Source organism: Pelodiscus sinensis, chromosome 2 (genome assembly GCF_049634645.1).
Source record: "Pelodiscus sinensis isolate JC-2024 chromosome 2, ASM4963464v1, whole genome shotgun sequence".
Lineage (NCBI taxonomy): Eukaryota > Metazoa > Chordata > Testudines > Trionychidae > Pelodiscus > Pelodiscus sinensis.
In genome coordinates, this window is record NC_134712.1 from 95,947,629 (window position 1) to 96,091,439 (window position 143,811).

General features: G+C 44.0%; 3 protein-coding genes and 1 long non-coding RNA gene across 8 annotated transcripts in view; 2 read left to right on the forward strand and 2 right to left on the reverse strand.

Moving 5' to 3' along the window:
• Positions 1-216: 216 nt before the first annotated feature.
• Positions 217-17,881, reverse strand: DIPK1C (divergent protein kinase domain 1C). 2 transcript variants are annotated; one of them, XM_075921066.1, is made up of 5 exons: positions 17,077-17,206; positions 12,461-12,553; positions 10,998-11,675; positions 6,469-6,633; positions 217-5,378 (listed from the first exon to the last, which is right to left on the reverse strand). In XM_075921066.1, the coding sequence occupies exons 2-5, from the start codon at positions 12,521-12,523 to the stop codon at positions 5,160-5,162; spliced, it is 1,125 nt and encodes a 374-aa protein (XP_075777181.1). In that variant the 5' UTR covers positions 12,524-12,553; positions 17,077-17,206; the 3' UTR covers positions 217-5,159. The 2 variants fall into 2 exon arrangements, with proteins under 2 accessions (XP_075777181.1, XP_075777180.1); XM_075921065.1 differs by lacking the exon at positions 12,461-12,553 and having other exon boundaries at positions 17,077-17,881.
• Positions 17,882-31,437: 13,556 nt separating this feature from the next.
• Positions 31,438-37,544, reverse strand: LOC142827138 (uncharacterized). Its single transcript, XR_012901589.1, has 3 exons — positions 37,148-37,544; positions 32,132-32,223; positions 31,438-31,807 (listed from the first exon to the last, which is right to left on the reverse strand). It is a non-coding gene; the product is annotated as an uncharacterized LOC142827138 (long non-coding RNA).
• Positions 37,545-37,623: 79 nt separating this feature from the next.
• CNDP2 (carnosine dipeptidase 2) lies at positions 37,624-75,419 on the forward strand. 2 transcript variants are annotated; one of them, XM_075921067.1, is made up of 12 exons: positions 37,624-37,779; positions 44,166-44,253; positions 45,468-45,611; positions 49,288-49,450; positions 51,004-51,092; positions 60,044-60,244; positions 61,151-61,235; positions 68,291-68,451; positions 71,104-71,268; positions 72,845-72,986; positions 73,486-73,633; positions 74,617-75,419. In XM_075921067.1, the coding sequence occupies exons 2-12, from the start codon at positions 44,194-44,196 to the stop codon at positions 74,684-74,686; spliced, it is 1,428 nt and encodes a 475-aa protein (XP_075777182.1). In that variant the 5' UTR covers positions 37,624-37,779; positions 44,166-44,193; the 3' UTR covers positions 74,687-75,419. The 2 variants fall into 2 exon arrangements, with proteins under 2 accessions (XP_075777182.1, XP_006121467.2); XM_006121405.4 differs by lacking the exon at positions 37,624-37,779 and adding an exon at positions 38,112-38,130 and having other exon boundaries at positions 44,164-44,253.
• Positions 75,420-107,711: 32,292 nt separating this feature from the next.
• LOC102445657 (beta-Ala-His dipeptidase) overlaps positions 107,712-143,811 on the forward strand; it is a 37,738-nt gene continuing 1,638 nt past the window's right edge. Inside the window, exons 1-11 of one of the 3 annotated variants that reach the window (XM_006121403.4) lie at positions 107,712-107,830; positions 124,226-124,348; positions 126,269-126,412; positions 131,336-131,498; positions 134,216-134,304; positions 135,867-136,067; positions 138,406-138,490; positions 139,182-139,342; positions 141,025-141,189; positions 142,030-142,171; positions 143,623-143,770. In XM_006121403.4, the coding sequence (XP_006121465.2) occupies positions 107,828-107,830; positions 124,226-124,348; positions 126,269-126,412; positions 131,336-131,498; positions 134,216-134,304; positions 135,867-136,067; positions 138,406-138,490; positions 139,182-139,342; positions 141,025-141,189; positions 142,030-142,171; positions 143,623-143,770 (1,424 nt within the window). In that variant the 5' untranslated portion in view covers positions 107,712-107,827. Of the gene's footprint in view, positions 107,831-123,646; positions 123,666-124,153; positions 124,349-126,268; positions 126,413-131,335; positions 131,499-134,215; positions 134,305-135,866; positions 136,068-138,405; positions 138,491-139,181; positions 139,343-141,024; positions 141,190-142,029; positions 142,172-143,622; positions 143,771-143,811 lie in introns of those variants that run through there. The other 2 variants (XM_075921068.1, XM_006121404.4) reach the window with 2 other exon arrangements.

Here is a 143,811-nt window from a genome sequence, read left to right on the forward strand (position 1 = left end):
TAAGGGTAGAATATCCCTGAGCCTCATTTCCATACCTAATGAGCCACCATTTTTGCAGAAGAGGCTCTTGCGCCACAAAGAGCTGTCTACACTGCCTTTTCTTGCGCAAGAAGGGGCAGTGTAGACAGCTCTTTCTGGCGCAAGAGTCTCTTCTGCAAAAATGGCAGCTCATTAGGTATGCAAATGAGGCTCGGCAATATTCCACGCTTAGCCTCATTTGCATATTTCTGGCGCAAGAAGCCGCGACTGTAGACATAGCCCTAGTCTGTGCATCTGTGCTAACATCCCTGAGAGATGTTTTGCCTAACCCTGTTCATTAAAAACTCCACTGATGATTCCACAACTTCTTGTGATAGCCTATTCCAGAACTTAACTATTCTTCTAGTTAGAAAGTTTTTTCTAATATATAACCTCAGTTTCCCTTGCTGCAGATTAAGCTGTTTACTTCTTGTTCTACCTTCAGTGGCTGATCCCCATCCTCTCTGATACAGAATGCAATATATTTGAAGGTTTTCAGGTTCCCCTTCAGCTACCTTTCCTCAAGATTGAATATGCCCAGATGGTCTTGAATTTTGATTGTCTTTCAACTTGGTAGCATTGACACCTATGAAAAGTGTGTGTAAAATGCTTCTATTCAATTTACCTTTTACATTAACATACACCATACAATTGGTATTGTCCATTCATGTGAATGGAGGCATGGTTTCTCATTTTGCACAGATTTAAATAAGTTCACAAGGTATAGGACAATGGACAACCAGGTCCAGTGTGTTTTTATAGGCTATGTCTACACTGCCCCCATTTTGCGCAAAAAATATGCAAATGAGGTGAAGCATGGAATATCTCTGTGCCTCATATGCATAATTAATTAGGCTCCATTTTTGCGCAAGAGGCTTTGCGCAAAAACCCCCTCTTGTGCAAGAGCCGTTCTTCCGCATTTCAGCCGTTCTTCTGCTTTCTGCTGCTTTAGTTTGAAGCAATCTTAAAACGCAGCCTACTGCAAATCATCCATTCACTTGTCTACTGAATGTTTTCTTAGATATTGATTGTTCATGAGGATTGTTCTTTGTAACATGAAGAGAGAGAAAGAGAGAGAGAGAGAGAGAGAGAGACCCAATGAACTGAGGAAGAATGTGGTATGTTAAACTGAGGTCCATGTCAGGTGAAGGTAGCCTATGGCTCAGCCCTCAGGGGGGTCAGAGAAAATTTTCAGAGTGATTTCATTTATTAAACCCTACCAAGGAGAGAGAGTCTCCTGGGGAACCAAGTAAGATTTATTTCAAGATCTTGTTACTGGGTTTTGTTAAAGATTTAAATAACCATGTCAACACTTGTTTCACTTCACTGCACGAAATGCAAACCTGAGGCTATGAAAAGGGAACCCACCATTGCAAATGGTGGAGTGCACCAATGTCAAACATAGATATTGTTGTTGTTTCTCTATTGTATTTTCGGTATCCACAAAGAGAGGGAAATGATGATGACAGGGAAACCTGGCCACCATGGAGTCTGTGCTAGCTGCAGTGTTGGGGGTATGCACAATAAGCTGAGAGTGATCTTATCTAGGTCCATCATTGCTTCTTACTGTGAAATGCTGGAAGTTTTGTTGGTGGGAAGTGAAACAAATCTGTGTCTACTTGTGGGTCCTGTCCCAGCTCCCATAGGTGGACCAGGGCAAAGAGCTCTACTGCATGTGTGCAAGGAGAGTAACAGGGCCCTCTATCCTCTTAACCCAAAAAGCCCCACAGCCCTGTGCCATTTGCGCTAATAGGGAGTTTTCTGCCCCCATCCCCATCTCATAAAAGTAAGGCACCTTACCTTGGCCAGTTTTGAAAGGGCAATATTAAATATAGAGCCAACCAGAAGCCGAGTTATATTTCTGTTGCACCTATTTTCCCCTGACTTCTCCTTTGTCCCTTTTTCCACCTTCTTTCTATTTGTGGTACTTGCCTGGCCCCTTTTATATAAGATCTGACCACCTCATAGTCTTTAATGCATTTGCCTTGCAAGATTCTCTCCTATTCAGTTCAGTGATTGCAGATTCCAGTCTATTTGATTTTGTGTCTCCTTTATCAGTTTCATTACATTTTCAAATGACGTCATGGGTCACCTCAGCTTCATGACAGGGCCTGGGTTTTTTGGCACATTTCATGCATTAGCTGAGGATTATATAAAACAAAAATTTGTCTGTCTCATTTGTTAGACAAGAAGTTTGGATTGAGCTAGGTTTTACCAGCCAAAGACTTCTAAGTTTAATCCTGGCTCAGTTCCGTGGCCTTACCTTGGGCAAGTTCTTTAACCTTATTCTCTCTGGTGTAAAACCTAACAATTTTGAAACACTACTTAAGACTTACGTGAGTTAGCACCCAGTGTGGACAGGATTTAACAGCCTATGAACTGGATGGATCCTAGTCTAACTCATTTTTATGTGCTAAAAGATGTTTAAAATCATGTTAACTAAGGGTACATCTACACTTTGGAGCTATTTCGGGATACCGGAATTATTCCGAAATAGCTACTCCATGTCTATTGAAGCAGCCCGTTAGTTCGAAATAGGTTTTGAAATAATGAACATTTTATTCAGACATCCTGGTAACCCTTGTTCCATGGTAGACAGTGCCAAATTATGAAATAAGCTACACAAATTGCATAGCTTATTTCGAGCTAAGGGCGTTGTGTAGACGCACTCAAACGCTCTTTAAAGAACAGCCATTTCCTAGCTAGCCAAGGCCTATGGATAAAATAGCACTGCTGGCAAGCTTTAGGGTTGTTGTGAAGACTAATGTACGTAAAGCAGTTTCAAAGTAGAAAAATAGTGGGATGTAAATCTATTCCACATTAGCCTGCTGTGCACTAAGGGAATGCCTACTCAACATGCTGAAGTGACACAGCAGCTGTGCCATTGTAACTCTTTACTGTAAATAATCCAGAGATGTGAAGGGTTTTCCTATTGCTGTAGATAATCCACCTCCCTGAGATGCAATAACTAGGCTGGCCAAACAATTCTTCCATTGACCTAGCATGGGCTATGCCAGGGATGAGATTGGCTTAACCACATCATGCAGGATGCTGATATAACTTTTCAGTGTAGACAGCCCTCAATGTTCATATTAAGAAATGCACAAGAACCCTGGGAGGGGTTCTTGTGCACTTCAGAATTGGGACTCTGCTTGCAGCCTGGGGCCAGCGGGAAGTTCCGCTGACTTTGGGCTCCCTGAGAGCACTTGCGCTTTGAAATATCATGCAGAGCCCACGGTCAGATAGGGAGACCCCAGCTGATCCCGGATTCCATAAAAATGCCATGTGGAGCCCAGAATCCCTGGCTCCCCTTGGTATTTCAAAGCAGCAGCACCACACAGAGCCCAGGATCAGCTAGGGACTCCACAGCTGACTCCAGGTTCCGCAGAAATGCCGCAGCTGACCTATGGCTCCATGTGGCACTGCCACTTTGAAACTCTGCAGTGGTGTTTCAAAGGGGCAGGGCCGCACAGCTGATCCTGGGCTCTGTGCGGCATTTCAAAGGGCAGCGCCGCAAGAGCCCTGGGTATGGGCTCCATGCAGCACTGCTGCTTTGAAGTGCCTCCTCTCCCCCCGCTTTGCTGTCTCTATCTGGTAGAGGCAGCAAGGCATGGGAAATCGACAAGTCCTTAACATCCTTAGTTCATATAGACAAACAAGTGTTTTTCTATGTCCTCAGCCCAACCCAGAATTGCCAGACTGAAAACTGGAGAGTCCCATCTGATGATCTTTTAGTAAAAATGGTGAAATGTTTGTTTTTTAAGATCTCTGACTCATTTGTGCAGTCCCATAATCTGCCACAACTGAGACTTCTAAACTTGGCTGTTAGACTCTCCAGACACGTCTAGAGAACTTTTGAAATCAGCAGTAAGATCCAAATGCTGCAATCCCTGTTCATGTAACTGGTCCCACTTACTGCAGATAATGTCACCTCATGTAAAATTCCATTTGTTACTAAAATATCACCATAAAGCCAAAAAAAACCACCCAGAAAATTCTTCATGGACTCAATAAAACCCTTCAGTATTCCCTGCTCTCTTCCACAGTCCCTTCCATGATGGCAAAGGGAGTGACGTGATGGCTACAATTTGTCCTGTAGCAAGCTGATGCATTCCATCTATCATTTCCAAAATGAGGCCACATCTATATTTACCAGGAGATTGCAGAGAATCAATACTACAGAGGTCGATCTTCTGGCATTTGATTTAGCGGGTCTAGTAATCAAATGCTGGGGCACCCCTGTTGACCATGGTACTCCTCAGTGAGGGAAGTCAATGGGAGAGTTTCTCCCATCAAAGTCCCACTGTGGGAATGGTGCTGAAACTCAGGTCACAGTAAGTCAATTTCAGCTATGTTATTTATGTAGCTGGAGTTGCGTACCTTAAGCCGACCTTCCCCCTGCAGTATAGACCTGCCTTAGATAAACTAAACCAGAAAAGAAATAGGATGGTTCATAAGAGTTACGGGTATATCACTATAACTATAGCACTATAGTTTTACCATTGTGATAATGCTGCTAAATTTCTCTGTTTAGACAATTCCAGAGCATCTTGATGTATTGTCATTCTAGGGTTCCATTTGCGAAAGCAAGACAATACCTTTGAGAGCAACAGCAGGAGAAGCCTATACAAAGGCAGACGTGTCTATGCAATTCCCTACTGGCAGAAGCTCTGTACAAAGTACTCTGTCCGGCACCCTACCTATCAGACCCTCACTCTGTGATGAAATAAAAGGAGAAACCTCATTCTTCTCTTAACTTAAAATGAGTTCTGCGAAGCATTTACTCTTTTCATTTCCAAAGTACCAGCCACAGATAAATATCTCAGCACTCTTGGGACAGCTGGATGTTATTTCAGCAGGAGAGCATAATTCTCTAGGCAACCAATTGCGGAATGTCAGTGGGCAACTACAAAGAAACAAGCAAGAAGAGTTTTCATACAACATAAAACAATTTCATCCTTCAAAGGGGATTAATAACATTCACTGTGTCTACAATCATGAGTTTCATTTTCATAGTAAAAAAACCCAACCTATACACAGTCAAAATTAATATATTGGATGTGGATGGGTAGAGAGAGAGACAGAGAAAGAATGCTGACAGTGATTTTTACATGTCATCATTATGAGTGGTTTGCACAGGGCTAACCATCTGCTTTTTGAAGTTCTCTTTGACTGGCTTGCAGCAAATGATATAATTCAGACAGAGAATTCAAAGATGTTTTCTGGTGTTTCAAGTCCGTGGGCCCTGGTTTGGCACATTCATGGACAGCCTTTTGCAATTGCAGCTGCAGCGGGAAGGAGATTGTGGGTCCCCTGAGACTTGGAGAAAACCAGTGACGGAATATTTTGTCACAGATGACCTGTGGAAATGTAAAAGAGCAGATTATCTTTCTGAAGGGCCTCTTGGTAACTGTCAACTGTACAAGCTATTGCTTCAGCTGAGTTCTAACATTGCTAAAAGCAAAGTACAGTGCATGCGGCACTCTGCAAGCTATCCTTGGCCATCCTACTTAATCCACGTTGGCCGTACCTATCCATTCCCAGCATGGGTCACCCTGTGTAGCTGAGCTGTGTTTGGTAGGCTTTTGAGGTAAGCTATGGGCAAATGCCCACTAAGGATCAGGTGGAGGAAACCTAACTCACTTCACTTGTGACCTAATAGCAAAGTGAAGAAGACAGGGACTGCCTTTAGTTGTATCTTGTATTGCCATTTTGCCTCTGTTACTATTAGTTACTAGGCACTGACAATGCACAAGACCACCATATGCTGTAGTTCCCATTACAGTTCCTCTTATCTTTCAAAACTAACTGTGCAGACAAGTAATTTTTCTCTTCTCACACTCAGCCCAGTTTTCAGAAGAGGCTGCCTAAACTGGAGCTGACAGCCTAGATTCTCCCAGGCTGCTTTGTTCTGTTCTGTAGTACTGTGGCTTGAACAAGCCTGAGTTTCCTGGTGGAGAATTCCCTTTTACTTTGCTCACCGTGTCTCACACACAAGGGAAAAGCAGGCAGGAGGAATATAGCATAGCTGAGCTCTGCCACCACCGGACCCTCTGACTGTCAGCAAGATAAGCTGGAGCAGGATGTCTTGCCCCAGGGCCAGCTGCCCTGGAATCAAGGAACTGGAGCCCTGTGGCCACCCCCTCCACACTAAATCTGAGCACAGTTGAGATTTGTAGAGAACTGGGCCCATAAATCCCAACCCCCCCCCCTCACCTCCCCCCGCAAACAGACATTACACATGCCAAAAGGGAGCAGTGAATGTTAGGGCCAGCTTGCATGCACAAAGATAGGTTTGTACATGTAACTGAGGCAGCCACTTTTGAAACCTGGGTTTGATGAATGTACCTCACATGGCTTTGGTTCATGCCATATGTTTTTTTCTTTAGCTGCCTCTGACTGGCCTTTTTCAAAAGGAAACGTGCACATAATAAATCTGTAGCTACTCACTTGCAAGTTGTTGTTGGCCCTTTCTGCCCCACACTTTTTGATTCTCAGATCACACTTGGAGAAGCAATCGAAAAAATTACAGTCTTCATCTCCAGTGCAATTCTGTTCCAGGATGTCCCTCATTTTAGGTTCAAAAAAGGCCATATCTACATCAATGGCGACAACCTGTGATCAAATAAACACATCAGAAGTGACACATGCACTGAAGAATGCAACTCTTCAGTGTCACTTTGCTGCTTTCTTTCCTTCAAAAAGCAGCAGCTGTGACCCTCCTAATAGAGAATTAGAATCAGAAGAAGATGGGCAGACTAGGCCAGTTACTCAGGGTACGTCTACACTTGCTCCCTAGTTTGAACTAGGGATGCAAATGTAGGTGACCGAAATTGCTAATGAAGAGGGGATTTAAATATCCCGCGCTTAATTAGCATGATTTCGCTGGCACGGTACTCCGCTCAACAGCTGATTCGAACCAGGAAATGCGTGCTGGGACACGTTAGTTCGAACCAAACCCCTTGGTTCGGACTAACGTTACTCCTAAAAAAAATGGTTGGAATCAGCACTTCCTGGTTCGAATCAGCTGTTGAGAGGAGTAACGCGCCAGCGAGATCACGCTAATGAAGCACGGGATATTTAAATCCCCGCTTCATTAGAAATTTCGGTCACCTACATTTGCATTCCTAGCTCGAACTAGGGAGCAACTGTAGACGTACCCTCAGACAATAGCTTAGGTCATGGAATACTAAAATTCAAGTCCCTCCTCTGCCATAGATTTCCGGTGTGTGCATTGGCAAGCCATTCGGCCATTCTGTGCCTCAGCTCCCATCTAAAATTAGATGATTGCACTTTCCAACCACCCAGGGGTTTTATGAGGATAAAAGACATTAAAAGTTGTGAGGTGCTCCCAAACTGGGGGAGGGGCAAATAAGTATCTGTGATAAACTAGATTTCTGGTATCAGCTGGGCAGAAAGAGTCTTGCAAAACTAATTGTTTTTAACAGAAACAGCCCGGCTGTGTCTAGACTGGCAAGTTTTTCTGCAAAAGCAGTTGCTTTTGCAGAAAAACTTCCCAGCTGTCTACACTGGCCGCTTGAATTTCCGCAAGAACACTGACTTCCTACTGTCTGAAATCAGTGCTTCTTGCGGAAATATTATGCTGCTCCCATTCAGGCAAAAGTCCTTTTGTGCAAAGCTTTTGCGCAAAAGGGCCAGTGTAGACAGCTCAGATTTGTTTAGCGCAAAAAAGCCCTGATCGTGAAAATGGCGATCAGGGCTTTTTTGCACAAAAGGGCATCTAGATTAGCATGGACGCTAAAGTGCTACATTGTCCTGCATTTTGCTTCATGCCAATCTAGACACTCTTTTCCGCAAATGCTTTCAACGGAAAACTTTTGTGGAAAATCATGCTAGTCTAGACGTAGCCCCCATGTATAAGATATCTGGCTAACACTTCAAACTCAATGAGTAAAATTCCTGTCTGGGGGTGAGTGGGCCTGACTTCACTCAACTAATAGTAGTTCCAGTAATGATAAGCCAGTGTCACTCCCTCCTCTATGTGCTGTTTTCAGAAGGATGCCTGCTCCTTGAATAGGCATTCATGTCATCAGGGGACATTCACGGCTCACCCTATGCCCATCTAGAAACATGTTCCACAACTGATTGATGTTCAGCAGAGAGAATAAGGAACTGAATGGATGTGAAGCCTAAACTATCATTTGACCTCCAGAGTTCTGTCACTCCAGTTCAGAATCAAGACAATGCAAAAAGGACTGCATGCCTTCTGCAGGTATTTTTAATTATAACTGTTGTGTGGGTAGTTGATTTAGGCCTCCAGGGTTATCAATATAGCTCCTTACACTTAAAAATTACAAAAATGAAAGCCATCTGTGTAATGACAGCTGCTTTCTATAGCACCTACAGTGTGGGCAGTGATGTGGAAACAGTCATACTTCTGTGAATGCCGTGAGTTACAGTCAACTTTAACGTCTCACAACATAAACCTTCACTTAGCAAAGCCTGCCCATTACACAAGTAGTAAATTGGTGCAGAGGGAAATATTTGGAAAATGGACAAAGCATAGCTCTTTGCAATTACTCTATGTGGGGGGATGTTAATTACAGAACTAAAGAGCAACAGAGCTGAAGTGTGTGGCTGAGTGGCAGCTGGAGTAACCCTAGAAATTTCAGATGGATGCATGTGGCAGAAGGCCATATGGTCCTTCCAATCCAAAGTCAAGGACAGAGCCTAATTTCTGCAATGTTTTCCCCATGAGAAATGCTCAGATCTTAGAGAAACTAAATATGCCTTTTAACTCCAAGAATCTTTAAGCTTCTTAGAAAGCTTGGTAAGAGTGAGGTGAAATTTCCCAGGATACAAGTTCATGCAAGCAGATACTAGAAATGTGTCTATTTTGTTAGTCAGGAGTGCCTTCTGTAATTTTGCTGTTAAAAATATATTGGGAAATCAATGTTATTGCTCGTCACATGTGTAAGAGCCAGGGCAATGTGCCCTCCTGGTCCACAGGGTAACCAGGAGCCAGTTTGACTCCTAGCATAAATTAAAGCTGCCTCAGAACTGTTGTAACCTATGCTGACTCACAGTGGCCTCCCAGGTTCTGGTATGGTGGCAAGCATCACAGGACTGCAACATGTTCCATGCCTTCGTCCATCTCCCCTATAGAAAGGGAGTGGCAAAGAGATGGCTTCATCACCTGTGAGCAAGCTGAAATTTTCCCTAGCTGCTCTATTAAGGCAGCTTCTCAGGCACTATGCATCGAAGAAGTTGCACATGGAGCTGAAGTGAGCACTGAGGATCTTGCTCAGGTGGGGATGGAAGGGATCTCTTTCTAGTTGTTGTCTCAATATTATTATTAGTCTATTGTAGAATAGAAAAAAATGGCAAGATAAAAAATGATTTGCTTACATACAGAGAATAATTAGCACATAAAAGGACATTTACGCTTAGCTTATCCAACCCCTTACTCCTGGGAGCCATCATTACTCTCACAAAGAGACGCTGGTTTTGTTGAGATTGCTGTGTAACAGATCATCTCATCAGTGAAAACTTGCAAGGTCAGACCCAAACCCTTTTTCTGATTTATAATTTCAACTTTGGCGAGCCTCTTTGCTTACTGGGCTGACTCTTGAATCCTGGCCTAGCCCAAAAAAGGAGTGCAAAGGCAATATCAAGCTACCATCATTTTCTCACAATGTTACTTTTTAGAAAATTCCACTAACCACTCGTGACTGACATTGCCAGGCACCAGAAAGAGCCATGTCCAGCTCTCCTCAGGCAGGGAGAGTCCTGGCATTGTGAACACCTAAAGGGTGGGCAGGAATCAAGGAAAACCATCTTCCACTAAAAGTGAAATATCTTCTCCCCTGAGGAGACTCCAAAACTGAATATAGATGCTCAGTTAGGTCCAATGATAGCACTGTGTAACCTTCATGTTGCATCTGTCTGAAAATATGGTAGGCAAAACCTATCCCGAGGAACCTCCCACAGTGTCGTCTTCTGCTTAAGTGATAGGATCATTTTAGCTTCTCTCTGAAATGCCCCCAACCATTTCCTACTTACCTCATGCCTTGCAGCTGAATAAACAGTAACAGCTAATTGAAGGGTGAGAGGAAAGCACTCAAATTGCTTTCCTTAGACATAAGCTTAGGTAATATTTGTACAGCAGTTTGAAGATGTAAATGTTATGTGAATGCGTAGTAAGTATTGTTATAACCAATCATATTTCTGTAACTATTTTACATTCACTATGAGTGCAGAAATTTCATTAATCTCATTGGAAACCGCACATATGGTTTGAACATACTACATATATATAGTGTCATCAGTGTATGCACACAACTTCCACTGAAATCAGTTGAATTTCTGCCTTCAGAATCAATGCAAAATAGATCCAGAAACAGGGTTTGTTAACAATACTTGTGTGCTAAACAGATATAATCCTTCAATTTTAAAGAGCAACTCTATGCTGAAAAGTTGAAAGGTGACTCTGCAAGAATGGCATCATAGGGTTCCAGATCTGTTGCTTTCAAATTGTTTCCAGACTACATGTGCTGAGGGTAAAAGCAAAAAATATGTTTTTCCTCTAACCCCCTGTCCTGCAAACTCAGCCTTCTCTCTGAAATTCAGACAGAGTTGTTGACTTCCTGGGCATCACCCCTTCCCCACCCCAATAGTTTCTGTTAGACAGATTCTACCCTTTGTGAGAGCTCTACGAAGTCACTGCCTTCAAGTAGCGTCTTCGGCAACACCTGAGCAATCCTTAAGAGGGGTTGCACAGGTGTAAGTAATTATAATTATTAAATAGTTATTGTCATCACACACAAGAAAGAACAGAACTCAACTCTCTCTTTGCCCGTTTGAGTTTACCAAAAAGTAGCTTTTTAATTGCTAATATAAGTGACTAGATTCCCAATACGCTCAGGAAGCAGCTCAGATGAGGAGAAGTGGCATTTTTTTCATACTATTTTTTCAGCTCGGTCTTATAGTGGGACAACACAACAAAAGCAGTAACTTACCGTGAGATCATTTCTGATTGCAAAATTCTCCGGCTTGATATCACACAGATGAAGCCGGTGAGAGAAATCATTATCAAAATGATTCACCATATCTAGGAAGCTGAGTGCAATGTCAGTGATTGCCTTCACCTTGCTTTTAGTGTTGGTGAAGGAGGGTCCTACTGTGTCCTCCAAAGGAAAAATGGTTTTATGCCAGGCATGTCCTGCTATGAGATACTCCACAGCATAGAAGTGGCCACAGGAGCCGATGACCCGTAGGACGTGTTTGCTGAAGTCCTGCAGTAGACTAAAGTAGATATATTCTTCCTGCTGGAGTAAGGACCACATGCTGGCCACTTGTGCTTTCCAATGTATACCTTTCTGTCTAGTCCATAAAGGTCCCATGGTATTGTTAGATAGCTCCAAACCCAGGACATTTTTTACCTCCAAGGCTACCATCATCAGGAGTTCTGCCTCGGGCAATTCCTGTGTTTCCACTTCATGAAGCAATCTGAGGGGCTGGTAGCTAGAGAAGATTCCCTTTTTGGATTTCAAGATGACTGGCTGACCTTCCCAGTCCGCTTGGATGACCTTCTTACCTCTGTCATAATAAAGGCACTGTTTGTACACCAGCTTCGGTGCCACACACAGGTCTTCACAAAGATCACCAGTCAGGACTCCTTTGCTGTAGTCAAGACACTAGAGCAAAGGAAGAAAACAGTATGCAACAGATAAATATAGTCTAAGAGTCTTTCAAAGGAAAAGGGAGTAAGGATCATCTCAGTTACAATGTGACAAATACCATATTTAAACTCTTGGGTAAAGCTGGAGATCCCTTAAAAGGCGTGGTTGAAAGTAGAGGGACCGTTTTTTTCTGGACTGGTAATGGGCTAGCATAGATGACCTACAACACTAGGTATTTGCCATCTCTAATTTCTGTGGGTCAGGTTTTGATACTTTTGTTGACACCCCAGGATAGTTTATACAGCCCTAGCTAAACTATGGCAGTCTGTGCTCATGTCCTTATGGGCAGCAGCACTGCCTTGAATCTCCACAGTATTATTGGTGCCTCTGCCTCACACCCGATCTGCCCTTCCAAGACCAGTCACACTCCCAAATATGCTCGGTATAAGGGCTCATGAGGTACTCAGAAGGTGGCCAATATGAAAAAGGATATTAAAAGCTATCTTTGCCCACAATAATATAATATAGGTGACTGCAGCAGATACAATCTATGGAGCCCAGAATATGCAATAAAAACAAATATATTTATACATTCTGTAAGGCAGAATGTATAAAGGCTGCTTCAATTAAGGTCTTTCAGGCAAATTAACATGCTTTAAAATGTATGTATGTACATATCAAATATCCTTAGATCATTTTAATGCACTTTGGGTAGTCTGGATTTTAAAAACCACAGGAAATTGCTATTTGATAGTTGTGTGGTCACTACAAATACTTGAAAGAACTAAAAGGATACCCACCCATAATTGTTCCCATTCCTCCACTTCCAGACATGTAGACAGCTTACATAATTCTGCATCCATTTAGAACTTCCAGAAATGCAGCTGCAGAGACTGTTGGGATGGATCAGGGGAGGAGATGACCACAGAGGTGGGGTGGAGGGAGTACAGTTTGTGTTGAGGAGGGAAGCCAAACAGCTGGGAGGCTATTTGATAGCATCAGCCTTCCTCATTGCTTTATGGCATTCATACTTCCTTTAATCAGGTCAGTTGACACTTCTAATTGTTTAATAGTTGTAAAGACTGCCTGACCACAACCTAACCTGTTACTATTTGTTTTGCATACAGGAAACATAATCATAACATTGAAATGCCATTATTGTCTTAAAACAGCATATATGCTCCTGTGCTGCACAAGGTTGAAAGTTGAATATAAAAATGTATTTTTTTAAACACTCACCAAAATTGATAGATGCCAGAAAAAAGAACCAAAAACTCTGATGTTCATATTCATGCCCTGATTTTGTATCATCCTACATATATATTTTGTATCATCCCACATATATACTGTATGTGCATGCAAATCAGGATGGACACACACACATTACAGTCCACATATATGTAACTTTGGTGACCCCAGAAATGCATGTGCAATTTTGAAATTCTGACTTCATTTTTGAAGTATTCTTAGTCATCATTCTCTCTTACATGTAAGAAACTTACATTTTCTTTGCTGGAGTAATTTCATAATTCCTACAGTCTGTGATCTTATCTTTAAACAACTCCAAGGAGGGTAACACACTAACCTCTCCCTCCCCTTCTTTTTTTAAAGAAGCTTTAGTATTAGCTTATCAAAGAACTTTGCTTCCTGAATATGAAGTTCAGAGCCTAACCCTGGCAATGCTACTATTAGGAAACTGTCCCAGCAAGGAAACATGGAAAACCACAATATGCTTTCCCCAATCTTCTGTAGCTGCTGTATCATCCTTATTGGTATTTCATGAAAAGTGACTGTGAAAAATATACAGCCACATCTACAACCACTAAACATAGGAGATGAATCCATTCCGTAATTTGCAAGGAATATTTTTAAGTCTTTACCGTCTATCTCAGTGAATTGGATGATCTGCCTATTAACCTAACATCTGCCAGCATTTTCCAATTTGATTAATCTTTACTGAACTTTCATAGTGTTTCTTAAAGGTTGGTCCAGAAGTCACTAGTACCTGGGGAGATGCTAATGTCACAGTGGTGAAATATGTGTCAGACTTCAGGCTAGTTGTAGATCAGCTGTAGGAAGCAGGGATTCCAAGGCTTTTTTTGTCCGATTAAACTAAAACCATATCAAACAAACCAAAAAATCCCAAGTACGTCTCTGCAAGTTTTGAGGACCTGTCTATACACAGAAATTGCAGCAATTTAAAATCAGTAGTTAAAACTATTTTACTTAAAAGTTCAACCATTCCTATGAACTAGGTTTATTTATATCTATTTAAATCAGGTTATATCAATTATCTACCACCTGCAAAGTTACCCATGCAAGCTAACCCAATAAGCCAGTCAAATCAGTGCAAAAGAGCCCACAGGGGATTTTGCACCAATTTAGTTAAACGTGTTTAAAATCACACTTTGTTACATGAGTGCAACTTTGTGTGTAGATCAGGATTGAGGCCTCTTCTCTTTCTTGTCACATATTTCTTTGGAGTAAATTCAACAGTGAGCAAGTTTACAGAAGACACCAAAGCCAGAGAAGTCCTGCAATGAGCACAGAAACCAACTACAAAGTGATGTAGCATAATCAGAATAGTGATGGGGGTAGGGCTGAAGGGAATGAATGGGAGACCAATAATAATAAATAGGAAGTCCTACACTCCACGGTGATGTTTAAAGTATATGCACCACCCTAGACGCTACTGAAGTGATGTTTGTGTCTTGTACCTGTCCTCTGCTGATGTCTGAATTTCACTCAGAGAATTTAAAATGCACTACTACAAAATGGTAAGGATCACAAGTAACCTTGCCCATTAGACTACATCATTTTCATCTTAAGAACATAAGAACAGCCATACTAGGTCAGACCAAAGGTCCATCTAGCCCAGTATCTTGTCTTCCAACAGTGGCCAATGCAATCAAGTGATCCCTCTCCTGTCACCCATTCTCAGCTTCTGACAGAGGCCAGGGACATTATTCCTGCCCATCCTGGCTAATAGCCATTACTGAACTTAAAAAACAACAAATGGTCTGGTAGCACTTTATAGACTAACAAAACATGTAGATGGTATCATGAGCTTTTGTGGGCACAGCCTACTTCTTCAGATGGACCTATCCTCCATGAATTTATAGAGCTCTTTTTTTAACCCTTTAAAGTTCTGGCCTTCACAACATCCTCTGGCGAGGAGTTCCACAGGTTGACTGTGCATTGCGTGAAGAAGTACTTCAATCTGTTTGTTTTAAACCTGCTATTTATTAATTTCATTTGGTGACCCCCTAGTTCTTATCTTATGGGAACAAGTAAATAACTTTTCCTTATTCACTTTCTCAACACCAGTCATGATTGTATAGACCTCTATCATATCCCTCCTTTTTTAGTCTCCTTTTTTCTATTATGAAAAGTCCCAGTCTTTTTAATCTCTCTTCATATGGCAGCTGTTCCAATTACCTTATCATTTTTGTTGCCCTTCTCTGAACTTTTTCTTGTCTCCCACTGAAAACACTATTCTCATATTTTCCATATCTCCAAATATGCCCTATGCTTCAAGAAAAGGATGGAATGAAATGTTGGGAAAGTATGTTTTCTTGAAAGGAAGATCTCTGCTTCACAAAGGAGTTATTCTGTAGTTGGATTGCATTGCCTCTAGTAGTGAAACCAAGTGTAGTACTCTGAAAATACACAAAGAGCAACTCCCAGCTACTAGAAGACGAGCTTAGTTAATATTGGCTCCACCAGGAAGTTGCTCCCTTTTGGCTCACTTGGTACAGTCATTGAGACAATGATAATCCTTGTTCAGGTTTTAGCTGGAGAAATTTTCCCATCAAGTTCAACCAATGGGCTGGAGCTATCTCTTTGCTACTTAAGTCCACTCTGGGGTCTGGACAAACACTGGGAGAGACAACTGTCCTAATGGCTCATCCCTGAAATCTGAAGACTCAGGCTCTGGGATAAAAATGTGAATGTAGATATTGCCATTTAAAATAAGTTGGCAAGACTGCGGTGTATAAGTCTTCCTTAATTATCTAGAACTTAGGAAAATTTATGATCAGCAGTTGCTTGCTACTATAATAGATTATTTAATTTCCATTCTGATTTTTTTCCACTTAACCCAAGCCATTAAAAAAATTCCTGTTTTTTTATTTTATTTTAAGCCACCCTGCTCCATTTTTCTGCAGAATTTCAAATCACATTTGACTGAATATTCATTCTCACAGGCTTTCTTGATTATTTTATAAACATTTTTAAATTTTCCCTCTCAGGAAAAAAAATATATGGTGTACCCTAATCTGTAGTTGATTTCTGAATAGAATGTGATCTTTGCCTAAAGCTTGTAGAGAAATCACTTAATATTTGACAAGTATCAGAGGGGTAGCTGTGTTAGTCTGAATCTGCATAAAGGAGAAGTCCTGTGGCACCTTATAGACTAACAGATTTATTGGAGCATAAGCTTTCCTGGGCAAAGACCCACTTTGTCAGATGCATGTCAATTATATTTGAATGCATGTGAATGTTGAAGAACCCCTTTCTGAAATATTTTAGAAGTCTAGTTACACCTAACTCAAACAGCAACATCTTGGATCAGCTAACTGAAAATATGAAACCACCTTGTTTTATAGCACCAAAGAAGGGCTGGAGATGTTTTAACTCCCAAACCTTTGCTCCTCCAGCTTTTAAAGCCCATTAGAAGATGATTTAGAAATGTTTTAGTCCCACCACTTAAGTTGTTCTGTCTTGTAGAATTGATATTACCTGCCAGGTACAAGGAGTAACATGCAAGGCAGCATTGTAAAGCCTTTGCAAGTGGGTAGCTCTTTAGCCCATTCCCCCTTTCAGCTGCTTTGCTCTCTCCTATATACGCCGTGAAGCTTTCCTGTCAGCTAACTCCATCAGCCAGAGGTCCTGGTCTTTCCCATTGACACAGTCACTGACTCAGTATCCTTGCATCAGTTCCCAATACCAATACTCTGTCGTCCAAAGAACCATGCGTGGACCATATTTTGCATGACGGAAAAATGAACACGTTAAAATCTAATACGGCCAAGGACATACTATGCGTTTAAAAAAACCAGCCATTAAAAACTCGGGACGTTTTACCCTTTGCCTCTTTTAATCCCCTAAAAGCAAGAACCATTCTGCCCCCATGTTGCCTGTTCAGTGACCCTGGTTTTCCCCCGGTGGGTAGAGTGAGGCTGCGGGTTGGTTTCATGGGGACAGCTCAGTGCAGGAGAACACGCGCCTGTAGCTCACCAGACAGACAGACAGACAGACAGACGGACATGCAAACACCCTCCCTCCCCCTTCCCCGCGCCGCGCGTGTGAGGGCGCCAAAGTGCCCTCGGGCTCTGGCGCTGAGCGCGGCGTGCCCCGGGCTGTGCTGCTGCTTCGCCTCGCCAGCCTCCCTCTGCCAGCGCGCCTGGGCACATACCAGCCTCGCCAGGATCCGGTGGCTTCCCTCGTCCGTGCAGCGCTCGGAGAAGACGCTCCTGTGCACAAGGAAGAGGAAGGAGCTGCCCACCAGCCAGCCGGCCGCCCAGCAGAGGAGGAAGAGGAGCGCGCATCTCCTCCAGAGCTTCAGCCTCAGCCGCTGGCAGGCGAAGGCGCCCCGCATGGCCCGGGCTGGCCGGAGCGGGTTCACACGCAGCAGCCAAGGGCAGGAGGCGGCTCCGTGGAGATGCGTGTGGCTCCCACGTCTCTCACCGGAGCCATTGCAAGAAGCCAGCAGAGCCCCGCCGGGCCCGACTCTCTCAGGGGCCCGACCTGTCCTGTCCGTGGACAGGGACTGGCCACGGCGAAAGGGCGGGCGGAGCAGGCGCCGCAGGCATGTGTCATCCCCTCAGCTGCGGCGGGACCCCTGCCCGGGCTCGGCCCCGCGCGGCAGCTACTCCCCCCCCCCGCTCCCTGCCTTGCACCGACGGGAGCTTTCTTTTTGCAAGAAGACTGAGCTCCCCTTTTGAATTGAAGCCACGTAGTTCCGCCTCTTTTGTCTGCTGCCTCCTGCAACCCTCCGACTGGAGTTACCAGGCAGCCCCCCCCCCCTTCCTCCTAAGTTTCACACACACTAATAAAAGGGGGCTTTGAAGCCTTCCCGAGAGCGGCCCTGGGAATCTTTCTCCTCTTGGGGGCGGCCTGACACTGCCGAGAGCCTGCCCGAAGATGGATGGCCCGGCTGCACGAAGCCTCTCGAGGGAAAAGGGAGACGAAAGTTGATTGCTGAAGAGGAGCGGAGGCTGGCTGAGCCCCCGGGCGGTTTGCTACCAATAAGGGGAACGAGCAAAACGCAGCCCCAGTGCCCACCTACACATGCAGGCGCACGTGTGCCGCTGAAAGCGCTTGAACAAAGTGAAGGGGAGCCTGTCAGGAGCTGGGCAGAGCAGCAAGCAGCCCTCAGCTCCCTGGCTGCGCTTCACTGCGTTTCATGCCATGCTTTGCTGGGTCGGCGGTGACCCCACATACACACACGCACTGAGTGCTGCATAGCACGGGGGTGGCCAGCCCGTGGCTCTGGAGCTGCATGCGGCTCTGTGCTCATAGAAACGCGGCAGAAGGGTTTTCCGGACCTGTCCTCGTTTGTTCCGCTGGCTTTTTGAAAACACAAGCAATGGCCGGGATTCAGGGAGGGGGCAGCACCTGCCGTCAAGGGAAGGTTCGACTGTCATTGGGAGCCACCCCTGGACAGAGGTTTCCGTAGTGTAGTGGTTATCACGTTCGCCTAACACGCGAAAGGTCCCAGAAACATTTAAGTGGCCTGCACTGTGCAGGGGGTCAGACTAGATGATCATAATGGTCCCTTCTGACCTTAAAGTCTATGAGTCTATGAGACAGGGCACAGTGGCCCTGCGCATGCGCCCCAGCGCCTGGAGGGAAAAGCATGTGGCAGCAGCTCCTGTGAGACCTGGGATAAGAATAAAAGCAGCTGGTGCTCCCTGGCTCTGGGGAGGGGGATTGGGTTAGAGGGGGGAGGCAAGGGGGATTGTGTTGGGGGGTGCCTGTCTCTGGGAGAGAGGAGGGGGATTGGGAGGGCTGGGGGTAGGGATGTTAACTATCGGTTATTTTACTAGTCGACTAGTCGGAATTTCCCTCGACTAGTCGATAGTCACGTCCGCATTCCTCCTTCGAAATGTACAAGAGCTCCCAGCCGGGGGCTCTTGTGCTTTTCAAAGTGGCAGCGCAGCATGGAGCCCAGGATCAACAGGGGACTTTGAGTCATCGGGGAACTTTCAAATGCCACGCCAAGCCAGGGTCAGCTGGGGAGTCCCCCAGCTGACCCCAGGCTCCACACTGTCAGCGCTGCACAACTGATCCTGGGCTCAGCTGTGCAGTGCTGCTTCTTTGAAGTACCCCCTGCTTTCTGATAGAGGCAGCAAGGGGCGGGAGAATAGACTAATCGACTGACTATCCAATAAGCAATTTGCTTATCAGATAATTGACTAGTCCTTAATATCCCTTGCTGGGGGGTGCCTGGCTCTGGGGAAGAGGAGAGTGCATTGGATTATAGCGGGGAGGTGGGGGGGGGCCTTAGGCCTTTATAGATATATAAAAATAAATATATAAAAAGTGCCTTATAGATATATAGACATATAAAAATAAATATATAATACATGGCTCTTTGCATTGCTATCCACGGCTATTTTGGGTCTTAGTCTCTAACTGGTTGGCATAGAACAAGAAACTTAAATTGTAGCAAGGGAGAGTTAGATTGGACATTAGGAAAAACTTCCTTATGGTCAGGGTGGTTAAACAGTGGAATAAATTACCTAGGGAGGTTGTGGAATCTCCATCCCTGGAGATATTTAAGAACAGGTTAGACAGACAGTAAGACCTGTCAGGGATGGTCTAGAAGATGGTGCTTGGTTTTGCCATGAGTGAAGGGAACTGGATTTGATGACCTCTCGAGGTTCCTTCCAGTTCTATGACTCTATGTTAGCCCTCTTCCCTAAGGCTGTGTCCAGACTCCATGCCTCCGTCGACGGAGGCATGTAGATTAGCCAGATCGGAAGAGGGAAATGAAGCCGCGATTAAAATAATCGCGGCTTCATTTAAATTTAAATGGCTGCCCCGATCTGCCGATCAGCTGTTTGTCGGCAGATCGGGAGAGTCTGGACGCGATGCCCCGACAAAGAAGCCTTTCTTCATCGACACAGGTAAGCTTCGTGAAACCAGGTTTACCTGTGTCGATGAAGAAAGGCTTCTTTGTCGGGGCATCGCGTCCAGACTCTCCCGATCTGCCGACAAACAGCTGATCGGCAGATCGGGGCAGCCATTTAAATTTAAATGAAGCCGCGATTATTTTAATCGCGGCTTCATTTCCCTCTTCCGATCTGGCTAATCTACATGCCTCCGTCGACGGAGGCATGGAGTCTGGACACAGCCTAACAGACACATCCTTTGGGCACTGCATGTTACCCATCATCAGTAACACCAGCTTGGACACTGGGGTCCTGTGTTATTCCCATAGCACTAGCCAACGCACTCTCACAAACAGAGCAAACATGTCTCTGCCCCTCCCCCCAAAAGCCAACATTCTGAGAGCTCAAATGCAGCTTTAAGCATACAGTGGGATTGGGATGGTGAATGCTCTTTGGGAGTGGTGTGTAGCCTTTCCTCATCAGTGCGCTGTGTGGAGCAGAGGCACTAGCCCTGTTCACACAGAGCTGGTGTGGTGAGGCGTCTCTCTGCCTTTTGTGGGAGGCTGATGTTAATGTGGGAGCTAGAGTCATTCAGTGAGAGCAAGAAATGTGGTTACGATTGGCTCCTCTGCTTGGTAGGATAGGAAAGAGGATCCTTGCATCCTCGCCCCACTCCTGGGCAAGCACTCAGGCTGGGCAGAGTCTGGCCCTTACTCAGAACACTGGGCTCAATTCTCATCCCCCTTCTTCTCCCATCCAGTTAAGTAATAATTTATTCTTTGGGTAGGTACATTACTTTCAAGGAGTAAAGTGCAACTTAGCACAGTAAGAATATCTGAATCTGGCCCACTATGAAATATGGCACTAAAGAGAGGACCAGAATCTTCTGCCCTCCCTCTTACAGAATTATATCTCATTTCATTAGCAGTCTCATTGCAGTAAAATTCATTGAATTCAATGGGACTACCCAAAGTAAGATGTTACTTAATACAATTAAGGATGGCAGAGTCTGCTTCACAGGTGGAGCATGTGTCAAGGAAGACAAGGGTAAATCATAAAATAATACAAAAGATAATGTATGTGTGATTAATAAAAATATGTGGTACAAATAGTATAATGCTTGGGTGTTTTGTTAGTAACCTAATTTAATGTCATCAAGTGATGGTCAATATTGGATAGCAGGGCAGAAAGAACTCAAAAGATATATGTGCTGTGGCATCATGTCCAATTTCATCATGAGAAATCTCACTCAGCCTGATTTGAGTCACTGAAAAGAAAGAGGTGTCTATTGACACAAAGGAATGTTAACTTTCAAAGCAACCAGGGAATTCTTGTGCTGCAGGGATAAAATCCTAACTATAGCAAGCCTGCTGTTGCCCACACATTTTGCATACTCAGCACAGATCTCCTGACAGGACGGAACAGAACTTCAAGTAATCTTTTAAAAGTGTATGACAGACATACAAAATATGGAGCAAGGGAAAGGTTACAGATGACACCTTAGCCCTGAAGCCTTATTGAAGCTGTTGGGGGTGGTTGGGAGGTGAATAAGCAAAAGAAAATAAAAGTTTTCATTTCACCCTAAAAGAGCCCCCAGGGCTGAAACACTAGCACTAGCGATGTTTCTATTTTTACTGTTTTGTTGACCTTTTTCCTCTATCTTCCTCCCCATCTTTTCATATCTACATGCTGACACAGCACTGCACCCAAGCATCATAATACTTACCACCTTATACCAAAAGGTAGACTTATTTGAAATGCCTAGAGCACAATGCAATTTTATTAGTGATGTGAGTAGTGTAAGCAAAAGACTTGGAGCCAGCAACTCTGGATTTTTAATCCTAGTTCTTATTCTGAGAGACAATTTTTCAAAAGTTGCCTTTAAGATGTGTCCATTATTTGTGTGGCCAGCACGTAACTTCGGCTTGATTCAAGCTGGGCATTGAGCTGTTGAGGCATCACAAAAAAGTTAGAGGAGTTCTGTGACATCTTAAAAACTAATATTTACAGGCAATCCCCGACTTACGCGGATCCGACTTATGTCGGATCCGCACTTACGAACGGGGCTTTCTCGCCCCGGAGGTCGAGGTGGCGGATTGCTACCTGCGAGCTCCGGGGCGAGAAAGCCCCGTTCATAAGCTGCTCCAGTGCCCCTGGTCTGCTGGAGACCGTCTCCAGCAGACCAGGGGCACCGGGCGGGTTCCCGCGCTTCTGAGGCTTTGCCAGAGCAAAGCCTCAGAAGCGCGGGAACCCGCTGCTGCTGCGGCTTCAGTCCCGGTGCCTGTGGTCTGCTGGGGACGGTCCCCAGCAGACCACAGGCACCAGGACTGAAGCCGCAGCCACGGCGGGGTCCCGCGCCTCTGAAACTTTGCCAGAGAAAAGCCTCAGAGGCGCGGCACCCCGCTGCCGCTGCGGCTCTGCTCCCCGTGTCCCTGGTCTGCTGGGGGGGGGCGCAGCTAGTGTGCCCCCCCCCCAGCAGACCAGGCTTTTGTTTTGGACCCTGGGGCAGAGCAGCTGGGGTGCTGCCGATTGGTCCTGCAGCGCCGCTCTGGGCACTACTGGACCAACCCGGCAGCACCCCAGCTGCTCTGCCCCAGGTCCTGATTCAGCCACTGCTGGTCAGTTTCAGCAGTGGCTAAATCAGGACGCCTGGGGCAGAGCAGCTGGGGTGCTGCTGGGTTGGTCCAGTAGCGCCGAGGAGCGAGGAGCGGTGCTACTGGAGCAACCCAGCAGCACCCCAGCTGCTCTGCCCCAGGCGTCCCCAAGTCAGCCGCTGCTGAAACTGACCAGCGCTGACTACAGGAAGCCCGAGGCAGAGTTGCTCTGCCCCAGGCTTCCTGGAATCAGCCGCTGATCAGTTTCAGCAGCAGCTGACTTGGGGACGCCTGGGGCAGAGCAGCTGGGGTGCTGCTGGGTTGGTCCAGTAGCGCCGAGGAGCGAGGAGCGGTGCTACTGGAGCAACCCAGCAGCACCCCAGCTGCTCTGCTCCAGGCGTCCCCAAGTCAGCCGCTGCTGAAACTGACCAGCGCTGACTACAGGAAGCCCGAGGCAGAGTTGCTCTGCCCCAGGCTTCCTGGAATCAGCCGCTGATCAGTTTCAGCAGCAGCTGACTTGGGGACGCCTGGGGCAGAGCAGCTGGGGTGCTGCTGGGTTGGTCCAGTAGCGCCGAGGAGCGAGGAGCGGTGCTACTGGAGCAACCCAGCAGCACCCCAGCTGCTCTGCCCCAGGCGTCCCCAAGTCAGCCGCTGCTGAAACTGACCAGCGCTGACTACAGGAAGCCCGAGGCAGAGTTGCTCTGCCCCAGGCTTCCTGGAATCAGCCGCTGATCAGTTTCAGCAGCAGCTGACTTGGGGACGCTTGGGGTTCTTAAGTTGAATCTGTATGTAAGTCAGAACTGGCGGTCAGTTTCAGCAGCGGCTGAATCTGGACGCCAGTTCCGACTTACATACAGATTCAACTTAAGAACAAACCTACAGTCCCTATCTTGTACGTAACCCGGGGACTGCCTGTATTTGGGCATAAATTTTCATGGGTCAAAATCACTTTGCCAGATGCATGGGGTGGCCACTCCATGCATCTGATAAAGCCATTCCATGCATCAAAAATCAATCCATGAATCTAATTAAGGAGTTTGGCCCAGGAAAGTTTTTCCCCAAAGAAATCTGCTAGTCTTTAAGGTGCCACAGGGCTCCTCATTTTTGTTTGTTTGTTTGTTTACACAGATACAGACTAACATGAAAAAAGTATAGGTTGCTTTTGAAAACATGAATTTCAATCTCTCTGTTAGTATCTCCATGTGTAGCAAGAAGATAAAAAAACCTTATAGAAGATAAAAAGCCCTATGGTACCTCTAAGGAGTAAAATTAGTCAGTGTTTGTAAAATATTATATAATTATCATTCTTTTTTAACACTGGTTCTGAAACACACACTTAAGTAAGGCCTGACAGATTTTTGTGGCTTGGAAAGGGCTTAAACTTGCATTCCTTTTGTACTCAAAGCACCCTCTGAAATCAGTGAGGATATGTCTACACTACGTTTTTTTGAGGAAGAGCCAATGCAAATGAAGTGCTCATTAGCATTTTCTCACGCTTCATTTGCATTGCCTCTTCTGCAAAAAGTATGTAGTGTAGACATAGCTTGTGAGTTTGGAATGTGAAAGGAACCCTTCATACTAGCTTACAGTGTGATGCTCACCTATACACAAACCTGTTTGACTAAAGTTACTTGTCTGCTGATTTGGGACCACAAGATTTATAATGACATTGAAGATGTTAATGCAGGACAAAAAGGTTAAACAAAGTTGAAGAAAATCTAATGCAGCTAGAATTATTTTACAAACAGCTGGCAATTTTCTCTTTGTTTTTATCTTTTTGTGAGCTCCTCCCCAAAACGTCTCTGTCACTATCAAAGCTACACGTCTGGTGCCAAGATACCCCCTCCATAGCAATATTCTAAATCCACAGGAACAAAGCTTTGTAAGAAATCCTTCCAGGATATTTCTACAGTGCATTCGGTCAGTGGAGTAAGTTGCACCTAACTTCTAAGTTCTTGCAAATACAAAAACCCCATTGGCTTTAAGGGCAGTTTTATGCATGAAAGGACTTCAGTACTTTGGCTTTTGTTGGTAATTAAGTGCCAAAAGAGATTGTAGTTACAATATATATCATCTTTAGGAATCGTTTCTGTAGCATTGTAGTTACAATGTGTATTATCATTGGAGATCATTTGAGCAGAATGGTATCAGAGCTAGAAAGTTGGGGTTCAGGTATGGATCCAAACATTTCCAAGTGTTTGGATAAAAGATCAATATACTGATGAGGATACAGCTGCAAATTTCAGATCTGGATTCAAACGTCACCAAAGTTCGGGGATGTTTAGATGTGGGATATTGAATGGAGCCCATCTTTACTTTTGAAAAATAATATCGGTCCTGAGCTGTCTAATCTGAATCCATTTGTATCCATGCACTATAGCATAGACATAGAGAACTATCAGGGATGATCTAGATGATGCTTGGTCCTGCTGTGAGGCAGGGGACTGGACTTGGTGACCTCTCAAGGTAACTTCCAATTCTAGTATTCTATGATTCTATACTTTTCCTTCAACATTCCACTAAAGTTATAGACCCTGAAGCAGAACATTTGTTTCCTGTATATATTAAAATACAGAAATAGGATTATGACAAATCTTACACAGAATATATTCCTAGAGGAAGCATTGTTTTGCCATATTTTATTGTTAAATTAGCATGATGAAAATTAAACAGAGGGCACTAAGTCAAAACAAATGCCATAAAGGGTCCTAAAAACAAATGAGGGATAAATTTATCAATTCATTGCAAGGTTGGAGTACACAGTGAAAAGACTCATGGTCTCTTCTTCATCTCCATTTGAGCACATCACAAAACTGGCATGCATTTTGGCACAGGTCAGGGCTGGAATAGCCAGTGACTATGAGGCCCAGAAATGAGGTGTGGCAGAACTGTGCAGAAAAGCCTGGCATGGTGCTTGTGATGGGGTGTGGTCACAGAAGACCCCTTACGATTGTTTCCCGGTCTGCTGATTATGCCATTGACACCTGCCTTCTTGCTCTCAGGAGCTCCCCACCTCCCCGTCCTACTGGACCAGATCCTCTGGTCTCCCCCAGTCAAGGCACAGAGTTGGGGTTACCACCCCCCTGAAGAGCAATGCAGATACTGAACCACTTCAGCTCTGGGAGGATGCAATTCTAGGGCACAGTTTCCGGGAAAACAATCCCAAAAGGGATCAAATCCCCAAATAAACCAGTCTTTCTTTGTGCAAAATGTTTACACAGTGAAAGCTCATTCAGGTAAGCCGCCTTTATCAATGAACAAGTACTTACACTGGGCCTGATAGTAAACAAATGTGTTTTTATTAAGTACAAACAGTAGAATTTAAGTGGCTGCAAGTGAAAACAAACAGATCAAAGTAAAGTTAGTAAAAATGAAAAGAAAACACATTACTAGTTCTAATTCATTAAAAAAAACAACATTGCAAGCAGATTCTTACCCTGAAGACCTGTTTTTATTTCAGGCAAGTCTTTTAAGTCAAAGATGACCTTTTACTCTGACTTGGGTCTCTGGTTCTCTTTATTTCCATGCCAGCCTAAGATGAAGGGTCTGATAGCTTCCCATTGTTAAATAGACTTTCCCCTGTGGCAGGAATCTTTTGTTCTACATCCCCACTTCCATGGAAAACTACCAGCTCAAAATAGAACCCCAGTACCAGGTGGTATGGTCACATTCCTTCCTGGTCCAATCACCTTTGGACTTACAGGACAAACAAGGCTGTTTACAAGTCATTAAGTTGATCACCTAGTCATTAAGTTTCCAAGTAGAGGGGTGGGCATCAGTAATGGTTCTCATAAGCAAATTTAAAACTATAGTGTCATGCTTCATATTTCTAACTTTACACACAAGAATGATATATGTACCGAAATAGGACATACAGATCCAGCAGATTGTAACATTAATATTGATAGGTTACATGAGGTATTTTGTCCAAAGCATCTTCAAGTTATACATATTTATATTTGTAATCCAATTTCATAAAGCAGGATGGGGGGAAACCGTCACAGTGCCTACCCACTGGACTGAGCCAGGGCCAGTCAGAACCAATATTGGTAGTTGCTGAACACAGACTTCTCCCACTGACTTCAAAAGGAATGGACCAAATTAGTGAATTTTGCAGTTGGTTCATTTTGGCTGAAGAATGCCACTTCATTGATCTTGTCACCTACTATATTTTTACATTTCATTAGCCTGAAAGTTGTGGGACTTGTCTTTGAAAATGTGATATGGTTTCAGTTATCTACCACTCAGCACAAATGAATCTACTATTTCTGCTGGGAGCTCAGAAAACTTCCAAAGCCCACTGGACTGCAGTTCAAAAATACATCATAGCATATAAATATTTCTTTTTGATTTGCTGTGGTGTAGCTGAGTAATCTGGAAACATCACAGGGTAGGCATATGTTTGAACATATCCTTTAGGCCCTGTAATTTTTCCGCTGAGTGCAGGGGCTAGCAGTGAAAACAGAGTGTATTTTCCTCATTTATGCCACTAATAAAAATAAAATGTTGTGGGCTGTTAAACAAACTTTCACACCATTATGTACTGTGTAGTTTATATTATAGACCACAGTGAGACAGTGTAATATAAAGAATTCATTTCAGAAAGCAAGTAGCTTCTGCAAGTGTAGGGGAAACTGGAAATCATTCATTCTTTTGAACAAGAAAAGTGTGTAAATGGAAAAAAACCCACTTTAACCTATTTGTATATCATGAGGATGATGGGATTTATATTAGATCGTGACCTGCTCTGGCTGTATTTCACTTCTTGCAGATAGGGTACATCTACACTTGCCCCCTAGCTCGAGCTAGGGATGCAAATGTAGGCAACCGAAATTGCTAATGAAGTGGTGATTTAAATATCCTGCACTTCATTAGCATAATCTCGCCCGCGCATTATTCTGCTTGCCAGCTGATTCGAACCAGAAAGTGCGCTCCGGTACGCATTGGTTCGAATCAAACCTACCTTGGTTCGAACTAACGTTACTCTCCCCATGAGGAATAAAGCCTCTTGCGCAAGAAGGCAGTGTGGGCGGGCAACAGGGGCATCTTGCACAAGAGAGCATCCACACCCCCATGGCCGCTCTTGCGCTAAAGCACATCTCTTGCACAAAAGCACATGGTAGTATGGACGCGCTCTTGCACAAGACCTTTTGCGCAAGAACTCTAGCGCAAAACAGTTCTTGAGCAAGAAGTCTGCAGTGCAGACGTAGCCATTTTGTTTTCCTTATTCCCTTTTGCTTTTGTATGGTTCCCACCTATGACAGATTGCTGGAAATCAACACCCGAGCCTGCATTCTGATAATTTAAACACCACTCAGTCCCCCTCTCCTAGATCTGACAGTGCCTAATTAGCAGATTAGAACGGGCTGGACAGGATTAAAGAGCAAATTAGCCCACTAGCATACAGAGTAAAACAGGGGTGGGGAACCTAAGGCCTGGGAGTGGCAGTGCCCTCTGGCTCCCAAGGCTAAGGGCCCTCCCCAGCATTGGGGAGCCTACACTGGTGCCCTAGCCCCCACACCACAGAGCTAGAGCACACAAAATCTACTAGGCTACCTCCTCCCCCAGGCTCTAGTGTGAAAGAGGAATGTGGGGAGTGTCTTTCTCCTTCTCCATTGGGGGCTTCTCACTTGTGTGCGGCCTCCAACTGATTTTTCTATGGGTCAGTGCCCCCCCAAAACCAAAAAGGGTCCCCACCCCTGGAGGGGGATAGGGCTAGAGCAATGCTTTTTTTGTAAAAAAAAAAAAAGAAAAAAAAAGTGCCAGTACTCCAGGGGAAAAGTTGTTGACCTCTGACTGGAGGTGCCGGTACTACATCTGGAGGTGCCAGTACCGCGTACCAGGCAGTACCATCACAAAAAAGCATTGGGCTAGAGTAAGAGAACCAAGAAGGATCTCTGGATGGAGCTTCCCTCATCCCCTCACCCCCTCACTGAGGGTGTCTAGACTACAGGGTTTTGTCAACAAAAGTGGACTTTTGTCGACAAAACTAAACCTGCGTCTGCACTACCGCTGAGTTCTGTCAACGTAACGTCGACAGAACTCAGCAGTTTTGTCGACTCTGGTAAACCTCATTTTACGAGGAATAACACCTTTTGTCGACAGAGTTCTGACAGAAGGCATTATTGCATCTACACTGTCCTTTGCGTCTACACTGCCATGTCGACAAAGCACCTTGCTTTGTCGACAGAACTGAATGTAGTCTAGATGCTCTTTGTCGACAGAAGCTTTGTTGACAGTATCTGTCGACAAAACTTCTGTCGACAAAAGCCTGTAGTCTAGACGTACCCTGATAGTCTAGCAGCATCGTAAAGACTAACAAAACATGTAGATGGTATCATGAGATTTCGTAGTCACAACCCACTTCTTCAGATGAATGGAAGTGGGTTGTGCCCACGAAAGCTCATGATACCATCTACAAGTTTTGTTAGTCTTTAAGGTGCTACTAGACTATTCGTTGTTTTTTAAGTTTTTCCAGTAACATACTAACTTGGCTACAGGTTTTGAGTGGTCTGTGCATTTCATATTCTTTATTTCTCTTACACTTAAATTTAATTCTTTGAGTAGCAAGTTCTAAAAAGCCTAATCTATCATAGCTGGAGTAATTTATCCCTGTGGTAATTTTAAAAAACATATATTATAGATAGGTTTTTGGTTTCTACTAGTGGTGCACATCTTCACGTTACCTCAGTACTGGTGCACATTACAACAAAATTCTTTTCCTCAAATTTTTTCCATCCATGTGCAGAATGCTGGCTGGGAGTCTCCTGGAATTGAGCTTGATTTCCTGGAGCCAAATTGGGAAATCCACCACTAGCAGTCTGCCCTCAGCACAGTGAGACTAAGGCAAACTTCCCTTGCCTTGGCCCTGGTATGTCCCTAGGGAAGGTGGAGTAGAGGGGCCCCCGTTGCCTGCAGGCACCACCCCCTCAGCCAATGGGATATGTGGGCATGGTGCCTGTGGTGGGGCTCTGTGCACACAACCACCTCCCTCTCCCTCTCAGGAGCTGCTGCCGGACATGCCATCCACTTTTGGGAATGGCAATGGGCCAGTGTGGGAATGAGCCTGCTTTAGCCCCACTGCGCCACCGCCAGGGAGCTGTTTGATATAAGTGGTGCCCAGCCAGAGCCCTAACTCCTCAAACTCCTCCTGTGACTCAGGTGGGTTCCTTTCCCCCAGGATGGGACCCAGGGAAGGAAATGGAGGATTACAAACCACTACCATATCCTGCAGCTTGTGGACCCTCATGGCAGTGGGTTAGCTCCGGATTCCATCTCCAGATGGTATCTCAGGTGAGAGCGATCAGGCTGTGTTAGCTCTGCTCCAGCAATGGTCGGCCCACTCCCCTCCCTGCGCCATTATGGGTGTGTGTATGTCCTTGTTGATGAGGACACCCTGATAACACACCCCTTGCGTGCAGGTAAGTTCACCCTCCCACAACCGAAACCTATCTTTATGGTGCTGGAGTACCCTCTAAGCAGCTCCGGACTTTGCCACTCAGAAGAGCAGCCCCTTGGAACTCTAGAGGCAGCCCTTAAATAAGCTGTTGTTGTTGGGCAGAGCCTAGGTCACGTGTTTGCCTAGTTTTCCCACCAAAACACCAAAAGAGCAGGAAAATGCCCTAAGGGGAGGAGGGAAAAGGGTGGCCAAGATGGAGTCCATGTTGTTGTTTGGACTTTTACAAAATGGCCTACATGTGTTACTGATTACCAAAACTTTCGCCCTACAGTGGGGCCTCAAAAAAGGGACAGGGGAGGAGGCAGGGGAAGAGTATTTGGATCTGAGGTAGATCTTGGATTGCACTTAAACTCAAAATGTGATCATGTGCACAAAAAGGTCAGAGACCAGTGTGGTAGACAGCAGAAGACAGGACCTTGCCCTCTCTCACCAGTCTACCTGTTTCTGATGTACAATTTGCCTTGTTCCTTGTCTCAACTATCAATCTGGAATCAAAGTCTTATCTTCCATCAGCTTTGTCCATCTAAACTGAAAACTGTCATTTTTGGATGTGGCAAAGACCATGGCAATGACAGTGGTATAAATCCTTAGATAAGGCCAAATTAGCCAACACAACTAGAAGCCAAAACTTCTTCCAAAACCCTGAATATTATTCCATGTACCAAAAATGTCTTAAATTGCAATGCTGCTAAATGTGATCACTGTGGTTCTCTCCTCCATCAATACATATCGCTTGTCATCAAAAGCTTAGGTTCCCTACAAGCTGTATGGTGTAGCATGTTGTCTGCATGTCAGTATAGTCAAAGGCATATCTGAGAAAAATGCTACAAATTCCTTCCAAAATTTTGTATCAGTAGTTTCTGTTCAGTTGCAGTGTTAGCCATTTTACACTACTACTGTAGCCAAGGATACAAGATATTAGGAATATTTAGGAGATAGTGGTGATTGATATATAATAGAAATTAATATGGAAACACGGGACCTACAGAACTCAGGCTTGTAAAATATTTAGCTTCATTTAGCCAAAATAGGCCTTAGGACTTAGGCTAATTTAGCTATAGTTTCAAGTAAGATAATAATAATTGTGCTGATGAGACAAACAGCTATATTTGTGATATGCTGATGTTTTGAAATGAACTACTGAGTTCGGCGAATAATGTGTAGACACCACAAGATTAGTGTTGGTAGCCATGGCGTAGCCAGAAGGCCCCATGTATTTGCTCCCTGACTTTGGGTGGGTGGGTGGCAGTTATGAGGAGCGGGGTAAGCCCTGGCACTCCCCCCCACTCCTCGGCTGCAGCACTGAGCAGAGTTGGCTGGTGTAAGCCATGGTGCCCTGTCCCTATTCCTGGGCTGGAGCTTCAGGTGGAGCTAGGTAAGTCCTAGCACCCTGGCCCTGATATCCAACTAGAGCACCAGGTGGTCTGCCAGGGGGTAGATCTGAATGCTGAGTGGGTAAACCATGGTCCACTCAGGTCCACCCATGGCTACACCGCTGGTTGGTAGCTAGGGTAAAATATGAGAGACTTGCTTAAGATGGAAACCTTTTATTATGGTGATAAAGTGATGTGAATGTTAATGAGCATAAGGGGAACTAACAAGTTAAGACAATGGAAAACAGGATACCCCAAAAATAGTGGGGTGTGGAAATTCAAATAAGGAAAAGGGGTGAAAAATCTTCATAAATATGTGTGAACACCAATGGGCATCTGTGTAATATTGTAAAAGGTGATTGGCTGATGAGTAATGTTAAAGGGGTTTGCACAGAAAGTCATGGTGTGAATTAGGCAAATATTCTCTGTTCTTTATTGGTCTCTCTCTCTCCTTGACCAGACTGCAGTGACTACATTGTTGTTCGGTTGGCTAAAATAATTATAAAAAGAGTGCTGTGTTGTCCCTGTTTTACACCATAAGGTCTACCTTCCATTGAAAACATCTCCGATGTATTCTATCTTCGGGCTCACTTGCAGGGTACGTCTACAAAACAGTGTTACTTCAGAATAACTGACATTATTCCAAAATAACATGGTCTGCGTCTACACTACAAGCAGTTATTTTGACATAATGTTGAATAATGGTGAGCTGGAGGACTTCTTACTCTAACTTCTGTAACCCTCATTTCACGAGGAGTAAGGGAAGTCAAAGGAAGAGTGTTCTTCCATCAACTTCCTGCTGTGTAGACAGCACCAAAAGCCGAGTTAAGGTACTTCGACTTCAGCTATGCAATTAATGTATCTTAATTCAACTTTAGCCAATAGTGTAGGCATACTCTCACAGATTACGGAAGATGTAAACCCTCACCTTGGAGTGGATAATTTGTTCAAGTAACTGATAACTGTAGACAGGGCTATATGCTGAACCTGGCCCTTTGTGTTCTCCCTCATCTTGGGGTTCTGAAACAAGAGGACAATTTTTTTTTTACTTCCTTGGCTATATTACTGTAGTAACTTGTTTAAAATTGTGCTAGGGTTATTTAGCACACAAAGACCATCACACATACTACATCACTGTAAAGAAAAAAAATACTGGTCACCTTCTGATTCTCCACTGCCTTTCATCCCGTCTATTTATTTACAGACACCATGATTCTGAAGTCCCTCAAACACACAGGCTACGTCTACATTGGCCCCTTTTCCGGAAGGGGCATGTTAATTTCAGAGATCGTAATAGGGAAATCCGCTGGGGATTTAAATATCCCCCGCGGCATTTAAATAAAAATTCCTACTTCAAAGTAGGAATAAGATCCTCCGTAAAAGGGCGCTTTTTCCGGAGGATCGGGGCCAGTGTAGACGCTCTTTTCCGGCTTTTCTAAAAGCCGGAAAAAAGCGGCAGACATTTTTATTTAAATGCCGCGGGGGATATTTAAATCCCCCGCGCATTTCCCTATTGCGATTTCAAAAATTACCATGCCCCTTCCGGAAAAGGGGCCAATGTAGACAAGCCCACACAGATTCTTTCACATTTCCATGATAATCATATGGGTATTTTAGGGCAGGATCAAGTATTTAGAATTTTAGATGCATATTACAGCACAAGGGAAGGAGAGTAAGGGTACGTCCAGACTACATGCCTCCGTCGACGGAGGCATGTAGATTAGCCAGATAGGCAGAGGGAAATGAAGCCGCGATTAAAATAATCGCGGCTTCATTTAAATTTAAATGGCTGCCCCGCTCTGCCGATCAGCTGTTTGTCGGCAGATCGGGGCAGTCTGGACGTTCCCCTGTCGCCAGAAAACCCTTTTGTCGACCGCCCCGTTATGCCTCGTGGGATGAGGCATAACGGGGCGGTCGACAAAAGGGTTTTCTGGCGACAGGGGAACGTCTAGACTGCCCCGATCTGCCGACAAACAGCTGATCGGCAGAGCGGGGCAGCCATTTAAATTTAAATGAAGCCGCGATTATTTTAATCGCGGCTTCATTTCCCTCTGCCGATCTGGCTAATCTACATGCCTCCGTCGACAGAGGCATGTAGTCTGGACGTACCTTAAGGGAAGGTAATCTTCTGTTTTTCTATTCTAGTGTATGACGTATGTGCCCCACATGCAGGGAAGATTCTAAAGGCTTGGACTATTGTAGAAAAGTTGCATTGTTGATCTCAATTTTAAACTAATCTAATTACATAGGTGCTGACCAGTTTAACTGTGTTTATATTACAGGTTTGTACCTGTGTAACTAGACTGATTTTAAATCCATTTCATTATACCAATGTAACTTTTATAACTAGACTAGGTCTGAAGCTTGCATTTTATTATGTTGTGTTTTAAACTTAAAGAATCTGGCCCATGTATTTCGAGAGTTTTGAATATCTTCTACTACTAGGAGGAATGAAAAATAAATGTTGAGGTTTGCATATTAAAAAAGACATGTTCATGGCAGGGGCAAGAGACCACCAAGTGGCTATTTTTGATATTACATACTTGAGCTTTTGTAAACTGGAAATACAGCTTTTGGAAACAACCTGCGTTGCCAATTTGTACTTTCATGAATGAATTCTGTGTTACATCGTGCATCATTTATTTGGCCTGTGGCTTGCATAGGCAAGTATCCCAGAGATTACACCCACAGGCAGATGCATTAGGCAGCTGGGGATGCTATACATGGAGGCAGGCACGCTCCCAGTGGGACATACATGTGTCAGGTGTGTCCTGCTGCCCCTTTCTCACTGTGCTGGCTGAACAGGGGGCAGCACAGTGAGAGAGGGGCAGCAGTACACAACTGGCACATGGACGTCCCACTGGGAGTGTGCCTGCCTCCATGTATAGCATCCCTAGCTGCCTAATGCATCTGCCTGTAGGTGTAATCTCTGGGATACCAGCCTATGCAAGCCATGGGCCAAATAAAAGATTCACGATTCCTGTGCTGACATGGCAGAGGGCAGCACAGGAGTGGTGTGGGGGCAGGGACCCAGTTGCAACCAGCCCTCACCAGCTGGAAAAAAATCTGCACATGGATGAAAAAAATTAGAGGGAACACTGTATGCAACAATCTAGATTTTGTCCCTCTTGCTATCAGATGATCATCATATAAGATGAAGCCCTGGTCTCTTTCTACTGCACATCTGTCACAGCTCAATCCCCCAATGTGACACTATGCGTACAGAGTTGGGTGGCCGGCTAACTGAATAAACTCAGCAGAACCTTATCTCTGTGATTCCCAGAGACAAACTTATTCCATCTAAGTCCCCCTGAGATCCAAAAAGAAAAAAACAAGCCTGGTTCTTCACTGCCACCACCCATGTGCTTCCCAGAAATCAGGGAAGGGGTCACTTGGGAATCCCCTCCCTAAGGTAAAGCTCTGCTCCCTCTCCCAACCTCCATATAGGTTGGAGTTGGGAGAAACAGAGGGAATCCACAGACAACAATGGACTCTGCCCTTGTAACTAGTCACGTAATCCTAAGGATACAACAGTCAACCAATACTGGTTAATTAGAATAAAAAGAAAACTCTTTTATTATCAAAACAAAATGACTGTTGCAAGCATAGTAAATTGGCTAGGTGGAAAGAGCCACGATTTGATGTATATATACTCAGGGAAAGTCCCTGGGCTACAATCCTTAGTTACAAAAGAGAAAAACAATTAGCCAGCTCAGACATGATTTCCAAACTCCCAAACAAGGAAAACAATAAACCCTGACAGACTATCTAAACTTTTCCTTACTTACAGATTTCAAGAAGTTCATTCTTAAAAAGAAAAGTGTCCCTTATCTCCCTGAACTGTCATTCATGTTAAAATTCGACACTTGCCAACAAGGACTTAACAAGTCTTTGAACTTTCTCACCCATTACCAAGACAGTTTCCCCAATTATCACCTGTAATACCATTAACTCACAAACATCCCACTCTCCCTACCTTTAATATCAGCAATTCACAGACACTTACCTTCCTTCCTCCCCCTTCCCACCCCCCCGCATCCCCCTTCTGTTCTGCAATGTGATTTGTCCTTTTCATATTTGTTCATTTTTTTTAATTGTATCCTTTGGTATATATGGTTGTGACTACTTTCTTCCACTATTTGATCTGAGGAAGTGGGTCTGGCCCACGAAAGCTCATCATCTAATAAACCATCTTGTTAGTCTTTAAAGTGCTACATTGTCCTGCATTTTGCTTCAACTACCCCAGACTAACACGGCTACATTTCTATCCTTATCTCCCTCAATCCCGGGGAGAAACTGCTCTCATTTCAAACAAAGAAGAGAGAGGAAAAACCCCTCTTTTCCAGTTTGAAATTCCTACCTGCATGGTTATTGGCTGACTGCCCGAACCCCCCCCCCCACACACACCTTTGCTAGGTACCTGGTTTAATCTCTTAGTCACCGGGTGCTGGTCAGCACTCCTGATCATGACATCTGAGAACTTAATTGGCTTTTCTTAAGAGACAACCCCCTGCCCTAGACCCCCAAGAGACTGTGTCTGATGGGATGAGTTTTTATCACCATCCTCTCTTCTCTGCTTTCTGCCTCTTTTCTTCAGTTTCTCACTATTTCTATGTTTACATCTCTTTGCACTTTTCTCTATACACTATTTCACCATTTCCTCCTTATCTTCCCTTGTTTTTCTCCGTGGGACAGATGCCTCACTTATCTTGCTCAGTCTTCCACTGCACTTCTCATTCTTCTCTACTCCATAGGCTATGTGCATTTTAGGACAGTTTGATTCCCCCCCCCCCCCCCCACTGAATCATTAAGTGTAGGCCTCTCCTGGAGATGGAAGTCTGATTCTGACAATACTTATTTTGGTGTAATTCCATTGATTTCATTGAAATGACTTTTGATTTATCAATGTAAGTGGCAGAAGATGAGGACACAAAAGCTATGATTCAGTGAGCCATTAATCTGATCCAGTATGGCAAGACCTCAGTTTCTCTGTATAAATATAATATAATTGAGACACTCACATTTAACTCTTTCTTTGGCATCAGTATACATTAGAAACGTAGGGCCATTTTAAAATCTGGTGGTATTTCCTTGCTGTGAAAAAAAGTTTGGTAAGCTGTCTATGATAAGATAACACTGCCATTGTCACTTGTCCAGTCTTGTCACTTATGGGCATATTTGCCTTCGAATCCTGCAAGTTGTTCCACACATAGTTCTATGCTTGTGCAGACTGAGCTCAGTGGATCTCTGCAGGGACACAGGGATCCACCTACACTGAACAATTTTCAGGATTGATGCCAAAATTGATAATTTCACAGAGGCCAAAGCCTGGTTATGAAAACCCCTAGAAAGAGAGCCTCTGGGTCAGGTTGAGATCTAGTGTAAGGCACCTTGGGGATTTTTTTCAGCACTGGCACCAATGCTGTTCTTATTTACTGATAAAATGAGAACTTGAGGCTCCATGGCTGCCAAGCCAGCACCTTCCACCAGGACTTAGTTCACAAACATGCAGGCTGCCCTGGGATTGTTCACTTCCTCTTTGGCCAGTACCCACAAAGATTAGTATATTTCTCACATACACACACTCAACAGCATGGGTGTGACACTGAACTAGGGTTAAAAGACATGAATTCTCTGTTTGTGCCCCAGATTTGATGTGTGACCTTGAACAAGTCACTTATATCATTTACCTATCTGTAAAATAGGGATGATTCTGCGTTATCACCTTGATATTGTGCCCTAAGATCTGTGGATGAAATACTATATAAAGGCAAAATATGTGTTGTTGTAATGTAGCAGATGATGGAATCTCATGTTAGCTCATACTCAAGGCTGAAAATGAAGGGCTGAAAGATGCCCAGTAACAGGTTGTAGCACCATGTTTGGAACAGACTTTTTAGATATTCAGGTAACCAACATTAACCAACTTTACTGAAAAACTTGCCTTCAAGGTTGTGAAGAGAAGCTTCAAAAAACGAACTGCGCACTTCTTAGAGACTAAAAACCCAGGCGGTAAATAAAAAGAGCCCCATATGTGCCATTTAAAAAAATCCACAGGATTTCTAAAGAAATTCATTATTTTTAACTGATTCGTGGTTTCTGAACACTTGGTGTTGACAATCGCGGGGCCTTGTCCAACAGCACGGAAGGCTGGGGCAGATTATGCACAACAGGGGACAAGCTGCACCGGTTCCTCGTTACTTTGCATTCGCCTCCCTCCCGCTCTCCCGGATCGGCTCCATCCCCGGGCTGTGCCCTCCGCGAGATGGGTTGCTGCCGGACCGCGACTCCACCAGAGGAGTCGCTAGAGAGCCGCAGCCTCAGGCCAGCGCTCTCCTCTTCTCCCGAACGCGGGGCTCCACAAGAATCCCGTTGCCCCGCCCCGAAGATAGCCACGCCCCCTTCTTTCTGATGTGTTCCTGGTCCTTTCGCTGCAGAGCGGAGGCTGTGATTGGGACTCGCGGTGTTCCAAAGGGGCGGGCTCTCGGGGGGATTTAAACTACAGCTGGGCGCAAGGTTCTGCGGGCTCTTGCTTTGCTGGGGACGGCTCGGCGCCACGTGGGGAGGTCGCTCCGGGTGAGTGGTGGCTCCCTGCCGGGGCGCCCATCGCTGTCTGTGTTGGCTGGGAGGGGGGTAGCTCGGGGCTGTGGAGGGATGGCTCGTCACTTTGCGCCTGGCCAAGTTTGCTGAGGCTCGGTTTGTTTCTCCCCCTTCCCCCAGCCCATGATCCCCTGAGCGGCCAGATGGTGGGGAGGGGGCACTGAAATCCTCTCTCCAGCCACTGGCGCTGCTGGGAATAAGCTGCTGCAGCAGCTAACGGAAGCGGTGTCACTCATGGCCGCAGCGCTGATCCTGTCTCGCGGCTGCAGGTCGCTGCTGCGTGGCGGCCTGCGGCCTCGCAGGTGGAAACCGGCCCCACTCCGCTTGGTGAGTGCCGTGCGGTGGGGCTGTGTGTGTGTTTGCCGGGCGGGAGGGGAGGGGATTCCCCCTGCAGCGCTTGACTCTGAGCTGCATCCCTTTGGGATATATGGGCTCCAGGCAGGTTCTTTTCCCTTCCCCAATTCAGCGTTCCTTGTTCTGAGACCAGGGACCTGACAGTTTAATCCGCTTTTCTAGCCCCTCTCAATTTTCGCAGCCGGGGGCTCTCGATGTGGGTGAGGATGCTGGCCACACTGAGACGGGAGATGTTTGTCACTCAGGACTAGATTTAACACCAGGGCGTTAAGGGTTGCAGCTCAGGGCCCCAGGCTATGGCGGTCTTGCAAAAATAAATTCGTTCATCAGTAGTGGCTAACCCATTGATCACGAGTGACAGGTGCATCCTGGATTCTCTGTTGGCTGATAATAATCTCCAGCCTACTACAAGTTCAGCAAGGCTTAGGCAGGCAGCCTGTATGCTGTGACTCCATGCTAGTCCCAGAAATGGCCAGCTCCTGGCATGTCTGTGTGCTCTCTGGCAAGCAGCAGGAGGTGGGGAATGGAGAAGCAGTGCTGTGTGCTGTCCCTGCCCCCAGCACTGGCCCCACCTATTTGCCTGAGTGCTGCTGGCCAGGAGCCCCTGTAATAAGTGCTTTCTGCACCATACTCCCTCATTCTCTCCTGCACCCCAACACTTGTGAGTCCCCTCCTACACCCAAACTCTCTTCCAAAAAGAAATTAATATGACAGCTCTTCTAAGATAAGTTAGTTCAGAATAGCCTACTTAACTATAGTGTGTATATTTTAAAACTGGAAAGTAACCACAGAATTTGTTACTTTAAAACAAATGGCTATTTGTTTATTAAAAAGCAAGTTTAGTATAGTGCTAATATAACAAAATTAGCCTTGATACATAATTGTGATAAATTAGAAGAAAGACTTGTATACAGGGCCCCACTAAATTAATAGCCCCTTACCCACAGGAGAATTAATTTTGGCTCTGCTGCCATTTTGCATGGGGGGGCTGCTGTGTCCTTCAGCCTGTGCATCTGAAATATCAAGACCCTGACAACTGTTAAAATGGTGAGAAAATCCTAGAATTCCATGGCCTACCCTCTAGCATTGGCCCCCATACCTGATTCTTTGGCCTGTGGCTAGCAGTGACTGATAGTGTTTGTAGCTAACTATCTCTTTCTTCAGTTCTGTCTCCAGTTTCAGCTCTTCTTCCCCGTACCTGGCTTAAAATATCAGGGAATGCCTGTGCCGCCTCTGTTTTTTGTGGCCTGCTTTATTAACTGGCAATATGATGTGAAAATGTTTGGGTCTGTAGTGTCAAGATGCTCATGCTTTCCAGGGATGTGAACATGTACCTGTTTACACAATTAACTGATACACCTGGGATCATTGGTTAATCCTAATGGTTTCATGCAGCCACCTCTCCCTCCCTCTCTGTCTCTGATAAAGAGGTAGCAGGGGGGTAGGAAGGAGCCAGTACGTATGGGGAGGGTTAAGGCGAGCATTGGCTTCTGTGGAGCCACATGCTTCTCTCCTCTTCTCCCCTCCTTCCTGCCCCTCCCTTCCCCCACACTCCTGCCAATGTATCAGAGGCAGCAGTGGGGGGAAGAGGGAGCAGGCAGGAGTTGGCACTCCCACCTGGCCCCCTGTGTGTAAACGTGTAGCCACTGTAAATTTCAGTGGCTACGTGTTACAAAAATAAATGTATTTTCACATCCTTGATGCTTTCCTGCTCTTCATTCCAGAAAAGTGGTCAGTAGGCTGTCATCTCTGCAAAGCATTATTTGTGGATCAAAGGGCAGTTCCTCCATCTAAACCAAAAGAGGTGGTGACATAAAATAGCAGAAAAGCTATCAACTTTGGCTGTGAATAGGTCTAAGATTCCAGCTAGCCTAGAGAAGGGATTTAAAAGATTAGCTGACTACTCACTTCATCCTTCCCACTTGCTGCCTCTCTATCAGGCAGCGGGGGCGGAGGGAAGGGCTTAAATCCGCTTCCCCCCCCCCCCCCAGCACTCTCTGTGGTGCCACTCACCTCCCCCCCTGCTGCTTTTATCCTAGAGGCAGCAGTACAGGGGCACAGGAGAGGCTGGCAGCAGCCTCTGTCTGTGGGGTCCTAGCAGGGATTTGGGACCCCCTGCCGCATACAGGACCTGCTGTGGTGAAACAACCCCTGTCCGCGGGGACTGCTGGACCCCGGTGCGAGCCGGGACTGAGCAAGCATGGCTCAGTCCTGGCTTATGCTGGGTCCAGGAGCTACTTCACTGTGGCTCTGCAGTTTAAGTGTAGTAAGAGCTAGGCTGCTTGCACGCCCTGCTCTTACTATGTTTAAAATGCAGAGCCGCAGTGGGGGTAGCATCGTCCCTATTAGCCAGTAAGATTAATGGATACTATTTGTATCCACTATGATTACACGCTTCTTAACATCCTTAGCCTAGAGCAACTGCTGTTAAATAGATTGCCTCAAACTGTGCTGTCCTCTGCATATCCGTCCTATCCACTGAGGAACACATTTTCTTAGTCTAGCCACAGTTCCTCTTATGAGAAGTAAGGGGTGACTTATCCAGTGGTGTGACCTCTGTGGTCATGCACAAAGAAATTTGAGAAGTTAGTGACATAACTTCATAGCATTAAACTTATTTCTTTGTTTCCCTTATGAATGTCATTTTTAGTAGAATTAGCAAGTCAACTTTGGCAGTCTGAGGGGCAAGGAGTCTTAAGGTCCATCCTCAATAGAAGCATAGGTCTTTCAGGACTGATCCAGAAGGCTAGCATGAGCTGATATTACTTCTAAGTGTGGCTTGAAACATAAGAACATAACATAAGAACGGCCGTACTGGGTCAGACCAAAGGTCCATCTAGCCCAGTATCCTGTCTACCGACAGTGGCCAGCACCAGGTGCCCCGGAGAGGGTGGACCGAAGACAATGATCAAGCGATTTGTCTCCTGACATCTCTCTCGAGCCTCTGACAGAGGCCAAGGACACCATTTTATCCCCTGGCTAATAGCCTTTTATGGTCCTAACCTCCATGAATTTATCCAGCTTCTCTTTAAACTCTATTATAGTCCTAGCCTTCACAGCCTCCTCTGGCAAGAAGTTCCACAGGTTGACTACACGCTGTGTGAAGAAGAACTTTTGCTTATTAGTTTTAAACCTGCTACCCATTAATTTCATTTGGTGTCCTCTAGTTCTTCTATTATGGGAACTAATAAATAACTTGTCTTTATCAGCCCTCTCCACACCACTCATGATTTTATAGACCTTTATCATATCCCCCCTCAGTCTCCTCTTTTCTAAACTGAAAAGTCCCAGTCGCTTTAACCTCTCTTCATATGGGACCCGTTCCAAACCCCTAATCATTTTAGTTGCCCTTTTCTGAACCTTTTCCAAGGCCAAAATATCTTTTTTGAGGTGAGGAGACCACATCTGTACACAGTATTCAAGATGTGGGCGTACCATAGTTTTATACAGGGGCAGTAAGATATTCTGGGTCTTATTTTCTATCCCTTTCCTAATAATTCCTAGCATCCTATTTGCCTTTTTGACCGCCGCTGCACACTGTGTGGAAGTTTTCAGAGAACTGTCCACGATAACTCCAAGATCTCTTTCCTGATTTGTCGTAGCCAAATTATACTGTATGTATAGTTGGGGTTATTTTTCCCGATGTGCATTACTTTACACTCAGCCACACTAAAATTCATTTGCCATTTTGTTGCCCAATCACTCAGTTTGGTGAGATCTTCTTGGAGTCCCTCACAATCTGCTTCTGTCTTGACTATCCTAAACAGTTTGGTATCATCTGCAAACTTTACTACCTCACTGCTTACCCCTTTCTCCAGATCATTTATGAATAAGTTGAAAAGGATTGGTCCCAGGACTGACCCTTGGGGTACACCACTAGTTACCCCTCTCCATCTGAAAATTTACCACTTATTCCTACCCTTTGTTTCCTGTCTTTTAACCAGTTCTCAATCCAAGAAAGGACCTTCCCTCTTATGATGGGTTGGGGATGGACAGACATCTATTCTTTTGCCAGATTATTCAAATATAATTGCCATGTAGACCATTATACTGCCTAACTGTACACATACTATCTTTCCATCACAGACATAACCACTTACTCACAGGTGTGGCTGTGCGAACCACAGATCAGCATTATTATTGTGTTGGGTGTTTTGAATTTTGAAACTCCAACCATAGATCACTGACATAAATGTCTGTATTTAACTTCCTTTTCAAAGGGAAAAATCACTATGAATTGTGTCTAGATGGCTCACTGGCTACATCTGGAGAGAAGGGGTATTGCCATCACTGCCTTGGCTTGGTGGCTTCTTAGGGATATTTAATGGGCTAAATTGATTTGCTCATGGTTTGAACAAGAGGGAAGTTCTGAAGGAGTTGCAGATACTTGTGTAGATAACATTCCTTCCTTTAGCTCCAGGCTATTTGGGCTAGATTGCGGAATGAAATGGAAAAAGTGGTCACTGGAGAATTTGTGGCTTTTCCTGCCCCTCTTGAAAGAGTCAGGGCTCTGATGCAATCTCAGATTTCCCCTCAAGACTCAGTGACTTTAAGTTCCATGTCTTGCCACAGAGTCTTGAGTATTAACCATATTGAGTGCTCAGGTGAAAAGCATTACATAAACAATATTATTTGAATATGTAAAAGTCTCTTTTTTTTCCATGCTTCAGTGTGTTCCTTTTTGTGCTTTAAATGAAAAGTGTAGACATACCTCCTCCCCAGTAGTGTGATGATATCAGTCAGTCTTTACAGACTGCTTTTGAGTGACTCCAAATAACTGTGTCTTGACTAGGGTTGGCCTTACCGTGAGGTGAACCGAGGCGACAGGTGCCAGAATGTGTGAGGGAGGGGAGAAGGAGCATGCCACTAGGATCCAGAGTGTAGAAAATTGTCTGCTGCTGGTGCCGATGTATTCTCTCTTCTCTAGAGTAGAACAGGAAGAAGGCAGAATTGGCCCAAGTGAGGGGGCATAAGGGAGTCATTTGAGCTCCCCGTCTCAGGTGCCAAAATGTTGAGGGCTGGCCGTATTCTTGACCTACCATCGAGCCTTCCAGGGATAGTTTTTTATTGTGTTTTGAATTTCTAAATTTTCTTGCTCCTTAACTGTTGCAAGCACTGACAAGAATATCTACTAAATACAAGTGTGCTAGTACTTTGCAGGAGTACAAGAAGGGTTGAGTTGGTGCAGTGTAAGTGGTAACAATATTTCTAAACAGTAGCACTTACTACCCTCTAGATCTGGGCAAGAGGCTGTCAGCAAGCCAGATCTGGTCAGCCTAACCCTTTAATCTGGCGCATGCAGCTCCAGGCTTCTCCCCTTAACATGTTGCCTGGGAGCTGCTGAGGAGATAAGGCCTTTCAGCTCCTTCTATTTAAGGGCCCTGTTCCTTCTGCCCCAGGGCCCTGTGACCACGTCCGAAACTTAGGAAGTGGCCTCCCCTTCAAATTACTGCCCAGTGCTGTTCTGCATTTCAGTTTGCAACATATTCCTTCTATTTTGTGGCTTGCCTAATCCTCTAAAATACAACTTTTGGAAAGAGTACCCAATACAGAATACTAAGATTAAAATTACAAATTATGGCTAAAATGGATTAGATTTACATATTGTAACTAAATTGTCTCTTTACAAAACAATATGCCAATTTAAAGCCAAATTACTCTACCTTCAAATACAACTGCTCATATTCAATTGTGTAAATTCATTCTGCAGAAATATAAATGATACTTTCATAGTATTGGTCACCAATTTTGTCACTGCTTTATTGTATTTTAAGAATTCAGTTTATACCACTTCCATGCAGCTGTATTCTGCTGTCATGTGATCTCCAGACTGACTCAGCAAGTTGCATCAGATGTCCTCAGACTCCCATGACTTGACTAGAAACTGCAACAGTGCAAATCTAGGAGGTGGAGCACTAGTGTTAAACTTTAAAGGGGAAATTGGCTTCTCTGAATTACTTGGTCAGCTTGGCTGTATCATACAGAACTACTTCTCTTTCCTCCTAGAGTTTTCAACAGCTACATTCTGATCAGAAAATGTCTGACCTTCCAAAACTTTTTCAGTACATTGATGAACACCAGGATCTGTATGTTGAGGTAAGAATTAAAGCTCTTTATTCTCCTGTATTATAGGACAGATAGAGCTGTATGAAATTTGAAAGGCATGTCAATGGATGCGACTGTCAGCTTCATCATTTGTATCTTTTTGGTTCTGCTAGCTTTCAAGTGATTTAAATGGCATGTAACTTTGTGGCTGAAGAGACTGTAAATAGCATAATTTTCAAGATAAAATGATACTACTCTAATTGGCAAAATGTCTAAACTTCTAGACTGAGAGTTATATTGGAAAACAATGGGGCTTTTTTAAAGTGCTTCATAAATTGCAACTGAAGTTTACAACAGACTAATAAGATAAATGTTCTTACAATAGGGAAAATGTTCAGTGAGCTGTGCAATGTATAGAAGAAGTTGGTTTAAGGGACAGGATTAGGATTTGGTAATTCCTAGATTCCAGTCCTGTGCTGACGCTCTAGTCTGACGATCTAATCTATTTCATTACATGTGGGGAAACTGAAAATCTTACTATATTATAAGACCTTTCATTGGATAGTGGTCAGACACAAGTCAAAGGCACTCTAGGAATATCAGAACAGTAGAAAGTGCATGCTAGATCGTCATACATTACTAAAAGAATTGTATTGCCATTCTCTCATCAAATTCTGGAAAGACTTAACTTCAATATAGAGCTTAAACTTGAACACTTTGCATGGCTGTCGTGTCAATAAGGATCTAGGAGTAACCACCACATGTGCCCAAGATTGTATTCCTGAGATTTCTAGTGGTTAGGACAAGAACTAATCTTTTAGGAAACTTAAATAACTATAGCTGGCACTAGATAGTAAAACAAAGCACCATTGTTAGAAAGCCCTGACCTAGACTGCAGGGAGGGCATGCCCATGCTATAATGCACTTATACCCTTTTAATAAGTCAGTAAAGACTGAATACTTTCCTCCTCTTGCTACTGTACATGATGAGAGGGTGGTTGTTGTTGTTAAAAGCCAGTTGTATCAAAAGCTTTTTCAATTGTAACTGCCATAATGTACTACTGAACCTCTCTTAAAACAGAAGACTAGAATCAGTCACCCCAAATCTTGTAAAACACAAAACTGTACAACAAAATTAGTATCGGGGGCGGTTTGGTACACTTTCTGTTCATACACTTCTAAAGTGCTCATAATAGCTTGCAAAAGGTAATCTGGTTTATACACACATGCTTTAAAACCACTCAACCCTCTTTATCTATAAATAGCGGCTGGCCCAATGGGTTGCAATCCAAAGTGTGTCGGCATGGCCAGAGAAGAGGCAAGAACTCAAACAAATGATGGAAGTTGCTGCCAAGGACATTGAACGGCTGTGTGGCACAACTCAACTGATAAATATTGGCACCCAAAAGGTAGGAGATGCTCACGTTACTAGATGATAATCCTCAGGCAGAATACTTACATACTGCGTGCCAGTTAGATCTCTAACAAAGCGGCCAGTGTGTAACCTGTATGTGGGTGACTAGCGGTTACCCAAATGGGAACAGACTCTTATTTCTCCTACTCCTCAGTCTGAAGACTCTTGTTAACACTAATTTAGCTGCTAAGACTTCGTCCGCTTCAGAGCCCAGACGTGATCTCTGAACTAGATACTGTGAGAATCTGTGCTATAACTTTAAAGCTGGAGATGCTGTGATATCAGTCTGTTTTATTTTGAAGGACCAACTGGCTGTAAAGAGAATCACAGTACAAACAATACACTAGGACATATGTGACTACACAACTTAGATCCAAACCAGCAGAGGGGGTGGGTGGGTTGGTGATTTTTACTAACATTGCTTCTCCCATAGTTGACTAAGAGATGCTTTTGTAATAGTTTCTCATACTAACTGGATCTTCTGGTTTTAAATTTTCTCTTCCCTCACAACCTATAACTTATAGTAAGTTACACCTATTCCTGGCAGGGCTGGACATTATTTCTAATGCTCAACTTGTAAACTGCAGTTACACACACTCTGCTGTGCTGTTTTCCTGGTATTTTTTCCCCCTATATTGGCAGTGCATGTGACTTCCTTGATTAAAAGTTAAAAGCACTTATTTTAGTTACAGGACAACATGCCTATGTTTTTGGCACTGCACAGATAGTTCCAACAGAACAATAGCTGCTTTGATCACACAGCATCTCTTATCAATTACTCTTCCTTTGTGTATATAGACTAAAGCAGGAATAGGCAACTTTTTTGGGGGCGGGTCAGGAGCCACACAAGTAAAGAGGTGTGTGGTTCATTTTGTTTTTGTTTTGAAACTTCACTGACTTGGCCTCCAAATGAGAGGGGGGGAGAGACACATCATTCACCTCAAGCTTCAGCCCGTGCAATCAGGGAGGGTGTGGAGGAGGGAGAAAAGGATTGGGTTGCCTAACAGCTACAGTTTGCAGGTGGGAGGGCGTGGGATGGTTCAGCACTGCCCTGTACATGCAGGCACCATTCCCAGCCACTCCTATTGGCTGCAGTTCCTGGGCCAATGGAAGCAATGGGGATGGAGCCTACAAGAAAGTGCGGGGTCAGGGCTTCCCTGCCCTGCTGTTCCTCCCAGCCAGAAGAGGGGGGAAAATGGCAGTGTACAGAGTCACTTCTTCCCTCCTCCCCCAAACCTGTCAGAACCCATAGGCCGTATGATCCCTGGTCTAAAGAATGATCCTTGCTTTAGATTACCAACCCCCCTGCCCAAAAAAAAAGACTAAAATCTAGTACTGTAAGTCCTGATCTACACTAAGGGATAAGTTTGAATTAAGATACATTGACTTCAGCTATATAATTGCATAGCTTAGGTTGCAGTAATCTTAAATGGAATTTTGGCACTGTCAGCACTGGGAAGTTGGAAGGGGCACTCTCCCTTCGACTTCCTTGCTTCCTCGTAGAAGCAGGACTATCAGTGCCAGCGGGAGCACCCTCTCAGTTCGAATTAGTGTGTCTTCACTAAACCTGCTAATTTGAACCCTGGAACATTGACTACAGAGATCAAAGCAGCTGCAGCCTCCACCCACCCCCACCAGAGGCGAGGAGAAGGGGTGCAGTAGGTGTGAACACCCCACCCTTACCACTTCCTGTGGTCCCCCAAGTAAGTGTGAGGCTGGGGCTGATTCTGGCTGGCCAGGGGAAAACTGGGGCGGCGTGTGCCCAAGCCTCCCTCATCCATGCTCTGACTCTACAAGATGGCAAGGACAGTGAGCAATTTAAAAAATTGTGGTCCACATTTACACAAGCACATACATCCCTCACACACAGAACTTCCTGCATATGGGCTTGAATGTAGACATGGCTGAAGGGTGTTGCATCTTATTCTGGGTATCAAGATGACTAATCAAAAATTAAATATTTGTTAATGGAGGCCTTCCAAATGATCAAGTTCCTTTAAAGAATGTGACTCTCTAAACTTGTTTCTCTAAATAGCACTGGCTCTTGCCTCATGATTTTTATTACACGTAAACAGTATAGAAAATAACTGAAGGAATACACCTTAGCTTCAGAGGTCTACTATTGGCTTATTCCAGCCAAATGAAGGGTGTGGTGACTGTACTAAAAGTGATGCATGTGTTGTGAATTTCTTGGTGATTCAAAGCAATTATTTTAAATTTCTTACTCCTTCCTCCCCCATCTCTCAAATCTGCTCATCTGAAGGGTTTACTAAGTTTTAAATTGACTGGAATTTTATCCAGTGAACTTAACTTCAGGCTGCTGTACTCCATTATCTGTTGAAGTGCATTTAAACCCCATACTAGTATTTTAAGATATCCTCAAATAAGTGTTGATTCCCTATAAATCTAAAATCATCTTATTTTGTGTGGCACAGTAAACACATGGAATGTTGCCAAATCTGGAATTTCAGCAGATGTGTTCTTGGGCTCTGCCTGTGCTATGTGTACAGCTTTCCTCTTTCCTCCTACCCCCTGTTTCTGTAATTGCTTTTGATGCAGTTTACCTGCCTTAAAATAGTATTAATTTGAGTTGCAGCCACATGGTGACTTTGATTCACAGGTGATACATCACCATCTGTTTCCACATCTATCATGCTGGGAAAAAGATTGCAACTGTCCCTTGGCAAGGTTATATGTGGTATGATGAGGCAATGTACATGGGCCAGCTAGACTTTGGGATGTTTAGTGGCCCGTTGCAGTGGTTTGGCTCAGGTGTACTTAGAGGTCTTGTAACTTTTTTGGCTCCCTTGGCAAACACACAAGGTGAGTCTACCAAGGCCTTTGGCATGGGAGAAACATGACTAATAAACATAACTAATAAGTAGTGTATACTACGTGTACACCAGATTGAGCCAAGCATGAAACTTACTAGTGTAAGAAGTCCTCATGTGAAGAGGGCCAGAATAGAATTTCAATGTAGAATTTGTCAAACATTAGGTGCCACATCTTGTTTAAATAGCTTACCTTACATCTGGATGAGCCCTTTCCCTTAAAATCATAGGCAAGAATGTTAATATAAAGTAGGGATGTTAAAATGTGTTTGTGTAAAACGCTGTAACTGAAAAAAATCAGTAGTTACATGTTTACATGTGGGGGAGAGCAAGTACCGGCTCCCAGCTTCCCCCTCCTCCCCCATACACACACTCCCACTGCTGCCTCTGTGGGAATTTAGAGGGGGTGTAGATGGATCTGCAGGAGCCAGCATGCGTGGGGGAACCAGTTCCCCCCCCAACACACACACACACACACACACGCTGCTGCCTATGAAACAGAGGGCACCAGGAACATGAACCATGTACTCCAGGTAGTGCACGTCCCTAATATGAAGTAGATGTTCATCCACATCAGTGTCTTGCTACTTGCACGTGGCTTGTAAAATCTCTGATTCTCTCTCAACCTGCCCAGTACAGCAGTTCTTGGCTTGTCAAAAACTTGGAGGGGGAGGAGACAGTGAAAACTACTCAAATGATAGTTTTAAACAAAGCCAAATGTGTATGCTTTGACATTCAACTATTCTGCAAAACCAGTTATGGATCTAAAAACTGTGCTTGTAAGTACTTTACCTGTTCATCCATTAAAACTTCCTCTAATGAAATTCCTCTTATTTCCAGCTCCCTGATGGGTCAGAAATTCCACTACCTCCAATTATTCTTGGCCAAATCGGCTGTGATCCAAAAAAGAAAACAGTTTGTGTGTATGGGCATTTGGATGTACAACCTGCAGCCATGGAAGATGGCTGGGACAGTGAACCCTTCACCTTGGTAGAAAGAGATGGTAAGAGCTTTAGACTGTCTGGGAAGAGTCCTAACAGGTGTTCTCTTAAACTCCCCACAGTCAGTTAGGAGAGTGCAGAACTGAAGAGCTTTCAGCACTCCTTTTCAGACCTTTTTTAAAATGTATTAAGAGCAAAATGGTAAACAAGCCCTGCTTTTGAAAGAAGGGGAAAATGTGATCTCTCAAAGTTAGACCTGTTTCTTTTCCCCTCAGATGGTGCAAGCACAGCTTGTACCTTCTCTCCCTCAGCCCCACACTGAAATGGCCATTCTGATTTTTCTGTCAGGCTTCCATGGAAACTCCGTGGTCACAAGCAGTTGTTCGCTACGACTGAATTTTTGTGCTGTCAAAACTAGCAGTGCAGAGCAAGGGAAGCAGATCTGCATTAACTTTGACCCTGGGTTTTTGAAGTGCCGTGGGCATTGAAACCACTCCTGCCGTAACTTAAATGATCTCTTGATTACAGCACCTTCCGTGTGCCTGGCAACATAAGCCAGAATGACTGTTCTCATTCCTGCTTTGGTTTAGCTAGTTGGAGTTTGGCCACTGCCTAGGGGGTATTGCAGGATTGTACCAGATATTCTAGGTGCAGAATATCTGGTACAGTCCCATACCTGGAGGAACTTTTTCCCTTGAATGTTCTACACTTACTCCTGCTCTCACACAGCCAGCAATAGTGAAGAGTGCTGAAAATACTTTTTTCCTCCCTTCTGAATATTTAATACTCTTCCACTATGATGATCCTTTTCCATGTTTCAGCAGCTCCCATACTATATTTATGATCTTGAGGTTCAAAGGTTGTATGATAAAACTCCATTGAAAAGATAAGTTCAATTTAAGCTATACAGCCTGTCAGCTTTGCATGTGTTGATCAGTGCCTTGCAAACAGGCTACTTAAACCTTATCACTTTTTGATAATCACTGGGTGCTAGCCAGCTTCATGTGTTGGAGTAACTTGGACTTGATAGTGTGTAGTGAAGTCTAATTAAATGATTGCTGGTAAGTTAGAGCAAAGGGCTGCACTGAGTCCTTGGCTTCAACCCCACTGTGCCATTGGAGTAGGACAAAGTGGCAGTGAAATTGTGTGATGAGGGCTGATGGTTTCATTACACAAGAGAAATCTAAGGCTTAATGGAACTGGTTCTGCCTTGCCTTGAGAATGCTGACTACACAGGATGCATGGCCAGAGTGCTGCTGTAGCTGGGCAATCTTCCCACTGTGTAAGTGTTCACCCAGGGACCACAATGTTATATGTCTAGGAGTCCTGAGACGGCGCTGTTCTGGTTCCTAGCCTTAGGTTTGTAGCAATGGCAGATGCCTATAGACCCCTTCACTCTTTTTCTTTGGTCTCATGCTAAGCAGAACTTGATTAGACTCCAGGAGTGAGCTCACAACACTGAAACAAGTGCCTATTCGTTAACCCTTTTTGGCTCAAGTAAGCTTTCATACAGACTAGGGACGTCTGTAAGAGAGTAGTCAACTACCCAATAAGCCTAAGCTTATCTAATTTAAACATCCCCAATATAGACTTTTCTTCTCTCTCCTATCTGCAGAAAAACTGTATGGGAGAGGATCAACAGACGACAAAGGTCCAGTCCTTGCCTGGCTGAATGCTCTTGAAGCTTATCAACAAACTAAACAGGTATTGTATCTTAACAACCTCTATTCTGCTAAACTCAACCTGTTTGTGCAGTTCAAAGGTTGTCCTAGCCCCAGGTTAGTCAAAAGTCTAGTAAATGATACTGTATCAGTACTGATTTAATCTAGGTCTGACACTTTGTGCATTTGGATACCTACATTATAACTGCTCAATTTAGTTACAGCGTACCCCATCTGAAAGGTCAGCTTTTTATCTTTTTGAGCAGCAATCAGGGCACTTGTTACAGTTTTACGCCCTCAATGTTTCTTATTAGCCACACATGGAATGAGACAAATACAGAAATTTCCTGCAGGAGAATCCGTTAAGCCCAGCCAGGTTCACCAAAGGCTTTTTTTTTTTTTTGTCAAAAGTTGCTGTGGTCTGATTTACTCAGCTCAAAGTCAAACTTTGCTAAAAAACTGTCACAGCAATTTGAGGCTGGAATAGGCAGATGAATCAACTCAATGTTAAATTGGCAACTCTGCCAAGTTTAGAAGTTTAATCTAACTTGAAAGAAGATTGCAATCAAAAGGTCTCAACTTGCCTGTGGAAAATCACTATTAATTCTCAACAACCTCTATATTCTAGTATTACGGTGTCCAACCAGTTCTGAAGCAGTAGCCATTACAGCCACATGTGGCTAGTGACCTGCATTTTGGACACCATGGGTATAGTAGAACATTAACAGTAACATTCTGAAGAGGCTTGTTTTGCATGTGGTGTGTGGTGAGGGGGAAATCTCGCTCCCCTGGGGTACAGAGCCCCCAGAAGGGTCCGAGGCTGGAGGTCAAATCAGTGAGGCAGGAAAGAAACCTAGAAGAGAAAACTTTATGATGCATGCATGCAGGCTGTCACTTCCAAGAGTGAAGCAGCCCTGACACACAGATTCAGGGAATCTTTATACAGTATGCTTAGACAGTTCAGTTGTGGATTGTTCTTCTTTAACATATCAAAGTCTCAGCAGAAGTACTCTGAGACTTCTGTTCACCCCAGGAGTGCTAGAAGTAAGTTTTTACAGTACACAAAGCCACATGAGAACTTGAGTGGAGAAGTCTACAAGGCAAACTGTGACAAAGATAAGAGTTTACATGATAATTTGTGACAGACTAGGAGTATCCATGAATTTGAGATAGTCATTTGTAAGGGTCTTTGATTAGAGTTAATTTGATTCTCTCTGTTACAGGAAGAGAGGCCTGGAAAACTTTTTAACCCTTACAGCAGTTTTCTTTAGAGAGTTTTGATTTTTGCCCAGTCCCCCCTTTAGACACAATTGGAGTTATTGGATTTTCCCCACAATTCCCCCCTTTAATACTCCTATTGGAGTATTACTCAAAGTTATTCTAGACATTCTTAGGTATTTTTCTTTTGCTAGGATGAATTCTTATCTTAGAGGGAGGTTTTCTTTATCAGTTGGGTAAATGATCCACTGCCCATTCACCCCCAGATCTTTACCAGTGCCAATATTGCTTTTAAAACATAAGGGAAACATAAGGGAAGCATTCCCTGATGGATGTAATGCTTGAGTAAGGGGAATCCCTGAGGCAATCAGATTTTTATGCCAAATCTGCCTGTTCCCCCCCATGACTATGTACTTTTGGCACAGTGTTATTCTGGGCATTTACCCACTCCCGATCTCCTGTAGAGTACTGACTACCAGTAAATCTGAATTTTAGGGGTCTGGTCCACAGGGAGGCAGGAGTTGGGATAAACTGTAATGGTAAAAGGCCTTCAGAGCCTATTATAAGCTGTTCACATATCCAACAGTCACTTGTATTGGTGAGGGACACAACCTTTTGCAGGGCTTCCCAAAAAGGGTGGGGAAAGTTATATACTAAGGCTATTCTGACTACTAAAAGAAGGAAAACAATCCTCATCCTAGTATAGTATCTTAAATTTCTAAAGTAGAAAGGATAATAATAATAATAATATAGTAATTATCTAGCAACTAGCAAAGCAGTCTTTTAACTAAACTTAATCAGTTAGTATTGTTTGGCTTGCCTCTGCAGGCACTCTTCGAGATTTCGTAGTCTCTTAGTTCACTCAATACTGGAATGGATTCCCCTTTGTGAGAGCTACAGGGCGCCAGGCTCACCTGTAGGTCTTTGCTGGTACAGTCCTACCTCTCAGGTTGTACCTCGAAGCTCCTGGTGGAGGCCGGTTTGGTAACAGTCTGGTTTGAGAGTTTGCCGCCTCGGTCCGCTGAACCTCGTCCTCAGGTGATTCCTCCGGGGAGGGGTCCTGGGTGACGGGGTCAATCAGCTCTGTGGGATCTGCAGTTCGGCGTACATGACTTGCGTGGATCCACGAGGGGCCCTCCTTCACCTTTACTGCTGTGTGGGTGATGAGCAGCAATTGGAACGGTCCTTCCCACCGGGCTGTCAGGGAATTCTTTCTGCGATGTTCCTTCACGAACACGTAGTCGCCTGGTTGGATGTTGTGGCACGGTACATCAGTAGGTACTGGGAGGGCTTCCTTTACCCGCAGGTGCAAGCTCTCCTAACTGCATTTTATGTCTAGGTTTCTTCTTTCTGTGTGGCTGCTAGCCTGTGGGCCTCCTGCAACATTAAACTGCTTACAAATCACACATGAATTAGATATTCTTGAGAGCTTCTAGGTGCACGCCTGGGGCGTACCATTGTTTTGGGATTTGTGAGGCCACCCCCCTTTTGCTCATGTGTGTCATTTGATGAGACACCTGAGCAAGCTGCCATGTGAGAGATTTTTGGGGCGACTGGGCAGCCATCAGGTGCACCCATTATCCCAGCTGGGGATAAGGAGCAGCCTGCTTTCTCCCAAAGGTTTCTCTCTTCAGGTTGAGCAGCTTGCTGTAGTTCTATCAGGTCCTGCAAAGAAACAGGGAGGGAAAGAGAGACCAGAATCTGAAAGGGAGCCAGAGGTCCATGTGCTGCCGCATGTCTGGCTGCTGCATCAGCATTCCCATTACCCAGAGAAACAGGATCAGTGGCACCTGTGTGGGCCGGGCAATGGGTAATAGAGAGGGATGTGGGTAGCTGAATAGCATCAAGGAGTTGGGAGATAAGGGGACCATGAGAGATAGCAGAGCCAGAAGAGGTAAGGAAACCTTGTTGTTTCCAAATTTGTCCTGTGGCATGACAGACAGAGAAAGCATACTTTGGGTCAGTATAAATGGCAGCAGACTGTCCGGAAGCTAAAAGGCAAGCACGAATTAAAGCGATGAGCTCAGCAGCCTGAGCTGATTTTGATTCCTGGAAGAGAAAAGAACCTCTAAAACATTATTATCTGAGACCACTGCATATCCAGCCTTTAGTTTACCAACTGAATTTCTTTTACATGAGCCATCAGTATACAATACAAGATCTGCATTTTCCAGCAGTTGATCAGACAAATTTTTGGGGAGGTTTTACACAGTGCTCAAGCAATTCTTCACAGTTATGGGTATGTGCTTTACCATTAGAGGGTAAAGGAGAAAAAGTAGCTGGGTTAAGTACATTACATCTTTGAATTACCACATTTGGGAAAGAGAGGATAACATTCTCATACAGGGTTTGTCTCTGAACAGATAGGTGCTGGGTGCAGTGTCGCTGTAAGAGAGCAGAGACAGCATTAGGGACCTGTAAGATAATGCTGTGGCCTAATGTGACAGGTTGGGCCTTTTTAAAGTAATTCAGCAGCAGCTGCAACTGCCCTCAGACAAAGTGGGAACCCACGGGCTACTGAGTCCAGTGTTGCAGAAAAATAAGCTACTGGACGAGGTGTGGGCCCAAGGAGCTGACAGAGAACTCCAGCTGCAATTCCATCCTGTTTATGACAAAACAGAGTAAAAGGCTTGCTATATTTAGGTAAGCCTAGAACAGGTGGCTGTGAGAGAAGAGTTTTAAGGGAAAGGAAAGCAGATTCACATTCTGGGGACCAGGTCACTGGGTCAGGAGCTAAGATTAAGAATAGAATAGTAAGGGGTTTGGTGAGTTCAGAAAAGTTAGGAATCCATTGTCTGCAATATCTTGCAGTACCCAGAAATTTGTGTACCTGACTTTGGTGAAAGGGTGAGGAATGGAAAAACCATGTGAGATTCGCTCAGGTGTTAACTGGCGGCCATCTCCTGAAAGTAAATGTCCTTAAGTACTGAACTCTTTGTTTTACAAACTGCAATTTGGCTTTGGAAGCCTTGTGACCCTTATTAGCAAGACACTTTAACACATAGGAGGTATCAGTTTTACATCTTTCCTTAGTTTTACTAGCAATTAGCACATCATCAACATACTGAACTAACACAGAACTGCAGGGAAGAGAGAGAGAATTAAGGTCAGTTTTTTAAAAACCTGAGAAAACAAAGTAGGGCTTTTACAATAACTTTACAAAAACATGTCCAGGTTAATTGATGACCCTGAAAGGAAAAGGCAAAGAGAAATTGGGAATTCTTATGCACTGGAATAGAAAAATAGGCAGAACATAAATCTATTACAGAAAACCAGGTTAGGTACTACTGGAAATCTAGGGATTACAAACTTATTAATGACTCTTAGGTCTTCTACAAATCTATAGATTTGCTTTTTCACAGGTAGTATAGGTGTATTACATGGTGAAGTTGTATAAACAAGTATCCCTTGTTTAAGGAGGGAAGAGATTACAGGCTTAATGCCCTCTTGTGCCTCCCTATCCAATAGATACAGGGCTACCCTTGGGAAAGGCTTGTTGTGTCTGTATGTTATTTGCACTGGTGTTGCAGAGGCTAGCAACCCCACTTCATTCACATGGGCTGCCCACAATGTCTCTGGGACATCTGAGAGGTCCAGGAGGGGTGTATGTCCTGAGGTCTCATCAGATTCCTCTGAGAGTAGTAATGCCATCAAATTTGGAGCCTGATAGGGGGGAAGGTCAACAAAGATCCCTTCCTCTCTACAGAGAAGGTTTGCACCCAATTTACACAACAAGTCAGGTCCCATAAGGTTTACAAGAGAAAAGGGAGATAACAGGAAAGAATGTTCAGCTGACAAGGGTCCAAAGCGGGTGGGGGTGCAGATGGCACATCTGGGGAATCAAGCTGTTTCTTTAGAGTAGCCAATTCTTGCTGCAGCTTTTCAATAGAATCTTTTTTGCTAGCCATAATGCTCTGATTTTTTTTTTTACTGCCACATCCTCCCAGAGACACCAATATTCCATCTGGTTAGGATGTTTTTCCTCGAGGAAAACTCTAAGATAAGCAAGCTTTTGTAAGTCAAAGCTCTAGTTGCCATTTATTCTGGGAATTCCCCTGAGTATAGCCATTCCAAATGCTCAATAATTCCTTAAGTCTCCTTAGTTTTAAACCTGCAGGCAATACCTAGCTGACTGATCATCTGAGACAAGGGAGTCCCAGGCTGTGAGAAACCTTTTCTCTCAGTAGGAGACAGACTTGAGGGAGCAATCTTATCCATGTTAGCACTGTCTTGTCCAAGGACAGCACAGGAGCCCAACAGTACTACCCTCTCCAAGGATAGCACAGGCGTCCAGCAACACTACCCTCTCCAAGGATAGTGTGGGAGTCCACACAAACTGTCAGCTTCACTCACACTCCTTATGTGCCGGGGGAAACCGCCCTTGCTTTCAGCAGCTGTGCAGTGACACTGACAGCACTGGTGCGGCTGCGGTCCCACTCCGGACTTCACTCACTCAAAACCATGTGCTTGGACTCGCCACCAATCAGTCAGCAACAACAACAACAACAACAAAATCCAACCCCTATTTGGCTATACCCAGTGTTTTCGTTTTAAGTTTCCCTCAAGCCTCTTGACAAAAAATTTTAAGTAAAAGATGACTCTTACCGCCAGCCGGTCCAGCTGGTGACGAGAACAGGGAGGCGGACTGGGGGATTTTAAATGGATCCCTTACCCTCCAGATGCGCGCTGTAGTCCGTTCCCATTCCCCGTCATCAGCCTTTCCAACTGGAGTTCCAAGCCATCCCACTTCTGACACCAAATTGAGGGGGAAATCTCGCTCCCCTGGGGTACAGAGCCCCCAGAAGGGTCCGAGGCTGGAGGTCAAATCAGTGAGGCAGGAAAGAAACCTAGAAGAGAAAACTTTATGATGCATGCATGCAGGCTGTCACTTCCAAGAGTGAAGCAGCCCTGACACACAGATTCAGGGAATCTTTATACAGTATGCTTAGACAGTTCAGTTGTGGATTGTTCTTCTTTAACATATCAAAGTCTCAGCAGAAGTACTCTGAGACTTCTGTTCACCCCAGGAGTGCTAGAAGTAAGTTTTTACAGTACACAAAGCCACATGAGAACTTGAGTGGAGAAGTCTACAAGGCAAACTGTGACAAAGATAAGAGTTTACATGATAATTTGTGACAGACTAGGAGTATCCATGAATTTGAGATAGTCATTTGTAAGGGTCTTTGATTAGAGTTAATTTGATTCTCTCTGTTACAGGAAGAGAGGCCTGGAAAACTTTTTAACCCTTACAGCAGTTTTCTTTAGAGAGTTTTGATTTTTGCCCAGTCCCCCCTTTAGACACAATTGGAGTTATTGGATTTTCCCCACAGTGGTTCCCCCCCCCCCCCCCCTTTCAGTGAAGATCATTAATCATCTTGGCTTGCAATGGTCATCCTAGTTTTAATTCTATAAACTCATCTGCTTGTGGGGGGTGTGTGTGTGGGGGGGGGGAGGTTGATCAGGCAAGCTCTAATTGGTTCTCTTATGGCAGCGTTGCTGCCAGGCCACAGTGGCTGTGGGAGTGTGGCTCAGGTGGTGGCGGAAGGAGGTGGAGCAGGAGGTGCCTCCCTAGGGCTCTCCCCACCCCTGCCTGTGTGGCTGCTTTTGCCACAGCAGTGCTGGGGCAGAGCAGGAGGCACCTCCCTCCCCGTAATGGTGACTGCCAGGGCTCCCCCTTTACCCATGGAGGCACAAGGGGCCACTCCCCCTGCCCATGCAGCAGTAATGGCTGGGCTCTCAAGGGGGGGCAGCCTCACTTTCGGGAGTGTGGGGTCATGTGACGAGGGTGTTGGCATGGGTCGTAGAGTCTGAGGTGAAAGGGCTCGGGGCATAAGAGTGGGGGTCAAAGGGTGTTAGCCCCCAACTCAGCCCCTTGCTCCCCACTGCCTAAGTGGACCAGTACCCTTTATTTGCATATTTGTTATTTGGGTAGTAAATATGCAAATACAATGTTACCGGTCCGCCAAACATTTGTGAATGGGTTTGCCGGTCTGCAGCATAAAGGTTGGGAGCCACTGTTGTATGGGATAGCATCTGTCTGGAAGACCCTGGTTCTGTTAGTCTGCCAGAGACTGCATCCCTCTGTTTCTATTTTTTTCCACTTGTAGCAATGTGAGTGACTCTCGGGTGCTACCTTAAGGGCTGCCTCAGATTGAAGGTGCCAGAGGTGCAAGTGCATCTGCTTTTGTTTGACAGCTAATAATGCCAAAACCTCTTAATAATTCTAACACAATGAATTGCATAAAATGTAACTAATCATGGCCAGGGAGATCTCTCCAGGAACTATTCATCACTGCCAAGATGGCATGTTCCTGGGGGGTGGGCTGGGGAGGGGGAGAAATGGAGAAATAGTGAGCATGATTGCTAGAAGAGCAACTAGTGCTCAGAACAAGCATTAAAGGGACCACAGGTGGGATTCACAAGGGAGACTAAAGTTCCTGAATGCAGCCATTAAGTCCCACCGGCATTCAGAGGCCACTGCTTAGCTGCTGCTTGACTCTGTAGGTAGCTGAAGTCCCAAGGCACATGAGTTTCCTTCAGCTGCCCAAGTCCTGCTGTTGCCCAACAGCTCATCAATTGTCCAGGCTCTGACAGGATTCACAGACAAGGAGCACTCCAAAATTTTGGAAAGTGGTCAAGGGCTACACTTCTCTATGGTGCAGGTGTAGGGTCTAGGATGGTGGCTGGGTGCAGAATAGTGCACAGGGTATGGGATTGGGGTGCAGGAGATGGTGAGAGGGAGTTTGGGTGAAGGAGGGGATTGTAACCTTGGTCAGAGGATTGGGGAGGAGGTCAGGAAGGGAGTATGGATGCAGGAGAGGATTCTGGCCTGGGGGAGGGCTTTCAAGAGAGGGTGCAAAGTCTGCGGGGGGGAATTGTGATGGGTAGAAGGGGAAACAGAGTGCAGACTGTAGAGGACTTGGGTGGTGACCTGGGGTAGGGGAATGGGGTGCAGGGTCTGGGAGGGTGTTTGGGTGCGGGAGAGGATTCTGGCCTGGGCAAGGTGTGTAGGAAGGGGTACATGGTCTGGGTGGGAGTTGAGACCTGACCTTGGGAGTGTAGCAGGTTTGGATGGTGACCTAGGGGAGAGAGTTGAGGGGAAGGGATGCTAGAGGCAGGCTTTGGTTAGGAGGCACTTACCAAAGCATCTTCCAGCCAGCAGCCTTACAGCACCCCCAAGACAGGCTGGATTGTCTCTGCCTGCTGCAGCCCCAGACTGTTTGAAACTGTTTCCTCCTAGCCAAAGCCTGCCTCTAGCACCCCTTCCCCTCAACTCTCTCCATCCATGTGGCTCTCAGCTCTGGGAGGGGGCAGAAGCTTGCACCACACCCCTCTTCTCCAGCAGTTCAGCTGGCTAATTCAGCTGACTTTCTGCACAGCATTGCTGAATCTACTTTTTTGGAACTTAACTCTCTTCCCCTGTGTATTGCATGGGGCAGCCTGGGTTTGTTTCAGGGCTGTGAATTCCACTAAGCAGGAGGATGTCTGTAAGTGCTGCACTGTTTTAAGTCCCCTTTGTGAAAGCCACTGTTGGAATGAAGTTATTCTTCAACTGCGACGTGGCAAGTCTGGCCCATCATCTTGGGAATTGTGTGCTCTGAGATTCTGCTGGCAATAAAGACACATCAATAGAACTGCAAGCACTTCATAAAGTGATACTAGTGTGCCTGTCTCAGAACTAGAATGTCTATTTGTGTGCACAAGAATGCATAACAAATCTGCATGACCTAGTATCTGAGCAATGTTGACTGTTTCCTTGCTTGTTTCATTCCAAAGGAATTACCAGTGAACATCAAGTTCTGTCTGGAAGGCATGGAGGAGTCTGGCTCTGAAGGCCTTGATGAACTGATTTTGTCTCAAAAAGATGCTTTCTTCAAAGATGTAGATTATGTTTGTATCTCTGACAACTACTGGCTAGGCAAGAAGAAGCCCTGTATCACATATGGCCTTAGGGGAATCTGCTACTTTTTCATAGAGGTAAATTATTCATTCCTGTGTGTAACTGAAGTTATTGACAGATTGAATCTCTTTGTTAAAGAGCTGTCTTAATTTTTGGCACTTAGCATTGGATGTATTAGAATATTAATCTGTGATCTTTTGAAGATGGGTAGGTGTATCCTAGTGGAAGATACACCAAAGCTCTTTTCCTGTACAGCTGCTCCCCAAGTTACAACCAACACTTGGTCTGTAACTCGAAGTGTTCATAACTCTGATCTCATAGTTACATGGTGACTGCGCTGTTCATAAGCGCAGATCGCCATTCGTAACTCAGATCTGCAACGATCACTTTGGTTGTAAGTGCAGATGGCCGTAAGTGGAGGTGGTCGTAACTGGGGGAGCGGCTATATGCCCTGTGCATAGCCTACCCCGGGACCCACTCCATCAAACTTGGGGAGAAGGATGTGCCTCTAAAACTGTCAGCAAAATACCCTGTGAGACAATAGCAAAGATGCTACTAGTTGGGGCACCATCTTTTAATCCGGGCCACTGACCATCCTGTGAGTGAGGATACCCATAGGTTGAACAATGTGGCCAATGGTTTTGTGTGTAGTTAAGTGTGTTATTTTTTATTTATTGTTTTTTAATTTATTTTTAAAGTAGACTTTTGGTATTGAATCTGGTTGTAAGGCATTCAGCACAGGAAATGTTCATGGTACATTTGTACAAGTTCTAGCACAATGAGGCCCCAATCCTGACAGGCCTCTTGCTGCTATCCCAGTCAAAGAATATACTGCAAGCATCTGGTGTGGTTTAGCAGTCTGCTACCTCAGAGATGTATCTACTGATTACTTTTTTTTTTTAACTCTGAGTCTAGGTCATTGAAGATTTATTAAAAGTGCTGCTGAAACTAATCTGATCACAAGTTTGTTTGCTTCAAACCAGGTGGAATGCAGTGATAAAGATCTTCACTCTGGACTTTATGGTGGCTCAGTATATGAGGCCATGACAGATCTCATTGCTCTGATGGGTAAGAGATATATATTTGCCTGCTGTAGTACTGCATAAAACTCAAGCATACATTTGGCAGCAAACTGTCCTGTAAATAATGCATCTTAAAAAAGCTCTTTGGTGCAAGCTAACTTACACTGTAAAGGGTTCTAATGCCAAATTTACTGGGCACTGTTTGTCTGACTTAAAATTAGTTAATCTTACTGAAATTGTAGTGATGCAGAAGGAGAAACTGAATTAGGTTCAACTCCCTAGACACTGAAATACTGATCTGAGGAAGGAGTCATTTATATGTTTGAATCTGGTTTTTTTTAGGGAAAACCAGAGAGGATGCTGACTTAGGGTCTCAGAGCTCAGACTTGTCAGAAAATGGCTGCTTCCCTTCAGCTGTCTTACACAATGTAATACACAACTCTCCATGAAGAAGTTGACGTCAAACAGTCTGACACAGAAAGATTTATAATAGACCCCGGTGCAGTGTTTAAGGAAATGACAAGGCCTACTGCACGAGTCCCTTCACAACTAGTGCTGACCTGAACAGTTGCCAAGCGACTCTTAATTGGGTCACTGTTGTAGCCACCCTATTTATTGTATATAGACAAAGCTTTCACTGGGTAGTCATTAAGAGTAGCCTCTAACCTATGTCTCCAGAACTGAATTTCTTGCTTTCTGTCCCCACCAAAGAAAGCATTTAGAGAAACCAAGGTTTTTCAAATGACTTTTACTGTTTATTTAAAAAAAACAACATAGAAACAATACTGACCAGACTTGAATATCACTCTTCATAGTGTTGTACCAAATAAAAGCAAGCAGGATCTTATGAGGGGGATAAGGCAAAAAGCCACATTTATTGTAAAGATAATAATAAAAATAAAGAAAAGATAGAAGCAAACAACGTTGTTTAACTACTTATTCCTAACACTACTTAACCCTTAACCATTAAAAAATAAAGAAAAGATAGAAGCAAACAACGTTGTTTAACTACTTATTCCTAACACTACTTAACCCTTATACACTTGTATGTATATTATATATATATATAACCATTCATTCATACATCCATTCATTCAAGTTCTGTGTATAGTTACCAGCCTGGAAGTTGCTTGTGACAGAATACTGGCCAGGTATTCTGTACACAAGTGATGGTAGTGGGGAGCGAAGTCCTGATCAGGTGCACATCTGAAGCTCCTGGTAGGCTGGCAGCAGAACCTTGGACTCTGATTCCATAGTTTTTTAGTCCAGTTCTTATAGGAATTTCTTCCTATGCCAGTCTATGGAAATTGCTGTATCATGCTGATGTCTCCAGGGTGGCTGCCAGGTGCTCATCAGTGATCTCATCGGGTGGACCTCCAGTTTCTCCACTTGACACCTTTTGGTTGCACTGGCACCTGACGCCTTCTTCAGCCCTTTGTTGCTGTATTCTCAGGCTGGCACCTCTCAGAGCCATTTATTCATCATCCAAGCACTCTCTCATACATTCATACAGTATTTTGTATAATAATAAAAGTTGTAGTTACAGAAAGTTTCTGGGTGGTATTGCTTAAAACATTCTCTGAGTGCTGAATAAAGTTACAATGTTTTAAAGAGAACAGGCCTCAATTAAGTAACAATGGCCTTAGTCAATTACAGGGCTTGGCTCCCATAGCAGAGTTAGTGGCTTGACAATGTATTGTTACAATGTATCTCTGCAATGTCAATTTCAAGCAGCCCCTTGCACAAGCTTGAGCATGCCCTGGAGCACAGAGGGGGGGGCTGTTTCTGGTTACATAGGATTATATTTTTAACAGTTCTAAGTTACATTACCTAATACATTATATTCTAAAGGGACAATAATAATAATAAATCTAAACATTTAACAATCTTAACAAATAATAATAATAATAAGAAGAAGAAGAAGAATTAATAATAAATCTAAACACTTTAAGTTGTGGGGAACAAATTATGGGGAGTCACTTCCATTTGGAGGAATCATTTTCAATACATTAATATGTTATCCCTACATACTCCCCCTTTTGACACTACGATATCTGGTATACTCGTAGTGTCACTTTGTATTTAATCCGTTTAAGAGAAGGTATCGTGAGGCAACATGTGTTTGTGATTGAAATGTAACAAATATTCTCTTTATCCAGGTCAGGTGACTTTGCCCAGAGCGAGAGAAAAAATAGTGATTTTATCCAGGGCAGCTTGGGCAACAGTCTGAAACCCAATTAACAGTGCATGAATGTATATGCTCTTATCCCACATAGTGTAGGCATCTTTGCATCTAGCCCTGAAAACAAAATTGGTGGTGTGCCTCAGTTTCCCTTTTCACATCACACACCAATTTTGGATTCTCCTTTCTCAGGTGAGAAGCTCCAACACTAATTACAAGTATGAACAGTAAAATACCAGTGTTACAAGGCTTTTGAACATACAATGTGCTCTTGGGTACATTTTTTTAACCATTTCCAGGGTTTTGGTACAAAATCCTGCACATTGAACATTGTTACATTCTTAGTAACTGCAGTACAGTGGTTATGAAAGTTAGCATAAGTAGCAGGAACAAATCCATCCCAAGTGTACGCTGACAATTTTGGGTTTTTAGGTTGAAAAATCTGCAGCCTTCCTTGGCCACATAGGTCTTGCCCCATTGCCCTGTGGTTTTAAATGCAAAACTCCCTCTTCCAAAGACAAAAGGCCTGGCTGGGTGTGCCTCCCCTGGGAACACTCCTGTCCCAAACACACTGACTTCCCAGCAAGCTGGTCATACCCAGTCACTTGGTTGCCAGACTGCTCCAATTCCCTGACTGATTCTGCCTCTTCTGAAACAACTCTCAGTCCCTCTGAGATCTCTCCACAGCCATCCACACTGGGTTTCTCTAAATGCAGTTAAAATGTTTAATGCTTATTGAACCTTTCCTGCCTACTGCAGATTATCTTTAACACAGTATACTAGTTAGTCAGACAGACAGACATGAGACAAACACAAAACATAAAACAATCTTTGTTGCAACAATACATCCATGGTGTTGTAGGGTATTTAGCTGGTACCAGCTTGTCCTGATTTTCTGAAAGACAAAACAAGAACATACTTCTACCCCTTTGGGGGTGGCATTATTATTTACATACTTTCTCTTTTACAAATATGTTTTTATTTCTCTCTGCTTACACTTACTCCTATAGTTAAATATTTTTGTTTTGTAGGCAAAACAGGTTTTAATAGTTTTTACCCCTTCTTGTGGGTGAATTACCCCACTGTGTAATTATTAAATTTAGGAGGTGTACTTTAGTTTTTCTCTTATACAGCAGACTAAGTTAGTAAGTTTCTGCTGTGTTAGGGTTATGAATAGAGAGTAGCCAGGAAGCATTATTACTATAATGCTGGGAGGGTTTTAAGTGTGAGATGTGTTTCCAATGATTATTTTAACATTTTAAAGGTTTTTCTTTTTTCTTTTTTTTTAAAGAAAATCATGTAACTACTTATTACAGGGTTAATTATGAACATTAGCATTAAATAACAAGTAGCCCTGTGGATCTTACCAATAGGTGTTTAAGTATCCTGTGATAGCATGCCTTTTATTTAGACAACTTAGCTTTGAGACCAGTGTGTTTATCTGGTCTCAGGTAGTTTGCTAATCAAACTATTTATTTACCTGCAAACATTTTTTTTTGTTTGTGCTGCCAGCTAGGGCATTTGCACCACAGACACTTTCTGGCTTGCTTTTAGATTAAAAGCTGTTTGTAGCTTTGTCTTAAAAAGGGACACAATAACTTTTGCCAGAGATTTACAGTTTTGAGTTTTTACTTTAAGTCCTGCTCTCTCTTACAGCAACCTGAAAAGGAAATTACATCCTGTTGTGGCTCCTGGAGCCCTCCCAGGATTTTAATTTGTTTGCAGTTTTTACCTCCTTCTACAATATACATTGCATGTTACAGGAAAATGTGCATTCTTTGTTTATAATGTTATATAGCCATATTAATTTTTGCATTGGGTGTAACTATTTCTTTTATGCTCACTGAGTTTTAACAAACCAATTTATTTTAAGCATACAAAACAGTTTACTAACCTACAAAACAGGAGTTCTGGATCTTAAAAAATTCACCTACTATTTACACTATATTTACACACAGATACATGCATATATTCTCTGAATATTTTTAATACTATTTTTACATTCCTGTACAAAGATTACATTCACTTTTATTCATTTGGGGGTAGTTAAGTTCCCAATAGTACCCTCTTGAAGTTTTTTAGTCAAATTTGCCTGGATTATTTACAGACACTCTTTTGGAAAAGGGCCCCTTTTTCCTTCAGAATGGCTGCAAAGAAACCAAGAATTCTTTTCCTATAACATTTTAGCATTTTCACAACTGCTCAATTTCCTCCAGACTCTGTAGAGTTAACTTTTCTGTGTTTTTTTTTCTTTCTTAAAACACTTTCTTATTTCTTAATGAGAACTGGCCTTGTTTCAGATATTACTTTTTGTAAGTATTGTTTTAAGGATTTAGATTTACAGTACCTGTACTTACTACTTTTTCTTAGTTCTACCACAAGGCCTTCAATCTATCTTTTGCCTGCCTGCTTGTCTGGGCCTGATCCTGTTTTTTCTTGATGAATGGCCCTTTTCCATGGACACAGGCTTTGTCCCATTACCAGTTTAGCAAGGAGGGTGGCCTTGTTCTCTAAACCCCACACCTCCTGGTTCTTTTCCTTAAGCATATCCCTGAAAACTTTGAGAGTGCTACTTTAACTCTCAGTACCCATCCTTAAGGGACTCTAACTGTGTCTGGGTACTGAGGGACAGACATTTCCAACTTTTTGCTTTTGCAGCAGAGGCTTTTACATTTTGCAGTTTCCTATTTGAATTTTTATAATTAGTTAATTTGAGGAACACCTTATTACAGGTTTTATAGGAGCCAAACTGAATCTGTGTTTTCTTTTCCCTTTTTCTTTTGGGTTTAGCTTTTTCTGCAGAGAGAGATTTTTTTTTTTCTTTGCAGGTAGCTAAGTGGAGGTAACTGTTATTACATGCCTCCCATAATAGCCAAATTGCTGCTGCATCTTCTTTGGCAGCATTAGAAGGTCTGTACATGAGGATATACTGTGCCAATCTATCCTCTAGGTCCAAAATATTACAAACATCTTCAAGGGCTTGTCCAAGGACTGTGCCCATATCTTTGAAGGATTTGTTTAAAGGGTGTTATTTCTTTATGAAAGGTGAGGTTAGAGCTCCTTCAAACTCTATTCCTCCCTCTGAGACTGCTTTTCCTGGACTTTTCTTAAACATCTTTAATACTTGTGTAGTTTCCTTTATCACCCCTGAACCCTTGCAGCGAGTGACACAGCCTAGACTATTAATTAATAATCGTAGCTTCTTTTTACAGCCTAAATTATTTTAATAATTGTAGCTTCTAGTTACACAGCCTAGATTATTCCAATGAATAATCGTAGCTTCTTACACAGCCTAGATTATTCCAACAATAGTCGTAGCTTCTATTTACAGCCTAAATTATTTCAACAATTGTAGCTTCTAGTTACACAGCCTAGATTATTCCAATGAATAATCGTAGCTTCTTACACAGCCTAGATTATTTCAATGAATAACCATAGCTTCTATTTACAGCCTAAATTATTTCAATAATTGTAGCTTCTTTTTACTATGAGCTCTTTTGTGAAGCCTCTACCCTCTGGAGGTCAGCAGGCTTTGGTTAACCAAAATAAAAAGAAAGAAAAAGAAAAAAAAAAATAGAACTGCTCTTTGTAGAGTCAGCTGTGTGCACACTAATGTTCACAATACCTGAGGCTTTTTTACCAATATTCCCCCTTTCGCATTCTCCACCAAAATGTTGTACCAAATAAAAGCAAGCAGGATCTTATGAGGGGGATAAGGCAAAAAGCCACATTTATTGTAAAGATAATAATAAAAATAAAGAAAAGATAGAAGCAAACAACGTTGTTTAACTACTTATTCCTAACACTACTTAACCCTTAACCATTAAAAAATAAAGAAAAGATAGAAGCAAACAACGTTGTTTAACTACTTATTCCTAACACTACTTAACCCTTATACACTTGTATGTATATTATATATATATATAACCATTCATTCATACATCCATTCATTCAAGTTCTGTGTATAGTTACCAGCCTGGAAGTTGCTTGTGACAGAATACTGGCCAGGTATTCTGTACACAAGTGATGGTAGTGGGGAGCGAAGTCCTGATCAGGTGCACATCTGAAGCTCCTGGTAGGCTGGCAGCAGAACCTTGGACTCTGATTCCATAGTTTTTTAGTCCAGTTCTTATAGGAATTTCTTCCTATGCCAGTCTATGGAAATTGCTGTATCATGCTGATGTCTCCAGGGTGGCTGCCAGGTGCTCATCAGTGATCTCATCGGGTGGACCTCCAGTTTCTCCACTTGACACCTTTTGGTTGCACTGGCACCTGACGCCTTCTTCAGCCCTTTGTTGCTGTATTCTCAGGCTGGCACCTCTCAGAGCCATTTATTCATCATCCAAGCACTCTCTCATACATTCATACAGTATTTTGTATAATAATAAAAGTTGTAGTTACAGAAAGTTTCTGGGTGGTATTGCTTAAAACATTCTCTGAGTGCTGAATAAAGTTACAATGTTTTAAAGAGAACAGGCCTCAATTAAGTAACAATGGCCTTAGTCAATTACAGGGCTTGGCTCCCATAGCAGAGTTAGTGGCTTGACAATGTATTGTTACAATGTATCTCTGCAATGTCAATTTCAAGCAGCCCCTTGCACAAGCTTGAGCATGCCCTGGAGCACAGAGGGGGGGGCTGTTTCTGGTTACATAGGATTATATTTTTAACAGTTCTAAGTTACATTACCTAATACATTATATTCTAAAGGGACAATAATAATAATAAATCTAAACATTTAACAATCTTAACAAATAATAATAATAATAATAAGAAGAAGAAGAATTAATAATAAATCTAAACACTTTAAGTTGTGGGGAACAAATTATGGGGAGTCACTTCCATTTGGAGGAATCATTTTCAATACATTAATATGTTATCCCTACAATAGACCCTGATCTGGCACGCCTTTCTTTTGCAGGGTCCCTTCTCGATAAGAGAGGGAAAATCCTTATCCCTGGCATTGATGAAGCCGTGGCGCCTGTTACCGATGAGGAGCTAGAATTGTATGATAAGATTGACTTCGATGTGGAGGAATATAGAAAAGATGTGGGAGCAACAAAACTACTCTATAGCACAAAAGTGCGGTGCCTCAACTTCTCTTCTGTCCCCCTCCTCAAATTCCTTTCTTCTATATACAGTTACAAAGTATTGTAGACTAAAGTCTTTGCTGCATCTGTAAGGGAGAATTCAGTGCCTAATTCATCTATTGAGGCAGCTAGAATTAAGGTTTTGTTTTGTTTTTCCATAGGCAGAATATCTTGACTTGTGCACAAAAAAAGCTCCTATGTGCTAATGTGCACTGCATTTGTAGTGAACTGGAAAAGCTGGCTTCTGATAGGCTTTAGAAAATCAGATCCCAAATAGGAATGTTAAATATTGGTTAATTGATTAACCTCCTGCATTCTTATCAGTTACTCAACTATTCTATAAGTCCCCAGGAGTGGGGTTGGCAACTAGTGTACTCCGAGCCCCACTCCCGAGGAATCTCCTGCCACTCTGTGTATTGGAGGCAGCAGCGAGGGGTGCCCGGCTGTAGCCAGTTTTAAAAACCAGTTCCCCTCATGGACCGGCTGCCTGTCACCCCGCACAGCGGCCTCTGTATCAGAGATGGCAGCAGCCCCTGTCTGGGTGGGGTCTGAGCTCATGGGCCCAGCGTGAGCCAGAATTGAGTCAGGCTGGCTGCCTGCCTCCTAATACACTTGAAATGTAGAGTTGCAGTGGGGGTAGGTCCTTGACCCAGCGCAAGCCTGGACTGCTGGATAGCCTACCTAAAAATTTACTGGCAAAGAGGGGAGTCAAATGCATGTAGTCTGTAGCATTAGCCTATAAGCTTTTGCTTAGTGGTTAATCAACTATACTATTACATCCCTAATCCTAAAGAGTAGGCAGCATGCTCCTCCTACAAAAATGTCTCTTCTGGTGTATAAAATAGCAGGGCTGTTACTTACGATTCCAGACACTGCCACCATAGTATAAACACATGTTACCAAATTCTTCTAGTGTGTGGCTCTGACTAGTTTTAAAGATGACATGATACACCTCAGTCTTGATGTACCTTTATTTTCAAGTAGTTTTCAAAGTCTCTGGGAAGAGAACAATTTGGCTAATGAGGTTAGTCTAGACTCTTAAGTACCTTGCATTTTACAAATTCTTAAATCTACCGTCTCATGGAAGGAGTTTCACTTCCGCAAAATGTCCTGTGTGACCAAGCCAATGACGAGGAGATCTGCATCCTCACTCCATTGAGCCTTGGCAGGGTTTTATCAATATAATAATCACATTTCTCTGACTATTAAATATAGATGAAGTAGTATCATCTCCAATGCAACTGACAAATGTTGGTGCTCTCTCTTTAATGGTGGTGGCTGTTGGCATGATTGCCAAATTGTAAATCAGAAGATGGGTGACATTAATAGTTAGCTAAGGGATTTTGTCAATTATGCAATCTAGTGTCTAATCTTCTGAACCACAATTCCTGTTAAAATGTTGTGTGGCTACTCCAAAACAACATAGAATTCCTATGCATGCTGTTCATGAGTAATACACTTGCACCTTACTACAGGTCTGCAAGTTTCACATGCATACCATTTGCTAGGCTCTGATCCTGAAAGGCAGAACCCTGCTTTTTTTCAGTCTGTCACTTCCGTCTTCTGTCAAATACGGACAACAACTGACTGCCCAAGCTGACCCTAGGCTTCACTGGCAGTCGCTGGTTGTGCAGAGCTATCTCAAATGACAGCCCTAATGGCTGAGAGTAAATGGTATGCACAAATAGGACCAGTTCTCTCTTGTAATGTTAGCTACAAGCACTGACACAGCCCACTGTATAAATGTTTCTCTACCAACTGTTTCCAGATTAGTTGTGAAGGAAGAATCAAATTGGTTGGCAAAGCTTTCCTACTAGCTAAGCACCTTGGCCAATCTTTCAAGACTGCTTTTATCAGGCCTAAACTGAATTGTCAGGGTAGGGATTAACTGACTCTCTCTCCTTGGGAGAGGACTAATTCAGATACCTGTAGGTGGAAACCTTGTTCAAATTGCTGCTTCCATTGGTGTCTATGCTTGAACCATACAGACATAGTTCAATGCAGGTTGTCTTGCTTGCCTTGAGCGACTACTTATTTTGTCTGTTATCTCTGTGAGTAACTTCTAGACTAGTGGTTTTCAAACAAAGGGTTGCAACCCAGGACTGGGTCGCTGAATGTCAGGCACTGGGTCTTGCTGCTGCAGGATCAGTAGGAGGTGGTAAGGCAGGCTTTCTACCTACCTGTCCTGGCACCACAGACTGCACTGTGCCACTGAAGTAGCCAGCAGCAGGCCTGACTCCTAGTGCACTGCTCCTGCCCTGACCACTAGCTCCGCGCTCCGATTGGCTAGAACCTGCTGCTGCCTGCTTCTGGGGTGCAGCATGGCCCCAGTGCCAGGACAGGCAGAAAGTTTGTCTTAGCACTCCCGCTACACTGCTGCCTGGGAGCCACTCAAGGTAAGCCCTTCCTGGTCACCTCCCACCTCCAAAAGCCCAGAGCCCCCTCCTACAGCTCAGTGCTCATCCTCAGACCCACCCCTAGAGCCCACACTCCAGTCAATTGATGTTGGGTCTCGAGCATCAACAATCTTCAACTGGATCATGAGGGGAAAACAAGTCTGAAAACTATTGGGCTAGATAACTCAATAGCTTTTGGCAGTTCCCCCGTAATCTTAACTCTGAATACTTTCTCCGTCTCTCTGCAGAAAGAGATCCTGATGCACAGGTGGAGATACCCATCCTTATCTCTCCATGGCATCGAAGGAGCCTTCTCTGCATCAGGAGCCAAGACTGTGATTCCAAGGAAAGTCATTGGCAAATTCTCCATCAGGCTAGTGCCAAACATGACTCCAGAAGAGGTCAACAAACAGGTATAAGTTGGGAATGGCTGAATCTTGTCCTTAAAAGCTCCAGCCATGAGGGTTTTTTAGGTACAAGCCAAGTCCTCCTCCACCCTTGCACAAGCCCGAACAGCAGCAGTGTTCAAAGCCTGCAATCATAGCAGCAGTTCGGTGGTCTCTGTTGTCCTTCACCTCTAAGGCCTCTTATTTAGAACCTGCAAAGATAGGATGCATCTTAACTGAAGTCTTTGACATAGTGTTGGTGTCTGTCTTAGCCCAGGTGTGATAAATGGGACAAAAACCAATGGCTGGGAAAGTTAGTTTATAACTTGGCAATAAATACTTTGCTCCAGTACCACACTTGAAAGCCTTACTTGCACAAATCTAACACCTAGTGGGTTGACCTCAGTGGTGCAAGTAATATACCAGATTTACAGGGGAAAGTAAGGAGGTGACACCAGCTAAGGGAGGCACATGGCCTCCTATGATACTTTACTGTTCCTTACCCACATATATTGCAGGGATGGGGGAGGTTCTGCCCTCCTAGGGTACGTCTACACTACATGGCTCTGTCGACAGTGCCATGTAGATTTGATTATTGGGCAAAGGGAAATGAAGCAGCGATTTAAATAATCGCCACTTCATTTAAATTTACATGGCTGCTGCGCTGAGCCGACAAACAGCTGATCAGCTGGTTGTCGGCTCAGCGCGGCAGCCATGTAAATTTAAATGAAGTGGCAATTATTTAAATTGCTGCTTCATTTCCCTTTGCCTACAACCCTTATCTATATGGCTCCGTCGATGGAGCCATGTAGTCTAGACACAGCCCTACCGTGGGAAGAGGGGGATGTGAAGCTTTCAGCGTTCTGCTGCTCCCCCTCCCAATGGGGAAAGGAGCAAAGCCCCAGCCCTCTCTTCCAGCAGCGTGGCTGCTGCTGTGCCTTTCCAGTACGCTGTAAGGACTATAAGTAGCTTGCTGGTACCACTGGAAGTGAATTGTGGAGTTGGCTTAGTGAGCTCTCTCCTTAGACGTGGCAACTATTTGCTGTATGATCCAGCCTTTCAGGGTCAGAATTTCAAATGCTCAGCACCCAGAAACTGCTGTTGGCAAAAAAGCAAGTGGGTGCCGAGCTTTTGTGAAGATCTGGCCATTTCCCTGTGAGCTCCATGAGGCAGCAGTTGTCTTTGTGCAGTACAGAGCACAGGGAAGGGATCCAAGTGTACTGGGAGTCTGCACGTTAGAATGAGAGCAACAGCAACGTAGCCCAACTCTTAAACTAGCTAAGAATTCTTCTGTTCTGGCAGCTGATCTCTTGCAAATCTAGATGTGCAAGTTAATCTTTTTATAATGCTCATTGTGGGCAATGCTAGAAATGTGCCTCCCATGTACAGAAACACACTGACTCTTCACTGAGTTTGTGTTGTAAAGTAACAGCCTCTAGGCAAGTATTTACTGCTATATGCTTTCTAGTACTGTAATGTTAAGCTTCACTTATAACCTGTCTATCTGTAAGATGACCCAAGAGGAACTTGTATAAACTCCTTCAATGTGTTGCTAGCTCTACTTAATCCTAGACTTGTAATTGTTCAATCATTGATACCAAAGGTTCACGATTATCTGACTAAGAAGTTTGCTGAGCTGCAGAGTCCCAATAAGTTCAAAGTGCACCTAGGCCATGGTGGAAAACCTTGGGTGTCAGACTTCAATCATCCCCACTACATGGCTGGCAGAAGAGCAGTGAAGACAGGTCAGTGAAGTTAACTTGGGGGATTTTAAGTCTAGCCCATCTAGACACCTCAGACGTTGATCTTGCTCACGAACGCACTGAATGGTGATATCTGTGTAGCAGCAAGATTGGTAAGCTAGGAGCTAAGCAGGTGTAATAACAAGATGTACAAGGTCATACTTGGATGATAATTGAAGTTGCTGCAGCAAGCAGTGGTTCAATTGAAATAATTTGTCCTTGGCATTATACTGGGACCAGCTTGACTCTGGCTTAATGTTCTTGTATTTAAACTTGAGTTTGGGATCAAGAAGTATAAGAGCTATTTTGTGTCCTTGGTTGCATCCTTATAGGTCGTCCTGGTAGTTGCAAGCATTGGCCGTCAGTCGGTCAAAACCTACCCTTCAGAGTGCTTTGGGATCCCTAAAGATGGCAGGGTCTCTACTAAGGAAACATGCTGGGGATGATGCAATAACTCGGGAGAACTGACAAACTCTTGATTGTGGGTTTTGGTTTTTTAAAGTTTTTGGAGTTGATCCAGACTTGACAAGAGAGGGAGGAAGCATTCCTGTCACTCTGACCTTCCAAGAGGCAACAGGCAAAAATGTAATGCTGCTTCCTGTTGGTGCTTCAGATGATGGTGCCCATTCTCAGAATGAAAAACTGAACAGGTAAGGGACCTCACAGGGCCTGGATTAACTGGGTGTGTGTGGCTTTTTTTTTTTTTTTTTGACAGTGCCTAAAGCATTTCAGTTTTTCACTTTTTGCATTTTCTTTATTAGAATTCAAACACTAAATGCCCCTAATCAGCTGAAAATGTTTCAGCTTGAACAAAATACTTAGTTTGATCAAGTGTCACTTTGAAATAGCTGCCTTTTTGGCACTGTAGCAATTTGCAAAGCTTTACTTGTTGCTGTACTAGCTTGAGTCCATAGTACAAGCTTTGAAATGCATCAGTACCCACCTGTGAGACTGGTTGCTTTGTCGTCTTTCTCCCTGAATGGATTTATATAGCCATTCATAGCTCCTCTGTAGAAGAAATTATGTACCTGTGTATGTTGAACTGTCATTGCATGCATTTGTTTGCAATTCTGCAGTCTTTCTAGTTTGCTCTTTGCTCATCTTCTCTCATGACATGTCTACACTAGGATATTTCAGAATAACTAAATTTGACTTAATGCCTGATTTTTACAAAACTGAAATAACGTGTCCCCGCTATGGGGAAGCCTTGAAATTAGTCCTAGGCAGGCTCTATTAACATGGACACACTACCTCAATTCAGAGCCATAGGACGCACTGTGGAGTAATTGGTTCTAATTACTCTAGGGAATAGTTATTTCAAAATAGCAGCACCAGAGCATCCACATTGAAGCTAGCATTACTCCCCAAGGAAAGCAGGAGTATAGATTTTGAAATAAGCAGTCTGTTATTTTGAAATAACAGGCCTGGTTGTGTAGATGCTTGGTTTATAAATTTGACCTACCGGGGATTATTTTGAAGTATTATTTTAGTGTAGACCAAGTGGTACAGTTGGTCTGGTAGCTTTTGATGCAGATACAAATGCAGAATGTGATGTTGCAAATCCTGATGACACACCAGTGGGTGCTCACAAGAATACAAATCAGACTAATATGCAAAACTCTCTTCTCTCCAGGTATAATTACATCCAGGGAGTGAAGGTGCTGGGTGCATACCTACATGAGGTCTCTCAACTAAGAGACTGACCAAAGGAGGTGAGAATTCCAAACCTGAAATCATGTACAGGTTCAGAGTTCTAGAAATCCTGCTGGATATCTACAGCTTCACCTTATTTTTGTTGTTGTTGTCCCCTCCCCTATTTTTCATCCACCCACTTGAACTCCTGCAAGGGAAAAGCACCAGTCCCCAACTTTAGAAATCCTGGAACAGATACCACCAAAATACTGCCTCCAGTACTCAGTCCATTTCATCTCTCCAGCTACAGGTGTAAAGAAACTTTTTCTAAGCAAGGTCTCAAATCTGACAAGTGGTTCTGAATCACTTGACACTGGCTCTTTTTGGTTCTTTGACTCAAGCCTACACCTTGCCATATGCCCTCTTACCCTGGCTGGTTTGTTTAAAACAGAAATGATAGCAAACCACCGTCTCCTCCAACTTCATTAAAACTAAAGAACTCTCCATGTTGACCATTGGCAGTAGCTGAGAAAGGTTTATCTAGACTCCATGATAAATCCTGAAAGCACTTGGCCACTGATTTCCAAGAGTACATCTGAACTCTTGCAAGGGGGCCATCTCTGCTGCCTTGCTGACTAGGATGGGGTGGAACTGCTAACTTGTTATATGTAACTCTTGCTGTTTGTTTGCATAAAAGTTTGCAGATCAATCTGATTATAAAACATGTAATGAAATGGGCATTTTTCTAAAACTGGCTTTATACTTGTGTAAATGCATCTAAATTAAAAAACAATGGTTGCTGTATTTGGCTCTATGGTCTTCTTTCAAATACCTTATCTGAGAGCAAAAAGGTCATTAGAGGCCCATAAACACCAGTCTATTGCCATAAGGATCATAAGAGAATTTCATGCAAGAATATCATGGCTACAGTAAAAATGGGGAGAAGTGCAGGAGGGAGCACTATGGGCAATCCTACCAGCTGAAAAACTTTTTGGCAGCTCTGAGGAAGCTGCCATAAATGTGAACATGATTCTAAATCATCTAAGGGTGAAATGAAGTAATAAATCATGTGATCTGATTGCTATAGAGATGCACTCTCAATGCACTTACGGTTGATCACATGGAACTAATTAATAGGTGAAAGGCTTTCCTTTATAGCTTGCCTCTTGTTCTGGAAGTCTTGCTCTTAGTATTAGAAAAAGAGACTGACTTTCTGTTAGAAACTGTATCATTGCATGCAAAGAGGGAATTCTAGGTGTGCTTCTTCCCCAACCATGCAAAACCCTTCACAATATGTATCTCCATCTCTCAAGTTTCCCCCTCCTTTACACACATCTCTCTCCCTCTCCCTTGCTATGGCATTTCTCAGTCTTCTGGATGATGCACAAAAAGTAGGAGTTTCAGAGGGGTAGCAGAGTTAGTCTAACTGGAAAAACTTAAACCTAGTATAGCAACACCTTACTGTGTCTACACAGCAGCATTATTTCAGAATAATGGCCATGTGAGCATCTACACAGTAATCCCATTATTTCAAAATAACGGACAGCTAACTCTGGCTTCTGTAAACCTCATTCTACAAAGAATAACGCCTATTCCGAAATAGCTATTTTTGAAATAAAGCATGTGTAGACACTCCACTGCTGCTATTTCGAAATAGCCCCTCACCAGGGCCATTGTAAGTTATTTCTCCTGGGGCTGTAAATTGAGATAGTGTGTCTACATTAGGGAAGCCTGCCTCAGACTAATTTTGATGCTTCCCTGCAGTGTTGATGTGCTATTTCAAAATAAGCTATTCCAAAATAGCTTATTCTGAAATAACTGCAGTATAGATATAGCCTTAAAGACCAACCAAACCTAGATGGTATACGATCAAACGTCTTGAACCTCTCTGGGGCAGGGAGAAAATGTAAGACAAGAACTTCCCTGACTACATGGTAAGGACTAGCACATGACATGTTAAAGCAAGTGACTGTGCAAGGTCTTTTAAATGTCCTGTTTAGCTAAATACACATACTTCTCAATGAGGGCTCTCAAAGAGAGGGTTGTGGCATCCTCCTGTTCAGGAAGGTTGTATAGAAGACTGCCTCTTCAGGCATGAGACAGCAGTAGAAGCACAGAAATGGCGTATCAGTGCTAGCTTTGCTGGGGTGAGGATCCAGTGTGACAAGATTGGGTAAGTAAGGAGAGCAGAGCCATGGAGGACTTAAAGTTAAACTAGCCCTAATCTGTTGGTGGTCTTTTGTTTTGTGGGGGTTTTATTTGTTTTACAGTGGTAAGGGCTAGTGCAAGGTCTCAGGAGGCTGATCTAGCCAGATGGCCTTCCAAAGGGTTTGACCCTGTACATGAGTAGGTATCAGATGAACAAACAGAGTTGGGTGTGGATGAACATTTGCTGTTTACAGAAAATGATAGGGCTGCTCTGAAATGTTGAGGAGGAAGAAGCAGTAGGCTCTGGCTTGCCTATAAGGAATGCCAGATATGACCTAATATTAAATCTATTCTCCCCACCAAAAATAATTGCTCTTTGAGGATGGGCTTGGATTGTTCAGATGACAATGGTGATCTATTGGCAGACAGCCATGGTTTGAATAAGTGCAGGAGGTAGGGAAGGGCATTGAAGCTTATGCAGTAGAGTAATCAAGAACTAGATTTACGTGCTTCTCACTTGGCAAACTGGAATTAGATTACCCATTACACTGAGGAAAAACTTCAACAAATAGTCTGGTAGCACTTTAAAGACTAACACAACATGTAGGTGGTATCATGAGCAATGCACTGATTGCTTGTGGATATGCACATTACTTTTGTTTGAATCCTAGCAAGGCTCTAAAGCCCTGGTGTATGACACGCTAGCTGTATGTAGCTATTTGGCCAGTTGAGTGGCTAGTTCGCTATAGTGGCTACTGATTTCAGAACTGTTTGAATACCACAGCTCTAGAGTATAATAGTGGCTTATATACTCTAAATAAGAACTATTTCAGTGATAGAAATCAAATGCATAGGTGAAATGTAGAATGTCATAGCGCCATCTGCTGGGTGAACAGGCTGCAAGTAATCATCCATACACAGCTATTTGTTTCTTCTTTCCGCTCTCTGCCTGCCTGACGTATAAGAGCCAGGGCATAGAACAAACCTGTGCTGAGCAGCTCCTCAACTAAATATCCATTCCGTCTTTCTTGGCACCCTGAGTGCTTTAACTAAACAAAAGTACTTGAGAGTTGAGTTTTTCACTTGTTACATTAATAAAACTAATAGTGCAATACTACTTTGGTTAGTATAGAGTATAAGACACAACTAGGAAATTCCGGTTTTTGCAGTCAGACCCAGAACATATAACCAACTGCTGTCTGGGGGAGATAATTTGGTTTACATTTTTGACCAAGATGTCTCGGAATGGGGCCTCACTTGTGCCAATTGACTCAGCTCCACTGTCAACCTAGTCTATCCCCACAGTGAGCTCTTCTAAAGACCAAAAGAAATAATTACAGACCAATTTTCTCCCTCCACCTAACAGCTAGTTCTGATTGCTTCAGTCCGTGCAGATACTCTTCTGTTTATACGGATCTTATTGTTATCTCCAGCTTCTGCTCTTGGAAGCTCAATTCACATATGTAAAAGTATCTTAAGCTTCCTATAGCGCACACACAGAACAAAATATCCAATCTTGCTGTATCATTTAATGATTAAAACAGCTATAAAACATGCTGTTTACTGCCACTGAATGGGGATGGATACAAAAGCTGCCTCTTTCATGTCTCTGGCAAGTCAGTAACAATATTAATTTAGACCTGCTTGTGGAGGAAGGGTGGCAGTACTAGAGTCATAAATACATCCTGATAGTGACCATTCTGAATAATGTCCATGTCTTGCTAGTATAACAGAAGGCAGAGCTATACTTCTGCTTTAAGTCCATGTGTCTTAGGGTACTTGGGGTATGAATGCCATGCAAGTTAGGGCATGGCTTTGCCTGCCACACTGGAGACTGGCATTCGATTTGCGGGGGGAGGGGGGGTCTAGTACATAGCTGGAGTTCTCTTCCATAAATCAACCTTCCAGGTCTAGTGTAGATCTGGCCTTAGTGACTTAAGCGCTGTCCACATCTTTTCTGGTGATAGGGCACTGGCTCTCCCAGTGGGCAGAGTAATAAGGCTGACAGGAGAGTGTTCTATCAGCATAGAGCATCTTTATTGTGCTACAATACTGCAGCTGCATCAGTACAATACATCTAATATTAGTTTTCCCTCAGCTGATCCCCATGTTTACTCTTTGATTTGAAATATGGAGTAGTGTGGGCTGAGTACTAACTGACCCCAGGAAACCCCTGAACGTCATCTGCTAGTTGTGTAGATGTGGGCAAGTCAAATTCTGTGTCATCAGTTCCCTCACCCTGGGGGGAAAAAGGAAGGGCCTGAATGCATAACTCTTTCCTAGGTCACTGTGGGATCTTGAGAATTAATTAACACTTATGCAACTTTTCAGAATATGAATCCTCCATTTCCAGTTCTACATTAACAATAAACATTGGCTTTGAGGACAGGGAATAAAATGATGAAATTCTCCTCCTAAAGTACAGCCTTCTGCATATGCTCTTTGTGTAGATTCCTATGTTAGTACCCTTCCTATTTATTGCCTTTGATTCTTATTTGCTTCATTTTAAGGATTGACTCTTCAGGTGCTTACTGATTCCCGGTTCTGCCTTCCTGTTTTTCCCTTTGATATTTCCATACCCTCTGCTCCTTGTTTCCTGCCCCCTCCTTTTTTTCCTTCCCCCTTCTCGTATTTATTTCGGGTCTGCACATCCTAAACTCAAAACTCCGGTCATCTGAAGAAGTAGGCTGTGCCTATGAAAGCTCATGATATCATCTACATGTTTTGTTAGTCTATGAAGTGTTACCAGACCATTTGTTGGTTTTTTAAGTTTATCCTGTACAGACTAACTCAGCTACCCCCTGAAACCACTATCAAAGTCAGTCAAGAGTGTTAGGACAAAATTGACTGTGCCTTTCTTGAAGCTGCAAATGTATTTAAATTTTGAAGAAAAAAAATCATCCCAAAGAGGGAAAATTTCAAAGTATTTGATTTAGTATAATGAATTTGATATACCAATATCTAGTTACTTGTTTTTCCTAACGAGCTCATGTTGTATTATCCTAACTTTAATATCTGCTTTGTGAGTTTCTCTTTGGGGGAGAGGAAAACATTTAATCTAGAACATTATTTTGTTAACCACTTGTTCTGGCCAATTACTAGCTTTACAAGGAAAAATTCCCATCAGCTAAACACATTGCATTATGATAAACATGCTTTTGCATTGACTCACTCTTTAACTTGACTAAATGATCAGGAAGGTGATTTAAGTACAATTATACAGAGGTTTTACTCTTTGTAGAATCTGCTTAGGCCACATGGAAGAGCATTGAAGTGGATAATTTTGATTACTGTGCCTTGCTAGCTTCAGCATACCATTCCATATCATGTTGACTTATGACGAACCCTGAATGCTAATGTATATTTTTAGAAGCTTCAAATATTCATTTAGGCATATCCCTAAAGTTCTGAGACTTCTTGCAGACTACTTAAAATGCATGCCAATGAAATGGTTTGACTGATGCTGATATACTGGTATAGTGTTCTTATTCGGAGTAGGCTTAAATTGTTCTCATTTTTCAGTCTTATGGGAAGCAGACTTATTAGAACAGCTTCCTTTGTCATTACTGTACTAGCCTCTCCTCTTGGGAATGTGACTGGCCTATTGGTATCACCTCTGAACCATGGAAACCTGTTGTTTAAGAGATCAAACAAAAGTGAATAATCATGCCATCAGTGCAATGGCCATGGTATGACTAAAGGAAGGGTCAGTGAATATTTGATAAACTAGTGTTTGGGGTAAAATGCTTTAAAATATAGCATTGATACTTAATTTCTAGCTTTTGTTAAAACAAAGGGACTTTGGGAAAGATGTCAAAGCCTTCCTCTCCCAACTGGTGTTCCCTTTAGGTATGTCTACACTTGTAGCCTAATTCGAACTAGGGCTGCAAATGTAGACATTCGGAATTGCAAATCAAGCCTGGGATTTAAATATTCCGCGCTTGATTTGCATCTTCCCGGCTGGGCGCCATTTTTGGAATGTACAAGCCCGAAATCTACACGCGGCAGTGAAACGGGGGTTCGAAATAAAGCCCTAGTTCAAACTACCTGTTAAACCTCATTGCAGGAGGAATAAGACATACCCTACTCTGTTAGCCTCATTTAGCATGGGCACTTTAATTAAATAGGGGTGGGGTTTTTTTTTACTTTCTCCTCCTCCTCTCCCTTCTCTGTCTGCTTTATATTTCAGACTCTGGGTCCTTGGCTCCATATTTGTCATCTGAAGAAGTGGGTTGTGCCCATGAAAGCTCATGATACTATTTATGTATTTCTGTTAGTCTCTAGGTGCTACAGGGCCATTATTTAAGGTGGGATTTTCTGTTTGTTTTGTAGAAAAGACAGGTTGGATACTGCTGTTCTCTTAGGCTGCGTCTAGATTGGCAAGCTTTTCCGCAAAGGCGGCTGCTTTTCCGGAAAACTTGCCAGCTGTCTACACTGGCCGCTCTGAATTTGCGCAAGAACGCTGACAATCTAATGTAAGATTGTCAGTGTTCTTCTGCAAATACAATGACTCTCCCGTTCGGGAAAAAGCCCTCTTGCACAAATGCTTTTGCGCAAGAGGGCCAGTGTAGACAGCTGAGAACCATTTTGCACAAAAAAGCCCCGATGGCGAAAATGGCGATCGAGGCTTTCTTGTGCAGAACCGCATCTAGATTGGCACGGACGCTTTTCCGCAAAAAGTGCTTTTGCGCAAAAGCGTCCGTGCCAATCTACACGCTCTTTTCCACAAATGCTTTTAATGGAAAAACTTTTCCGTTAAAAGCATTTGCGGAAAATCATGCCAGTCTACACATAGCCTTAATTTTTAGAATACAAAACTTCTAAAGTTTGATGCAAAATGCTTGAATTTAAGTGCACTGGTTTCTTTGTGATTTGTCTACTTGCTTCACAAGTCCAAAACCCGTCAACTGTTTGCATGTGCAAAAACATAGCTAATTTCTAACTTCCAACTTTGAGTACTTTTCTGCCAAAAAAAACCCCTAATTCTAGTTGATCAAACAAATTCAGTTGAAGAGTCAAGCAAAAAATAGGAGCTATAAAATGGAGTTGTTTTTTCCGTTGGTGATTTTGTTCTGAAGCCTGACAAAGCAGAACTATGGCCCAGTGAGATATCCATTTATGCCTATTTGATTTGTCTGCTGAACTGAAAAGTTTATGATGATTTTATTCCCAACAGTTTCAATAACTTGGAAGGCAGCAGACTAATGTTTAAAGCATCTACATTTATTAAATTGGTTATCTTTTTATTCAGCATGGTATAGTATCTGCTAACAGTCATTGTCCCTTGGAGTATAGTTCCTGTTTTGTGTCCAAAGACACTAATGGTATCAGTATCTTCCTTGGATTGCAGACTAGTTTTTTAAGGGGTTAAAATATCTTGTCACCTTTCTAAGGTGAAAAATCTGTATAAATGTTGATGTAGGGTAATTTAGCAAAAACTGCATTGGCTTACACTGTCTTACTGAAATATCTGCCTTTGGAAATTGAACTTCATTTTTAGTTTTTTTCCACCATACTGATGTTGCAAAACCCTAGAGGAATTGAAAAACAAAGAAAATAGATAGCCACTTGCCTTGACTCTTCCAAAAACAACCTCATTGGATAGCTGACTTAGTCCATAACCTTTAGCCTAGGGTAGCAAGATCCACTTCGTTTTATATAGCAGTAGCCAAACATCATTTTTTGTCTCTGGTCAACACATCTTTGACTTAAGGCAAGCAGTTGAATTGCCCTTGAATTGTCTCTCTCCAAACTGCCATTGATCGGGCAACACCATGACTTCTATTTTAATTTCCCTTACTAATTTGACTTCCTACTTCAGGCTCATGGATTTACAGTTTCTGTGTCTCAAGTGAGAAATTAGTATCATTCTGATACTAAAGTCATCACTGTTATTGGAGCTGTGTGACCTCTGAGTTCCTCCTTTCCTCTCTATATGCCTTTTTGATTCTCAAGTTTAGATTGGGCCCATCCAATGTCTAGCTGAACTATTTAATAACTCTGTCAGTGAAATATAAAAAGCAGCAGCTTGGGAAAATGATTTGTTTCTTACGACTAGAAAGATTTTAATTTCTCTCTTCCTTTAGCTGCCTCATTTATATTTATGGTCATGATTCTCTTCCTAACTTGCCTTCCTCATGCTCTCCTCCGAGGCATGCTTGTACATGTGTCCTTAGAGAAACGATTGTGGAATTTGCTGGGGTAGTTGGGTGTGATAGAACTATATAATAGGTATGGGTCACGTATTGACTGAGTTTATTCTAAATCCTTTTTTTGTGACTCTTCCCCTATTGCTTAGCAAATAATTTTTAATTTTTTAAAATTTGTCTCCCTTTTGCTAAGTGAACTGCTGCCCTTACAGTGGCTAATTTTAAATATATGTACATAATCCATATAAGAATTAAAAAGACCAAAGGTCGAACTAGATGAGCTTTATCTTTCTATCGGTCATCAAGTTCCTTATCTATCCCTCTTTCTCCTCTTAGGCATTTGTATGGCTGATAACTCTCAAAAGTAGTGTCGAAGCAAAAAAAACGCTCCTCTCTGTTTAGGTAGCTAACAAACAGCTTTATTAATTAATAAAGCACAGCATGAGCCAAATGTGGTCCCAGCAAAGCCAGGCCCAGTAAGGCTGCTAATACCATCAATCCTAGTATCTTTATAGCCTTAGCCAAACAGTCTGACGTCAGGGCATCCAATTACAGAAATCCTCAATTAAACTTGGAAAAACAAAGCCTTATGAACAAGATGGCAGACAGGTACGAGGGAGTACATCTCCTGCCCCAACCAGCCCAATTAACACATACCAATAGCCCATCCTGTAGGCCTCTTCTCACGGGGTGACAGAAAGTTCACTCTGGTCTACGTGCTTGAGAGAAAAGCTGAAATGGTTTCTGTTATACAAGATGGCTTCTAGCTAAATATGAAATGGTTTCTACAGCTTCTACAACTCCCCCCTTTTAGCCTTTTAAAGGCTATCTTTGAAACCATTTTATACCTCCATTTTCCATTAAAGTATTTATGTACATTTCTTGTTCCTTTCTCATCCTATTTTAATATCATGAGTTCCACATTTCCTTTGGTAAGGGTCTGTCTTGTGTTTTCCAGAATACAAGAAATAAAGCAATTGATTAACAAGAAACAGCAATAAGCACAAAAGAATATAGCCAATACTAAAACGACTCCTTGCAAAATCCAAGTTCCCACATGTCCAAACCAGCCTCCCAACCAACCCCAGAGGGTCCAGTTTTCCTCCTGTCTTAGGCTTTCCACAGTTTTTTTCAGTCTGAGACATCTTCCTCTACTTCCTTGCTGGTGTCAGAAATATACACACTGCATTCTCTTCCCACTAAGGCAAAACCCCACCCTTACTAGCTAGGACATAGTCTAGGGCCATTCGGTTTTGGCTTTTTCCCACCCTGGCTCCTGAACCATTACATGTCCAGCAGTACTTTCCAATTAAGGTCAAGGCTAGGCGGATTTCCGCTGGGTTAGTAAACCCTTTATCCTGCCAAGTATCATTTGGCTTTAGTTCACTAAACAGTGTGCCATTCATTTGAGTGTTGTTTAGTGGGACTGGAATTATTGGGATACCTCCTTCTGAATGTACAGGACTGTGAGCACATATCTAGCAACCTGTGCAATTAAATTCTTGGGAAACTTGGTTAATTAAAAGCATAAACACATTTGAACCATATAGGTTATAACTGCTAGGTATTAAAAACAAGATTAAGCATAAGCTCAACATGAATTGTTTGTCCAGCCTCATGCTGGCTGTTCTTCAGGACTTCGTAGTTTGCTTCACCTATCACTGGCAGATTCTTCTGGGTCGCAGCTGCTATCTTAGCCTTGGTCTCTCAGGCTCGTCTGCTTCTGGGCCTGGATTGCCGGTAACAAGCCTGCATTGATCCCCGTCTACTTCTGGACCTGGGTCTCTGGTACCAGGTCTGCGGTGATCCTCGTCTGCTTCTGTACCTGGGTTACTGATACCAGGTCTGCGGTGCTCCTTGTTGGGGCCAACCTCTGTATGGGCTGGAACCGGTTTGCAGTGGGAGGGGTGAATCCAAGTGGACAATCCCTCTGGGTACGTCTACACTACAGCGCTAGTTCGAACTAACTTAGTTCGAATTAGTTAATTCGAACTAAGCTAATTCGAACTAACGCGTCTAGAACTAAAAACTAGTTCGAATTAGCGTTTTGCTAATTCGAACTAGCAAGTCCACATTGAGTGGACTCTGAACAGGGCTTAAGGATGGCCGGAAGCAGTGCCGGCAGGGCATCAGAGGAGGACTTAGAGCATGGAGCTGCTGCCTCAGGCTAGCCGAGGGCTGCGCTTAAAGGGTCCCGACCCCCACCCCGGACACACAGTTCTAAGGGGTGTCCCGCTTGCAAAGCAGTCCTGGCTTGGATTGCCCTGAGTGCCCACACTGGGCACATCACACCACTCGGCCATCAGCCCGGCTGCACTTGCCGCAGGCTGCCATCTGGGGAGAGGGGGCAATCGGGGGGCTGCAGGAGAGCTTCCACCCCCAGAAGCCCGCAGAGCCAGCCCAGTCCTCCCCATCGGGGGCTCGTACCCCATTCCTCCCTCACCTCCTTCCACTTACCCTTCCCTAGCCCCCCTTCTTATTGATGTACAAAATAAAGATAACGTTTCTTCCAACATTGACTCTGTCTTTATTGAACAAAACTGGGGGAGACTGGGAAAAGGAGGTGGGAGAGGGGAAGAGAAAGGCTGGGAGAAGGGAGGGCAACTAACATGATCAGGGATTGGGAACAGGTCCCAGATGAAGAAAGGCTACAGAGACTGGGACTGTTCAGCTTAGAAAAGAGGAGACGGAGGGGGGACAGGACAGAGGTCTCTAAAAGCAGGGGTTGGGTGGAGAGGGTGCATTCAGAAAAGTTCTTCCTGAGTTCCCATAAAGAAGGACTAGAGGACACCAAAGGAAAGGAATGGGTAGCAGGCTTCAAACTAGTAAGAGAAAGTTGTTCTTCACAAAGCAAATAGTTAACCTGCAGAACTCCTTGCTGCAGGAGGCTGTGAAGGCTACAACTAGAACAGAGTTTAAAGGGAAGTGAGATCAAGTCATGGAGGTTGGGTCCATGGAGTGGTCTTAGCCAGGGGGTAGGAGTGGTGTCCCTGCCCAAAGTTTGTGGAAGGCTGGAGAGGGATGGCACGAGACAAATGGCTTGGTCACTGTCTTCGGTCCATCCCCTCCAGGGTCCCTAGGGTTGGCCGCTGTCGGCAGACAGGCTACTGGGCTAGGTGGACCTTTGGTCTGACCCAGGACGGCCATTGTAAGCTCAGGGCTCAGGGTCGGGGGTCTCAGAGAACCCCCTTGATTTTCATGCACACCTGCTCCTGGGTGGCCAGGCTGGCAGCTCTCCTGCCCTAGCCGGCCACTTTCCTGTGCCTAGTGCGGAGATCGTGGATGAGTTCCACGATGTCCGCACTAGCCCAGGAAGGTGCCCGCCTCTTGCGGTCCAGGGCAAGCTCCCGGGAGCCGCCAGCCTAGTCCCGGGAAGAGGGGGTGGGCTGGGGGACATCGGGTGGGTGGCTCTGTGCTGTGCCAGGTGCAGGGTCTGCTGGCTGGGTGCTGGCAGGCTTGCACCTGGCACGGGCACCATAACCAGCCCGTGCCCCTTTAAGGGGTCCGGGGCCGGGAGGGGGGCATTGAGTTTCCCTGGTGTTGGCCAGAGTGGCCACCAGGGAAACCTGGGGAGGGCTAGCCTCCCACTAGTTCGAATTAAGGGGCTACACACCCCTTAATTCGAACTAGCTAGTTCGAACTAGGCTTAATCCTCGTAAAATGAGGTTTACCTAGTTTGAACTAAGCGCTCCGCTAGTTCGATTCAAATTCGAACTAGCGGAGCGCTAGTGTAGCGCCTATTAAAGTTAGTTCGAACTAACATCCGTTAGTTCGAACTAACTTTGTAGTGTAGACATACCCTCACACTTTACAGCAGTATGAGTGGTAAGAAGGACTTGGTAGGGACCCTTTCTCCTGGGTTCCAGGGCAGTCTTTCACTGGTGAATCTTCACACAAACCCAGTCTCCTGGTTGTAGTTTAAGGCACGGCTCAGTTGGGGCCTCCTGGAAGGCATCCTTAACCTGTGAATGATAAGACTGTACACACCTCATAAGTTCCTGACAATACTTGACTATGCTTCCTTTAACAAGTATGGCATCAGCCAGGTTAATTTCTGAGCTGCTTAACAGTCTCATAGGTCGGCCACATGCAATTTCATGTGGACTGAGTCCAGTTTTCTGATTAGGAGTGGCTCTCATGCTCATTAGGGCAATCGGGAGTGCTACTACCCATGTTAAGCCAGAGTTCTCACATATTTTAGCAAGTTTGTTCTCTAAAATCCTGTTTCATCTTTCTACTGCTTCTGCACTCTCCGGGTGTCGCGCACAGTGCAGTGCTTGTCTGGTAGAGTAGTACTTTGCCAGTTTTTGAACAATTTGTCCAGTAAAGTGTGTACCTTTATCACTGGAGATCACAAGGTGTATTCCCCATGCTGGGATGTAATGATTTAGAAGTTTCTTTGCCACTGTGATGGCATCAGCTTTCCTGCAGGGATAAGCTTCTACTCATCTCAAAAACAAGCAAACAATAACCTGCACCGTATTAGAGGGGTAGCCGTGTTAGTCTGAATCTGCAAAAGCGACGAGGAGTCCTGTGGCACCTTATAGACTAACTGAAGTGTAGGAGCATAAGCTTTCGTGGGCAAAGACCCACTTCGTCAGATGCATGTAGCCTGCACATTATTAATAACCTGCACATTATTCAAAAGATTGACATTTAAGCAATTGAATAAAGTCCATTTGTAAATTCAGAAATGGTCCCAGAGGTGGAGGTCTGGTTGCCGGAACTGTCTTTACAGGTTTACCCACGTTGTGGGCTTGGCAGACAGGGCAAGCCAGACAGCAATCTTTGGCTGCTTGGGAGAATTTGGGAGCAAGCCAATTTTGTTTTAAGGATTGCTACCATCCCCCCTTTGCCAATGTGCAACAATCCAGGGAGCACGGAGGCAAGGTGAGGTAGCAAGACCACTGGGGCAACAATGTGGCCATCAAAGCTGCACCACAAGTGGTCTGGGTGCAAGGTGCACCCTGTCAGTCTCCACTCCTGCTTTTCCGATTCTGGGGCTTGATCTTGCAGAAGGGCCAGTTCTGACAGAGATGGCAAAGGAGATGGCAGTGGTGGGAGAGAAGGATACAGTGCTTCAGCCCGAGGAGGACATAAGGTGGCTGCCTTAGCAGCCCGATCGGCCATGTCATTTCCTAATGCAACTTCATTAGAGGAAGAGGAATGAGCTTCACACTTAACAATAGCAAGAGCCGAAGGTAAAAGAACGGCTTCAAGTAAAGCAGCTACATAAGGTCCATTCTTTCTAGAGTGGCTAGGGGAAGTAAGGAAACCTCGCTGCTTCCAGAGCGTACCAAAATCATGAACTACGCCAAAGGCATACCGGGAGTCAGTGTAGATAGTAGCAGACGCTCCTGCAGCAATATGACAAGCTCTTGTGAGAGCCATTAATTCCGCTACCTGTGCGGAAGAAACAGCAGGTAAAGGGGCAGATTCGACTACGTCCCAGACAGTGCAACCTGCATAGCCTGCCACTAAAACTCCACTAGAATTATAAAAGCAAGAACCATCTGTGTAAAGCACAAAGTTAAGATTATTCAGGGGACTTAAATTATTCTTTCATTAAAACAACAATATTGTACACACAACAATGTTTGAAATACATATATCAAAATCAAGACCCAGAAGACAAATCTGGACAGAACACAGAACACAAATGTATTATGTCATGACACAGAACCATGATTTTTTTTCCAGTTAATTTTCAGCTGACATTAGCGCTTTTTGATGATCTGAAAGTCAAAGAAAACACTTGTACCCCCATTGGGGTGGCCCATCATAACTTAAAATACTGCGTAAGATCTGTTAGGGGAACCGGTTACAGCTAGTTCCTAACCACTTCCATGGGCAAGTGAGCTGCAACTTTCCGAGAACAAGGGCACTTCATCGGTACTTGTGACCTTCCACTCCCTTGAATTACCTCAGAGTTGCTAGCCCTCCCCAACAGTGGCATGCCTCAGTTTCCCTCTTGTATTGCAGACCAGGCTTCTTTTTTTTTTTTTTTTTTTTAATGTGAAGCTTCAAATGATTTTTGCCACAAACTCTCTTAGAACAAGGTGCTTGCTAGTTACTATTCAGCAAGCAAAAAGGTTTTCTTTTCCTGAAAAGAATCACATGCAATGTTACAGGCTTACTTATGGGGGGACAGTGCTTCCCCCCCCCCCTTCCACAACAGACAGGCAGTTTGCAGACACACACAACCTTGGATCTGAAAGCAAGCCAAAAGTGCTATCAACTCAGCCTTGGACAGAAACACCGTGAAGTTTCTGGGCGTGGATTTTTTTAAACAATAATTAGTTTCCTTGGAAGACACATTTAACCCTTAGGGTGCAGGTTTTACAAATTTACAATGTACAGATTCTATTCTTTTATGCGGTTAACCAATTAAGTTTCAGTAGAATTCCTTATTTTCCCTTTAATAGATTTAACAAAGTGTCTGTAGCCAAATGATTAACTTGATTGTTTCTTGGCTTAGATGATTAAAAGAGGCTGCAAGAAACAAGGAGTCATTTCTTAAAGCAGGTTCCTCCCTCCCCCGCCCCTTAGGATTTGGAGGAACACTTTCCTTAAACTGTTAAACTTATTTTAAACTTTGTGTTTTGCTTTGGATGGGGCAAGTTTGTTACAGGAGCCCGTGTTTTCAAAGGGAAGAGCTAATTCCTTTCAGTTATTTTTCATGTTTCCTCTCTATCTGTGTATGCGTTATAAAGAGGGATAGAGGGGTGATGTTGTGCCAAATTTCCCCCCCCCCCCCCAAGCTTGGCTGATATGGGTGTGTCAACTGAGAAATCTCTTTTCTTTTTTTTCCCCCACTTCTTGTGTATTATTTTGGCACAGAGGCGCTGCAGCAAGTTTGTAAGTTACCTATCTTACTGCAGGGCGGATTTTTGCTTTTCTGAGCTTTACTTTCATCCCTCAGGGCTTTAATTTTTCCTCTTTTCCAATTTGTTAAATTCTTACAGGTCCTTGCACCATTATGCACGTACATGTAGTACACAGGGGTGCCTTTCGGCAGAGTGGGGGGTGTTTAGACTAACCCCCACCTAAACTTACTTTACACACTCCAAAGAAAGAGTCTGCCGGGTCTAGAGTCTCAGACCTTAGCAGCTCATGAAATAAGGGGAGTCGTCACTCCCTCACATATTGGTTGAGTCTCGAGGTTCAGCTGACCCCCCCCCCCCTTGCATTCAGAGCTCCCTCGTGGGAGAACCCTGGTGCAGCTGGGGTCAGCTCAAGTCTCAGACCTATGCAGTGGAATTAATTCTTCACTCATTACATTCATACTCATTTTCCACACACCATTTTTTTTTCTCCTTTTTCACATTTTTCCTACAGTTTCCACATTTAGATGCATCTTTCTTTGCTGTCCAGTTCCCATGGGTTTCTATTAAGTGGCGCTGCCCTAAGACACCCGGCACTTAATATCAGACTTCATTAGGATCCTATACCAGAAGGCACTTATCATAAAGGCACTGGAATTCCTGTAGACTGACCTACCCCCATTTTCTGCGCGCGCTTAAACAGATTCTGTAAGGCACCGAACCAAAAGTCCGCCTGCTTACACTATTCTCTTCTGCGAGTCACCGAATTAAGAATTCACCTGCTCGCACTTGCCCCCCTTTTTGGTTGTGAGGCACTGGACTCAAAGTCCACCTGGCTTGCAGGGGTTTCCGGCACCCGCCCAAGCCTGGCAGAACACCACGTTCTGGTCCTGGAGACAGCCTGGCGGAATGGGGAAATACTATGGCCTGGGGTTAGCCTCAGAGGTCAGTACTACATCCACAAATAACAGAGAGAGACAACAAAGCTTTCCCACAGTTCTGTGTGCCGAGAAAGTGTAATGGCACCACACCAGCTTTTAGCGTCCGAACACAGAGGGTTCAGCGCATGGCTGCCTCACTAGAGACACCGGTGTGCCCTTTTGGAACTGACACACATAAGACAGGCCTAATAGACAAAGACAAACACAGACAGACAAAAATGTTAGCCGCTCCACAAAATTGAATTCCGTAGCTCCCCTTACCCTAATGGCCGGCCGTCACTCCAAATCCTAAGCCCTCGCCAGGAGATTTCATAACAGGTATCTCCTTACCTTCTATTGAGAGCTCTGAGAGGTTTGGAAGTGAAGTGCCAGTCCGTCCATACGGGCAAGTGGCGCGTTAGGAATCTCGGTGGAACCTCCAAATTGTCGAAGCAAAAAAACGCTCCTCTCTGTTTAGGCAGCTAACAAACAGCTTTATTAATTAATAAAGCACAGCATGAGCCAAACGTGGTCCCAGCAAAGCCAGGCCCGGTAAGGCTGCTAATACCATCAATCCTAGTATCTTTATAGCCTTAGCCAAACAGTCTGACGTCAGGGCATCCAATTACAGAAATCCTCAATTAAACTTGGAAAAACATAGCCTTATCAACAAGATGGCGGACAGGTACGAGGGAGTACATCTCCTGCCCCAACCAGCCCAATTAACACACACCAATAGCCCATCCTGTAGGCCTCTTCTCACGGGGTGACAGAAAGTTCACTCTGGTCTACGTGCTTGAGAGAAAAGCTGAAATGGTTTCTGTTATACAAGATGGCTTCTAGCTAAATATGAAATGGTTTCTACAGCTTCTACAGTAGGCAGACTGGCAGTTCTCCGCAGTTGCATTGCCACCAATTCTTTCATCAGTAGAAATGGCAGACAGTTAAAAATTGCAGTTAAGTTTCTTTCTTTCTTTCTTTCTTTCTTTCTTTCTTTCTTTCTTTCTTTCTTTCTTTCTTTCTTTCTTTCTTTCTTTCTTTCTTTCTTTCTTTCTTTCACAAAATGGTCCTGTTGCATTTGTTAAGGACCATATTTCTGGCAAGCTTACTAGTTACCAGAAGAGGTAAGTCCTAAGCAAAAAGACAATTGTAAAGACTCTAGCCTGCGTGCCTTCTTTAAAAAAAAGAAAAGAAAAAAGAAATGACCAGCTTCAGAGTATTTGGAAGAAAGGGGCAAAAGATGTATATAATTCTATGAAGCTTTGAAATGTTTCAAAAGTGTCCTGTGCTACGTTGTCAGACGTTATACTTGGCTTTTGTGCAGCCAGGTCTAATGCCATCTGTGTCCCTGTTAAGACACCACTAACTATCTGAAATTAAAAACTTTAAAGTGGTGGAGGGAAAAGTCCTTTACTTTCACTGCTTAATATAAATGCTTAAGGCTGGACACATCTCCTTTTCATAATAACATGCTTCACCACTCACTGAGAGTCCAGGTACATTTGGATACTAATGGTCTGAGAGGCAATGGAATTGTTTTATTTAGGGATAGGCCAAGCAGACTTTGAATTGCTTCAATTCTTTGGTCTTGGAAGAATGGTGAATCAGCTCAGTGGGTGTATTTAGACAGAGTGCTTCATGAGAAAATAGATATTATGGCAGGGTCAGTTCCACTCCTGGGCCCCTGACTCATGTTCAGCCCACTGTCCCACCGTCTAGGAGTCACAGTATATGGCTCATTCGCCTTGGTTTGAAATTATTTGTCTCCCTGTAGTCTTTAACAAGGTTGACTCTGTTCGTTTGGCTCCTCTGATGTCTTTCTCTCTCCAAACTCCTCCTCCACTCTCTAAACTCCTTCTCAGTTCTCTCCACCCCCTCCCGCACAGGGAGAGTTCTTAAATAGGCCTCCAGGCAGCCCCAATTAGTTTCACCTGAGCCTTAATTGATTTTGGTCCCCCTCCCCCCCCCCCTCAGCTGCCTCTAAATAGCCAGGATTGCTGGCTGACTCTGCCTCTTTCCCCTTCCATCAAGCTCTTTCACCTGCTGTATCACCCCTGCTCTGTCACATATCCCCCTCCCCTGCTCAACACTATGGAGTTGGGGTACTTGGGACAGCAGGCAGTGCACCTTCGATAAGCTGTCGGCGTTGCCATGCTCGGCTCCGGCCCTATGTTTCACTTGGAAGTGGAATAGTTGCAGGGACAGGAATCACCGCGTTACTCTTGCATTCCTGTCTTCATTCTGGTGCATCCATTGTAGGGGAGCGTGGTCTGTGACGAGGGTGAATTGTCTTCCGAGCAGGAAGTATCGTAGGCTCTCCACAGCCCACTTTACTGCTAGGCACTCCTTTTCCACGATAGCATAGTTTCGTTCTCTTAGGAGGAGTTTCCGAGTTAGGTATAGTACAGGATGCTCTTCTTCTCCGACTTTCTGGGACAATACCACACCCAATCCGACTTCCAAGGCGTCGGTCTGTAGTACGAACTCTCTCAAAATCTGGGGCTATGAGCACTGGGTCACTGCACAGGGCTGATTTTAAGTCGTTGAATGCGTCATCTGCTGCTGGGGTCCATTTCACCACATCCGGGCCCCGGGCTCTCATTAAGTCTGTCAGGGGACATGCCCTTGAAGCAAAGTGGGAGATAAACCTCCGGTAATACCCCACTAGTCCCAAGAATGCCCGGACCTGTTTCTTACGTATAGGCTGGGGCCAGTTCTGTATTGCAGCCACTTTATTCAATTGTGGTTTCACTAAGCCTCTCCCTAATATGTACTCCAGGTATTTGGCCTCTGCTAGTCCTATTGTACATTTTGCCGGGTTTGTGGTTAGGGCAGCTTCCCTTAAGGTGTCCAGTACAGCCACCACCTTCTCTAAATGTGTGTCCCAATCCGGGGTGTGGATGATGACATCATCAAGATAAGCAGCTGCATATGTATGGTGAGGGCGCAGTAGCTTGTCCATAAGTCGCTGAAAAGTTGCAGGGACCCCATGTAATCCAAACGGGAGGACGGTGTACTGATATAGGCCCTTGGGGGCGGCAAAGGCTGTCATCTCTCTGGCGTCCCTGGCCAACGGAATTTGCCAGTACCCCTTGGTCAGGTTGAGGGTGGACAAAAACTGCACCTTTCCCAGCTGATCATGAGCTCATCTGTTCGCAGCATGGGGTACGCATCAAACTTTGACACCTCATTCAACTTCCAGAAATCATTGCAAAAACGGAGGCTGCCATCAGATTTAGGCACTAAGACAATGGGGCTGGACCATTGGCTGTGGGATTCCTCAATGATGCCTAGTTCTAGCATTTTCCTTATTTCTTTTTGTACCTCTTTTCACTTTGCTTCTGGGATTCGGTAGGGCCTGACATTCACTCTTACACCTGGGTCTGTGACTATATGGCGCTCAACTTCAGTGGTCCGGCCAGGCTCTGTTGAGAACACATCTGAGTGTTGCTTCAGCATTGCAAGAACCTCTGGCCTGGGGTTAATTCTGGGGAGATCCCCACCTGTCCCTGTTGGCTTTCATTCAGTATTGCTACCCTCAGGGTGGCCAGCTCCACCTCCCTGTCTCGCCATGGTTTGATCAGGTTAACATGGTAGATTTGTTCCAGTTTCCGGCGACCCGGCTGCCACACCTTATAATCTACCTCCCCTATGACTTCAACCGCTTCATAGGGTCCCTGCCACCTAGCAAGGAGCTTGCTCTCTGCTGTCGGGATCAGCACCTCTACCCAATCGCCCACCTGGAATTTCCAGACCGTCGCCCGACGGTTGTAGTAGGTTTTCTGGGCCTACTGGGCTTTTTCTAGGTGCTCTCTTACAATGGGGGTTATCCGCGCGATCCTGTCCTTCATCTGCAGGATGTGTTTTACAATATTGCGTCCGTGGTTTGTCTCCTCCTCCCAGGTCTCTTTGGCAAGGTCTGGAAGGCCCCGGGGGATTCGCCCATATAGCAGTTCAAATGGGGAAAAACCTGTGGAGGCCTGTGGTACTTCTTGAATGGTAAACATGCGGTATGGGAGTAGGTCATCCCAATCTTTCCTGTCCCGACTCACTACCTTCCGGATCATGTCCTTGAGGGTGTGGTTGAACTGCTCAATGAGGCCATCCAGCTGTGGGTCGTATACTGACGTCCTCAGAGCCCATATGTGGAGTAGTATACACAGGTCCTTCATTAACTTAGACACAAAGGGAGTACCCTGATCGATTAGGATCTCCTTGGGTATCCCCACCCTCGAGAAGATTTGAACTAACTCCCTTGCTATTGTCTTAGAATGGGTATTTCTCAGGGGTACTGGCTCAGGGTATCGAGTGGCATAGTCCAGGACCACTAATACGTTCTGGTATCCTCAGGCTGACTTTTCTAATGGGCCTACTAGGACCATAGGTTCAAAAGGGACCTCAATAATAAGTAGGGGTATCAGTGGGGCTCTTAAGTGCGGCTGGGGCCCATGAAGCTGGCATTCAGGGCAAGAGGCACAATACCACCGAACCTTCATATATATCCCGGGCCAGTAGAACCTTCGTAAAATCTGATCTAGGGTCTTCTTAACTCCTAGGTGACCCCCGAATAAATGACTGTGTGCTAGGTCCAGCACGGCTCGCCGGTGATTCTGAGGCACCAAGAGCTGTTCCACCTCCTGTCCTGGGCCTGGCAACACTCGGTGCAGTAGATCCCTCTTGATAATGTAATAGGGTCTAGGGCCCCTGAGCCTTCCTTCTACAGGGGTCCAGTTTACTTCAACTACCTCTTTACGAATGTTTTGATACAGCGGGTCGTTGGCCTGGTCCTGTTCAAAATTTCCAAGCACGGACCCTACCTGCCTGGGCTCTGGGGAACCTTCGGCCCCTTCATCCCAGGGGGCCCTGCTAAGCAAGGCCCAGCCTCAGGCTCGTTTACCTCTCTCTCTGCTTCATTATCAGTTGGCTCAGTTTCCCTCCCGGCCAGGGCCTGCCTTAGGTTCTGGGTCAGAATTCGAGTTCCCAGTTTCTTGGCTGCCCTCCTTTCTCACTTTGATTTCCGGGGTTTCCCAGGCTCAGAAAATAGGTCCTGGGAAAATTCATGAAAACTTGGGAGGGGGCTCTCTTCCTTGCCCTCAGTTGTAGGGAGCAGGTCACTAAATCCAGGGAAGTCCTGCCCAATCACAACTGGATATGGGAACCTTGGAACTGCCCCCACTGCAACCATTGTGACATTCCCCTGGATCTCTATTTGTACAGGGACAACAGGGTAATAATTGACATCTCCATGGACACATGAGATCCCTGTGCGCTTGGCATGGGTCAGCTGGTCTGGTTCCATCAGCTGCCCGGAGACCAATGTGACAGCGCTCCCTGAGTCCACCAGGGTCTCTATTCCATTCATCTTAATGGGTCGGGTGTACAGATGGGGGCCATTGCTATGCCTGCCAAATTTATGAGACTGCAGGGGTCTCCCAGGTCACACTGCATGGGTTCTGTTATGTTTGGATAGTGTGCCGCTATATGCCCAATCTCCCCACATGCGTAGCATCGATACCCTGCCCAGGGCATCCCCCTATTCCTTGGGCTGCTGGGTTTTACCCCCTGACCTTCCTGCCCCCGGTCCCCAAGTCCCTTTACAGCCTCTGGCCACTCTTCCGTCTCCCTCTTCCCCAGCCAAGTCTTACTCCAGGGTTCAGAGCCACGGGCCTTTGGAGCTAGTCCAATTCTCTTGTCTCTCCGGACTTCTTTGCTGAAAGGTTGCAAAAGTCCTTTAGTTGTTAATTGTCTTTCCACGAGGGCTACCATGTTGTCATATGAGGAGGGTTCATTCTGGCTGACCCAGGCTTGCAGATCGGGTGGTAGGCCCCTCATAAACCGGTCCAGGACAATAATTTCCACAATCTCCTCCGGGCTGTAGGTCTCTGGCTGCAACCATTTTCAGGCCAAGCGGATCAGGTCAAATAGTTGTGCCCTTGGTGCTCTGCCCTCCCCATATCGCCACTCATAGAACCTTTGAGCTCTGATAGAAATGGTTACTCCTGACCTGGCGAGGATCTCAGCCTTCAACTGGGAATACTCATTGGCAGCCTCCTCCGGCATGTCGAAACAGGCCTTCTTGGCCTCACCACAAAGAAATGGGGCCAGGATGCCGGCCCACTGGGCTCAGGGCCAATCTTCCCGCAGGGCTATTCTCTCAAATGCCAAGAGGTATGCCTCCACATCCTCCTCCTTTGTCATTTTCTGGAGGAAATTGCTGGCCCGCAGGGACCGTGCTCCATCTGAGCTATGCACCTGAGTGGTCAGAGCCTTCATCTGCATTATTACCTCCTGCAAGGTGGCTTGATCCTGGGTAGCCTTGCTTATCAGCAGCTGGTTAGTTTCCTGCTGTAGTCGTACTGACTTCTGCTGGACAGTCATCTGAGCTCGGATAGCTTCTTGCTGTACTGCAGGGCCTTTACTACATCCTCCATTTTTTTCTCCCGTCTTACTACGGTGGCCTAATCTGTCTTGGGTGGGTCCGCTGCAAGGTCTCCCTGCAGCGACATATCCCACTCCTGACACCACATGTGACAGAGTCAGTCCCACTCCTGGGCCTCTATTTTCTGTTCAGCCCACTGTCCCACAGTCTAGGAGTCACAGTATATGGCTCACTCGCCTTGGTTTGAGATTTGTTGTCTCCCTGTAGTCTTTAACAAGGTTGACTCTGTTCTCTTGGCTCCTCCAATGTCTTTCTCTCTCCAAACTCCTTCTCAGCTGTCCCCCCCCCCCCCCCCCCCCACAGGGAGAGTTCTTAAATAGGCCTCCAGGCAGCCCCAATTAGTTTCACTTGGACCTTAATTGATTTTGCAGCTGCCCTGTCTCAGCTGCCTCTAATTAGCCAGGATTGCTGACTCTCTCTGCCTCTTTCCCCTTCCATCAAGCTCTTTCACCTGCTATATCACCCCTGCTCTGCCACAGTATCTATACATGTAAGTAGAATATGGGGGTTGATAGCAGTGATTGTAATTCACTAAGTGTCTGTGGATTTCAATCTAGTGGCAACTTGAACTGTCACCAAAAAGCACTGAAAGGAAATTCTGGCTAAGATTTGAGTCCGGTTTTTGGAAGCTTTAACCACATATATAATGGCATTTTTAGCATTGTAAAAGACCAACTCTGGAGCCCCTTACACAGGCAAAATTTCTACTGCAATCACTGGTATTTCAGAAAAGGGTGTTGAATGAGCACCACACGAAGACCAAAAAATGTTTCTTCAACTGCGCTGTGGGGAGAGTGTGGAAGCAAATTTTTTAAACACCATTAAGGGCAATAATTCCCTTGATTGGAATCATGGAATCATGGAAATGATCTTGAACCCTGCAACCTGCAATAGTGCAGTATTTCTGTCTCTAAAAGCTCATTGCTATGTCGGAAGATGAGCAGTAGTCATTCACAAGAGGTATGTCTACACTGGTGGGTTCTTGCTCCAGAAATATGCAAATGAGGCTAAGCGTGGAATATCGCTGAGCCTCATTTGCATATCTAATGAGCCGCCTTTTTTGCAGAAGAGGCTCTCGTGCCAGAAGGAGCTGTCTGTACTGCCCCTTCTTGCGCAAGAAAAACTCTCTTGCGCAATGCTGTTATTCCTGAAAATAATCAGTATAGTGGCTCGGCGATATTCCACACTTAGCCTCATTTGCATATTTCTGGCACAAGAACCCGCCAGTGTAGACATAGCCACAGAGTATTAACACTTAAGATGATATATTCTACCTTTCTAATGTATGCTATCGTTCCCCACCTATGTCTGCACAAATATGCCATAGGTTTACTGGGACCCAGCCACCCTGCAACTGTGTTCAGAAACAGTTGCATAGTATTATCCATTCCAAATGCAAAACAGGTTCAGTCTCTCTGACTTGATTAGCAGAGACACAAGAGAGTCTCAGTACTAGAGCTGCTCCTCTCACTCCTTCCAATAAGTGGTTTCCTAAGAGGAAAGTTTATGGACAGAATCCTTGCCACAAACAAAGCAAATGAAGCAGAAGCAGCCTTCTGAAAACACCAGCCCAAAGTTTTCAAAAAGAGAAAAGATGAGATCTGTACTAGGATGGATAATGTTTGCCCTGGAAGATTTAAAAACCCAAACTTTTTTTACATACTGTAGTAAAGTTTAGTAAGGAGGTGACCCCACTTGCCATGGACAGAAGCACAGTCATAAATAGTCTAGGTGCACTGAGCAGCCCTGAGCTCTAGAACAGTGTTTCTCAATCTTTTTTAAAATAAAGTATCCCTTTTTAAAAAATAAAATAAATAATAAATACTCCCAGTACCTACAGTTTTCAGATGTACATTTTTTTTCTACCATTGCAACACATTTGTTTAAACAACTTAGTTGTAACCAAGTGGGCGATGAAATTTTTGGGTGTAAAAAGTACAAAAGTAATAAAGCGTTGTACAACTTAAAACAAAAATTCAGTTTTTTTCCAAATTTTAGTTGTGTTGATGTACCCCCCAGACGTCTCTCAAGTACCCCTAAGGGTACTCGTACCACTGGTTGAGAAACACTGCTCTAAAAAAGCCAGAATCCAGCCTCATTTGTGGAAGTGGGCTTTACACACAAATGTATTACCCTCTCTGTCTCCATATCTTCACTCCAAATTGAGATTCTGTCTACCAGCACAGTGGGTAGAGCAGCTTTCTTTTGTGTCAGAGTATGGGTTCCATAACCAGAGTTCATTCTCCATTTTGATTGGCAGATATGAAATGCAGGACTCAGATTAGGCTCTGGCTGATCTTAGTAAGCTAATGGTTAAAATAATAATAATAAAAAACCTTGTTAAAGTTCAAGCTGTTCTGCTTCAGTGAAAAGAAAACCATCCACTGTCCCCACCTCTATTTGGGCATTGTTCAGTGCTAAACACTCCCTCATTAGAGAGAAAGGCAAACTGTGCAGGGAAACTGGATCCATCAAGGTGAAACCAAAAGAAGTAGGAAAGATAATGTACACTTTGGTATCTGAAGTAATTTAAGACAGGCCTGGACAATAAGCAGCCCATAGGCTGGGCAGGGTTGTTCAGGGTTCACCACACTCCGGCTGCCTGACACTTTATTTACCCCAGCAGAAGTGATAGTCCAGGCCATGCCAACTCCCATTGGCCAGCAATGGTCAACTGTGCCCAATGGAAGTTCCATGCAGCTGTGTCTGCAGAGGCTTAAGTAAATAAAGCATCTGGTGGCCAACCTGCAGTGAACCCTGACAAACCTTGTCTGGCTTGTAGGCTGCTTATTGCCCACCCATGGTTTAGGGGAGGGGTAAGCAAGATACCTCTCACAGGCTGGATCTGGCCCACAGGCCACCCTGCCAGGACCCTCAGGCATACAGCTGCTGCTGTTTAAAGCACAGTCCACATGGCTCTCTGGTCTGGAGGAAGAGGGAGGTTTTGTGTGATCTCCCTGCCCCCAGCCCACTCCTCAGCTCCTATTGGCTGGAAACAACCAGCCAATGGGAGCTGAGAGATTAGCCTGGAGGACGGGGGCAGCACAAGCGTCTCCCCCCTGCCGGAGCTCAGAGCCACATGCAGGGAGCAGCCTGAAGTTTCAAGTGATCTGGGGCTGCAGCAGGCCGGGGAGCCTAGCCTGCCTTGGGGGTGCTGCATGCTGGCTTGGGGGTGCTTAGTAAGCACCTCCCAGCCAGAGCCTGTCTCTGGCACCCCAGCCCCTCCCACACTCCAACTTCCTCACCACCAGTGTTCCTTGTAAGCTGTGGGCAGCACAGCTTCACAATCAGCCCTGCCCAGTCAATCAGCCCCTTGCAAGGAGCCTGAGCCTCTAACTGGGTGGGGCTGATTAATCACTTGTGAATCTGTGCTGCCCCACAGCTTAGAGCAGTGGTCACCAACCAGTAGATCGGGATCTATTGGTACATCTTGGAACCTTTGACAGAGGATCCTGACAGGGTTGGCCAGGAGGCTGTCTAGGGCGGGCACTTAATCTGCCCCTCTCAGCACTGACATGCTGCTCCTGCACTTTGCCTTGGAGGTGCCCCTCACTCTGGGAGCCTCCTGCTTGCTGTGCAGGGCATGGGGAAAAAGAGGAAGGGGAGATGCTGATGTCACAGTGTCCCTCTCTCCACACTGTACCTCATCTCCACAGAGCAGAGGGGGGCAGGGATGGAGAGTTCGCTGGCTGCTTTTGGGAGTGGGGCAAGGCCAGGGTAGGGGTGAACCTGCCTTAGCCACCTGCAACACTACCCAGAAGCCATCTGTGGGAAGTGGTGCCCGCATTCTGAACCCTGGCCCTAGTCCTGAACCACTCCTGACCCCAAACTCCTGTCCCAGTCTGATAAAAGCGAGTGAGGAGGGAGGATGGAGTGGGAAGCGGCGGGAAGGAGATGGAGCAAGGGTGGTTGGGTTTGAGGTAGCTCCCGGATTGCACTTAAATTCAAAAAGTGATCTCATGCTTAAAAAGTCTGGGGACCACTGGCTCAGAGGGAACAAGCGGTCACTGTCTAAACTCTCTGCAACTTCTGCCCAGGCCCTGTACCCTTCTTACACCTCCTCCCCCAGGTCAGAATCCTCTCCTGCACCCAAACACCCTTCCAGGTTCGGCACACCGTTCCCCTGCTCTAGGTCACCACCCAACCCTCTGTTGTCTTCACCCCCTTCTTCCAGATCACAATTCCCTCCCAGACTTTGCATCCCCTCCTGAACACCTCCCCCAGGCCAGAATCCTCTCCTGAACCCTACATCTTCCTTAACCCTACACCCCAATACCTGACCCAGGTCACAACCCCCTCCTTCACCCAAACTCCCGCTCAGAACTCACACCATCTTCTGCATCCCAATCCTTTAACCCACGTGCCCTTCTGCACCCTAGCCTCCTCTACAGAAAAGTGCGTTCCTTGACCACTCTCTGAAATCTTGGAGTGGCCCCTCACCAAAAATTATTGCCCACTTCTGGTTTGGGGCACTCTACTTTTATGCCCCTCTGCCAGTCAGCACAGAAACCCATTCTAGGCATCTGGGTCCTTGACCTAGGCTGTCACCTCTTATGGGCAAAAACCTGTCTCTGTGTCTTCTTCCTGAATTACACCTATTTCCAGAATGTAAAAGTTCATGACTACTCCGCAGTGTTCTCAGAAAGCCAGACTGCATAAACAGGGCAGCAGCTATTGCTTTCTCTTCATAGGCTGTGAATAGCTATAATTGTCCACAGCTATAATTTACGACAGAGCTCTCTCGAAACAAGCATGCTTATTCATTAAGCTGAAAGCATTCCAAAGAAAACCTCTTAAACAATAAACAATGTGCACACTACTAAACTTACTGGTAGTGGTCACACCAAGTGCAACCACAGGTTTGGTAGCAGTGTTCCCTGTAAGCTGTGGGCTTGTGCAGTTGTTCCCGAGAAATTCAAATGTCACCCAGCTGACTAGCAGAGTGCCCATGGCAAGGCTTTCATTCTACTGGGGATACACATCTGCACGTGCCTTGGTGTGCGTAACACATGTATGGAAAAAATCTGCACATAGGTGGAAACAATTAGTAGGAACATTGCCTGGCAGGTGTCTATATTTCCAGCTTTTCCCAAGTTATCTTTGGGGCTCCTCTCCCCTCCTCCTCCCATTTGCTGGATCAGAAAGATGGACCTGAGTCAGTTTAATCACAAACTAATTATCCAAAATCCTTTCTTTGGGTGTTTTGGTCTCTGGAGACTCCTGTTTGACCCAGAGTATACAAGCCTTTCTGTGCAGTAATGCCTCTCTGGAGGTGTTACAATCTGAGTGAATGTGCCTAATCATTCCTACCTAATCATAGTAGTGTGCACATTGGTTGTGCTTAGCTCGTGGAGGGCTGTAGCCATTCATCTTCAAGGAATTACAATCCTTGTTCTGCAATGTGTAAACTTAATATAGTAAAATCTCCCAAAGATATCATGAGAAATTGTCACGGCACATATATATTGCTGCTGCTTTTTATAGAGTCTTACAATAGGAATTTTCACCCTTCTCTCTAGCCAATCAGCTAATTTACATTTTGTGTGCCCCATTTCCATACCCTAACCCCACCCTTTATTAGTCTGGAAGTTGGAACTAGACAATTCAGACTAGAAATAAAGTGCAACATTTGAACAGTGAAGGTACATTAACTATAGGAACAAATTACCAAGGCTTTAGTTGATTCTCCATCATTGTAAATCTTTAAATTCAGTTTGTAAGTCTTTCTGAAAGATACGTTCTAATTGAGCCACAGCTATTGAATTTGAAGCATGAATTAATTCAGGGAAGACTGGTATGTAGGTGGTTAGACTAGATAGAATATCATAGTCATTCTTTCTGTCCTTAAAATATATTTAATCTCCAAATCACCTGATTGTTTTCCTCCTTTTGAGTGATTCAAAGCACTTGGAGACTAGCATCAGCAAGTGAGCTCTGTCTGGAACAAAGAACTATTTCTAGATTCACATTGCAAACAGAATAAGTCAGTTTTCACTAGAAATTCTTCTTTTTCCTTTATTCTTCTTGAAGGTCTCGAGGATGACACTGGCTAACTTAATTGTCATATTTCTCTTAAATACGAATTTAAGAGGGCCATTGGCATCAAACTATGTTGTGTTTATTCTAGATCACTTGGTTTAATTATTGTGAAGAATGGCGATGTTATACTGGTGGATATCTTTATTGATCAGAAATGAGCTTATGGGCTTGTGACGGGGAAGAAGCTCCCCGCACTGCCATCCACGCCCCCGCCGAGGCGCTGGGCGGCGCGGCCGGGCAGGGCCCCGGGGAAAGCGCTCAACTGGAGCCGAGCCCGCTGAACAGGGAGGCAGCTGGGCGGGAGCGCACGGCGGCAGGCGCGCCGCCCGCGGCGGGCGGTAGAACCCGGGAGGAGGTGGACGGGAGACAGGGGGTGGAGCTGCACGTCTCGAGCGTGCCGGCTCAAAAGGGGGAGGGGCCGGAAGAGGATGGGGCTGGCGGCATTCCCTCTACCCCCGCAGGCAACCAGCGGCGGAGCAGCGCCGGAGCGCCAGAGGGAGAGTGCGGGTCTCCCCCAGCCCAGACCCAGAGTGGGACGACCGAACCCTGGGACCCGAGGATGGGCGCAGATGGAGGAAGCCCCCGTCCCCCCTGCTCGAGGAGCGACGCGGGCCAAGCCCGCTGGAGGGCAAACCCTGGCCGCTGGCCTGTGAGTGGACCAGAGGGTTGAGAACCCTCCCCCACCCCGGCTGAGAGCAAGCCGAGGGGGGGCAGCAGCAGCTGCTGCACAGGGACAGAGACAGAAGGGGAAAGGGGCACAGGGTGAGCGGGAGCCGGGGGGGGACACGGGTGGTCCCGTATCCCCCACCCGCTCATCTTGCCACAGGGCCAAAGATATAAAATGTTCCCAAGTCAAATTCTTTTGAGGGAGATTTAAAGGAAGGGAAGGAAAGAGTGAAACTGAGGCAATCACAATTATTTTAATTTACTTTATAGTAGAATCAATGGTGAACTCTGATTTCAATAGAGTAAGTATTTTTGTCCCATACCTGAGAATTTCAACTGTTCTAAAAACAAATGATTTTTTTTAAGGATTGGGGAACAGAGCAACCAATATCCTAAGATCCACTGATTTTTTTTTGGCCCATTTTTATTTGTTGAGGGGTAGTGCTTGATCAGTTTCTAGATCTTAGCATTAACTGTCCAGATTTAGAAAAATGCTTGGATATTCCAAAGGGATTAGCTATACATTATAAACACCGAGGAAATAAAAAATCTTACTTGAGCTCTTATTGGTATCTTATTTGTTCTCTTGCTACTCAACTGTACAACCACACAGAAAATGAAGTCTTAGATGACGTCTTAGAAAGTGAAAGTGAAACTCCTTAGGTTGTAATAGAGTCTATGTAACAGGGATTATGAGCTCATTAGGATTCTGTACTTAACATAATCACTGAGAATTAGTATTTCCATCACTAATGTAATCGAGCAAAATTTTCCCTGATTTATATAATCATACTGATTTCAGTAGGCTTGTATATGCTGTAACTCAGACAGAATGTGCCCACTGAATACTTCAGCAAAAATTTTCCAGATCAAACACACACATTAAAAAATACAAGTAAAAAGGTCAGTATCAACACTGCCAATAGCACCTGCTGCTCTTAGTCCTAGGCCAGAGTTTACATCACAAGTTCATCCTTCCTCTTTCATATTTTGAGCACCTGCATATCAATAACTGCAGCTGTGAGTATTTGTAGTATTGCATGGTCAAATGAATCCACGTTTGTTTAAACAGTGTCAGCCGATGGTCAGGGCAGTGTGTGGTGTGTGTGTGTGTGTGTTATACACCCGAGTCTTCAACTGCTAGAACTCAAGGTTCCTTCGCAGCGGGAGGCCTAGGGAAGGCCGATGGGCACCCCAAAAGTTTTACATCAGTGTCTTTAGCTGCTAGGACCAGGGTCCCTTCGCAGTGGGCAGCCTATGGAAGGCTGACGGATGCCCCTACGGATCTGTCTCCTGGAGGCGACATGATCCAAATGCCCAGCTCTGCCTGCATCTGCTCCCTATGACCGGCTGAAGTTCTTTTAAAATTGTGCTTGGTTCTGTTACAGCAACTGAAGGAGTCAGGTTAAAACTTAACCAGTTACAGGTTTATTAAAGAAGCTTATAAATCATATGATTACAATGGCTATTGCTCTATTTCTTAACTGCTAGCAAATATAGATCTTAAAAAATGGTTACAAAGAAAATAAAGATGGAAAATAGAAATAATGGTACCAAGTGACAGCTTAATCTTTAAAAAGCTCTAAATCTATGTGTACGCTTAAGACAAAGGACACATCCAGGTACAATTTTTACACTCTTCTGTGCCTCTCGACTCCAGCGTATCAGACCAGGGCCGGTCCCTCAATTCCTAGGAAAGACAAATACGAGGTGGGCATCCCCAAGGAACCTCGGGAGGCCAATCACCTAACCCGACCAGCAGATAGATGGTAGATTGACACTCAGAGTGAGTGTGCTGCTGGACCCATCTTTATACCCATAGGGGCCCGTATCCTCTTTCTTATCTAAGATGCCAAATTGTGTTGGTCTGTCTTTGTGACTCCAGTTCTCACAAGGGAGTTTCAACTTAATTTACACTTGCAGGAGAGATAACTAAATTGTGAGTACTGGACATTCTTTACTGGGCAGGAGATTCCTCCCCCCATGGGCGAGTGTGTGTCTGTATCAATATAGGTGCCAGCCAAGGCAGTTCTCGCAGCCTCGAGATCAACAATTGGCGTATCTCTGTTTACAGCCATCCAGGATCACTGTGAGAGAGCCTATCCGGGCCTCCTGTCAAGGCTTCAAAGACTATGCTGATTTTACTGCTCTGTGTGTGCCCTGTATGCTCCAGGCAAGCAAGATGGATGTTACAGGTGGGGGTTCCTGTCTGGCTACAAACAGGGATATACGTAAGTAATAACATCACACAGATATTTGTAACTGATCAGAATACATTCACAACTTGTTTGCATTTATTAAGAAATATTAGATGCTCAGGTCCTTTTTCCAGGTTTAAAATGTCTAGGGTGGACTGACATTAATAGATAGCTATTTAATTCTAGATGATGTGGTGTTTTTTAAGAATAATTTTAATATTTTTAATTTTTGGTCCAATAGAATGACTGAATTTAGGACACTGAGATGGCATAGTGACTTACAAAATTAGGGTCCTGCTGCCAGTTTGGATTTTAAAATGAAAGTAAAGAGTACTGTGTTTTCAATCTGTGTGATAACTGTGTTCAGAAAGTGTTTTGCCTTGGGATTTATTGCTGTGCTTCTCACAATTCCACATTTCTTGGACAAGAACATAAAAAATAATAATTCTAACTCTTGTCTGCAAAAGAACACTTCTCCAGTGTGATGACAAACATATCCTCATCCTAAATGTTAGTGGCTTCAAGTTCCCAAACTGTGCCACCTCCCAACATGCTTATAAAAGCTGGCAAAACTACAAGCCTTTCTTGTTCAAAAGAAGCCTTTTAATGAGAGATCACAGTTGTAGAGTAATCCAGGTCAGATAGAGGTATATTGGTGGGTGATGCAAAACAAGCTGAGACTATCAATTTTTCAAATTTGTCTGCACATTTGTGAATGTTTAATATTTTAAAAGCTCATTGAAGAACCAAGGCAGTAAGTGATTTATGAATGGTCTGATACTTTTCATAATATTTAAGGTTTGGAAAACATCTGGCTATCTTTTTATCTAAAAAAACCCCCCAAGCCTGCTAATTTTCACATCACTCTAAAATTGAGAATCTGTCCTCACTAAATCAGTTATTCAAGGCTGAATTACCAAACATGGGGATGAATGAGATCTCTAGGTAGAATTACTAGCTACAGAGAGACATTTTGTGTACACTAAACCAGAGGTTGTCAACCTTTTTCTTTCAGAGGCTCCCCCAATGTGTTATACAAGCTCAATGGGGCCACAACTAATTGTCTACATATCAAAGCTAGGATCAGCATAGGAGGTTGCAAGAAGTGCCTGGGGCCCCATGCCACAGGGGCTCCCATGAAACAGCTGCTCAGCCTTAGGCTTCAGTCCCAGGTGGAAGGGCTCAGCATTCTGGGCTTTAGCCCATGTGGTGGGGCTTCATCTTTCTGCCCTGGTCCCAGTATGTCTAACACTGGCCCTGCTTGATGAGCTACCTGACCCCGGCTTGCAGTTGGCCAGGGCGCCCCAGACCCTGGTTGAGACCCACTGCACTAAACTATGAAATCAAGGGGTATCAGTCATGAATTATGGCTAACACTACACCAATTACCAATAGTGTGTGATTCTACTATAAAAAGTGACTGTGCACAAGAAAAGGCACTTTTTTCTTTAATAGAGCTGCTGCCTGTTTGTATTTAGTCAGATATGATTTTTAGTGATTAAACTCAATTTACTACTCTTTACTCAAATCAGCCTTCAAGAACTAACATACATAGCCTAGAGAGATGGATTCTAGCTGACCTCAGTTACATTATCTATCTAATCTCTCTTATGCACATATGCTTTTGTTGACATGTTCTAAGTCCTTCTCTGTAACCCTGGATATTAACCTGTGACATGAGAAACGTTAATGCTAATGAGCAACACATACCTTTTTTTTTTTAAATAAAAAGGGATAACACAGAAAAAGTCTAGCCTAGTGTGGCTTTCCACGTGTGAAGAGAAGACGTGACAAATAATTTGCTAAATCTTTAGCTTCAGAACTACATCATGGTAAGTCCTTTTATATAACTGTGTGCTTGGATTTAGATTTAAAAAACCTTTACCTGCAAAATTGCAATGTGCCTTTTCAAATGTGAGAGAACAAAAAAATCAAGGCATGGGCATGCAAATAGATGAAATGAGATCTGTAGCAGGCAGGCATGGATCCATGTTCTGAAAGATAAAGAATACTGGTTGACATAACCAAAGGGATTGTGTTTAGCTACAATAGTTATTAGCATTTCGTACACATTTCGGCTGTGTCTACACTGGGTCACTTATTCCGGAAAATCAGCCGCTTTTCCGGAATAAGCTGCGAGCTGTCTACACTGGCCCTTGAATTTCTGGAAAAGCAACGATGCTCTACTGTACAAAGTCAGACGCTATTCCGGAAAAACTATTCTGCTCCCACTCGGGCATAAGTCCTTATTCCGGAACACTGTTCCGGAAAAGGGCCAGTGTAGACAGCCCAATAGTCTTTTCCGGAAAAAAGCCCCGATCGCGAAAATGGCGATCGGGGCTCTTTTCCGGAAAAGCGCGTCTACATTGGCCACAGACGCTTTTCCGGAAAAAGGGCTTTTCCGGAAAAGCAGCCTGCCAATGTAGACTCTCCTTTTCTGGAAAAACTGAAAATGGAATTGTATTCCGTTTTAAGCATTTCTGGAAATTCATGCCAGTGTAGACACAGCCTTCATGTACATTTCAAAAGCAGAAGCGCCCACTGCGGGAACCAGTGCAAGCGGGGACTGAAGCAGTTTCCACTCACGCCTTTTCCCGCTGTGCCTCTGCCTCCCTTGCCCCCTGCAGGTGGTGCTGGGGAGAACCGGCTTTACTGGTTCCCCCAGCACCAGCTCCTTCTCTCTTCTGCCTTGGTGCTTCTCTCTGATGGAGGCAGCAAAGGGCAGTGGAGCAACTAATCCAATTCAACTGTCCGATAAGCATTTGCTTATAGTCGACATCTACAGCAGGTAAATCTAAGTATTCATATACCCAAGCCATAAGTAAGGGTCTGCTCAGGCTTCTGGCAACACTGAGATAAAGAAGTGGTCTGAAGTGTGAGTTTTTCAAGTTGTGGAAAATATGTATTAAGTAACTTCTCTCCTGGCTTTGTCTGCCCTCTCCCCTTCAATCCATAGCAGCACAGCTCCAATGCAGATATGCTTCCAGACCTTTCCCAGCGGCTGCTGGTTTTGGAGATCCCTTCTAAATGGAGGTCTCCAACAAAGAGAGGGTATTATGCCACAGTCAGTGCATTTTCAAGTTGCATGAACTTCTCAGCCAATTAACTATGGAAGTAGGAGAAACAATGCACACTTCCACTGCCTCCATTTGTACTCTCCCAGTCAGTGGTAGTGTTGCATTAGCATTTACACTGATACCCTTAGCATACTGATCTAATAAACATAATCCAAGATCCTAGCTGTTCACTAGCTGCTGTATAAGTGTTCATCTCAATTGCGAATACAGCATTAATCAGCTTGAGATGACCATTGACAATATTTCGCTCAACAAAGCAGCCTGAAGGGACTCACGACTAGAACAACTTCTCACCACCACTTGCATGAGACTAATATCTGAAGATAAGTTTTTAATTGTAAAATAATACATTTCTAAGCTTGCTGCCAGGATGCCCTGGTTGTGTTTTTGTATTTTGGGACAAAACAGAGGCCAGAGGAGGAAGACATTAGAAAAATGTATTTTCTGTTCTCTTGTTGCCGGTGAGGAGGAGATCTTGATCATTTAACTTCTTTTGTGAGAAAGTCCTATTGCAAGGATTCCTAAAGTTTTGTATGGTGACTCCTTTTACACAGCAAGCCTCTGACTGTGACTCCCCCTTTTAGTCTCTGCCCCAGGTCAGTGCGGCCCCAGGGTTCAAAAGTTCACCCAGCAGGGTTTCACCATCCCAACCTGGAGGGGCGGGGATCGATACACCTTACGTGGCCCGCTGGTGGCTCCGCCGATGGCTCCGCCTTTCCGTGGGGTTCTGCCACTGCCGTCGATGGAAGTCACTCCGTCACACTCCGCCTGTCATCCAGTGAGCCGCCTCCACTGTCCGGGTCCGCCAGCCGTCTCGGTCCATGCCCCTGGCTGCCAGCTGGCTGCTCCTGCCGCTGCTCCGCTGGCTCTCTGCTGCCTCTCCTACCAGCCACAGGTCGTCCCCGTCAGCCGCTCTGCTGTCCGCCCGCACCCGCAGGCACCGGTCATCCCGGCAAACTGCTCTGCTGTCCGCCTGCGCTTGCTGGTTGTCCCTTGTAAGCTGCTCTGCTAGTAGCCCAGCAGCTTAGCACCAGGCTCCCCTCAGCAACAGTGATTTCAGCTCTTGTTGCGCAGCACAGCGCCAGGCTCCCCTCAGCAACAGTGATTTCAGCTCTTGTTGCGCAGCACACAGTGATTTCAGCTCTTGTCCGCAGCACAGCACCAGGCTCCCCACAGCACACAGTGATTTCAGCTCATAACAGAGGAGCCTTAGCACTAGTGCTCCACTGGCCCACAGTGAAGTTAACTCCACAGCTCACAACTAGACCCCTTGGGGAAAAGCCGGAAAAAAGCGTCTAGACTGGCGCGATCCTCCAGAATAAAAGCCCTTTTCCGGAGGATCTCTTATTCCTACTTATTCCAGAGGATCGCGCCAGTCTAGATGCTTTTTTCTGGCTTTTCCCCAAGCCAGAAAAAAAGCGGTGGATGTGTTTATTTAAATCCCGTGGGGATATTTAAATCCCCCGCGGATTTTCCTATTCTGACTTACCTGCTTTGCATGACTTTTCCGGAATTAGGGGCCAGTCTAGACGTAGCCTGATACTATAATCACTTATACAATATCTGTCAAAGGTCTCCTTACCTGTGGTTTTGGATTTTTGTATGTTATCATTCTGAATGCTGAGGAATAAAGTAGTTTTATATTGCAACTTGCTGGCAAGAGTGTTTATATTATGTAATTGCTTTGTGCGTATGCTGTCAACATAGCAGTAATGTTATAGGAATAGGTTAGTAGTTTTTTTAAATAGCTTAAGACCTCTCCGGCACTCAGTATTCTTAAAAGTGTCCAGAAACCAGCCAGAAAGAGCAGTATGTAGGTAGATAGCCTTTGCCTTTCTAAATCTTAGTAAATATAGTTACTTGGGCCACAGCTGTGACCATGTGGTTTCTTTTGTTATGGAAAGAGCAAAAGACATCATAGCTACAATTCTAGTTTGGTATCGTTTTACGCCCACTGGTATACATCCCTGTGCACAGTGCAGAACAATGGAGTATTGGGACTGGAATATTTATTCAGATAAAGTGATTAAATGAACCATTCTTAATCCTGGGTAAAAAATGTTTTCTGGTGTAACTTTACATGAAGCTCAGTTCTGCTTAGCTCCCTGTTAAGAGTCTACTCTCCAGAAACAAGGGGTGACATTTCACATGTGTTGGTATATGACTTGGCTTTTTGTATATTGCATTATTAGTTGAAAGGTTAACTAAAAAGCTGTCATAAACCTCTGACCCAAAAGTTAATTGTTAGCCTATTCAGAACCTTTCTTGGTTAGTAACAAACCTTTTAATCAACTTGGTTAATTTGTCTTTGTTGTGCTACCAACATAAAAAGCTAGGCTTGTGGTTCAGTGTCTCCAATTCCTCACTTGCTATCAAAAAAGCTGCAAAAAGAAGAGCATAAAGAGGTAAGGGGTTTCTTTTCATATGTAATATTGAAAATAGTGCTAATAAATGTCCTGACTTTTCTTGAAGATAAGACTTGCATGACTTGAAATGTAGGACCAAATGTTAGGTAGTAGCACTGGATGGGAATTTTTGACTGTTTTTCTGTTGGAAAATGTCAGTTTGTTGACAAGGTTTCTTGGAGCCAGGATAGAAGGTTAAGTGATTTGGAACAGATATCTGAACATGGGTCTCCTGCATTTGAGGAGAGCTCTGACAGCTAGGCATTTGACTCTTCTTGTGTAGCTGTTTCTCTGTCTCTCCTGTTGGAACTATTCCTTTTTGTATCAATTAAATATTCATTGGGCCAGAGAGAGAATCAGGTGGAGTAGGGACATGAAGCTGGGCTATAGAATTAGTATCATTACATATTTAATTACATATTTATTAGGCCAAAGTGGAGCAGCTCCAACAGGAGAGATCAAAAGAGCAGTCGCAAGACAGTGCCGTCACCACTGGGTTATTGGCCATTCTGGGTTGGATGTCTCTTACTCTTTGTATTTTCTAGTTTGAAAAAAGATGTTGGAAGGTGTCGAGGAGCATGTCCCCTCGATGGTCCAGAAGTCCCCAAAGCTTGGGTCAGTGCTCTCTTTTCGCAGGGCAAACATGACCTGTAGACTCAGTTCCTCGCAAACATCCCTCTACCAGAGTATATGTGGCTTGGAGGCCTGTATCAAAGCACAGTTCCCTCTGTTTGGATATATACAGCCCTGAGGCCTAGTTACCCTGCCAAGGAGAACTGTGTGTGTATGTACAGCCCAGAGGCCTAGCACCAAAACACAGTTTCCTCTATCTGGGTATATATGGCTCAGAGGTCTAGTCCAAAACACAGTTCCCTTTATCAGGGTATATATGGCCCAATGGCCTAGTCCAGAGGTAAGCCTCCAAAAGTGCTAGGGAGCGGGGTTACTGTGGGGGAGAGGGAGGGGAACCCAGGCCCTCCTGCTCCACCGGGTCCCAGGGGAGGATTCTGCTGCCTGCTCGGTGGGGATTCCGGCCGAAGCGCGCCGAGCTCCCGGAGGACAATCCTCCACCCTGGGCCACTTCCTACTGTCCCCAGTGCACTGCTCCGCTCTCAGGATGTTGCTCCACGAGTCGCAACCTCCCAGGCCTCCGTGGCTGGAACGCTCATTGGGGCTGGGGCTGCAGCTGCTGTAACTGAAGCTGTTGCGGGTGAGGCTGTGGGTGAGGCTGTGGCGGCTGCTGCTGCTGCTGAGGTTGTGGGTGAGGCACCCACTGGTGGGGCTGCTCTGGAGCTCGGGCCTGAGCTTCTTGCCCTTTGGGGGTCAGCCCCGACTGAGTGGCTCCCTGGGGTTTTATACCTCTCTTTGAAGCATGCACAGCAGGGTTGGGAGGGTGGGGCCTTTTCAGCCAGCGGGGCCAGGGCAACCCCTTGCCCTTCAGTGCAGGGTTGATACATCCCGTCACAGAAGATTTCCTCTCACTCTAATATGGAACAAACTAAAATCACAATCTCACATTTTTTCACTAAATATAATTCTTTAGTTTTTCCCCTAGCTCTTGTAGCGCTATTATTTGGAATACTTTTGGAGCAGTTTTGGAAAAGGCTTTACAAAGTATTACACAAATAGCAACAGTTTGAAATGCTATCAGAGGGTGAAAGTGCTTTTCCACCTACAAGCCAAATGCCAGATCCTGCCAGCACTGGAGAGCTACCATTGTAGTTTATAAGGCTTTCAGGGTGAAACTCCATATTAAATTAGTGCCAGATTTTGGCTATGTCTAGACTGCAGAGGTATCCCAGAAAAGCAATGCTGCGTCAATGGAATGTGCCTGCTTTTTTAGAAAAATTTCCAAAAAAGTGGACATGTTCTTTTGCCATCTCTGTAAACCTCGTTTTATGAGGAAGAAGGGATGGCTCAAAAGAGCAGGTTTTTCTGAAATTTGGCGCTGTGTAGATGCGCCAAATTTCAAAAAAGCCTCTTTTGAAGAAAAGTGGAAAAAGATATGCAAATTGCAGTTTGCAATTTGCGTATCTTTTTCCGACTTTTCTTTAAAGTCTAGGTGTAGCCTTGGTGAGCAGTTAAGATCTTCCTGCAATTTGTTGAATGCCTTCTGCTCCTGTAGAGTGCATTGGGAGCAGTTTTGCATGGCTGAGCCCTTTCTATAGAATTTGCTGAATGAGAAATGTATGAATCAGCCATGTGGCCACAAGGGGTCTCGCTGCTTCAGTCAGAATTGTGTTCAAACGGTTGCCCTTTTGTGCACTAGGTAGGTAGTTCTATAGAAAATAGCTCAGCTAAGTTTTGCTGTTTGTTATTGTCAAACTACCTTCCTTAACAGCAGTTCCGTTAGGAAGATCTTACCTTCAAGAAACACATCATTTATTTGTCAGATGGCAGAACAAGGAGCAATGGTCTCAAGTTACAGTGGGAGAGGTCTAGGTTGGATATTAGGAAAAACTATTTCACTAGGAGAGTGGTGAAGCACTGGAATGGTGGAATCTCCATCCCTAGAGATGTTTAAGTCTCAGCTTGACAAAGCCCTGGCTGAGTTGATTTAGTTGGGATTGGTCCTGCCTTGGCAGGGAGCTGGACTTGATGATCTCCTGAGGTCTCTTCCAGCTCTATGATTCTATGAAATACATTAGGTTTTGAAAGCTGTAGAGTGTGTGTGTGTACTCCTTTGCCTTTGTATGCCTATACCATCCTATGAAACTACAGTCAGTCCCCGGGTTACGTACAAGATAGGGACTATAGGTTTGTTCTTAAGTTGAATTTGTACGTAACTCGGAACTGGCTCCAGATTCAGCCGCTGCTGCTGAAACTGACCAGGGGCTGACTACAGGAAGCCTGAGGCAGAATTGCTCTGCCCCCAGCTTCCTGGAATCAGCCACTGATCAGTTTCAACAGCGGCTGAATCTGGAGCCTGGGACAGAACAGCTGGGGCGCTGCCAGGTAGGTCCCCCCAGGACCAACCCGGCAGCACCCCAGCTGCTCTACCCCAGGCGTCCACAACAAAAGCCTGGTCTTCTGGGGGGGGGAGGGGCGCACTAGCTGTGCCCCCCCCCAACAGACCAGGGAGACCCGGAGCAAAACCGCAGAGGCGGCAGGGTCCCGCGCCTCTGTGGCTTTGCTCCGGGTGTCCCTGGTCCATTGGGGGCGGTCCCCAGCAGACCAGGGACACCCGGAGCAAAGCCGCAGAGGTGCGGGGACCCTGCCGCCTCCAAGGCTTTGCTCCGGGTGTCCCTAGTCTGCTCGGGGTGTCCCTGGTCTGCTGGGAGGGGTCCCCATCAGACCAGGGACACCCCAAGCAAAGCCGCAGAGGCGCGGGGACCCTGCCACCTCTGTGGCTTTGCTCCGGGTGTCCCTGGTCTGCTTGGGGTGTCCCTGGTCTGCTGGGAGGGGTCCCCAGCAGACCAGGGACACCCCGAGCAAAGCCGCAGAGGCGGCGGGGTCCCGCGTCTCCAAGGCTTTGCTCCGGACGCGTCTGGGTGGTCCCACCGCCCGCGAGTTCCAGGGCGAGAAAAGCCCCGTTCGTAAGTGCGGATCCGACATAAGTCGGATGCGCGTAACTCGGGGACTGCCTGTAGTTCCTGATGGTTTTTTGGTGCAACAGTGACCTGCTTTAGTGTTTCCAGAAGGTTCTGTTTGTTAAACCAACTTCCTTTATATAGCTCTTCCTGGTTGTTATACAAATGCTAACCAGAAGTTGCTGTTTTGTGTACTAGTAGTTCAACTATCATTTCTTCCCTTGGTAAACAGCACAAGATAATTGCTATCTAATTCCTTTTTTGGATTTACAGTACTTGGTTAGCTTGTTAACACCTGAGGGCTCTATGTCTTTTCTCATCCCTCTCTTGTCAGGTTTTTCATATACATGTTTACTCTTTGCTTAAAAAATCAGAATTTTACACAACCATTTGTCAGCCAATGGTCAGGGCAGTGGGTGGTGTGTGTGTGTGTGTGTGTGTGTGTGTGTGTGTGTGTGTGTGTGTGTTATACACCCGAGACTTCAATTGCTGGGACGGGGGCCCCTTCGCAGTGGGCAACCTGGAGAAGATTGACGGGCGCCCCAAGAAGTTTACAGGGAGAGCTTACTACACCTCAGATTTTGACTGCTAGGATACACGATCCCTTTGCAGCGGGCAGCCTGGGGAGGCTGAGAGATGCCCCAACGGATCTGTCCCATGGAAGCGACACGATCCAACGCTCAAGCTTTCCCTATATCTGTCCCTCATGACCGGCTGGAGTTCTTTTTAAAATTGTGCTTGGTTCTGTTACAGCAACTGAAGGAGTCAGGTCACAGCTTAAACAGTTACTATTTTATTGTTACAGGGTAAACTTAGCTGTTAAATGCTGCTACTGTGTTACTGATAACACAGCCACTACAAAGGATGGTGACAGAAATTACACTAATAAGTCACTTACAGGTACCATGAAACCCTGTTGGTTCTCTGAGCTCTTATTAAATGCATGCAAAATAGACACCTAGCAGGTATAATTCTCACCCCTGCGTTCCAGACTTGGCGTGGCCAGCATCTTTCTCTCAATCCCTCGGGAAGAAGTAGGGTGAGGTTGGGTGTCCCACAGACCTCGGGAGACAATCAATACCTGCCAGCAGGTGTAGATGATTGGAGCTCAAATGGGGTGGGCTACTAAACCCCTCTTTATACCCCTTGGGTCACGTAGGCTTCTTCCTGGTCTCAAGTGGCCAATTAGGAAAAATGGCTTTGAACACCAAGTTTCCCATGAAGGGTGCAAAACATAATTCACACCTGGGAAAATGCAGACAATGGGCACCTCTGGTATGTGATGGGCGAAGATTCCTCTCCTGGGACAGTGCAGGCGTGTCAATTACTGGTACTAGCCATCAGGGGGGCAGGAGGCCCTGGGTCATCAACTAGCCCATTTACTGTCTGGTTTCTGTTTATGGTAGAGTCAGGGACAGGCAGCACACCTGCGTTCCCAAGGCATCAAAGGCTGACTGCCTTTCTCTTGCTCTCTGGTTAGGAGGGGAACAAGATGGGGTTCATTTCTGGCTACATCATTTTCAACAAATGTCCAGTTGGACACTTGCAGAACTAATCATGGTACTCTTTCCCCCACAACACTTTAGTTGCTTTGCTTTTTTCCCTGATCTGTTGAAAGTTAATTGTGAATAAAATTCACAAATCCAGGGCTGCCGCTTCATTTGTGTGTTGGGCAGACTGTTGGGATAACTTCTGAGCCTTCAGCCGGTGAGTAGCCTCTTAGACCTAATCCACTTGCTTCCCAAGAACTTTGCTGGACTCCAAACCTTAGCATACAATTAAACTACACTTCAAGCACAGGGCACAGGTACAAGGCAGATAGGGATGTAAAATCCCATTAAAATAGTTAACTGGTTAAACTATTAAAATTACATTGTTTTACTGAAAAAACAACAAATAGTCTGGTAGCACTTTATAGACTAACAAAACATGTAGATGGTATCATGAGCATTCGTGGGCACAGCCCACTTCTTCAGATGACCAGAATGCTGTATGTCTAGGACCAAAATAAATAGGGGAGAGAGGAGCGGGGATGGAAGAAGGGAAAACTGGGAAGGGGGGGATTGTTTAACTGGTTAACCTCCTCGCAGGGGGCAAGGGGCTTGCTCCCATCTGCTGTGGGCAGGGACCTACCAGTCAGGCCACCACACTGTGGCGAGAGGCTGCTCTGGCTGGGCTGGTTAACTGGTTAACAGGTAAGCAGGCCAATAATTCTACTGCTTACCAGGTAACTGGTTATCCTCTTAAATCTCCATATCACACATTTAAATATACAAAGCACATCTCTGCCCTTATATACATTCGCACATTATATTGCATTTATTATACATTGCATCACATGTTCTGAGGCCCTCTTGGTCACTTTGTGAGAACTCTGTACTGCACACTCTTTCTATGCATTACTTATTCTTTACCTCATATTACACTCCAGGCTTATTTTATCCATTGTTATCTTGTCCATTGTAAATGGTTCCCTGTGTGTTTTCCCCCTTATCTTGGCTAGTACAGACATTCTGTTTCCAGCCTGCTGATCCATTTACTTTCCTAATTCTGTCTCCCAAGAAATAAGACCTCACCAATTACTCATGTCAAGGCAGGCATACACAAGCCCTCTTCCCCTACCTTCCCCCCCCCCAAAAAAAGAGGTCACCATAGCCATATCAGAAATCGCAAAATAAAAATAAGCATTTTCTATAGTTATTTATGCTAAAAGTGCTGTACTATTTTGGGGCATTCTAAACAAGGAAACATTCCTTTTTTTGACAATGAAAATTCATTTGAAACAATAAAACATTATAATAGACAAGGATAAGATACATATGATAAAGAAACAAATATCTTTCTTGCTTGACTAAGGAGCATAATCTGATCTCAAATATATGACTCAATCAAAATTATTTCATGCGTGTGATGTTGTTGGATTATGATATGACCAGAAGAAGTGGGCTGTGCCCACAAAAGCTCATGATATCATCTACATGTTTTGTTAGTCTATAAAGTGCTATTAAATGATTTGTTGTTTTTTTAAGTTTTTCCTGTTACAGACTAACTTGGCTACTCCTCCAAAACCCATAAAATAGGTCACCAGCATGTCTGGGAAAGGCTATTCAGGTAGGTTGTCTCATCAAAGACATTCAACAGACAGTGAAGCATGGGAAGTACCCAACTATCCTGAATGGACTTTCCTGCAAACCTTCCATCTGAAATGCGGGCAGTGGCATCCACTTGTAAAGAACTGAGTCATGTATGAACAGGTGACTTGTTCACATGAACAAACTCCATTCTGTGTCTGTACTTTTCCACAGCAAGAACAATGGGAGTCCCTCCACATGGCCGGGGATATAAAAGCTCATGGTAATTCCCTCATTTGTTCCTAAGCCTGCTTTTTACCTCAGGCGGAATTTAGCTACAAACTGAAAATCTAATGACGCATCCCAGCTGCATATGTACTTCAGAGACTTGACATAAACCAGCAGTTTGTTCCATCATTGCTACAAGATTGAAGCAAGAACTTTGAAATTGTTGTGTGTATTGATTCTTTTAACCATTTTAATTCTCACCCTTTCTCACGTCTTCCTTTTTATAAACTTAGATTTTTTATTCTAAAGGATTGGCAATAGCGTGGTTTTGGGTAAGATTCTAAATTAAATATTGACCAGGGAATGTGGCTGGTACTTTGAGATCAAAAGAACTTTTTTGGTGAGATTTGTTTTCATAACCTCTCATCTGTACAAAGAGTGTTACTGGTGATGTCACAAGAAAACTGTTTTTTCTGAGGGAATTGCTTGTATTACTTCTTGTTAGCCAGTGTGGTAAACCGAAGTTCTCTTTGTGACTGGTTTAGTGTGCCTTATAGTGGAGGAATCCCAGTCTTGGGCTGTAAGCAGCCCAGTTTCTAAGCTATTCGGCTATGTCTACACTGTAGCCTTCTTCCGCAAAAGCTTATGCAAATGAAGTGCGGAGTGGAATATTGATGCACTTCATTTGCATAATTAATTAGCAGACACTTTTGCACAAGAGACTTTTGCACAAGAGCTGTTCTTCCTGAAAAAGTTAGGAAGAAAAGCTCTTGCGCAAGAGGAACTTTTTGCACAAAAAGGAGCATCTACACAGGTCCTTTGTGTGCAAAAGCCTCTTGTGCAAAAGCGGCTGCTAATTAATTATGCAAATAAAGTGCAGTGATATTCCACTCTGCACTTCATTTGCATAAGCTTTTGTGGAAAAAGGCTACAGTGTAGACGTATCCTCTGAAATAAAGACTCTCAGTAGTGTCTCCTCAAAGCCCCTTGTTACACATACGTGCAACAGAACCTGAAAAGCCACTTCTGTAATGTGAAATTAAGACACACGACATGTAACTGGGTTATAGTTCCTGTATCAAGTTTAGGGAAGGGGGCTACCTGAGTAGTTTTTACACACATGGACCAAACGTGACTCTAAGAAGATTACTGAGTTGCTACAGATGAGAACAAAATTTCTACAACTCGCTAAGCACAACTGTCTTATTACACTGTTCACCTACTGTGATGGTTGAGGGCTAACTATACCTGTGGTCTCTCCCTTAGTCTCTCCATGGTCACTCCTTCTGAGTGGCAGACTTGGATTTCTCCCAGAGTATGGAACTCCACCGTTCATGACACATTAGACTCCACATTAAGCTAAAACAGCCTCTATTCCCACTGTCCTGTTAAGGGCAATTGATGCTTCAGACTCTTCAACAATTGGACCTCTGTAACAAATAGATTCACTATCTTCACCCCTCTGGGTAGAGCCCTGTGGTTCTGCTGTATTTGGCACCTACAAGAAATTTGCCATCTGTGAGCCTGTGACTTATTGACTGTTGATTAAGGTGAATTAAAACAGCTTCTTTCCAGCAACAATATTATGTGTAGAACTGTGCAAATAACTTTTATTTTTAATTTGATCACTGAACTGAAAAATTGAAGGAAAAAAACCCTATTTTAAATTGACTCAAACTGAAGTAAAAAAATAGATTTCTAAATCAAGTTGTTTTGAATTAAAATCAAAATGTTACATTCACAAAATGTAGAAATTAACTGTTCTGAGTTTTGGGGAACTTGGGGTGGTGCAAGGAAGGAAAGATTTGACCAAAACTGTTATGCAAATTCAACACTAATTTATAGATATTTTGGTCAGCCCCAAACTGCATTTTTTTTGACTAACGTCTTTTCACTCACAGGTAGACACACAGCAAGCAGAGAAAAGTATTAAAACAACAAAAGAGTTGCATGTCTTGGTCTTTCTAATCCTAAATCTTATCATTTCTCTGAAAACTTGGCCCAGTCTATCTGCCTCAGACTCTATCCAAGCAGGGCCAGTATATTGGTTCCACTGCTTTCCTGTATTTTCTGCCTCTTTTTTTGTCAGAATATCCTTTTGAATCAGGTGCTGGCACTTTATCCCTTCACAATCTGAAGAGGAAGGGGTTTTTGTTCCAGTTTCATGTCCTTTTGATTTAAGGCCCTACAGTCTTGGCAAATCAGTTGTGTAACTGGCCACTGGAGATAATATCTTTTCAGTTAATAGTCCAGTCACATTACTTAACTCTTCGAAAATTATTTACCCAGAGATATCTTACCTTTTCTTCTTAACATTAAACATCTTCTCATTAAACTAACCCAAAACGTTCAGGAAGAGCTGTGTGTAAACTCGAAAGCTTGTCTCTCTCACCAACTGAAGTTAGTCCAATAAAATATTATTAAAGCTAATGTTAAAAATGTATATAACACACAAGAAAAGAGTGTCTGTACATCTAGGGATAGTGTTTAGATTATCCACAAATACAAAATCTGTATTAAAAGTCATCAGATACATACAGTGCATAATCAGCAATAACTCAAATTTAGATGAATAAATTTAGCAATACGGTTTAGGTGTTAGCATGAAGTATTTGGGTACATCACTCATGAAAAGTATACAGAAAGTTGGTTGGGAATGGCAAATATATCAGTGATTGTCTCTCGGTAATTGAGACTTTAGAGTAGAAAAATAGAATCCATCAGTTAAAATATAGAATCCATCAGGGAAGTATTTCACTTAATTTTCCCCAGTTGTGCTTCTTATAGACATTCCAGTTCATCCCTCTTGGTATTGCCGTTGGCAGGTGATGTGTTCTAGTTAGATGTCCCTTGATCACCTGATGGTTTCTGATACCATAAGTTGTCAGCGAAGTGTAGTGTTGACTAGTTTCATATTCTCTCCACATTTCCTCATTATAGGATTTCCATGTGCCCAGGGTTCCAATGATCAACACATATGTCCAAATCTGTTAACCCTTCGCTCACAAAGTTTTGGGCAGTGGGGTGTATTTCTCCACTTTTTCAGCCCTGGCGTCATGGAAGGCGGAGGTTTTATTCTTGAAGGTCACTGTGGTGTCACAATCATAATCTTTTTCTGGTCCTCATTGGTAATGACGATGTTCAGTCATAGATGGCTGCCTATTCCAATAATGGCGGTACTCACCGCCTCCTTCCCAGATGGCTCTGAGTAGGCAATGTAGGATGGCATCATATCACAGCTGCCAGGTTCTGGAATGGGGCTTGTAGCTATACAGGATTTGGGATAGTATCTTGCTGGCATAGTCTAGTGATGTAGGAACTGGGGCTAATTTCCACAGAGGATGGTTCCAGTTGTGGTGGAACTCAATTGAGCCAGGTTCTGTGGATGAACCTCCAGTCAGCAAATTAGGTGAAGGTGCCCCTGGGGAGGAAGTGATTGCTGGCACACCATTTGCACATCAGCTTAAAGGCCTTGCCCTGGCCTGTCTTCTGGTTCGTGCTTTCCACATACTGGCCATTTTTAAATTTTCCTTTATGTAATGACAGCGACTGGCTTTTGACTTCTTGCTATGCTGATCATGTTGGTTTTGTGATCTCCTGGAAAGCCTCATTCATTTATATCTAAAAATAAAGATATTTTCTAGCCCTTTCTGAATTAATGACGAGCATTTCCGGGTACAACCAGAGTCTTGCAACAAGGAGTCATCCTTCTTCTTATGGTTTTCACAAGGGCTGATTTAATTCCTCCCTTCTTAAGAATCTTGTGTCTCCCAAATCTTGCATGGTATTTCCAGTCTGACAAGCCCTTTTGTCTCAATTCTAAGGGCTCTCACTCAAAAATGGGCTCCACGCCACAAATGTTTGTAGCAGTTTTCACTCTGAACCCTTAGGGGAAAGGTTCAGTTCTGGACTCTATTGCAAGCCTTTTATTAAATCCTTGCTGCACGCTTCTCTTGCTACAAGTGATCAATGGAATATTTAATCTATCAGTTGCATATTAGCTTAAACTATGAATGGTTTATTAGCTCCATCTGCTGGATGAAACTTTTCCCTTTCTTTATCTGGAGTAAAACCCCTCACTAATTAAAGGAAATTGTTATTCTGGTCACTGCTTTTTTAATCTCTCACCACTCTTAGTATTTCTATAGTATCCCCATATTCAATCTCTACATTTTAGAAACCTGAACATTTTTTTCTTTTGATGTGTTATACATTTGCCTCTCTTTTAAATAATGAGCAAAGGATTCCCTACAACCCATTTTCATTACCTCTACTGTACGTGCCAGTAACATTCAAATATCTGCTACATACAATATGCCAGTTTGTCAGCTTAACACTGCTGTCACACCATGCTTGTTGCCATACTTTCTCACCTTCTTCAGATCCCTATTCAAGAATCCCCTCTTCTGTAGTGACTACAAGAAATCAGTCAACTACAGTCTCTAGTATGGCACCCTGGGGACCTGACTGGTGTTGAACCAGAAAACTGCTGAATCATGGAAGGTCAATATTACCTAGCAGCATTACCAACACTTCCGCTGCTTACTGGACTCCTAGAAAACATTTATGGGTAAATTAGAGCTAGGTGACAGCACAGGACCCTGAAAGCCAGAACTGGTGTCTGTAAACAAACTTTATATGACCACAGGAAATTTAGCAACACCCATGGCCAGTGGACATCTGGCTAACTAAAATCATGCTGCACCACAGATGTTGCTGGACCAGAGAGTGCTGCACTTTAGAGGTTCAACCATTAGTAAAGGTTTGGTTTCATGTGGACTTAGGTGATGATAGGTACATTTTAGAAAAGAGTGATAGCTGGTATCTTCAAGAACCATCAAGCTGTTCAATATCTATCACCACATGAAATTATTTTCACTATCCTTGTTCTCTCTCTTTCCTTTTTCTCCTCTTCTTGTCAGTCTCACTTTTATATCTTGTTCTCTCACAAACATCACTAAAACTGTAATTAAAACTAGAGGCTAAAATGCCAGTAATGAATTTTTGCATTGTATGTGCCGGAATCAAAGTGTGGATGTTATAGAGTGTGCATACAGCATCATGATGAGTTTTGTGGACTCCGTCGTAAGTATAACTTTTTTGCACAGGCAGCTCATTATTTTAAATCCCAGAATTCCTTTTTCTAAAAGGACACTCCCTACAAAGCTATTTAGGTTTTAGCCTCGCCTTTATAACGTAAATATCTATATTCCTGCTCAGCGAAACATCATCAGAAACTCCAAGAACATAGTAGGAGAAGAATTTTCAAACCTTTGTAAAGCAAGACAAATATTTTAAGTATAGTGGCTTATTAAATCTTTTTTTTCTAACATTTGTGGCAGGACTATATGAGACAGTAAGTGATTTGTGCATTTATCAAATGTTTCAGCTTTGCCCTTGTGTTTAATCATCCACAAATGCCATTTATTGCCTCATTTACATCTCATTCAGGATGTTTAAATAAATTGAATGTAATGTATGTTATTTAACTGGTTCTTCTTCCTTTTTTGAAATATTGGAATAGGAAGATGAGCTTTTTGGGCCATTGGTGTTTGTTTTTGCGTTTGCATTTACCCCCGTGTATGTTTATTGTGTTGGTAGAGTCTGAGATTGTTTCACAAATTCATATGAAGCAATAAATATCTCCTTAGAAAATGTTTGAATATTAAAATCATTCCCAGAAGATGCTTGTTGTCTAGACAGTGCAAAACTCATTTACCATTTTCCCCCCTACAGGCTGACCAATAAACTCTGCATGCTCTATGTAGTAAATGCCTTTGCCTAGTGCAGTGGGACTTTAAAGCAGACTGACCTGATGATTGTGCAGTGGTTATTTATGGCTGCCTGCCCATCAGTGAAATGTACATGACAAATGCTCTTCTCTTTAATATAGCAAATTGTGTCTTGAACTTGCAGATATTGATTGTCTCTGTTGTCATGCTGCTCTTAGAGGCAGGAAGATCCTCATCCTCCTCAGCCTCAGGCTTGGGGAATCAGATCTTTCAATACATCGATCTTCATCAAAATGAATTTATTAAGGTAAGAGCTATCCATATGATCAAATACCTACAGTGCAGAAGTGAAGTAATAAAGACCAACAATGAGACCATCTTCTTTTCTATTCTAAGGGGAAAATACAGAGCAGGCTTCCATACTTCCACAAGGCTGCAGACACACCTGAAATACCATGTTTCACTGTGCAGCAGGGTTAGGCAAGGGAAAGTCTATGGTGAGGACTCAGCACCCTTCTTGTGTTCCATGTAGCAGAGATCAGTGGTGGCTTTGCACGCAGTGCCATGCAACATGGGAATACAGGTGGACTGTGGCCAATACTAATAGATCCATGCATAACATGCAAATCCATACTGAGCCAAAACCTTGCATAAAGGGGAGAGGCAGGCTACGTATGCTGTTTCTTCACTCACCTTGCCATGGAGACGTGCCAGCTCTGTATTGATGACTGGATGGGAGGAACAGAGTGGGGGAGGGAACCTGACGGGTCTTTTCCCCTGTGATGTTTCTGTGCATTTTTGTGAGTGCCTTCCAAGGGATAGAGCAAGCAGGTTTCCTTGGAGGTAGGAAGGATAAGGGGGGTCCTGCAGGTAGGGAGGTTGCAGAGCTCCTCCAGTGGTGCAATGGATAAGGTACCTGCCTCGGGAGCAGGAGTCTGAGTGCCTGAGACCGGCCCACCCTGGTAGCAGCCTGTTGGTCTGGGCTATGATCTTTTCTCCAGGATTTAGCCTTTCCTGGTGTGCTTTTTGGGAAAAATGTAGGGATCAGTTTGCATTGGGGAAAAAAGAACAGAGTGAGATATGATTCATTTCTGTCAAATTATGAACACACTTGGTTAGAATTGCTCAATAGTACATACTTGTTATAAGAGTGGGCATGCCTGAAAGTAGATGAGGATTGTCTAGACAAATCATGCCAAGATGCAATTACCCAGTTCAAAGTAACAGCCTTTAATACTACTCTGGGCCCTCTCTACATTCCCCTAGGGTGTGTCTAGACTACATGCCTCCTTCGACGGAGGCATGTAGATTAGCCAGATCGGAAGAGGGAAATGAAGCCGCGATTAAAATAATCGCGGCTTCATTTAAATTTAAATGGCTGCCCCGATCTGCCGATCAGCTGTTTGTCGGCAGATCGGGGCAGTCTGGATGCGCCGCGCCGACAAAGAAGCCTTTCTTCATCGGCACAGGTAAGCCTTGTGAAACCAGGTTTACCTGTGCCGATGAAGAAAGGCTTCTTTGTCGGCGCGTCGCGTCCAGACTCCCCCGATCTGCCGACAAACAGCTGATCGGCAGATCGGGGCAGCCATTTAAATTTAAATGAAGCCGCGATTATTTTAATCGCGGCTTCATTTCCCTCTTCCGATCTGGCTAATCTACATGCCTCCGTCGAAGGAGGCATGTAGTCTAGACACACCCCTAGAGTGAGGTTTACATCCCATGATGACAGCTAGCTTAGAATTATCTAAAATGGATAGAAGATGGAAAGACAGATCATCCTTCCCATGCAAAATCTCCTAAAACACCTTATCTTTAAGGAATCTACAGGGGCACGCTCTGTTTGCTCTGGAACTCCATGTGTACTCTGTGTCAACAAGGCACAGCACAAGGGACAAGCAGAAAGGTAATCAGATGTGTGGGGGTCTCCTGATGGAATCAAGAGGGCTGTTTCCATGAAGCTCTGGGTGAGGTAATCAGATGATTCTGACCACTCTGACATTAGCAGCAGAGCTGACATTTTAGCAAGAGATAAAGTCATCACCTGTCCTGACATTTCTTTGCCAGATAGAACAGGCACAGAAGCAACAGCTCCCGCATGGCCATGCCATTAAAAAAAGCTGAAAATGGGTGTGTTTTGAGTTCAGCAGGCAAGACACAGTGCAGATGATCTGGTTCTTATACAGTCCCCCACTGACACATTTAATTGCATACCTGGCTTCCTTTGCAGATCCTTAAGGAATGGGTGGCAGTGGAAAGTGATTCTGTTCAACCACGGCTAACACAAGAAGTGACACGAATGATGGAAATAGCAGCAGCCAGGCTTCAAGCTTTAGGAGCCACTGTTGAGTTAGCACAGCTGGGTACCTCCCAGGTACCTGTTTATCATTGCTATCATTTGTATTTTAACTGTGAGTTCTATCTCCTGGAACTGATGTAATGTATGGATAATTCTCATTGGTAGGAAGGAGAGAGACACCCTTTGTCACATGGATACAGAGGCCTTCTCACTTCTAAGCACAGGATCAAATCACTTCCTCCCCTTTCTTAAAAATAGGCACTATATTAGCAGTTCTTCAGTCATAAGTTATGACGCCTGATTTGACAGAGTCACTACAAATCCTTGCTATTGGACTTGCAATTTTATATACTGGTTCCTTCAATATTCTTGGATAGAGATTATTCACACTCCTTCCCATGTAGGGTGCTATCAAAGACTAAATAACCTAACTAAAATTTGCAGGTGGACAAGCCATGATCTGCCAGATAGCAGTGAACATTTTCCTTCAATCATATAAAAGGGATTGTACATCTAGTTGAAATTTCACTGGAGTATCCCTGTTGGGAATAACATTTCTCCAGTATAAATCTTCAAAAACATAGAGATTTCTTCCAGAGGAACCTATGACAGAGTCTGGTGATAGATGCAGAAATGAGTACAAAAACAGCTCCAATATCAAGTTCCATTCGTGTAGAAATTCCTTCAAGCTAAGCTGTGACCCACATGACATTTCTGACACCAGCTTGTGCTAAATCTTGGCCAGTGTCACTAGAGCACTAATGTTTTTTCCACATTATGAATTCTCAACTCCCATCTTCTCTTAGGTTCAGTCTTCATAGGTGTTGTCTTGAATAGACAATTAATCTACAATTGTGAACTGTGACAGATCACAGCAATGTGTCCTTTCTACTAGCACTTCTTGCAAATGGCCTGTTGTGTCCAGCAAGCCTTCTCAACATTCATAGTTTATGCATGGTGGCCACACAGAAATTCCATACATGTCCATAGTTTTCTGTCTCATGAGTTCATGAGATGAACTTCTCAGTTCATGGCAAAGTCTAAAGAATCCTCTGCAGTTTCCATTGCAATAGCCACTGCAGCAGCCTTCTTGAATGTAAGCCCTGATACAGTAAAACAACTTTTTCAGGACTCGGTCATTGCACTAGTTGGTCATGTAGGGGATCACTTAATATTTGTCTGAACTGACAACATTTTTAGAGCAGCAATAAACTTCTCTGCTGACTCTCCATTTCCCTGATGTCTGATGAAACTGATAATATGGGTAGGAAAAAGTGTTCCTACATTGTGTGAATTGTGGCATATGTGGCAGTTCTGGGCACAATTGTTGACAAAAGATCGTGCAGCAGTCCATATGATTTTGGACTGTTTACTGTCTGTAGGTGTGTAACTCATCATCTGACTGGAATAGAATTGCAAGTAACAAATAACTCAAAATGTCTGAGATATACCACCTATCATTTGCAGTTGTCAAATTCACCAACATTGCCCACACAAGTTGCCATTTCTCTTTTCTGTTGGACATCAAACCTCCTGGACACCTTCTCTGCCACAAGGAAATTCTTTTGTTTGTTTGTTTGTTTGTTTGTTTGTTTGTTTGTTTGTTACTGAGCACCTGCACAGATCAATCTGCCTCTTTTTGCCTGCATGTCACTGCTGCAGACTGTAGAATTCTTCCTTTGGCTGTTTTTGGGCTCCCTCTACTGTCCGTAGACTCTCTCGGTATGTCTAGACTGCAGGGTTTTTTCAAAAAAAGTGGCCTTTTTTTAAAATTTCCCTGCGTCTAGACTGCTGCCACATTCTTTCGAAAGGAAATAGAAAGAACGCAGTGGTTTTTTCGATTGCAGAAAACCTCATTTTCCAAGGAAGAATGCCTTTTTTCAGAAGTGCTCTTTCGAAAAAAGGCGCTATGTAATGCAAACTGCTTTTTCGAAAGAGAGCATCCAGACTGCCTGCAGCTTGCTTTTTCAAAAGTACTGGTTGCAGTCTAGATGCTCTTTTTTGAAAGAGGCTTTTTCGAAAGTATCTTTCGAAAAAGTCTCTTTCGAAAGAGGCTTGCAGTCTAGACGTAGCCTCTGTACAGACTAAGCTGCTGCTAAGTCTGCCAGCTTGCACGTGGTCTGTCAATATGATTGGTTACTTCTCCCTCGCTTCTTTGTTTCAGAAGCTCTGAGCAGCAATCTCTTCTTTAAGTTTTTAATTGCAAGTTCCCCCTCTCTCTCTGAGTGGTTTGCACTCTCCCAGTAGCAAAAGCAGAAGTCTGTCACCTTGCACCTCTGCATGATTGTTCCCTCTTTTCACAGTATTATTTCCTGACTTTTTCTGCTTGTCACTAATGCAGTAGGAACACTGGACATGCACACGATAGAAATCCTTCATTGCCAACAAGAGTGCCATTTGCAGGAGATTTAGGGGGCAGTAGCCCCCCTCCTAAGTTTGAACCCCTGGATTTCATACATGAGGTCTGCTTAAAGCTGCATACCCTGGCTTCAGGTCTTAAATGTAACAGAGTTTGAACTACTTGCAGCTTTACCTTTGGAGCACGGAGTTTGTTATAAAAAGAGGGAGACAGGGTGATTAAGAATAACAAAAGGCTGGGCATTCAAGCAATTGAAGGATTGTTAGATCATCATGAAAACATTGCTGAGTACTTCACTTAAAAGATAGGGGAAAGGAGAGTAGGAATGAGTGTTGTGCTGCAGTGATCTGCGTTTTGATCACTGCTGTTAAACTTCTCATAAATGTTCTTGAAAAAGGGGTAAACAGTGACTAATCCAAAGGGATCTCACAAAATTGGGAGACTGGGCAACACAAGGACAGATGGAATTCAGTGTTAAGTGCAACATAATGCATATGAGAAAATATAATCCTAACTATAGATACAAAAATGATGGGGTCTAAAATAGCAATTACCACTCAAGAAAGAGATCTTTGTGGATAGTTCCCTGGAAACATCTGTTCAATGTGCAGTTCAGTCTAAAACTAAAAAGCTAGCGGAATACTGGGAATCATTAGGAAAGGAATAGATAATAAGACAAAATACCATGTTGCCTCTACATAAAGTCATTTCATGCCCACATCTTGAATAATGTCTGCAGATTTGGTCACCTTATCTAAAAAAAAAGATATATTGGGTTTAGAAAAGGTACACAAGAGCAACAGAAATGATTAGGGGTTAAGGAACAGCTTCCATATGAGGTGAGATTAATAAGACTGGGACTTTTCATCTTGGAAAAGAAATGACTAAAGGGTGGGGGGATATGTTAGAAGTCTAGAAAATCATGTGAATGGTGTGGAAAAATAGAATAAGGAAATGTTATTCATTCCTTCACTAACATCACAGAAGAAGCTGACCCAAGTAAATGTATAAGCAGCAGATTTAAAATAAACAAAATAGGTGACGGGATAGATCATGATGATTGTCTCTTCTGTTTATTCCTTGTGAAGCATCTGGCATTGGCCACTGTTGGAAGACAGGATACCGGGCTAGAAGGACCTTTAGTCTGACACAGTATGATCATTCTGATGTTCTTATATAGAGCCCAAATGTTTCTGCCCTGTGCTGTAACCCGCTAGACCCCACTCCTCTCCCAGAGCTGAGATAGAGCACGTAAGTCCTGACAGGGGTTTGTCTCTCTCTCCACAGAGTTAATAACAAAGTAAGAATATACATTAAAATGTTAAGGCTAACCAGTGTCCCTTAAGTGACTTGCCACAAAATGGCAGAATATGCTAGTGTTAGAACTGAGTGGGTCTAATATTTATTTATTTTATTTTCTTTCTTTTATAAAGGAATTAGATACAGTGCTCCTGTCAGCTAACTGTTACCTTGTCTGCCAAAAAGTAGAGTTTTCCAATGCCTTACTAGCCCCTGAAAAGAGATGATGTGTGTGTGGGGAAGGGCGGATGTGCCCCCCCCCCCACACACACACATTTGGTGCTTGGCTTATACTGAGCATGCTCAGGAACACTGCTAAAGCCTCTGTCCTCAGTTCATTCCCGTCATGCTCTCACTCTCTTTCCTCCTCCCCTCATCCTGGCATACACAAATTGCCCCCCCCCCAACACCAAAATCTGAAATGGCACCTCTGATTGCCAAATGCAGTATTTGGACCCAGCAGAAAAGGAGATACGGACACAGAGAAGCTCATTTAAGCATGTTTACTTGTCATGGAAAACTTTATTGTTCTTGAATCAAAACTGAAACCATCCCAAAATTAAAGGTTTGCACTGGGGAGGAGGAGAGTGCTCAAACATTTGAAGGGACAGGGCATCACTTTTCTTTCATACTGTAGGAAGGAGAAAATACTAAACCTCTTACAAATTCCCTCTCCCACCAATGTAATGCAATGGCTACCTTCCTTTCACACAGACCAAGTGTACCTGTTAGTGCAATGCTGTCTGCAAACTCTGCTCCTCTTCCTTTTAAACAGAGATGCTCCTTTTGTGAGCCATCCAGTCTTCTCTCGCCTGTGCAGAAACCTGTCTTGTGTGGTAGTAAACAGCCGTGTTAACTTGAGACCTTAGCCTGTTTTCAGAATGGTGTGCAACAGCTGCCAGTGCTACCTCCCATATATTTCATTTTTCAGTAGATTCCACAAGCCTGGAACTTCAATCTGTCCCACAACCAAACTCAAATGTGGTTCCTGTGCAGCTTTTCATTCATTCTCATGTCACACATGGACAGCTTTCTATCCTCTCCATTACAGGCTGAGTTTGGGAGGGAACTGAAGGGCCTATCAAAGAGTGGACCTAGCTATCATTGTATTGCAGTAAAACTTTAGATGAACTCTTCAGTTGCACCTCAGAAGCTCAATAGCTGGGGTGAAAATCCTAGTTTCTGAATATGCTTTAAAGAAGGGGTGGAAATCAAATTTGACAACCTACTTTGATAAGGGTTATTTAAATATGGGCAATTCCAGTTCTGGTTTGTAGTGACTTGCATGTTCTCATAAAGCTTTGGATTTTCTTTATTACTGTGTAAATGTTCCTTCACAGCTGCCTGATGGCCAGAGCCTTCTGTTGCCTCCTCTGATTCTAGCAGAACTTGGTAAAGATCCACAAAAACCCACTGTGTGTTTCTATGGACACCTGGATGTACAGCCTGCCAAAAAAGAAGATGGATGGGAAACTGACCCTTACACACTGACTGAAACTGATGGTCTGTACGGGTTTATTATTCTTGCACAAGTATTTGTATGCATGACACTAAACTACGGAGTGGGAAGAGGTTGGGTCAAAACTCAGTCCTGGTGTAAGAAAGTTCTGCTCCTATGGAAATCTCTGGAACAAATTCAGGGGAAATGGGCCTACAGGAGCTGTGCTGTCATTGCTTGAGTCCTGCTTGTGACTAGACAGTATCACTGGACAGTATGAAAGAGCCAGTAGGAGTTAATCAGGGTTGGTTGTTAGGAGCAGGCAAGCAGGTCAGTCATCTTGATTGCAGACTTTCAGTGGGCACTGTATTGTTGTGTTGCTTTGGGCTTTTGAATTTGTGTGTGTGTGGGTTGGTTGGTCTTTTGTTCCTTTGGTTGTTGCTGTATTTTGATTGGCTGACTGGTTTTGTTTTTGTTTTGGCTCCATTGATTTCTTAGCTGTGGGCTACATGGGGGTTTTGTTGGTTTTTTTGTTGGTTGTTTGGATGGTGGTTTGCTCAGACACTAGTGGGCTAGAAACAATTTCTGCCTTGGCCGACAAAACCGATCAGGGCATGTTCCTGCTTAGAAATACCATGCCTCAGAAGAGGATGATACAGAATGAATAGTAGCTTCCTCCCATTTTGCTGTGCCTATCCTATACCACAGATCTATAGAGCTCTGCCAAACGACCTTCTAGGGGGCTGACTCTGGTGGAGTGGGATGCATGGAACTCAGTCATATTCCCTCCCTTAATTTCATGCTCCCAAGAGAAATCAAACAGATCTCAGGCAATGACTTCATTGTAGAAAAGGAAACCATGAATCCAAGATCACAGTAAGTCAGTAGAAAAGTAACTCAGAAACCTGACTCCCATTCCTGTTCTCTGACCACTAGACCACTCCATCTCACTTTTTGGGACCAATTCCCATCAAATTTACCAGATAACTCTATTGATTTCAATGGGAGTAACTCTGGATTTATACCAATGTACATGAGAGAATATTCTAGTCCTTCATGAATGTATGCAAATTTATCAATTTGAAAAACTTTGTTAATAATACCCCAGGTTGTATCCCTGGATGCATATATAGGACTTCTAGGTAGTGTGCGATCTCTACACACATCACTTCTGAGTGATACCATCCCTATAGTTCTTTTTGTGGGCTTCATGCATGTTGTGTCAAACTGTATGTACAGAATTATTGTGGTCTGGACAAACTTCTGTTAAGAACTAAAATAAAACTAGCACATAGACTTGAGCCACAAATAAAGACTGGAACATAGAGTCCTCATAGGTCTAGTGCAGCGGTTCCCAACCACTGGTCCATGGACCTCTGTTGATCCGCAACCCGCTGGCTGCTGGGCCACAGCAGCTGCTGGAGCTCAAGTCGGCTGTTTGTGGTGGCTCAGCTCTGGCAGCAGTGGTGGCTGAGGCACGGTAGGATGAGCTGGAGCAGGAGGTGCCTCCCTCCCTCTTCCCGCCTCTGTGATTGGGGAGAAGTACGTGAGGAGGGAGGGGACATGAAGGAGGAGGGAGCATGTGCACCGCCAATGGCCGCTCCCCCTGCCCATGTGGCAGTAACTGCCATGCTCCCTCAGGAGGCAGCCTTGCTCTGGGGAGTCAAGGAATTTTGGGTGGGTAGGGGTGCAGCAGCGGCACACTCTGGGACGCAGATTTCTTTTCAACCCTTTCCCCAGATGCTAAGGGAGTGAGGAGAAAGTTCTTGCATTCTGTGCATGCCTCTCACACGTGGCTGGTAAAGGGAGCCCACCAGTCAGGTATGAGAAGAATGCACTGAATGCAAGTACTTTCCCCTCACTCCCTCAGGGTCTGGAGAAATGCATGAAAAGCAAGCTATGTCCCGGAGTGCACGGCTGCTTCCCCCCTTCCCAAAATTCCACCCTTGTGGGGAGTGCAGAGTGGGGTGGGGGCAAAAGGGTATTGACTGAGGTCATGGTGGGGTCATGGGGCAAGAGAGTGTTGACATGGTCTACAGGGGTCAGAAGTTAAAAGGTGAAAGGGCATGGGGCATAGGGGTGAGGGTCAAAGAGTATTAGGCACTAGAGAGCAAGGGGCTAGGGCTACGTCTAAACTGCAAACCTCTTTCAAAAAAGAGCATCTAGACTACAACCAGTACTTTCGAAAAAGCAAGCCGCTTTTTTGAAAAAGAGCACCCAGACAGTCTGGATGTTCTCTTTCGAAAAAGCACAGTTTGCTTACATAGCGCCTTTTTTCAAAAGAGCACTTCCGAAAAAAGGCGTTCTTCCTCATGAAATGAGGTTTTCCATGGTCAAAAAACTGCCATGTTCTTTCGGTTTACTTTCGAAAGAAAGTGGCAGCAGTCTAGACACAGGGGAAGTTTTTTCGAAAAAAGGCCACTTTTTTGAAAAAACGCTGTACTCTAGACACACCCTGGGTTGGGGCTTGGCTGTCAGGTAACATTTTTTTGCATATTCATTATTTGCATAATGAATATACAAATAAAATGTTACCAGTCCGCCAAAATTTTGTGAATGGGTTTGCCATCCCACAGCATAAAAAAGGTTGGGAACCACTGGTCTAGTGCATTAACTCTACTGAGAAACACACCTCCATTTAAAACAGTTCTGTAAAACCCTGGTGCCTTTTACATCAATGGGCATTTTGCAATTGACTTCAGTAGAGGCAGGATTTTGCCCATTTATAGCTGAAGCAGCAACAGAGATTCCAAAGTTTGATATTATCTTTTTATCTTTAAAGGAAATCTTTATGGGCGTGGAGCATCAGATAACAAAGGACCTGTCTTGGCATGGATAAATGCAGTGGAAACATTCAAAGCACTAAAATTAGTAGGTGGCAAAGAGAAACATTTTTATTATTATTCCCGTGGCACTGTGCAGGAGTGAATTTCAGATGTAACCTCATCCCCCAAATTGGTTTCCTATATTTAGAATCGTTAGTATATTTTTAATGTTGTTTCCAAGCCTGCTCCAAGATCATTTTGTGTTTGAGTCTTTCATAAATTGTCCAGGCTCAGTGTAATGCAGATCATGCAACCATCCTTGTCCTTCCTTATAGAAGGCACCAAGGAAAAAAGCAAGCATTAAACTGATTTGCTACTCACAAAGACCATGTTCTTGAAAGCTTTTTAAAATGGTAAAAGAACTGACTTTAAAGCAAGAATTGGCCATGCTTAGTTTTGCACCTTTCTGTTCTGTTCTTGGCTGCAAGTTATCATCAGAATGTGTGTATCCATGGTCAGGACCAGTGTGTCTATTCAGAACAGTATATTCTTTCAATAGCATGTGGGCTTCAGCAAATAAAACAGCTAGCTTTCAAATATATGAATTACGTCTTAAGTTATTTACTGTCCAGCTTAAGATAGTTGTAAACTGATTGGGTTTCTGGCTGTTTTTCTACAATGTGCTAATCTTTCAAATCAGTAATGGCCAGCCAGGTTGGCATTTTAACAAGTGAATCAGATAAGGCTTATCCTCCTGAAACCTCTTGCTAGCAAAAGTCAAAGCTCATGATACAACATATGTGCACAGTTTATTCCTGATTTCTTTGTGATTGGTTGACAAAGCATTCGGATTTATCCAATTTCTCAGGCTAAAATTATCCTTGACACAAGTCGGTTAAAGTCCAGGGATTTGTAATGGGGTTAAATTTGAAACTTGAAGAAATGCAATGTGATGTTTTCTGTTTAACTTAAAACACAGTTTCCAATAGTCTGAAAATGAACCACAGGGAACACTGCGCTTAGTTTTTCTTTTTTCATATGAGCACTTCTAACTCGCACTGGCTGTTGATGAATTTTGCTTGCATTGAAGATTTTTCAAATTATCCCTATACTGAAGTAATGGTGCAACTTTGCTGTTGCTAAGGGCACTACAAATACCGCTGTAGACTGCCATTTGGAATTTTTACCACCGTATTATCTAATCCTGCAGGGTTAGAGAACACAATTGTAACAGTGCCAGCAAAGGGCCTATGCTGACAGCTCCACCTTTGCTAGCATTGCAACAGTGAGAGATATAGAGGAAAACTTCAGTGAAGATGCAGCCGGTATGTTAGGGAGCAAGACAAAAAGGGGAAGAGAGAGAAATAAAGAAAAGAGAGAAAATTAATAAGGAAAAAAAATGTATATTCCAAGATTGCCATTTCTAGTACGATGGGTTGTTGTTTATTACTTATATTACTGTAGTGCCCAAGAGCCCTAGTTATGGACAAGGACTGCATTGTGCTAGGCAAATATTGAACATAGAAGTTACTCGCTGCTCTAAAGAGATGACAATTGAATTAGCCCACTTGGGCTGCCCTCCTTACCCCTCCCCTCAGTAGCCTTGATTATTAGACTTAATGATTGAAATGCCAGTTTCTTACCTAGGCTTCGTTGATTTTTACTTAGGACATGCCAGTAAACTTCAAGTTCATTATTGAAGGTTTGGAAGAAGTGGGATCTCCAGGTCTAGAGAAATTAATTAAAGACAAAAACCAGCTTTTTTTCTCTGACGTTGACTATATTGTGATTTCGGATAACCTTTGGCTTAGCAACAGGAAGCCAGCCCTCACCTATGGGACGCGGGGAAGTATCTGCTTCTTTGTGGAGGTACAAGAGAAAATGGCATTGATTTATTTGGGTTGGATCCTTGGGTGGAGGATGCCAATGTGCTCTATAAATATGTGTTTGTGTGCAGAGGGAGAGACTGAGTGCCAGTACAGACCCTTTATCTACAATCTCTGCCGCTTCCACACTCTCCCCATGCTACTTTCATCAGCTCCATTCACTCTCTCTCTTATCCCAAATCCAGTCCTTTTCCTGCTCCCCCTCAACTTCTCCTCAGCCACAATTTCAATTCACTTTCTCTCTCTCCCCTTACAACCTCCTCATCGCCTGCTGGGTGCATCTGTGCTGCAGCTCAGGGAGATGTACGTGCACTAGCTTTGATCAAGTTTTACCCTAAAAATAGAAGTTGTTGCCTCAGGGTGCAGGCAGCAGCACTGGCTAGCTGCCCAAGTACAACCCCAGCCCCACTGCTGCCCTGCCCCTGTGTGGCAGGGCAGGCACTGCTCAGTGCAAGATGTCCACAAGCAGAATGCACAACTGAGTGGGCACGGTTAGTTGAGAAGCCATGCTAAGGTTCTGAAGCCACTGACCAGAGTACATGGTACATAGTAAGATACAAGCCACTGGGAAATATAGGGAGGACATGAAAATAAATTCCCTCGCTGGAAGTTTTTGTGTCAGTAAGTAAGAGAAAAGATACTTTCTTTGCCCCGTCCTTCAAGCTAGTACCTAGAGAAGCAAATCAAAATCTACGTCAATCCCACTTGGAAAAAGAATAAAATTAGTTATTTTGACTCAAAGCAAATCTCTCAGTATCCTAAAAACAACTCTTTCAAGCCATGCAGAAGAATGATTCCATCAAAACAGCAAAAATGATCCATATCTGCTTCTACAAGTCGGACGATCCTTGTCCTGTACCCTCCAGACCTGACTGGTCCCAGATAAGGGATTTTTTCGGATCAGGGAGGTCATTTCTGGCCCCACTGCTGCAGGCTCCCCCTATCCTTTTCCCACAGGCTTCCTCATTTCCCATGCAGCCCAGCTGAGCTGTGCATTGGCTCCTGGCTCCCTCTGAAGCCCAGCTGAGCCATGCCTTGATTCCACCCCCCAAAACCCTCTGCATAGCCACCGGGCTCCCAGCCCTCCCACCCATGCCTATAGGCAAACTCGGCAGCCACCTACGGCGCCAAGTTAAATGGGGCACCAAATTCCCTGCCACTTCCCCTTCCCCTAACGCCAGGCGTCAACCCCAGAGGAGGAGCGTGGAGGCTTCCCTGCGCTGCAGGAGGGGTGAGTCAGCCCTGGAGGAGGAGCACAGGGAGTTGGCCCCAAGGGAGGTGGCACGCGGGTGTTTCCCCGTGCTACGGGAGGGGGGATCAGTCCCAGGGAAGGCACATGGGGGGGGGGGGGGTTCCCTGAGCCACAGGAAGGGGATCGGCCCTGAGGAAGGCACTCACCAGCTTCCCCTACACTGCAGGGGAGGGGGTTGGCACCGGGAGGGGTGCGTGCCGGCTTCCCTCGGGGGGGAGGATCCTGGGAGGAGGCGGGTGCAGGGGACTCTCCCCCCCACTGGCTCCCTGTTCCCTCTCCCCATTCCCCTGCCACAGAACTCCATCCCCAACCCCTTCTCCCCAGCGATGTGGTGGTAATGGCAGTTAAAGCAGGATAGTGTAATGGACTATTTGGGATTTGTAATAATAAAAATTATAATTAACATTTGTAATGCATTTTTATTTGAAATCGTACTGCAATATCATCTAGCTGTCCTGTACAAATCTATTTGGAAAATTTTGTGTGTCTATTTTAATCTGATCTCAGAAACATTGGTTGGACCGACAGACAAACCGAATAATTATGCCTGTTTAAATAAATATTCTTAAAAACATTAAATGGAAAACAGGGGCAAAATGTTTCCCAGTTTACCAAAAACCTCAGTCAATATCTGCCCTTAGGGCGTGGGGGGGATCCCTGATTGCATGGTTCACCTACGGTGCCAGTGGCTGGCAGCTAGTCCAGGGCCACCCCTGTCTGCAGCACATTCGGACTCTGATCCTGGAACATGGCCCACGGATATTGCCAGACCAGAGAGTTCTGGTTTTTAGAGGTGCAACCTGTAGATGGCAGAACAGAATGATGCTTGGAGCTCAACCTGTCTCATGCTCTGTCACAAAGCCATTAGATTATCTTCCATTTGTCAGAAGCAGACCTGAGACCTTTTCTAGCCCTGAAGGACTTTCCTAGAAGTACCTAGCATACTTCTCTTTAGGCAATACATCAACAATAAAACTGGGATTACCCAAATCCCCGTGGAAATCCAGTGATCTGAAAGAAATAAAACCATGTTCTTTGCATGTCAACATGTTACTTCTCTGTCACACAGGTACAAGGTGGTGAGAGAGATCTTCATTCAGGAACTTTTGGAGGCATCATTCATGAACCAATAACTGATCTAATAGCTCTGCTTGGTAATGCTGCATCTCATATTCCTAGATGATAGCTAGTTAGTAATGGATCAGGGTCAACCTCAGAAAGTTCAGTGGTTCAGCTTAGTTTGTGTAAGCATTCTAACATTTGGATGATTGTATGTGAGTGTTTTTTTGTGAAGTTGGCCTATTGACATCAGTAGAACAGTGCAGGTGCTTAAACCTACACCTGGTAAAGCGCCTTACTGACTCCAGGCCTATTCTGGAATTAAGTGTGGCCCTCTACAATACAAATACTTCCCACTATTTCCATCAATTCTAGCAGCCCTAGAGTAGATGGCCCACCATTACTTACATTCTTTCTAGCACCATATTTATTAGACTTGCTCCAGGCAAGTCTTATCAAAATGTGCTATTAGTGAAGGCTTCTGAAATTGGATAAATTTTATGGTAATTCTTATATGAACTGAATGATCTTTTCATGTGAGCCACTAGCTCCGTGGAAGACTGAACAGCAAACAGAGGGTTTCCTAGTAAATTAGAAAATACCCTGTCAGATTACTGTGTGATGGTTAGGGGTCATCTCATCTCCTTTTTTGTATTGTTAAATGGGAATGAGTGACTTAACTAGTTGCGACTAAGTCTTGGTATAGAAAAGAGGGGTACAGAAATGGTTAAGAACTACTACCCTACATTAAAGAGAAGATTATGCATGTTGGTATCTGTTTTGTAGATAGCCTAGTGGATATATCAGGTCGTATTCTGATCCCTGGAATCTATGATGATGTTTCTATCCTTACGGAAGAGGAAAAGAAGTTGTATGAATCCGTTGAATTTGATGTAGAGGAACATAAAAATATTAGTGGTGTGAAAAAATTCCTGTATGACAACAAGGTACAGTAAAAACTTTATTAATGGTTTGTAGAAAGAGTTTAAATGACCAATTTATTTTCAATGATTATTCCAAACTTCAAGGTTTTTCAAGCAAACTAAAAGACTCTAATGACTTAACTCAAGCAGGAAGTAGAAAAAAATGAAATATTTGACCGGTCAAAAGAAATACCTGGAGGAAAATAATCTAAAATGAGAGTTAATAAAAAGTAATAATACAAAATAACTCCCCACCACCACCACATAACTCAACAACTTCCCAAATCAAACAAAAACCATATATTAGAGAACCAAAGTCGATGACATAGTATCTTCACGTATTAGTATAATTACTTCACCCATGTTGTCTAATATGCTGGGACCAATACAGCTACAGAAACACTGCATTCATAAAAACCACTCAGGCAAGATCATAGGGAGTAAATTGTATTGGGCTTGGAAAGTAGATGGCAGCAGAAAAGTTGGTATAATTTGGAGATAGTTACATTTAATTAGTTTAGGTTTTGAAGTCTGAAGCTTTTGACAGAATTTTAAAATAACAATACCAATAACGCCCAGCAGCTAAGAACTAGTCTACCCAAGTATTACTATCTCAGGTAGAGATGTGACTTTTTTTTTTAATTACCACTATATTTATGTTGGCTTAAAGCCCTAGCATATGGAGTTATTCAAGTATATAAGTGCCTTATATTGGTATAGCTTATTCCACTTCCTGAACAAAAATTAAAGCTATGTTGTTTAAAGCACTTTTATACTGATATAACAGGGTCCACTTTAACCTATCAGTATCATTAGAGCAGTACAAATTGTTTTTTGCATCCGCTCCAGAGAATGAATGGGATTGTTTGCTGATCACTGTCCATTATCCCTTCCCTTATTTAGACATAAATTGATCATTATTAAAAGCTTTCTTCCCTTCTTCACCATCAGAGCTTGTCCATTCTTGTTAGCATAATTTGAACTGATGAAAGAACAGGGTATGGAAAGATGCTGAAAAATCCTGTAAACTGAGTAGGCCAGCAGTCCTGAGGTGAGTGGCCAGGGAAATCGGACAGGTTTTTAGTAGCTGTTTGGAGAGTACATAATAATGATCCCTGTTCTAGGCTAATGCGCTCCTTTGCCATTGGCATCAGAATGTATTGGCCCAGGATATAACTACATTGCAAACAAGAAGCACACTTGAATTATCATTACAAAATTTATAAACAATCAGCATACAGTTAATGGAGACATTGTCACTATTCACGATACTTCTATAAATTCAAAGTAATGGCTAAATAATCACTACATAAACCAGTTGGTTGTTGGAATTTAAAAAATAAAAACGAACTCCTAATGCTATTTTCCTTTTTAGTTCATTATTTTTATTATACACTTTAACCTCCAAGACAGTCTTGTCCTGCTATTTTTTCACGCCTGCTCTTACTGTCACCAGAGTTATACATGAACAACTTTCCTCTTCCATATATCCGCATGCTGTAGGCAAATGTTGACTAAAAGAAGTATCAGTGTTTACATAGAAAGACCTTTACCTAGCATCAAAAATCAATCAGCTTTATATTGAAGAAGTGATCAAGCCCAAATTTTAGCAAGATATTTAACGTTTTCAGTAGATTATGTGAATTTTGAATTGCTCTGGCATTGTCACTTTTAATTTTGTTTTATTTGTTTGTGATATTATAAAGGAGGAAATACTTATGAACATGTGGCGGTACCCCTCTCTCTCTATTCATGGGATTGAAGGAGCTTTTCATGAACCAGGAATAAAAACAGTGATACCCATACGAGTAATAGGGAAATTTTCAATCCGGCTAGTCCCTCACATGAACATTTCAAATGTAGAACATCAGGTAATACTGTCACACTTCAACTTTTGATCAGTTTTATGCATGCTCCGTTCCGGATAATTTTAGAGATCCCTCCAACAATTAAAATGTGTAGCCAGAATAATGGCCTGTATCTTTCCCTTAAGTAGCTGTTTATGGGCATGGGAGTGAAAAAGTGACCAGAACTTTAACAGGATTAAAAAAAGAGCTAGTTAAATTCATGGAGGTTAGGTCCATCAATGGCTATTAGCCAGGATGGGTAGGAATGGTGTCCCTAGCCTCTGTTTGTCAGAGGCTGGAAAATGGATGACAGGAGAGGGATTGCTTGATGATTACCTGTTCTGTTCTCTCCCTCTGGGACATCTGGCATTGGCCACAGTCAGAAGACAGGATCCCGGGCTAGATGGACCTTTGGTCTGACCCAGTATGGTTGTTCTTATGTTCTTATCTGTGGGTGTGTCTACACAGCAGGGCTTAACTCAAAATAAGCTACGCAAATTGAGCTACGTCAACTGCGTAGCTTATTTCAAAACAGCTTATTTTGTAATAGGGAGAATCTACACAGCACTTATTTCAAAATAGTGCTCTTTTCTTCTGACTTTCCTTATTCCTTGTACAATGGGGGGTACAGGACACAGTCAGAAGTCTTCCAGCTTGACAGTATTTTGACACTATTTCGAAATAACTGCCTGCTGTGTAAGTTATTTTGCCTGCCTGTAGACTAAATTATTTTGGAATAGCGCTAATTATTTTGAAATAGTGTTGCAGTGTATATGTACTCTGTGAGTGTACCATTTCTGGATATATTATCATTGAAGGATGTCATGAATAAACACTGTTAATGACAAGATGCTTTCCTTTCAGGTGAAACAATATTTAGAGGATATATTCTCTAAGAGAAGCAGTCCAAACAAACTGATGGTGTCTGTGCCATTGGGTGCAGTACCATGGCTTGCTGACATTAATAACACTCTGTATACAGCAGCAAAAAGGGCAATCAAAACAGGTTTGTTATTTCTTTTATTATTATTAACAGAGCCACCATACAATGTCACAGCAACTTGCACAAAGGAAAAGGATATTTCCTAACATCAGTGAAGGTTGTGTTCAGAAAATTATTTAGATCCAGATAATTTTGGAAGAAAGGGTGGTATTTATTCAGTGAATGCACTGTGACATGTTTGCAGTTGGCTTTTCTGGATATAGACTCCTATCAGTTCACTGGAGAATTTAGATAAAAGTAACTGTTTGCTGCTGCCTTATGCCTCAGGCACACTGAGGAAAACAAAGCTGCCCATTGATGAGAGCCCTGCACAGATCCAAAACTGATATCTGCATTGACATCTGCAAAAATGATCCACAGGTATCTGCATCCACATCCATGCATGCGGATACCTGCAGATGTAAAGCGGATATCTGCACAGTTGCAGAGTTCTACTCATTGACAATAGAGAGGGTATTTCCTTTTCCCTAGAGAAGGAGTGAGCAATGTTGTTTTTTCTCACTTCACATATGTTTGCTTTCTTCTTCGAGGGTCCCCATTGGTGCTCTACTTAGGTGTGTCAGCACCTCTGTGCTTCTGGTGGCTTTCATATTAGAAAAAAGGAAATACATTAGAGGGCTCCTAAACTATTTTAACTCCCTAATGCCTAATCATTACTTTTTTAAAAGAAGGATCACTTACATCACTTTAAGAAGAAGAGGAGAAAACCTAAAACCCAAAGCAATCAGCTGATTTCCAAGGCTCTGATTTAGCAAGATATTTAATCATTTGCTTAATATTAATTATGTGGGTTGAATCACTGATTTCAATAGGACCACCTGGTCTTACGGTTAGGGTGCATCTACACTACAGAACGTAACTCGAAATAAGCTATGTCAATTCCGTATCTTATTTTGAAGTAGCTTATTTCAAAATAGGAGCATCTACAAAGCACTTATTTTGAAATAGAGCACTCTTCCTCCGACTTCCTCATACAATGAGGGTTACAGGAGTTGGAGTAAGAAGTCCTCCAGCTTGACAGTATTTTGACACTATTTTGAAATAACTGCCTGCTGTGTAGACGCAGACTAAGTTATTTTGGAATAATGCTAGTTATTTCGAAATCATGTTGTAATGTAGCCATGCCTTTTAAGTATGTGCTTTAGTACCTTATTGAATTGGGATCTATATTGCATGATAAAAGGCAGCCAGAAGATACTGTCTCACTTTTCTGTGTTATGATATGCAACACCAGGATAGTATCAAAAGGCTTGTATGATTTTCCAGGTTGTGCATAATGGATATTATTATAACTGTTGTCTTCTTCAAAAAAACAAAAACAAAAACAAAAGTACTTCCAAGGAGAATTTGTGCCAGGCAGGATGTATCAGAATTTATTATCACTTCTTCCAATGAAGAGACAAGTGAATCTTCCTTTTACTTCCACAAACTTTCATTCTTTCCATGTGTTTCAGTTTTTGGACAAGATCCAGATATGATCCGGGATGGCGCAACAATTCCTATTGCCAGAATGTTCCAAAATATAACAAAGAAGAGTGTGATGATGTTTCCAATTGGAGACGCTGATGCTGGGGAGCATTCCCAAAACGAGAAAATAAGCAGGTTAAATTAAAAAAAGACATCATTAATGATATGAAGAGGAA

Bases quoted from the DNA above. Each gene is read 5' to 3' on its own strand.
- DIPK1C (XM_075921065.1), bottom strand. From the start codon at position 17,259: ATGCGGGGCGCCTTCGCCTGCCAGCGGCTGAGGCTGAAGCTCTGGAGG. The intron at 6,634-10,997 runs GTAAGTTACTGC...ATTTGATCACAG, and splicing joins CAATCAGAAATGATCTCACG to GTTGTCGCCATTGATGTAGA. The intron at 5,379-6,468 runs GTGAGTAGCTAC...ACATTTCCACAG, and splicing joins GGGCCAACAACAACTTGCAA to GTCATCTGTGACAAAATATT.
- CNDP2 (XM_075921067.1), top strand. From the start codon at position 44,194: ATGTCTGACCTTCCAAAACTTTTTCAGTACATTGATGAACACCAGGAT. The intron at 68,452-71,103 runs GTGCGGTGCCTC...GTCTCTCTGCAG, and splicing joins AACTACTCTATAGCACAAAA to AAAGAGATCCTGATGCACAG. The intron at 73,634-74,616 runs GTAAGGGACCTC...TCTTCTCTCCAG, and splicing joins CAGAATGAAAAACTGAACAG to GTATAATTACATCCAGGGAG.